The sequence below is a fragment of the Choloepus didactylus genome, chromosome 14 (genome assembly GCF_015220235.1).
Source record: "Choloepus didactylus isolate mChoDid1 chromosome 14, mChoDid1.pri, whole genome shotgun sequence".
Taxonomy (NCBI): domain Eukaryota; kingdom Metazoa; phylum Chordata; class Mammalia; order Pilosa; family Megalonychidae; genus Choloepus; species Choloepus didactylus.
The window spans coordinates 12,738,006-12,882,184 of record NC_051320.1 but is presented as its reverse complement, the minus strand read 5'-3'; the positions used below and the strand labels follow the sequence as shown (position 1 = coordinate 12,882,184).

The 144,179-nt window shown below is 37.9% G+C and overlaps 2 protein-coding genes and 1 pseudogene across 7 annotated transcripts; 1 reads left to right on the top strand and 2 right to left on the bottom strand.

Moving 5' to 3' along the window:
* Nucleotides 1-35,413: 35,413 nt before the first annotated feature.
* TGS1 (trimethylguanosine synthase 1) lies at nt 35,414-90,418 on the bottom strand. The gene is made up of 13 exons (XM_037802811.1): nt 90,160-90,418; nt 83,524-83,588; nt 81,605-81,771; nt 80,424-81,246; nt 78,519-78,636; nt 76,425-76,511; nt 75,253-75,427; nt 73,424-73,730; nt 71,367-71,522; nt 68,864-69,007; nt 53,307-53,523; nt 52,543-52,621; nt 35,414-36,808 (listed from the first exon to the last, which is right to left on the bottom strand). The coding sequence occupies exons 1-13, from the start codon at nt 90,261-90,263 to the stop codon at nt 36,686-36,688; spliced, it is 2,565 nt and encodes an 854-aa protein (XP_037658739.1). The 5' UTR covers nt 90,264-90,418; the 3' UTR covers nt 35,414-36,685.
* Nucleotides 90,419-90,473: 55 nt separating this feature from the next.
* Nucleotides 90,474-141,529, top strand: TMEM68 (transmembrane protein 68). 6 transcript variants are annotated; one of them, XM_037802814.1, is made up of 8 exons: nt 90,474-90,612; nt 100,417-100,461; nt 101,487-101,880; nt 122,967-123,134; nt 125,289-125,482; nt 130,137-130,197; nt 131,865-132,004; nt 139,784-141,529. In XM_037802814.1, exons 3-8 carry the CDS (start codon nt 101,556-101,558, stop codon nt 139,886-139,888), a joined length of 993 nt encoding a protein of 330 aa, XP_037658742.1. In that variant the 5' UTR covers nt 90,474-90,612; nt 100,417-100,461; nt 101,487-101,555; the 3' UTR covers nt 139,889-141,529. The 6 variants fall into 6 exon arrangements, 5 of the variants coding, with proteins under 5 accessions (XP_037658742.1, XP_037658741.1, XP_037658745.1 ...); XR_005211615.1 differs by lacking the exons at nt 90,474-90,612; nt 139,784-141,529 and adding exons at nt 90,659-90,907; nt 127,403-127,567 and having other exon boundaries at nt 131,865-131,911; XM_037802813.1 differs by lacking the exon at nt 90,474-90,612 and adding an exon at nt 90,659-90,907.
* On the bottom strand, nt 95,846-97,719 carry LOC119508780 (annotated as a pseudogene).
* Nucleotides 141,530-144,179: the final 2,650 nt, after the last annotated feature.

The following is a 144,179-nucleotide window of genomic DNA, read 5'->3' as shown; positions in this document are numbered from 1 at the left end:
TGGATATTCATATGCAAAAGAATGAAGTTGGGCCCCTACCTCATGCCGTATACAAAAATCAACTCAAAATGGAACACAGACCTAAATACAAGAAACGAAACTCTAAAACTCCTTGAAGAAAATGTAGGGAAGCATCTTTAGGACCTTGTGTTAGGCAATGGTTTCTTAGACTTTACACACAAAGCACAAGCAACAAAAGAAAAAAAATAGATAAATGGGACTTCATCAAAATTAAAAACTTCTGTGCATCAAAGGACTTCATCATTAAAGTAAAATAACTACCTACAGAACAGGAGAAAATATTTGAAAACCACGTATCTGACAAAGGTTTAATATCTAGATATATAACGAAGAGTTATAACTTGACAAGAAAAGACAAACAACCCAATTTAAAAATGGACAAAAGACTTGAAAAGACATTTCTCCAAAGTAGATACAAATGGTCAAAAGCACATGAAAAGATGCTCAACATCACTAGCCATTAGGAAAATTCAAATCAAAATCACGAGATATCATTTCACACCCTAGAAAGTCTATTCTTAAAAAAAAAACAAGTGTTAAAATGTGGAGAAATAGGAACACTCACTTATTGTTGGTTGGAATGTAAAATGGTACAGTCTCTGTGGAAGAGAGTTTGGCTGTTCCCCAGAAAATTAAGTGAAGAATCACTATATGACCCTGCAATCCCACTTCTAGGTATATACCAAAAAGAATAGAAAGCAGGGACTCAAACAGATATTTGCACCCCAATGTTCATAGTGGCATTATACACAATAGCCAAAAGATGGAAGCAAACTAAATGTCTATCAAGAGATGAACAGATTATAAAAGTATAGTATACACATACAGTGGAATATTATTCAGCTGTAAAAAAGATCAAATTTCTGGTACATGAGACAACGTGGATGAACCTTGAAGATATCATGTTGAGTGAAATAAGCCAGATACAAAAGGACAAATATTATATGATCTCACACTGAAATGAAGTAATTAGAATAAGCAAACTCATCGAGCCAGAAACTGGAATACAGGTTACCAGGGGCCAGCGGTGAGTGGGATAAGGAATGGGAGTTAATGTTTGATTGGTATAGAATTTCTGTTTAGAGTGTTGGAAAAGTTTTAGCAATGCAATGTGGTGATGGTTGCACAACATTGCCCATGTAATTAACACCACTTAATTATATATTTCAGTGTGGTTACCAGGAGAAATTTTTGGTTGTTTATATAGCACTAGAATAAATTTTTTCAAAAACAAACATACTACTGTTTAACACAGGGAACCCTAATGTAAACCATGGACTATAGTTAACAGTATAATTATAATAATAATCTTTCATCAATTGCAACAAAGTCACCACACTAATGCAATGTATTACTCATGGGGAAAACTGTATATATGAGTGTTTATGTTATGGAAATACTGTATTTTCTGCATGATTTGTCTGTAAATCTACAATAGCCAATACCAAACACTTTTCAAGAATGGGGTGAGGTGAGGAGAGAGTAAAGATGAATAAAATTTAATAGAAAGGGGATGGTTCAGCAAAATAGAACCATCACCTTTCTATTTTGCTGATATGTTATCAGAAACAGTTGTCCTCCAATAGTGTTTAAAATCCTCTCTTTTTTTAAAATTTATTTTTTAGAGCAGTTGTTGTTGTACAATTGTAGGTGTACAGAAAAATCATGCAGAAAATACAGAGTTCCAGATCAGCATGCTACATTTATTACAATTGATGAGCCAATATTGTTATAATTATATTATTCAGTAAAGTCCATAATTTACATTACAGTTCTATGTGGGTTTTTTTTGTTTTGTTTTTTTTTAATTATCTTTCTTTCTGCACATGACTGCATGTAATTATAACATATTTCAGGATTTCGTTAAAATTTGCTTGCCTTTCCACCTCACGATGATCCAAATTAGAAAAGAATTAGAAGCATTGAAAAAACTGCCCTGCGACTACAGGATGTCCTGTTAACATTTATCTGGTGAGACAGGCCCATGACTCACTATAAAACTTGACACATAGGAAATGGCTTTATTGTGCATGGTATGTTTCTCATCGTAAATATTAAATGCATCGATTTACGGGTAATAAGTTCTGCTTGTCTGAATATAAAGGTATCTGCTATAATTCTTTTTCAGGTGAAAGAAACAACTTTAGGCATAGTGGATGATGAAGACTCAGCGAGTACAAACAGCATCAATTCAAGCCTCCTCTCTGGACTCTCAAAAGCTCTAAAACTGTGTTGATAAAAACCAGAAAAAGGAAGATGCCTCTTGATTGAACCTCTAGGTTTTACTGTTGTTTTGTAAAGTTGGAATAGAATTGGCTTAACCAAGAAAACCTGGTTAGCCCCTGAGCCACACAAGAGTGATGTATTGTGAAAACGCACCAGTAATCAGGATGGTAATGGTAACAGTGATAATAGTTACAGCGCGCTCAACTAAAAAGGGATGGCAGCAAAGGTGATGACGAACCAAAACAAAGTTCGTGCTTTCAATTCCATAATCCTTTCAAAAGTAAAACAAAAGAAGGAATACATAAAGGTGTCTTCTTTCTCTTCTTTTTCTTAATAGCAGTTATTTACACCATCTTAATTAGGGCCCTACAACATCTCTTTTTCCCAAAACTTCTTGATTACGTTACCTTATATTATCTTCCTCCTTGACGTTTCTCTTTATTGTCAAACCACATTATTAAAACAAAAACAAAGACAACAAACAATTTAACGAAGAAAATGTGCCTCAGTCTCATCACTGTGATTATTAAATATTAAAATTTATTCCAGGTTTTTTCCACTTTCCACCTGTATGCAAGCAGATACCAGCCTTTAGTTTTGTGCGTGTGTGTGCATATATGTATATATATACAGGGTGCTGTATGTACATGCAGGCATGTGTGTGTGTAGAGTGTATATGGGGAGTGTATGTGTGCAGGTATTTGTATGTGCCTAGGATATGTATTTTTATATGTATGTAGCTGTGCGTGCAGAGATGTGTGCATGTAGGGGTGTGTTTATGTGCATGTTTGTGTAGGGATGTGTGTGCTGGACATAAGTGTGTGTGTTGGAATACATATGTGTGTCTATGCAGGGCGTATGTGCAATGTGTTGCATGTGTTGTTTAGGGGTAGGTACTCATGTGGGGATGTGGGAGTGCAGGGATGTGTGTGGAGTGTATTATATGCATGCCTGTAGGTTTATATGCATGAGGATGTGTGTGTAGGAGTGTATGTGTCCATGTGTGAAGGGGTGTATTTGTGTGTGTGTGTGTGTGTGTGTGTGTGTATACTGTCTGTTGAAGAAAGTTTTGAAAAGTGGGTCACTGGTGGGAAGGAGTTAAGGGGAGTCTTGAATGCATACCACGACAGAAAGTTGAGATTTCATTTTATGAGCAAAGGAGAGCCAGCTGCCATTTTTGGCTGGGGTTGGGGGGGGATGAATTAAACATGCCTTCGGGCGGTTTCTGGTGGCCTGAGGGGCTGGAATTTGATGACGGGCGTTGGGAAGGGCGAGTAAAGGACGGGTAGATATGATGGCTAGAGCGATTAGTGTGACCACATCTGGGGAGGACAGGGCACCGTATTCCTCAGCTAGGGATCTGTGAGTGGATTCACATTTCGACTCTACTGCTTTCAAGCTTGGGAAAGTTACTGAACTCATCAAACCTCGGTTATCTTATTTTGAAAATGGAAATAATTATACTTTGTAGGACTGACGTGAGGATTGAGACTTAGCATAGCACTTGGTCATGGGAAGAGCTCAAAGATATTAGCAAAGGACAAGGAGAAGACATGAAAGAGAAAGAAGAAAATATAGGTAATTGCAAGGGAACGTTTAGCTTGTTTTGAGAAAGAAAAAAAATTGTTTTAGCCCTTTCAAGCCGTTTCTACTGTGTCAAAGCATGGATACATCCAGTCTCCATAGAATAAAATTTCCAACTTAAGTCAGATTTGAGGACCTGTTGACGGAGGGAAGGAGGAGATTCTCCACTGACTTGTATGCAGACAGAAGATGCAGGTGTGGGAATCCTGTGTGTGTACTGTCCATCCACATGGGCGGATTCCAGGAAGGTGTGAAGGAGCACTAACAAATACAGGGATAGTTACTCATCATCTAAATGCTTTCTAACTTTCTGATCTATTGTAATGTAGCCAGAAGCAAGTATCTGTAACTGTTGTAACTCATTGAACTGTAAGCCAGATGCCTTCTTACTTTAATGCTAATGATATGCTTTGAAACTGGGTAATCTTTACCTGTAAATGGATAGCAATGAGACTGGCCCTGCTTGTATCCCTTTATCTTGCTTTGCAACACTGAAGACAGGTGCCTTTGCACATAGCCTCCCTGGGTCTGGTGTTCCTGCAAATAGCACCCTTCATGATTATTAATGAAGTAACATGAGTAAGTCCAGAATTGACCACCTCACTCATTACCTAAGCCTGCCTGCCTTTGAATGTTATCTGTAAGTTTTTCCAATTTGGGGAGACAGATTTATGGCCCCTAGGCCTTCTGATCTCCTTGTTTTGTGCTTAGCAATAAACTCTTTCTCTTCTCAAAATTGTGGTGTTTTGGCTGAGGACTCACTTTTAAAATTTTTTTTTATTTTTTTATTTTTTTTAAAATTCAGTTTTATTGAGATATATTTACATATCATAAATCATCCATGGTGTACAATCAACTGTTCACAGTACCACCATATAATTGTGCATTCATCACCCCAATCAATTTTTGAACATTTTCCTTACTCCAGAAAGAAAAAAAGTAAGAATAAAAAATAAAAGTAAAAAAGAACACCCAAATCATTCCTGCCCCACCCTATTTTTCATTTAGTTTTGTCCCCATTTTTCTACTCATCCATCCATACTCTGGATAAAGAGAATGTAATCCACAAGGTTTTCCCAGTCACACTGTCACACTGTGTAAGCTACATAGTTATAAAATTGTCCTCAAGAATCATGGCTACACATCTTGACAGGTGAACTCGCTGCCCTCCCCCCTACGTGGGACCCGACTCCCAGGGGTGTAAATCTCCCTGGCAATGCAGAATATGACTCCCGGGGATGAATGTGGACCCGGCATCGTGGGACTGAGAGTATCTTCTTGACCAAAAGGGGGATGCAAAATGAGATGAAATAGTTTCAGTGGCTGAGAGATTCCAAATGGAGTCGAGAGGTCACTCCCGTGGACATTCTTATGCACTATATAGATAACACTTCTTAGGTTTTAATGTATTGGAATAGCTAGAAGTAAATACCTGAAACTACCAAACTCCAACCCAGCAGTCTGGACTCCTGAAGACAATTATATAATAATGTAGATTACAAGGGGTGACAGTGTGATTGTGAAGACCTTGTGGATCACACCCCCTTTATCTAGTGTATGGATGAGTGGAGGAATGGGGATAAAAACTAAAGGACAAATGGGGTGGGATGGGGGGATGATTTGGGTGTTCTTTTTTCGCTTTTATTTTTTATTCTTGTTCTGGTTCTTTCTGATGTAAGGAAAATGTTCAGAGATAGATTGTGGTGATGAACGCATAACTATGTTATCATACTGTGGACAGTGGATTGTATATCATGGATGATTGTATGGTGTGTGAATGTATTTCAATAAAACTGAATTTAATTAAAAAAAAAAAAGAATCATGGCTACAATGACTCACTTTTGAGCCATAACAAAGGAAAGACAAACAGATTTAGGAGAAACTGGAAATGCATCTTCAGAATGAAGAGCCAGGTTTGAAGGCAGGACATCAGTCCAATGCATGAAATGAAATAAAAAGATAGTGTGACAGTTTGTGTCATCTGTCACATAAAAATATGGGATGGTTAGTCCACAAGAAATGGGTTGAAGTTGCTCTAATTTTTAACTTATGATCACATTAAAAATTATATAATCCTTCTTTTCCTATATTTATAAGTAAGAATAATAAAACTTGCCATGTATTTCTTTTTTTCTACTACCTTTTATTTTTGTTTCTTTTCCTGAGTTACTGAGTATTGTGGAAGTTCTTGCATCTGTAAGGCAATGTGTTAAAGTATTTGCATACATTATCTTTTTTTCATTCTCATATTTATTCAATGATAACCTATTGTTGAGCATTCCTTATGTGCTACGTATGCTGATAGGTAGATGTTACCTCCTTTTTATTGCCGTGGAAACGGAATCTCAGGGAGATTAAGCCCCTTAACCCAAATCATCCAGCTAGAGGGTGGTGGAGCCAGACTCAAAACCTAAGCTCTTAAGCAACAAGCTTTCAGTCTCCATTCTTGCTTAATGAAACTGTCCTACAAAAGAAATTTTTGAAAATCTCTTGTGATAAATATAAATTACCCTTGGCTAGAAGATCAAATAACATGTGTTTATGTGTTATCCAGCATAAAATACAAACAAACACGCTGACATCCCCAAACAATAAGCTCTGCACAGCTGCTTTTCTATAATAACATTTTCTACCAAAATGCTGCCTTGTTTGAATAATAAAACCAAAGTGGGAGGAAATATTCTCCAGTCTTTTTCAAACATTGTGCCACATTAAGGAGAAAAGAGAGACTAGGAAAGAAAAGAAATGAGAAGAAATATCTAGTGAACCATGAAATCAAATTTTAAATTTGCTTGAAGATAAAATTCCTTTTTTTTTCAAAAAAGGAACTGTATGGCTGACTTTGAGGTTGTTGGCAAGTTTCAGTCTAATGAGTACTAATTTATGAAAAAGTGAGATGGAAATAAAGAAGAAACTTTTCTTCTGCTCCAATCCAATTTAGACTTTAAGAAAAGAAGTGAAACTTTCGAGTAAATGTAGAACTGACAATACTATGATGCATAGAATAAAATATTTGAGAAATAGAAATCTCTCAGTATTTTATTTACCTACCTTGAGGATCAATCTTAAGCCATGATTTCTAATAAATTGACAAAAATCTAAAAGGACATTTCTTCACTTAATAGTAATTTTAGAGTTATAGAGTGAATACACCACATGACAAATAATGTGGAAAACAAAGAACCCACAGACTTAGAAATGGCCCAGAAGGAAAGGCTGGCTTGGCTCGTCGCATGGTGTAAACTGTGAGCCTCAGGAGCTGAAAGAACTCACTAGTATGGGGGGATCATGATTTTGTTCCTTTTTTTTCTAATGTTGTTAATATTGCATTTAATTGGCATTTGGCATGGGTGGTAGTCTGGTTTTGTTTTTTAAAGATCCTTTATTCCTAGAGCCCACTGCTTTGGTTATTCATTACAGGTGGCATATGCTGATAGTGTGATTGGGTCATTCCCCTTGGCATCATTATAAGATGTTCCTAATGACTTCAACATAGTGGCTATGTTTAGTCCCATTCCATCAATTTCAATAAAAGACACTTAGCCGGAAACAGGCATCCATCCTTCTGCAACTTTTCATGTTGCTCTCTTGTTTAAAAAAATTCTTCCGCAAATTCCACTTCAGCTGCAGCTAGCAGCCAGCAGATTGACTTCCCCCGCCCCTGCCACAAAAGTAGAGCTTGGGTTGGGCTGCCATGGCTCCTGGTTCAGGGTTTTCTTATTGCTTCTTGACTGTTCTTTGTCTCCTGAGTCTGTTTCTTTTTTAAATCTCTACTATTTGTTGTTTGTTTTGTTGAAGTCTAACTTCTCCTGATTTGGAATATATAGAGTTTTGCCAAATTGTCTGCTGATTTTTCTGGTAGACCAACCAACCTATCAACCAATAAATAAACAGAAAAAATAGGGAAAGAACCAAATCCTCAGGATTCCAAACCTGGATAGCATTTCCCCAATAATCTTCTTGCCCACATGTTAGTGATATATAGGCAAATAGAGAAATGAATGGATATGTTAATGTGTGAGTATGTGAGTGTGTATACTTATGTTCCCTTGTTCTGCTCACCAAGAAGAGCTGGGAACAGCAATATCCCAATAAAAATTAACACCCCTAGCGTCCAGATCTTGACTTCCAAAAACCATTCTCCGGAAAGTTTATGTTGTATGTATGTGTGGCAGATTGAATTATGCACCTCAGAAAAACTTGTTCTTAATCTTAATCTATTCCTGTGGGTGTGAACCCATTGTAAACAGGACCTTTTGAAATGATATTTCTAATTAAGGTGTGACGAACCAAAAGAGGTTGGGCTTTAATCTTGATTACTGGAGTCCTTTATAATCAGACATAGGAAGAGAAAGTCATGGGAAGGAGCAGGAGTTCAATGGAACCCAGGAGAGAAAGGAAAAGACATTGCCATGTTACAGAAAAGCCAAGGACCAAGGATCGCCAGCAGTCAGCCCCAGAACACCACAGTCTTCGGGAGAAAGTATCACCTTGCTGATAACTCAATTTTGCACTTCTCCTACCTCAAAACCATGAGCCAATATGTTTTCATTGATTAAGCCAACCCATTGCATGGTATTTGTCCTAGCAACTGGGAAACTAAGACAACATGTTACTGCAATTCAAAACAAAAACCAACACAAAACAAGACAAAAAACTTCATAAAATTTTACAACACAAAGAGTGAGCCCTAATGTAAACTATGAAATTCAGTTAATAATATAACTGCAACAAATATTGGTTCATTAGTAGTAACAGATATACAACATCAATGAGAAATGTTAATAATAGGGAAAGCTGTGTGTGTGTGTGTGTGGGGGGGTGTTAGGGTATTTCTGTGCTTTCTTCTCTAAAAAGTAAATTTAAAAAATAATTAAATACCATTCTCCACTGAAAGGATGCAGGACTCCCTGCATAAATAGCCGCTTCCAGTGCTGCGATAAGGGAGTACAAAATGAGCTTGGAACATCTTGTTGAGACAGAAATCATCAAAGTACTAAAAAAATGATGGGGACATGTCAAAAAGACACTGAAGCCATTTTGAAGGGGCTCCCACATGTCAAACCTAGTTCATCCCCACAATATATTTATCAACTATAAAAGGGAAAAGAGTAACTTTTCAGTGGAAAAGCCTGGAAGATATCATTTTCATCAAGAGACCCAAGTAATGAGACAAACTGATGTCTTCCTTACCTGTTAGGTTACACTGAGAAGGACAGAGCATCACTCGGTGACACTCTGCTAAAGCCGACAAAATGCAATGGGGTGGCTCTTACAATGAGGATTTCTTAGCTTACAAATTCACAATTCTGAGGCCATGAGAATGTCCAAATCAAGGCATCAGCAGGTGAAACCTGGCCTCTGAAGACAGGCAGCCAACATCCTCAGCTCCTGTCACCTGGGGAGGCACATGGTGACGTCTGCTGGTCTCGCCCTCCTCTCCCAGGTTTTGTTGCTTCCAGCTTCTGGCTGCGGTGGCTGCCTCTCTGAGGTTCTGTGGGTTTCTCTCTTTTAGCTTCTGTCTCTCTTAGCTTCCTTGTGCCCTTTTCTCCAAGCTTCTCTGGGGCTTTTTTTCTGTTTTAACTTCTGCCTTTCAGTCTCATATAAAGGATTCCAGTAAGAGAATTAAGACCCACCCTGTATGAGGTGGGCCACATCTCAACTTAAGTGTAGATCCTACTCACCAAACGATCCTACTTACAGTGGGTCCACACCCTTGGGAATAGATCAGCTTTTCTGGGGCACATGAAGCTTCAAACCACCACAGTGGAGAACCTGAATCCAATCATGAGCAGTAACCTCAGACTGGCCCAAACTGAGGGAATTTCTACAAAATAACTGGCCTGTAAACTTCAAAAGTGTCAAGGTCGTGAAAGTTAATGAAAGAGGGAGGAACAAATTCCAGTCTAAATGCAATTAAAGATGTCACTAAACACAACGTGTGCATCTGAATCAGACCTTTTTGCTCTAAAGGACAGTATTGGGACAACTGGCAACACATGAATGGGCTGTGAAGATTGGATGGTGATTGTGCATCTGTTGTTAATTTTTGAATTTTTGTTTGGTTGTTTTGTGGTAATGGAGGAATTACTCTAGAGCTGTTCAGGAATAATGGGACAACAGGTCAGTAACTCAGTTTCAACTGGTTCAGGATAGAAAACCTGTCTTTGTTTCATACTTGCAACAGTTCTGGAAGTTTGAGATTATCTTTTTAAAAACAAACAAACAAACAAAAATATTTACCTGTGCCCGTTTTCTCCACCGCACTGAGCTTCTGGATGGCAAGGGGGATGTCTTAATTACTCTGCTTCCCCCCAGGTGTCTAGAACACTCCTAGCAATTGTAGGAGCTAAATAAATGCTATGTAAAAGAGTGAACGTGTGGATGAATGAAAGAAAAGTTCTCGCTCTTTCCTTCCCATGCTTCTGAGCAAAATTCTGTCCTCTCGGATCCTGTGGAAGAGAGTTAGTTTGGTATCAAAGCTACTATTTTTTTCCTAAATCAAAATCTACAACTATTTTGAGATTCTATAACAAGTATGAGAAGTCTAATGTAAAATCCAAGCAACTTAACCCCGTTTCTTCCTCCTTCTTTTGATACTTGACATCCACTTCAACTCTAAGAAGTACAAATTAAGAATTCTAGATGCTAACAGCAACCTTCCATTATTTTCTGTCCTGGACAGTGGCCAAATTTTCTCAAATGGGAGCTCTGGCCTGACAAACACACAGAAAATTTTAAATTGGGACCTTCTGGAAAACCTGGCCATTGTATCTCCATGAGATAAGGCAGGACTTTTGGCATGTGTTACTAACAGAATCGCTGTGGGGAAGCATGCTGCCTGTTGCAGCTTTGAGGCTGGGAGAGGAAGAAGGGGGGAAGAGAATGTTGGGGGAGAGGCATTTTCCATTCTCACCCTCCTACCCTCTACTGGCACTGGGATGTCACAGGCTGAAGGGGAAGGGGGAGAAGGAGGGACAGTCCAAGATGCCACAAAAGGGGGAGGAAAGGAAGCTGTGGAGCTGTCCAGTTGGGACACTGCTCCTGGGTCTGTTTGGGAAGCACAAGGGAGAGACCACCAGAGCTAACAAGGGGCCATAGTCTCACCACCAGGGATACCAGCAACACAAAAACAAATTAAATGGGTGTGCAGTGAGGGGTTTGGAAAGATTATTTTCTCACTTTTGCGCATTCCTAGAGTGTGCTGGTTTGGAAGCATTATGTCCCCCAACATGCCATGTTCTTTGATGCAGTCTTGTGGGGGCAGACATATTAGTGTTGATTAGGTTGGAACCTACTGATTGTTTCCATGGAGATGTGACTCAATTAACCTACTGATTGTTTCCATGGAGATGTGACTCAATCAATGTGAGTGAAGTGTTTGATTGGCTAATTTCCATGGAGTTTTTACTCCACCCATTCAGGGTGGGTCTTAATTAATTAATTATTAATTATTAATTATTAATTATTAGTCCTATAAAAGTGTTCACAGACAGAAGGATGTGCTGCAGCCAAGAGAGACACTTTGAAGAATGCACAGGAGCTGAGAGTGGAGCTGGAACACAACCTGGGATCAGCAGACACCAGCCATGTGCCTTCCCAGCTAACAGAGGTTTTCCAGATGCTATTAGCCTTCCTGTGGTGAAGGCATACTGGTGTTGGTGCCTTCATTTGGACATTTTCATGGCCTTCAGACTGTAACTTTGTAACCAAATAAACCCTCTTTATAAAAGCCAATCCATTTCTGGTATTTTGCATAAGGGCAGCATTAGCAAACCAGAACATGGAGGTATTCAGGAGGTTAAAGAGTTTTGAGGTGTGCTCCTTTGAAGGTGACATTGAGGCTGGGTTACTCATTAGGGGACTAGGCAGGTACACAAGTCCCTGGCAGCACCCAGGCAGGATCAGAAAGAAGGAAAGGAGAAAAGGGAGCAAGGGAGGGCAGGAAAAATTACCCCAAATTTGACAATGAGGAAAATCTTGAGTGAAGTTCTTTGTTTCAACATACATGTATTTTTGTATTTTGTGGCTTATTGTTCCATTGTTTTTGTTTTGAATCCCATGTGAAGTGTGAGCTAAACTTTTCGGTGCTGAGGGACCTTTTAAAAAGCCAGTGACACCCATCGATGAGAGCAGAGAAGCCAGAATTCCCAGGGGTCTCACCCAGGATGGCATGTTTTATGTTTTCAAAAGTAACTGGAATTTCAAGTGTTTTTTTTTTAATTATTATTATTGTGATAACGTATATACAACATAATATTTCTCATCTCAACCACTCCCAACCATACAATTCAGTGGGATTAATCACATTCACAATGTTGTGCTACCACCATCATCCATTGTCAAATTTTTTCCATTATCCAGAGAGATACTCTGTACCCGTTAAGCAATAACTTCCCATTTCCCTGACCCCAGTCCTTAGGAAACAATACTCTACTTTGTGTCTCTATGAATTTGCTAATTCTAGTTATTTAATATAAGTAGAATCATACAAGAGTTGTCCTTTTGTGTCTGGCTTATTTCACTCAACATGCTGTCTTCCAGGTTCATTTGTGTTGTCACATGTATCAGAACTTCATTCCTTTTTATGCCTGAGTAATACTCCATTGCATGTGTATACCACATTTTGTTTATTATTTATCTGTTGATGCACACTTGGGTTGTTTACACCTTTTAGCCACTGTGAGTAGTGCTGCTATGAACATTGGTCTACAAATGTCTGTTTGAGTCCCTGCTTTTAATTCTTTTCGGTAAATATCTAGAGGTGAGATGGCCAGGTCGTGTGGTAATTCTATGTTTAACTTTCTGTGGAACCACCAAACTGTTTTCCACAGCGGCTGCACCATTTTACATTCCCACCATCCCATCACTGGTCAAGGATTTCTATTTCTCTGCATCCTCACCAACACTTGTTATTTTCCTTTTTAAAAAAATTTTTAATAATGACACTTCTAGTGGCTGTGAAGTGCATTTCAAGCATTTTCAACAAAACTTTGCACTTAGGGTAAAGGTTTGAAAAGATTTGAGAAGCTTCATTTTCTTCAAGTCTTTGGAAAATTAACCAGTTACTGCCATGTGTCATAATCCTTATCCAGTTTTGCCGTGGACAACCATCCCCAGGGGGTGTCTGTTTGTATAACTATAAATTTAAGAGACTATTTACATGAAAACTTTTTTGGGAAAAATAGACAGTAATGCAATGTGTCTGGGTTCCCAAGATGCAGGGACAACAGAGGCCTGGCAGAGTTACGTCATCGTTCACTTTCTCAGTCCCTCGGATTCCATGCTCTCCATAGGCATTGGCCTGGGGGAAGAGGTGGGGGTGGGTGGGCAGAAGACCTCTGGAATGTTCCAAGGCTGATCTCCAGCCATGCCTAACTTGTTCTGCTCTCCAGGCAGAACCAGGGTGAAACATTTCCAGTACCTTATCAGATGGTTTGCTTTGTGCTGCATTCCAGAAACAACACTTCTGGCCACTTGGAAAGAGCTCTGCAATGGTCAGGAGCCATCTGTTTTTGGGGTGCTGCTGCTTCTCTCTTCCTGCTTCCTCCATCAGAATTGCCTCCAGCCCTGGCTGCTCTCTCAGTGGTTCAGATAAATTTAATTTCCTACAGTCTTATCAGATGACTATACCACATCCATAAATCTGCTGCCATTTTCATGTGCCATTTTCAAACATTGAATTAAAAGTTAAAACAGTTCATTCATCAGATTTTCTGGGTAAGTGAAACTGAACTTTCAGAGGTTCCCAGACACCCCAGATGCTCACATCAGGCAGACATGCTAAGATCTTGCTACTCCTCTCCCTGACTGTTGCCATTACCAGTCATTCTAATCTCTGAAAGGTATGGAAACTCTTATCCCATAACCAAGCCATTGTTAATCTTCATAGGCTCCAAAAGAATGCGAAGCTCATTCTCCTCCTTTATGGGCACCAGGAGAATGTGAATTAGACGGAAAGCTAGATGAAGTTAGAGGCAAAGCACCCAGCTCTTGAGGTCCACCCTGCTGCTCCCTTGGCTCTGTGGTGTTGGACAAACCACAGCTTCCATCTGTCAAGGAGAAGGCTGGACCAGGTGAGCTGTGGATCTTTGTTGGTACATACGGTGAAATGCAATAGATCATTTCAGTAGGATGGCGTGTTTATTGTTGGGCAATAGATAAGAGACCAGAATCTCATCCTGATGTTATGTTTTCCTTGGAAAAGGCATGTGTTGGGTGTGGGTGCTTGTGGGGAGGAGATGTTATCATTCTTGTTGGAGGGGCTCAAGAGTTATTAAATGGTGCTGGTAGCCTGCAAGGAGCTGAGCTGGGGTGGGGGGGTTGGTCACTTGACTGGCAGAGGCTGAGGTGCCCATCTCAGACTGAAGAGCAGAATTGAGAGGGCTGTAGGAGGTGTGTGGGGGGAGGGGTCACATCGAGAACACTTTTGTCCTTGACCTTTTCAAGGAAGTAGGCAAGTCCCTAGGAGAAGGCTTTTGTGAGGCAGGAGATAAGACCATTGTGTGAGCAGCAATGTCCAAGGGAAATGCAATGCCAGCCCTAAATGTGATTTTAAATTCTCTAATAGCCATGTATTTTAAAAAAGTAAAAAGAAACAGGAGAAATCTTTTTTAATAATATATTTTATTTACCCCCCACATATCCAAAATATTATACTTAAACATGTAGGTAATAAAAAAAATTAACGTTTCGCATTTTCTTCTTGTCCTAAGTCTTCGAAACACAGTGTGCATTGACCACAAACATTATGTTTCAAATTGGAGCAGTCCAGAGCTCCCCCCATGTGGGATCTAACACCCAGGGCAGTGAATCTCCCTGGCAACGTGGAATATGACTCCCGGGGAGGAATCTAGACCCAGCATCGTGGGACGGAGAACATCTTCTTGACCAAAAGGGGGATGTGAAAGGAAATGAAATAAGCTTCAGTGGCAGAGAGATTGCAAAAGGAGCCGAGAGGTCACTCTGGTGGGCACTCTTACGCACAATTTAGACAACCCTTTTTAGGTTCTAAAGAATTGGGGTAGCTGATGGTGGATACCTGAAACTATCAAACTACAACCCAGAACCCATGAATCTCGAAGACAATTGTATAAAAATGTAGCTTATGAAGGGTGACAATGTGATTGGGAAAGCCATAAGGACCACACTCCCCTTTTATGGATGGATGAGTAGAAAAATGGGGGCAAAAAAAAAAAAAAAGCACCCAGTGTTCTTTTTTACCTTAATTGTTCTTTTTCACTTTAATTTTTATTCTTATTATTTTTGTGTGTGTGATAATGAGAATGTTCAAATATTAATTTTGGTGATGAACACACAACTACATAATGGTACTGTCAACAATTGAATGTACGCTTTGTATGACTGCATGGTATGTGAATATATCTCAATAAAAGTGAATTTAAAAAAATTGGAGCAGTCCCATTTCAACTGAGGAACAGCCACATGTGGCTGGTGGTTACTGAGTTGGTTGCTGCAGGTTTGGAGGCCACACCTGGGACCCCAAGCTCATCCTCTGGAAGCAGACGGCCTGCTGTGGACAGGGTCAGAAGCCAATTTGCAATTAGTCTGTTAATCTTCTCAAAGTCATTCCCACTTTGGTGTCCCTCCCCTTTGTTTCCATAAATGCCAGTCTCCTGCGCTCTGCTGAGCAGATTGTGGGATTTATTTGTTTTACCCCCTCATCGAATTACTTAGAATCCGGTAAAGAGAAGCTCCTAAGGCTGGGGCACCTTCCTGGTGGAGTGGGTGGAGAAGGGATAACCGTGAGATCCAGGAGGGGAAGGAACCTGCCACATAGCCGTGCGGCCACTGCCCACTGACGCCTGCCTTCCGGCATCTTCCATTTGAACCTGGCAGAGTTCTGCCCTATTTTGGTGGCAGAGGCAGTGCCCTAATAGGGAAATGGATGGAGATGGAGGGGAAAATGGAATGAAATAAAGGGGTACAGATGGAAGGTACAGATCCCTACAGAAACATCATGTTGTCTGCGGCAGGAATCACCAAAGTGACAGACTGGCACTCCACGTGGCACAAATAATCCAGGGCGTGTTTGAACCAGTGGGAAGGAAAGAGGCCAGATATCAATTAATTACTGCAGAAGCTCTCCCCTCGCAGCCCAGGGGGCTCCAGGGGCTTTCAGGTCTCCCCCCGCCCCAGCCTTGCAATGAAAGCATGCAGGATTAGCATCACCAGCAGTCAAGGAAACAATTACACGAATCAATTGGTTTTGGTAAAACTCCTGCCACCCCTCCTTGGGTACTGGAAAAATAGCACTATAGGGCATTTAATGTGTAAAAATGAAACAATGACAGAATGTAAGCCTGTTGAGAAAGTCCCCTTTGCCCAAACTTACTTCCAGCCCAGGAGACTGACAAAATGTCATGAGCTGTGTAAACAGCCATTTAAAGTGCTCCCCTGAGCAGGCCTTGGAATTAGAGGACTTCTTAGGAAAACAGCAATTTGGAACTGTGGCACCTCACCCAGAAGTTCAGACTCTGCTGACAGATCAAGACTTGCCCTTTGTGTTTCAGGTTTGGAAAGGGCCCCCTGGAGTTGGGAGGGGGGTGGAAGTGGTGCCCCGTCCTACAGAGCCGTGGACAGGCTAGCAGAGGCCCGAAGCTTCCCTTGGTTGGGTAATAACCTGTTCGTGGGGAACCTCAGAGCCTTAGGGAGCTGGTCACAGTAGGGAGCTTGTGGGAGCACCGGGATTCTGCTATCCCCTACTGGGATCCCCTTTGGAATTGTTCTAGGGTCTGCAACTGAAAAAGGAGTCAGGGAATGATGGGCGGAGGGGGTGCCCTGCAAATGGCATGCAGATAAACATATGCTTATCCTTGGTGACATCCTCTCCCTCGTCCCTAATTCTCCAACCTTGCCCTGAATTCCTCAGGATCAGTCCCAGGGCTGAGCCCAAGAAATAGACTCAGAGTAATTCCCCTTCATTTGAGATGGGGAATTTCATGTCTATTTATGTCATGACAATTTAACAAGAGCAAGACTGAGGAGAAAGGACAATTAAATGCAACACATGATCCTGGACTGGAGCTTATAATGGAGGGAAAATGCCAAAAGTACGTTGTTGGGACAATTGCAAAAACTGAAATATGGGACTGTAGGCTTTATATCAATGTTGAATTTCTCAAACTCAATAGCTGAACCTAATGTGGATACATAAGCAAATGTCCTTGTTTTTAGGAAATGTACATGGAAGTGTTACGTGTTAGAGGGGCATGATACATGCAAACTACTCTCAAATGTTTAGAGAAGTAGGGAGGTAGAGAGAGAGGGTGATAGATGATAAAAAGATGCCACATGTTTGTGTGGGAGGTATGGTGGCATTCTTTGTATTGTTTTTGTATTACTTTTGCAACTTTTCTGTAAACTTGACATTAGTTCAAAATAATGATTTAGGGACTATTTGGGATGGTGGAAAGTTTTGGTAATGGATGGTGGTGATGGTAGCCCAACATTGTGAACATAATTAACAGCAGTGAATTATATATTTGACTGTGGTTAAAGGGGAAATGTTAGGTTGTGTATATTGTTACTAGAATAAAATTAAAAAATAAATCCATGGAACTGCACAACACAAACAGTGAATCTTAAGTTAAACCATGGACTCCAATTAAGGGTACAATTATAAAAATATGTTTTCATCAATTGTAATCAATGTACCACACCAATGCAAAAAAAAAGGGGGGGGTGGATTCCTGCCTGTTTTACATTTATGTGCATATATGTATGGTGAGTTATAACTCTACAGCATATCTTCCACAGAGTCATGTGTTGGTGGGAAGGGATATTTGGTGACCTTTTGCAGCTTCCCAGCCACACTTCACCCAGACATCCTGATTTCAGGATCCTGCATTCATTCAACAACCCTTCCTGAAACCGACTTTGTTGGAGGTCCTGTGCTAGGCACTGGGGATACAAAGAGAAACTGCTAGGTCTACCACACAAGAAGCCAGCTCTTCATCCACCAAAATAAAGTTCAAAGGAGTTAAAGGATTAAATGGAAATGTTAGAAAAGGTAAGAGAAGGCACAATTGCTGCCAGGGAACAGATATACCTAGACGGTTGTGTGGCTACGTTAGAAAAATAAGAGAACAGTAATTAGGGAATTGAGTGGGTGCTTTTAGCTAGCATTTGGCGGTTTGTCTTTAAGAAACTTGCAAGGCACTTAATATCAGACCCTAGGGTTCAAAGCTTGAAATATAAAGGGAATTTAATGATAACCTACAGGCACCATCAAAATTAGGAAAAACAAAAACCACAACCAGACCACGGAAGAGGGCAAGGAATTAGATGTTTCTTGAAAGCATGTTATCCTTGTGGGAAATGTTAGAACACTCGTGTCCTCTTTCCACTTCTTGTACTGCTCGGCACTGTTTCTATTTTGCTCACCTAGGGGAGGGAAGAGGGGTTGTTCCGAGTCTTTTCCAGGCCTTATAGATTCTTCTGATCTTATTCTAGGACCTGAGGAAGAGATCCAATTCTATTTTCCCAAATAGTTAACTAATTTATTGAAGAAAAAAGAAAAAGACCCTACTATTAGCATATGTGTCATGGCCCAAGAGGGCTTTTATAGCCAAAGGACTAAAGAAAGCACCAGGCACGTTCTGAGACATGAGCTTTTATTATAGGGCTTACCTACAGGGTAGGGAAGTTGAGCCATGTTACCCTGAAATCAGGAGCTTCTCTGGATGGATTCACGAGCTGCTCTGAATGGTGGCCAGTTCAGAGCACAACGTGGAAATAGTCTGCACTTTAGGGGGCTGAATAAGCTGGTTATAAGGGCTCGACATTCCAATGGGTATGAGAGCATAAGGCAGGTAGCGGGGTCGTGCAATGTAGAGAGGGGTTGATTGTCAACAGGGAAGAGGAGAGGATTATAGAGATAACAGGATCTCAGGGAGTCCCAGGGAGGAGGTAGTTTTGGGTATAGATTACAATTAGCGTCTGATATTACAAGGAGAATATGTCCTAGATTAAGCAAACTGCTGTGTGCAGTTTTCGAGACACTTGGGGGCCAAGGGCTCCCACAATATGAATCCATCATTGCTCCACGCTTTGAGCAGTTTGCCCATATGCCTTCACCAGGTTGGTATAAGGAGAAGCAGAAAGAGGCCTGGGGGCACATCTCAGCTCCCTCCTGCCTCCCAGCCGGTACAGAGAGCTCCTACACCCCACAGTGCCCTTAGCAGGGTTTCAGAAAACGGGCCAGCTGCCAGCCAGCTGGTCATTCAGGGAGAACCCAGGGGATGGAGAAGTGAGAACAGGGTAGCTACGTAACCAAGGACACAGCCTCTCTGACTGTGGCCGGAAAACCACAAATGGAAAAAGACATAACTGCCCTGAGAAACCCTATGAGAACTTGTGAAAAGTGCTCAATATCAGAACCAGAACTTACCTTTCTTACACAAATAAAAAAAAAAAAGTTTATTTTTAATTACAGAAGTGTCTCTCCTGGACTGACTCGAGGTTTTGAATCTGACGAAGAGTTGAGTGGAGAAAGGCAAGACTTGCATTATAAATGCTCTTGGGTTTGGTCTTCAGGGAAGGCGTGGTTTCGCTGAATGAGCACAGTTTAGCAAAGGAGAGAATTTGGGTTCCTCATTTCTGTCAACTTCTGCCCTTCAGCCCTTCAGCCTGGAGGCTGGTTTAGGGCTGGTTCCTTTGGTGTCTGTGTTATCTACAAGGTATATGGCTTCTTGGAGCTCAGGTTCCTGAACTGCGAAGTGGAGCTAAAGCTAACACTTCTCCCCCCAGGCTACTGGGAAGAGTCAGTAAGATTAGATTTGTGAAAATCGCTTGGTAGAACTTTAAAGCACTATATAAACTAGTTGATTAACAATTAACAAAATAACCACTCCCATAGTTTGGGTCTACCCCAAACTAACTTTCCCCCTCTCTTCTCTCACTTCTCCTTTTTCATAGAATCAAGTGACACATTTTGTGATTAAATTAAGTCTGTAAACATATAACGAGCTCTGTGTAGGACACTGAGCTAAATAAGTTTGGGCTGAAATGTTCTCAAGGACCTTAAATATAATTGGGGAAAAACAACAATGCATAAACACATTAAAGTGTTATTTTGGTGTTTTTTTTTTTTTTTTTTGAAAAGTTTTTGGTGTTCAATAGATGTATATTCTTTTTTAGAGCAGTTGTATGGTTACAGAAACAATCATGCAGAAAGTACAGAGTTCCCATATATTGCCCTCCCCAGTTTTCCCCATTATTAATATTTTGCATTAGCATGATGCATTTGTCACACTGATGAACCAATATTATTATAGCTCTATTATTAACTAAAGTCCACAGTTTATATTAGGGTTCACTCTTTGTGTTGTACACGCCCATGGATGGTTTTTTTTTTATTTTTATTTTTATTGTGATAACATATACAACAGAAAATTTCCCACTTTCACCACTTTCAAGCATACAAATCAGTGGCGTTGAGGGCAGCAAGACATTGTGAATGTAATTAACATGCAGAAGTTTTTCAGTGGTACTCAAAGGATAAAAGAACGATGGAAGAGAGAGCTCTTCCTAGACTATGATTAATTATGAAATAGATGGGTAGATGAGGAGCCCCGGCTGCAAAGATAGCTCAGGCAGAGCTGAACAAGCACAACTTTCTTTGGTTCTTTTGGTGGTACGCTGCTGCAAATTAGTGCTATTTAAATAATTTGCTATATTCTGGTTAAATAAGTTTAATAAAAATTCCTGGTTTATTTTATTTTTATGCCTATGGGATGTTGTATCATGTAAAATAATCACTCAAATAAAATATTTCTCTTGTGAAAAGCAGTAAGTAAATTTATTGCATCTTGATTATTTTCATCTTTTCCACTCGCTCTTTCCTTACTCTTTGGAGGGGTAGGTGATGGAGACTTTTTTTTTTTTTTTTTTTTTTTGAAGAGCAGCTGTAGGTTTAGAGAAATCATGATGCAGAAAGTGCTGAGTTCCCATATTAACCACACATACCCCTCCCCCATAGGCCCAGTTTTCCCTCTTATTAACGTTTTGCATTAGTGTGCTACATTTGCTACAATTATTGAATCAATATTATTATACTTTTAAGTTTTTCAGTGGTACTCAAATGATAAATAACCATAGTCCATAGTTTACATTAGGGTCCATTCTTTGTGTTGTATAGTTCTATGGTTTTTTTTTAAGGAACTTTTTATTGTGGTAATATATACACAACATAAATACCCCATTTTAACCACTTTCAAGTCATATACTTCAGTGGTGTTAATTATATTCACAGTGTTGTGCTGCTATCTCCACCATTCATTACCAAAACTTCCCATCACCCCAAACAAACTCTTTTCCCAATTAAGCATAAGCTTCCCTGACTTTGAACCTGGAGAGTCAAGTCAGCAACTGAGAAACCATTTACTCTACAGGGAAGGATGCTGTTAAATTGGCCAAATCTTGTAAAGGAAACCCTTTGAAGTCCTAGGTGGGATTTAGCTTGATCAATGGTAAGGCCTACCTTGCCACCAAAGAGAAGAGGAGAATTAAGGAATTATTTCAAGAAAACTGTTGACAAAATCTGGAATAATTTAGCTGGGCTCCCATTTCATTTTCTATGGTATCAATTTCAGGTTAATGGCTATCCTATTCTAGAACCATTATTTCTTTCCGTTTTAATTGGTATTTCATAGACAATCATGGGATAGAATGCATACTTGGCACGTGGTTTACAGAATAAAGATTAAATACAATACTTTCCCCCATGATTTTCCCCTCTGGGGCAATCCCTAAATATTTATAGATTGAATTCTGAAATGAAATTTTGACTTATAGCACTACTGGAAAGTTCAGAATTTGTCATATGAAAATGAAATGATACTCTGCTTTACTAAGTCATTTATTTTTGTTAGACTAGTAGAAATGGAATGGAAACTTCCCAACTAATAGCTAAGCATTACCCTTGTAGTACAAATGCAACTATAGACGATATGGAAATGAATGGACTGTGTTCCAAAAAAACTTCATTTTTAGACATTGAAATTTGAATTTCATGTGTTGTGAAATATATTTCTTGTCTTTTTTCTTCAACCATGTATAAAAGCAAAAACCGTTCTTAATTCACAGGCCATACAAAAAAGGTGATAGACCAGATATGGCCCCTGGGCCACAGTTTGCTAACTCCTGCCTAGGACAGCTGAAAAATTTTAGATATTCACCACTGTCCTCGGGTTACAGGAAACTGAAGGATGGTTAGTATGAGGTAAGGAAGGTGAAGTCTTCCCAGCTTCAGAAGGGTGATGCTTTTTCTCTTTTTAAGCATTTCTAGAGATGGGGCTATGGCCACGGTAGATCAGGATCTGTTGGGTTCCCTGGTAGCTTTCAACAGGGTCATAACATGTTTTGAATGAAAAAACACCTGCACACCGTGATAACCAGGGTTAAAGGCAGAACGCATAGCAAATGAAATTTTTCCACCCAAGCAAGCTTTTCCGGTAGTGAAACTAACAAAGCAGCAGTACTTACTCCTGCGTCTGTTTGCACATTTCTACTTCAGGACCCAACTTAGTGACCACGCCTGGGAGCTCTGCTAGCCGGAGGTGCTGTGCGGTAGACTCGGTAGCTTCCGGGCGGCATTCCCATGAAGGATAACTGTTCCTAACTGCCTTTTAGGATTGGCTCTACGTGGAATCCCATATTTTTTAGAGAAGTGTTTGGGGAAGCAACAGAAGTAATTTGTATTTTCTTAGCACTGTCACAACACAACAGCATGGTTATGATCAACATGCTCACGGTAGTTCTTGTGTTTGGCGGCGGTGCAGTGTGTCCGGAACTGTGCTAGCTGCTCTAAGCCCTACGACAACCTTACGAGGTCTACACCCTCACCTCCATCTCACAGATTACGCAGAGAAGGTTCAGGGAGATGCTGGGCTATGAGTGTTGACGTGAAGGACTCTAAAACTGTTAACCACTATGCTACACTGTCTCTTCATTCAACCTCCCAAATTATTTTGTGAAATTGGAATAGTATTCACTGAAGAATTTTTTTAAAATTTTTATTGTGGTAACATAAATGCGATATAACATTTCCCATTTTAACTGCTTTCAAGTATACAGCTCAGTGGTGTTAATTACATTCACAATTTTTGTAACTATCACCACCACCCATTATCAAAACTTTTTCATCACCCCAAACAGAGACTCTGCATCCATTAAGCATTAACTCCCCATTCCCTGTCCCCAGCCGGGGCCCTGGTGCCCTGTAATCTACTTTTGGTCTCTATGAATTTGCCTATTCTAATTATATCATGTAAATGAGATCATATAATATTTGAACTCTGTGTCTGTCTTATTTCATTCAACATGATGTCTTCAAGGTTTATCCATGTTGTAACACGTATTAGAATTTCATTCCTTTTTTTAAAAAATGCAATTTTACTGAGGTATATTCACGCAGCACAGAAACAATTCAAAGTACACCACCACAGTATCCTCACATGGTTGTGCAAACAGCCTCATGATCAAATTTAGAACATTTTCATTACTCCAGAAAAGAAATAAAAATTAAAAAGAAAGCCCAAATCCTCCCATATTCCTTTTCCCCCCATATTATTGACCCATAGTGTTGGTGTAGTACATTTGTTACTGTTGATGAAAGAGTATTAAATTACTCTTAACTATAGTCCCCACATACCCTTCTATTATTAATTCCTTCTAATAGTGTCATACATCTGTTGTAGTTCATGAAAGAACTTTTTTATATTTGTACAGTTAATTGCAGACATTGTCCACCATAAGATTCATTGTGTTATATCTTCCCATGTTTTAGCCTCCAACTTTCCTTCTGGAGACATACATGATTCTAAACTTCCCCTTCCCACCACATTCACACCATTCAGCACCGTTAGTTATTCTCACGGTAATGTACTATCATCACTTCTGTTTCCAAACATTTACGTTCACCCAAGTTAAACCTTCTGTACATACTAAGCAACTGCTCCCCATTCTTTAGCCTCATTTTATATACTGGTAACCTATATTCTATATTTTATGCCTACGAGTTTACATATTATAGTTAAGAAATCCATTTCTTTTTATAGCTGACTACTATTCCATTGTATGTATACACCACCTTTGGTTTTTTCATTCATCTGCTGATTGTGAATGAAATTTCCACCTTTTGCTTAATGTGAATAACATATCTATGAACATTGGTGTACGAGTTTCTGTTTGGGTTCCTGCTTACAATGCTGTTGGGTAAATACCTAGATGTGGGATTGCTGGGTCATATGGTAGCTCTATGTCTAACTTTCTGAGAAACTGCCAAACTGTTTCTCACAGTGGCTGCACCATTTTGCTATTTCCATTTTAATAATGAGGAAAGTGTGACAGGCATTGAATGACTTGCCTAAAATCATGAAGCAAGTGCCCAAACTGGATCAAATTACCGTCTTATAACCACAAGCCCAGTATGAATGCTTTCTTATGATTAAAACAATGTGATCATGAAGGTGAGGGTTTTAGGATTAAAAATGAGAAGACACAGTAGACTGTAACTTCCTGCCTCTAACACTCCTCATTTGCAAAGAAGAAAAATCACAAAATTCTTAAGAAGATAAGTTTCATGTAACAAAGAAGAAAAGTTTCTCATTAACACCCTGACAACTATTTCTGACCCTCATCTTCCTTAAGAAGGATGTCTAATAGTTAGGTAGTGCTTACCAAGTGCCAGACCCTGGGAGCACTTTATACATATGAGCCCATTTAATTTCATGATATAGGTGTCATTAATGTTTCCATTTCTCAGACAGGGAAACTGAGGCACAGAGAAGGAAGCGCCATTTCCAAATTCACCTCCATGTCCCCGGTAGGTCTAGTACGTACATAGAGGGCCACTTTCATTTGGGCAGAAGAGTGCAGTGGTTCTGGAGGTTGGATTTGAAACCCAGCTCCTACACTTCAGTAGCTGTTGGGGACTGAATCGTGTCTCCCACAAACGGCACGCTCAGGTCGCAGCCCCTGGTCAGTGGGTGTGGACCGTTTGTAAATAGGACCTCTGAAAATGTTCTTCATTAAGGTGTGCCCCGACTGAAGGAGGGTGGGTCTTAATCCAATATGGCTGAAGTCCTTATGAACAAAGGAAACTGGACATGGAAAGAGAAGTCATGGAGCAGCCAGGAGCTGGAGGTCAACAGAACCTAGAAGAGAAGAAGATGCCACCATGTGCATTTGCATGTGACTGAAAAGCCAAGAAACCCCTGAGGTTGCCAGCCAGCCAAGAGAAACAGACCCTGGGAGAAGCACACCTTCTAGCCTCTAATTCTATGAGCCAATATATCCCTATTGTTAAGCCAACACATTGTATGGTATTTGTTTTAGCAGATAGGAAGCTAACACACTAGTTCTTTGAACTTGGACAAATTACTTGGTTTTCAATGCTTCCATTTCTTATCTGGAAAAAGGAGCATATTATTCTGTAGGTCTCAGGGGTTTTATGTGAGTTAAATGAGTTAACATACATACAGCATTCAGAACAGTTTCTTCCTATACTGAGCCCTGCGCTCTGCTGTTCTGCCATAGTTGTAGTCTGCCCTTTGGGGCTGTGTGTTCCAGCACTTTGTACTGATCTCATCCATCTCTAGTCTGTTCCTTTTAATGATCAAGGGGAGGGTTGGCAGATGGCCGAATGAGGAAGTGATACAAGTAACACCGCATTAAGAATTACAGCCATGCAATTATATAGGTACTTCCTATCGATGTGTGTGACATAGATCCATGTTTATATATACAGAATGGGCAGCAAGAACAATGTGCATGAGTTAGAAATTATCCGTATGCTCCACTCCATTTTTTCCTGTCTACTTTTCCTTTCTCTTCATCATATTTAAAACAGATATCTTTCTTTGTTTTTCTTGTGGGAAACAAGGCCCCCAAAATCTGGAGTTGGGGGAGAGGTACATACACTTTGGGGCTGGGAAATGAGGAGGAAGAAGTATGTGCTTTGCAAAAGAGAGGGAGAATGGGAGGTCATTAAGTCATAAAGAAAACCATCCCTGTAAAAAAAAGAGGGAGAGGCGGAGGGCCTGGGACTCGAGTAGTGAGGTGGAGGAGAAGGTAGACACTTCCTTCCTGCTTCGTGGGTGCCTCCTTTTTCTCACGCATTTTATTATTTATCCATGTTTTTCTGGACTGTATTTCTTAGTGATGGTGGAAGTAAGTAAAGCCACCCCTGAGAGCTCCTGTTGGAGCTTCAATTGCTGCTAGGAACTGTCTAGGACAGTGGCCACTCTATTTAACTTGCATTAGTTAGGATGCCTTCAGTTGCAAGATACCTAACACCTGACCCCATTGGCATCCCTGATAAAGGAATTTGTTATTAATAATAAAGTTCAACAGCAGGGTGGTTTCAGGCCTGACTGCACCCAGAGCTCCAAGGCTGTTGCTTACTTGCAACAGCAAGATGGCTGCCGCGCCCCAGGGGCCAGCACTTCTTGTTTATGTCTTTTCAACCACACAGGACAAGCCCTGGCTTCCAGCTGATGGATGTAATTGAGAGCTGTGTCCTCCACTACCCAGTCACTGATGAGGCAGGTGGGATTCTAGTGCTTGGCTTTGTTTAGGCAGGGCCCACCCTTAGAACAGAGGCTAGGGTTGAAGCCCTCAGATTACAAGGCAGCAACACTCAGGATCCTTTAGGATGACTGCCAGGTCAGCAGCCATCTAATAACATCCTCCGTGAGAGCAAATAGGCTATTAACACACAAACACACACACTGTGTGTGATGGTTTGAAGCTGTATATACCCCAGAAAAGACCATGTTCTTAAAGCTAATCCATTCCTGTGGGAATAGCTCAATTGTGGATGGAACATCTTGATTGGTTATTTCAGTTGTTGCATGCCCCAGGTGGGTATTAACCCTCTTACTGGAGTCCTTTACAAGAACTGAAATTCAGGGAAGCACACGGAGAAGCTGAGAGAGAAAAGCCAGAGAGGCTGAGACAGGACACACAGGAAACAGAGAGGAAGACACTGACACCAGAGGTGGAAGCAAGGAAACCTGGGAGAGAAGGGAGAGACCAGCAGACGTCGCCATGTGCCTGGCCGTGTGACAGAGGAGCTGAGGGTCGCTGGCAGCCATTCTTCAGGGAGAAAGCATAACCTATTGATGCCTTAATTTGGACACTTCCTGGCAAGAGAACTGTAAGTTTGTAAATTACTAAGTCTCCATTGTAGACGCCAACCCATTTCTGGTATATTGCATTTCGTCAGCTTTAGCAAACCAAAACATGTACTTGAGAGGACAATTCAGGAAATAGCAAATTGGAGCCTAAATTACAATACCTACAGTCAAACCTGTCCTTACAATAGATGGATTTGGAATGCTTGAATGTAAGCTCTGACTTGAGAGCCTGGCATTGGCCACTTCATGGAAAGTCCTAGACCTGGGTTGAAAGGACCTGAGTTGAACTTGTGGTTCTAGCTCTTAATAACAGAACCGCTCTTGAACCTGGGCCCTGACACCGGGCTTTAGAGGGCACCACATTCCACCAACACTGAGACAGTGAATGCCACACAGGATGTGGGCCTCCATTTGTGTTCTTGGCCTGGGCCCGTGGATTCATGAGTACTCTCTTAGTCTCTGCTCATGGGTGATCCCAGCTGCCCTGCATTATCCAGGACTTCTGGGAGCACCAATCAAGGTACAATTAGAAGGGGCGTGCTGAGCTGTGGAAGCATTACCACCCAGATACTGTTACAACAGAGTAGCTGCTCTTCAATATTCTCTGCAAGACAACACACTGCTTCACAGGTTTTGGTTTTCCCAAGTGTCCAAGTACTTAGTTTTGATGACAAACATTTTAACAATTTACATCTTATTTCTTCTACTGGGACAGGTCACTTTTGGGGTGACAGAGAAGCTACTTTTAAAACATGACCCATTGCAGGTTTCCACAAATTAAACAAACAAAAAAACTAAAAAAAAACTTAAGATAGAAATTAAACCCAAAATTTTAATGCAAATTTTATAATAATTTTACAAGTATTAAATGGTAAAATTTGATCTTTAAAATTCTCCTTTCATGTGTGAACATGAAAAATAAAGAAAGAGCAAGGCAAGAAAGTGAGCTTGAAGTTGGCACTTTCGTATTGACCACCCAGCGATGTGAAAATCTTACTTTATGCTTGTTTCCATCGAAAGAATAGGAAGAGTAAATTTACCTTCCGGTCCTGTTGGATATAAATTTTTTTAGCTATGGTGGAAATGTTCTTGTAAAGATTGCCCTGTCAAAGGGTATTTGGGGCTTATGTAGTAGTTTGTAATGGTGGGTGGGTATTGCCTTCCTCATAGACAGAAAAGAGAAATGAATGGAAAAGTGAGAATGAGTAGAAAGAGGAAGTGTTTCTAAGAGCTCAGGGCAGAAGACAAAGGATCGAAAACTGGAGGTGCTGTTCTTGATTTTGAAACTAACGTATCATGTGACTGTGGGTTAACTTCAATTTTTCTAAACTGAAAAATTAAATGACAGTGTAAAACTTGCCATATATTTGAGTATATTTGGTAGGAGGAATTTTTGCCACCTTTCCAGGAAACTACAAAGGGCAACATGACTATTCTAACTGAAAATATGAAAGGCTGTGTAATGGATGGGTTTCACGTGACAGCAGAGTTTTCTAAGATAATGCCTCAGTTCTAAGAAGTGGTGCATCAACTGCTACAGGACCAAGTGTGAAGGGTCTATTGGTGAGTGGTGAAGGGAGTCTTGGGGACCAGAGGGGTGCTACCCAGAGAGGGTTGGAAGGGGGCATTGGAAGACCTCCTGATGAAGTGATGGGAGGCTGTGTGGGATTCAGCTTAGAGAAGTGTAGTGTGTGTGTGAGATATTCCAGCTGAGGAGACAGCTGTGCAAAAGCTGGGATGGCTGAGAGCAGCAGGGTCAGGCTGGGTAGGAGGATGGGTGGAGGGCAGGGCAAACGAAGGCTGGATCATGCCATGGGAAGGAATTTGAGCTGCATCATGAGAACAATGTGAGGGAGGATTCAGGAGGGAGGATTTTTGACTTGGGCAAAGAGATGGATGGAATGGCCATTTATGAGTTCTAAGTTGGGAGCTATGTGATCAGATTTACAATTTAGAAAGAGCACTCTGCTGCAGACTTGGAGGACAGATTGATGGGGAACAGCCCTGGAATCAGGAATACTGGTTAGAGGCCACTGCAATGATCTACGTCAGAGAGGAAGGGGATCTAAATGAGGATGTTATCAGTGTGATGGGAGTGGAGAAAAGGAGATGGTTCAGACTTATTTAGAAATTAGAAATTCTTGCTGGTAAGTCGGATGGTGACCATGAGGGAAAAGTCAAGGACAAGACCTGGGATTTTGGTTTGGGCAACCAGGTGCATACAGTAACCTCCACGCCTTGCTTACTGTATTACTTATCTATTGCTATGTTACAAATAATCCCCAAATAAAGGTGGCTATTTATTTATTAATCTCACAGTTTCTGTGGGGCAGGAATCCGGGTGCAGGTTAGCTGGGTATCTCTGACTCAGTCTCTCATGAGATTGCTGTCAACCTGTTGGCTGGGGTGGTGGTCTCACCAGAGGACTCAACCGGGGACAGGTCCACTTCCAAGCTCGCTCTGTAGTTGTTGGCAGGCCTCAGTTCCTTGCCACAAGGATCTCTCCACATGGTAGCTGGCTTCCTTCAGGGCGAGCAATCCAGGAGAAAGTGAAGAGGGTGCCCAAGACAAAAGCCACAGTTGTTTTGTAATCTTATCTCAGAAGTGACATCCTATCACTTCCGCCATATTCTATTTGTTAGGAGAGCAGCAGCACGTCCAGCCCATGTTCAAGGGGAGGGGATTGATACATGGGCACAAATACCAGGAGGCAGAGATCATGGGGGGCCATCTAGAGGTTGCCTACTAGTTAGGAACCATGCTGTACAGAAAAGATGTTGCCTGACTTTTGTTGATCCTTAGTAAGATTTTTATTATTGCAAAATGAGGCAAAATTCCAAGAAGAAATAATTAGGAAAATGAAAATTAGTTTTTAAGTGTCACCTTATTACTGTTACTAAGAAGCACTAATTAATATTTGATGACAATGCGAAGATCTACCTCTCATACCATTTGTAGATTTTTATCCATTTTTTCCTCTTTTCATGCTATAATGGCTTTTTCTCCTGGCTTTATTTTCATATGCTTCTGCATAAAATTTCAAAAGAGCTGATGTCCCAACTGTTATAGTTCTTTAGGTAAAATGCAACTAGAAACCATCTCTGTAGAGAGAACCCTGATACCAAGGAACGCAACTGTCATTAGCAAGCAATCTGATAGAAATTTAAAAAAATTTTAAACCCTCTTTGTGAAATTCAATTCTGGGGAGATGAATCCTAATTGCTTCAAACTATGGTTTACATTTTCTCCGAGAGAAGAGCATGGGACCACTCCAAGGAACTCTGTCTTTTCTAGAACAGGCAATTGCTTTTGTGGATATAAATACACGTGGTGAGTCCAGGTAGCGGAAGACGGAACAAACTGACCAAGTGGGCTGGGGGCCCTGAGGGTAGAACTTGAAATTACACTTCTCAGCCCACTCTGGGCTCTCCTTGGCCCTCCTGTGTTTATCTCAAGGTTGAACACGGACAGATAGGATGATCCAGACATGCTGGCCCCTGCAAGGCTGAGCAGACAATAAACACAGGACTCAGTCTCATCAGCCAAGTGTGGTAGCAATCCAGAGGCACTCACCATGTTGTGCAACCACCACCTGTAACTGATTCCAAAACATTTTCTTCACCCATAAAGGAAACCCATACCCATTAAGCAGTTGCTCTCCATTCCTTACTCCCCCAGTCTCTGGCACATTAATCTGCTTTCTGTCTCTATGGTTTTACTTATTCTGTATATTTTGTATAAGGAAAATCATACAATAGCTTTCTATGGTATCTGACTTATTTCATACTATGTGATGTTTTCAAGGTTCATTCAGGTTGTAACATGCATCAAAACTTTTTTATGGCTGAATAATATTCCATTGCCGTACCTTCCACAATTTATCTACTCACCTGCTGATGGCCATTTGAGCTGTTTCCACCTTTTGGCTACTGTGAATATTGCTGCTATGAACATGTGTGTACAAGGGTCTGTTTGAATCCATTGTCAACTCTTTTTGGGTGTATACCCAGGAGTGGAATTGCTAGGTCATATGGCAATTTTATGTTCAACTTTTTTGGGAACCACCGAACTGTTTTCCACAGTGGCTGTACCAGTTTACATTTGTATTAGCAATGTGTGAGGGTTTGTCTTCACATTCTCATCAACACTTCTAATTTTCCATGTTTTGGATAGATTTTGTTAAATTATGGTAACATATACAATACAAAATGTCCCAATTTAACCATTTTCAAGTATACAATTCAGCGGTATTAATTGCATTCACAATGTTGTGCTCCCATACCACCAACCATTACCAAAACTTCTTCAGCACCCCGAGCAGAAACTCTATGCTCATTAAGCAATAATTCTACATTCCCTAGACCCCTGACTTCAGCCCCTAGTAACCTTAAATTTACTTTCTGTCCCTATGAATTTTCATATTCTAGGTCTTTCATATAAGTGAGATTATGCAGTATTTGTCCATTTGTGTCTGGCTTATTTCACTCAAAATGGTGTTCAAGGTTCATCCATGTTGTGGCAAGTATCAGAATTTCATTCCTTCTTACTGTTGAATAATATTCCATTATATACACACATACACACGCTACATTTTCTTTATCTATTCATCTGTTGATGGACACTTGGGTTCTTTTGGCTATTGTGAATAATGCTGTAATAAACATTGGCGTGTAAATATGTTCGGGTCCCTATTTTCAGTTCTTTTGAGTGTATACCTAGAAGTGGAATTGTCAGGTCATACAATAATTCTGTATTTAACTTTCTGAAGAACTGTCAAACTGTTTTCCGCAGCAGTGGCACCATTTTACATTCCCACCAACAATGTACAAGGGTTCCTATTTCTCCGTGTCCTCACCAACTCTAACTATTTTTATTTTTAAAAATAATAGTCATTTTAATTGGTATGAAAGGGTATCTCATTGTGGTTTTGATTTGCATCTTCCTAATGACTAATAATGTTGAGCATCTTTTCATGTGCTTGTTTGCTATTTGCTTATCTTTGGAGAAATGCCTATTCAAGTCCTTTGCCCATTTTAAAAATTGGGTTGTCTTTTGTTGTTAAGTTGTAGCAGTTGCTTTTGATTTTGATGAATCCTTTGTAGCCTGTTTTGGTATAAAATCTAAGAATCCATTGGCTAATACAAGGTCCTGAAGAAGATACTCACCTGTTTTCTTCCAAGAATTTTAACTCTTATATTTAGGTTGTTGATCCATTTTGAGATAATTTTTGTATATGGTGTGAGATAGGAGTCCAATTTCATTCTTTTGCATGTGGATATCCAGTTTTCCCAGCACCAGTTGTTGAAGACTCTTCCTTCCCCATTGAGTGGATTTGGCACCCTTGTCAAAAATCAATTAGCCATAAATATGCGCATACAGATTCTTTTGAATTTTCAACCCTCTAAATTTACAGCATCCTCTATGCTGTAAAATGCAAATCTGGAAATCGCATTTTCCTGCTTAATTTTTAAAATGGCTCCTTATCAATTAGGGATGAAATCTAAATTCTTAAGCATTTTAGACTTAATTATAAGGTATCAAGAGATGTTCCGGTTTGCTAAAGCTTCCATTATGCAAAATACCAGAAATGGATTGGCTTTTATAAAGGGAATTTATTAAGTCACAAATTTACAATCCTAAGGCTATAAAAGTGTCCAAACTAAGGCATCAACAAGAGGATACCTTCACTGAAGAAAGGCAGATGGCGTCCAGAACGCCTCTGCTAGCTGGGAAGGCACGTGGTTGGCATCTGCTGGTCCTTTGCTCTCAGGTTCTGGTTTCAAAATGTTTTTCTCCAAAATGTCTCTGGGCTTCTGTGTCTCTCAGCTTCTTCAGCTCCTGTGCATGTAAGTGTCTGGGGGCCCTCTCTTAGCTTCTCTGGAGCAAACTCCGGGCTTCACCTCTTAGGGTAGCACCTCCAAGCATTTGGGTCTGTGTTAGCTCTTAGCTTCTCCTGGGAGCAACTCTGAATTATATTTCTTAGCTTCTCTGAGCTCCTTCTCTCCATGAGCTCTCTTAAAGGACTCCAGTGATCTAATTAAGACCCACCCTGAATGGGCAGGTACACACTGCCATGGAAATAATATAATATAGTTCCCACCCACAACTGGGTGGGTCACATCCCCATGAAAACAACCTAATCAAATGGTTCCACCCAATAAGATTGGATTAAAGTATCATGGCTCTTCTAGGGTCCCTAACAGCTTCAAAATGGCACAAGAATCTCCAAATATTCTCCAGAAATCTAGAAATGCACTATCCAAATGGAAACCACTAGGAACAGGTCACATGTGCCTACTGAATATGTGAAATGTAGCTAGAACAAACAGAGATGCACTGTTAAGTGTAAAACACATACTGGGTATCAAAGAGTTAATAAGAAATAGAAAGTAAAATAATTTTAAATTATTGAATGATAATTATATTGATCACAGATGAAATGATAATATTTTGGGTACATAGTATAAAGTCATTAATAAAATTTATTTCACCTGTTTCTTTTTACCTAGAACATTTACAATTACTCATGTGGGTTTACGCCCACAGGAATGGCTTAAGATTAAGGACATATTTTTCTGGGGTACCTAATTCAACCTATAACTGGTACTATGTGTCTGTCTGGGGTGATGGAACTGTTTTGGTAATTACATTGTGAATGTAATTAACACCACTGAATTATATATTTGAATGTGGCTACAAGGGGAAATTTTAGGGTGTATACATGTTACTAGAATAAGAATTAAAAAAAAAAAACCAACCACAGGACAGTACAACACAAACAGTGAACCCTAATGTAAGCCATGGAGTATAGTTAATAGTGTAATTATAGTAACATTGTTTCATCAATTGTATGAAAGGTACCACACTAATGCAAAGTGTTAATCAAAAGGAAAACTGTGTGTATGGGGGGTAAGGGTGGGGGGTGGTATGTGGGAGCTTGCACATGATTTTTCTGTAAACCTACAACTTCTCTAATAAAAAAAATAAGGCAGAAGTACATGTACTGACATGGAAAAATATGTGATTTATTAAATAAAAAGATCAAGTTTCAGAATAATATAATCCCCTTCCATCCCACACCGTGTATCCACTATGCATAAGTTTTTACTGCATAGGAAAGTGTCTTAAAAGATACATACCAAAGGGCCCATGATGCTTACCTTGGGGAAGGGGAGTGGAAAAGTGAGAGACAGGTGTGGAAACCAAGGGCTTAAGGGGGAGGTTCACTCGGTGTTTATATCATTTAATTTAAATTTTAAAAAGATGTACCATTTTAACAAGGGGAAAAAAACAGACAGGCTTGGACTAGAATAGAGGCTGTTAGCTTCCTCACTTGTTTAATCCTAAGCAGCGCCAGGTGCTTCGTTTTTTAATCCATTTTAATATTTGAACAGAGGGGTCCCATAATAGCCTAGAAGCTTTCTAAGGTCTCTTTGAGCTTTAACAATTTATAAAAGAGTCTCTAAGTCCATTCTATCCATATGTGACTAACTAACGAGCAGGGATGATTTAATCTTGGTTAGGCTTACTGTTCTATCCATACAACTTCGTGTATGATCAGTAAGACAAATTTATTTTAAAATAAACAATACACAAGTTAAAAAAGGTGTGAAAAAGTGCATGTATGGAAAATTAAGTGACAAAAAGCTGAAAAATAATTGGAGATTTGGGTAATCTTTTACCCCCTGCCTCTCGCCCCAGACGAATCAAGTCCTACTCTAGCTCTAGGGACTGTCCACAGAATTGCCTAGGACCAATGCTGCCATTATTTTAAAAATGGTGACAAGTACACAACATATATGCTGATACTACTTAAGGAAAAAGTATAAAAATCAACATTTGAGATTTTTTTTAAAAAATTAACTCTCAACAACCAGTTCAACTAGGCATAAATTGTAAATGTTTCAAGAGACTAAAATAAGCATTGCTTCTCCACAACCAACCAAAGTTGGTTTTTACTTTTCTTGAATAATTTTCCAGTACTTAATGAAAAAAAAAAAAAAAAAAAAAGGAATGATATCCCTCTAATCCCAGATTAACCCCCAATAGCCAGAGTCCTGTGTCACTGGATATGTGTGATTTTAGCATCATTTCTACCTACTTGTAAAAAAATGCTAATATACACATTTCAGATGAATAATTAAGCAACACATATTATTCCTCCTTTAGTTGCCATTTTAATAGAAAAAATAATACAAATTCTTATTTTACAAAATATACTTTATATTGTTTTTGCAGTGAACAGTTTAAAAACACTGGCTCTACAAAATAAAAAGAAACGTTCTCAGAAAAAAAGCCTGAATAAATGTATTTATATTATGGAGGTGGAAAAGAGCTTTCTAAAGGACACAAAACACAGGAGCAAGAAAGATTTATGTAAATCTGACTACATAAAAATTAAAACCTTATTTATGCCAAAAAAAAAAAAACCCCACAATATAAGTTGAAAGACAACATTAAACTGGAAAAACATATTTGCAGTATCTATTAAAGAGAAAGGGCTAATTTCTTTAATTTACAAAGAACTCATACCATTATTAAGAAAAAGATAAAAATCCAAAAGCAAACTTCGTAAAAGACAGAAACAAGCAGTTTAATAGGGCAAAACTATTAGAAAGGCCAAAATAGATGAAAATATACTCAAATCTCATTCATAATTAAGAAACCATGTTTGGTCGTATAAACATCAAGGTACCCTTTTTCTCACCCATGAGAAAGCAACAATGAAAACGCTTCCTGCCCAGAGCTGGTGAAGGTGCAAGAAACACACACCCTTATCACTGCTGGTGGGCCCATATCGAAGGGCAGTTTGGCAGTATCTGTCGAAATTAAAATGGACAAAGCCCAGAAATCCGACTATACCCTATAGGTATACTTGTTCAACAACATACATTATACTTACGGACAGTGTAGAATAGCTGGATGGAACTCTTTAATTTAATTAAAGCATAGCCTCAAGATGGAATACAAAATGGCCATTAAAAGAATGACGTAGTTTTCTACGTATTGAAAAGGAAAGGTCTTCAAATGTACTACTGAGTTTAAAAAAAAAAAAACAAAAACAAAGAAGGGGTTCAGAACAGTACATCACTGAGAAAAGAAAAGGTGTATCAGGGTATAACGTAATTCCTTTCAGTCCTCCAAAGGGTATATAAAAAACTGTTGGCTGTGGTTATCTTTAGATAGATAAATAAAGGGTAGGGGAAGGGGTTTGAGGGCTTTTATTTTTCATTTTATACTATTCTATACTGTTTATGATTCCAGCCTTATATGTGTAACATTATTTCCAACAGGGATTAAATGGGTTGGGAGAATATTATTCATTCATTGTTTTCTTTGTATCTCTAGCAGACAAACACATCATTTGTGATATCTATATAAACATTTAAAAAAATATTAAACCCAAACAGACAAGATTAAAAAAATATATACGTACACTGACATTAAGCACAGGGTTAGCCTCCCTTTCCATATAAGACACTTACTATTGTAAGGTATGAAGCACATAGTATTATCCAAAGATCTTAAAAAAGCACTTCATTAACATTCATCAACCTACCAACCTCCCCTGAGTGACAAGATCCATTCCATATGCTAATATAAGTATCAGGGAATACAGGAAGAAATTCCAAGTGCTCTTATCCAACCATGTCTGATCACTGCATGATCTTTTTTTCCTGTGCTACCTCAGTTATGTTTCATAGGATGATCTTCGGATTAGGTCCCCAAAGTAAGCAGTGATTGTCTTCAATCTGTTGTTAAGAAAATTTTGCTCGATTTCCACTTGTCCTCCAGGCCCTGCTAAGGAAGCAACCTAAAGAAAGGAACAGAAAAATCACACATACATAAGCATGATTTCAGAACAAATAATTCTTTCATTTTTGTTTATCAAGTAATAGGAAGACTCTGGCTTTTTAATTTAAGCCCTTTAAATAATGAGGTGTCTAAGTCTAAATGCTCACTGTTACTTTTCATGTAGGTATCAATGCAATAATCTGTGGCAGAAGTACCTGCTGTTTCAGATGCTTTTGCTATTAGGATAAAACCATGGTACTATGCTGCTGTATGGGCCCTGATCTCCCCAGTACCCAGAAGATGAAAAAACTCAGAGGGGAAGAGAGAAATGAACAAATCCTTCCCAAATATGAGGTTTATTCATTAACAAAGGAATTTAAAGAATAACCACTTTCATGAAAACCTTTGTCCTGTTTACCGTATCTTCTGCATTTTACCCTCCCATTCATGCAACAATATTCACTATCTGCCACATGACAGTAAGAATACATCAGAAACAAGAAAGACACAATCCCTACTTTCCTGAGGATTCTAGCATCTACTGCCTACTTTCTCCTTCCTAACTGGTCCCTTGCTGTTCTCCCAACTTGGACCACACTGTTGTGCTCTTTGAAGTCTTCTAGAACATAATGACCAAACCCTTTATTAGTGAGCTAAAAGCACTGCTCCCTCTTCCCCTCCATATAATTGACATCAAAAGACGTCAATCAAATGACTAATAACATGAGCAGTTAGCTAAAGATTCTTATGCTCCATAATAATGCTTGCATTTGATTTTGTAATACTTCAAATCAGCAATGCTTTACCCTAAATTCTCCTAAAGAGATAGCTCTGTCTGGTTCAAACGTTTTTTTCACAGCACCTCTCAGAAGCCTATTAACTTGCCAACTTATTGCCTACTAACCCAAGATTACAACACCAGACCAGTTTATCCAAGTACAAGAAAGATCAAGGAAAGGGGGATCCAGTGGAGAACACTGGAGAGTTAGAGGAGAACATAAGACAGGAAGGGACAGAAAAAGGGACACCCAAAGGATTAAGATCAGGTACAAAGAACAGGAGATGTGCATTTTCTGTATTTAATTCTGTAATTGTAATTGACAAAATTGTAGTTGTATGTTTGCAAAGAGAGGTGCATAGCCAGTGTAGTTTGTTTCAGAGGACTGAGAGAATCTAGTCTCAGTGGTATTATATAGCATCTGGTAGAAGGTAAAAGTTATTGTTTATTACTGAGAATGTATTTTATTTTATTTTTTATCTTCATTTTATTGAGATATATTCACATACCACGCAGTCATACAAAACAAATCGTACATTCGATTGTTCACAGTACCATTACATAGTTGTACATTCATCACCTAAATCAATCCCTGACACCTTCATTAGCACACACACAAAAATAACAAGAATAATACTTAAAGTGAAAAAGAGCAATTGAAGTAAAAAAGAACACTGGGTACCTTTGTCTGTTTGTTTGTTTGTTTCCTTCCTGCATTTTTCTACTCATCCATCCATAAACTAGACAAAGGGGAGTGTGGTCCTTATGGCTTCCCCAATCCCATTGTCACCCCTCATAAGCTACATTTTTATACAACTGTCTTCGAGATTCATGGGTTCTGGGTTGTAGTTTGATAGTTTCAGGTATCCACCACCAGCTACCCCAATTCTTAGAACCTAAAAAGGGTTGTCTAAATTGTGCGTAAGAGTGCCCACCAGAGTGACCTCTCGGCTCGTTTTGGAATCTCTCTGCCACTGAAGCTTATTTCATTTCCTTTCACATCCCCCTTTTGGTCAAGAAGATGTTCTCCGTCCCACGATGCCAGGTCTACATTCCTCCCCGGGAGTCATATTCCACGTTGCCAGGGAGATTCACTCCCCTTGGTGTCTGATCCCACGTAGGGGGGAGGGCAGTGATTTCTCCTGAGCATGTATTTTAAAGTATTTCAATGGCCTCTAACTTAGGAAAAAAATAACAGGTACAGAAATAGGAAGGAAATAACAGGTTGTTCTATGCTACATTCTTAAAGGAAGAAAAGATGAAAGTTCTTCCACCAAGGGAGTAACAACGTCCCAAAGGAACATAAGAGATGGGCTGTGTTTTTACCAACAGGAATAGAAGAAAACAGAAGTAAAATACAGTATTCATTATAATGATATAAAACACAAATGCACACACCCCATTGTTTGTAAATAAGGAATATAATATTAAAAAGAAATTAAGAATTAAAAATAGCCAAGTAGTCTCATAGGGGTGATTATTAGGCATAATTGTTTTATTTTCTATTTTGGAATTTTCATGTCAGTCTGATTTTTCACAAGGAAGGGCAAAATGAGGAATTCTACCCTTAACCAAGAATAAGCAATGGCCAACATACCTAAAACATAACTACATAACTGTTTCACACTTTTTCTGAGTTAAGTTATAAATTAAGTTCACCTAAACAACAAAACTAAATACAGTTTGTGTCATGTGCAAATAAATACAAGTGAAAAAAGCAAATGTACATTCAATTTAGAAAGTGATTTCAATAGGTTGAAAGATAGGACCTGAAAAAACAGGAATCCTACCTATCTCCCTAAAAAGGGCATTTGGAGGAAAAGAAAAAAAACAATTTGATCTTTACTTGGAAAAAAATTAAACAGTACTATGCAAATGCATAGGTACTGTTTCTTACATAGCTGTAAGAAATACTGCATCAAAAAATGTACTCTGAGAAGATCGGGTAGTTTCCTTCCCTTCTCTCTACACCGATTAGAGGGCTCCCTATACTTGGGAGCTCTGGAGAAGGGACAGGTATGGTAATGTGCTCACATGGCAGTTTTCTGAGGTCTATGACAAACTAGTTAAAAACAGACCAAAATCTCTGCAGCACGGATTTCACATTCTAACCAGGAGAGATAGACGAAAGACAAATAAAACAAGTATCATTCCTGATCCTGAAAGAAAAGGAAAAATATCTATGTGTCAGAATACGATGAGAAAACAAGTATGTCTTTGGTGTTTAGAAAGGGATTTAAAAAAAAATAACATGCTACTTTTAAGTGTCGTGATTAATGTAATTGCTGTAATTCCTCTTTGGACTTTGTTCGAATCTTCACAACTACACATACTTTAAAGGTTTGGAGTTGTAAAGACTGTAAAGATTCTGCAGTTCAAGCCAATAAACAATGCTTTGCTTCAAGCAGACTCAATGCCAGCAACTTCCGGCTGTCCTTATTTTTTAACAGCAGGCTTAACTGACAACATGTTATTTGGTTCCTTCCCCTTTCTAGCTAAAGTTTAATAAATTGAGGGAGAAAGGAGGGAAAGAGGGAGGAGTAAGTAGGTAGGCAAATGAAAATAACAGCTCTGGGTTATATGTTCCATGTTTTCAGAGTTTTACCTAAATATACTGGACCTACCTAAAGAAATCCCAGTTAGTTTGGACTGGAACTAGAACCAAGGACTGCACTTAGATAAAGTAGATTTTATTTCAGGCAATAAATTGATTTTGGGGGATTGGGAAAGTAGAAACAGGAAAAAAATTCACAATTAAGGTGATGACTTTAGTAAAAGTTAAGGCATGAAGAGTTAAGAGTTACACACACATTCAAAACTGCATTTTTTTAAAAGCAAAAACTGATTTAAAGTAAAAATGTATGATAACTGAATGAATGAGAAAAATCACTTCCATACTAGACTCTAATGGAAGAATATATAATAAATACTAAGGACAGCAATACTTTGTTAAAAAAGATTCAGAAAAATTAAAGCACTGAAAAAACATCCTATTACTACATTGGAGAAGTGATTAAATCTGAAGCATACAAAACTTCGGTTAGAAGCAAAAAGATGCTATGTGAAAATGAGTATTTTTCACAGGGTCTCCAGCTCTCCTGTCAGTCATGGGGACAGGAGCAAGGGGCCTCTGAAACACTGACAAGAAACCTCATGTCACACAGGGAAGTGCCTTACCCACTGTGTCTTTGCCCAGTGTTTCCTTTGTTACATCCAATTAACAACACCACCAAAATTAAAGCAGGTCAGGTAAAAAAATTTCTGGGACGTAAAAAGATGAAAATGTGTTTATCAGTGGAAAACCAGGTAATCAAACATACTGATATTAAAATTAGTTCCATTTCTCTGCACATGGTGTACACAAATGAGATTTCTATACTTAAGTGAATACATCTTTTTTTGTTGTTTGCTTGCTAACAGTTTTTCAAGATAACTGGTTTAATGCTACTTCTGGTTTTCACAGACATTCTAATTTCTTCTCTTCTTTCTTTATTCAAATATTTACTTGTTGATGAAACAAATGTGATTTTGAAAAGCCACCATCATCAACAGGAGCCACTGGCACCCTGGGGAAAGGTCAAAAAAAGCCCTCCTGCACATCACGATCTATCCTAGTTTAGTCTCCTAACAAAGGGCCACCAACAACCAGTTCTCTCAGCGTCGTCCTTCACCCATTCTCAGAACCACCTACAGAAGCATGCAGACTGTCTTAAATTGAACAAGTTCCTCAAACTACTATGGACCATGGACCAGAGGAAGCAGGAGCCCCTGGCTGCTGGCACAGGACGGTAAGGTAGCACTGTGAGAACCTGAGCACTCTTTTATTTTCTATCCAGATGGTTTACTGGGAAAACTTATTCATGAAGGAAATATAGAAGCTTATAGTCAGAGGCATTTTAGCAAAACTGCAACTTATGAGGCCAGTCTCCCAATCCCTATAGAGAATGACAATACACAGTGTAAGAACAAACAACACTGACCTAGAAGCCCGGTACAAACTTTCCAAGGGAAAGCCTGGCTGATATTAGAAGATGCCCAAATTTTTAACCTTAACTGCAATGTATGATTAAAAATGGGTATCACCAGTTACCAGACAAGCAAATACCTGTGGCAGGTAAAACTCAGCAGCAACTGTCTCCCACTTTTTGGTTAATTTTTCGCCCTCTTGACTTTTATCATCAAATGGGAATGGAAGAGAACCAGATGCAGCAGGAATTCTACCCTTTGATACTCTTGTCACCTCAAATTCTATTCATGTCTCCCAATTGCATGGTAAGCTAACCACTGTGATAACTGATAAACATCTGTCTCTTGGTAATTAACTGTCACTGTGTGTCAGAATGACTCCGCAAATCAATGAACTTCCCAAGTTTACTCATAAATAAAATCAGATATAAAATCCAGAAAGGTTTTATGATGATCCAATGAAATGTACATGAGAATCCTACATACTCTAAGTCATTCATTCAAGAAACATTTAAGTAATGTGTGAATATAAATGCAGAATACTATTACCTTAATAGGACAAATGCACTTTTGAGTGCTGAGTTATAAAGGCTTGCCATTTTCAGGTTAAGCAGTTTGAGAGTTTATTATTCTAAATGTAAGAAAAGCCCAATCCATGGTTCTTAACTTCCTCCACCCCCTTCTTGTTCCTAAACTTGGAGTAAGGGCTCTCCACCTGCTGGAAAGACTTTTTAATACTTACCAATAGGATATAATTTTGGCTATATGACAGTGCTGTCGTTAGACCAGATTTCTACTAAATCAACTTAATGTTCAGAACAATTTCAGAAAAATTTCTTACCAATCTTAATATTTACAAACTGGTAAGGTCCCTATTTTCCATTAATTAAATAGCAGAAACTACAATTACTTAGAACTAGTATTTTCAAAGAAATTAGAGGTAAATTTTTATTGTAATCAACCAAAACCAAATATTAAATGCTAATGAACAGAATTTAGTTATATTTACATTAGTTTCTAAATAACAATATTACACAATAGTCTCCCTATTTCTAAGCCGTTTTAGTTACTAAAATGCATACAATTCTCTTCTTCTAATTCTCTATGGTAAGTTTTAGAAAGGTCACGTATTCAATTCAATTGCTCCTTCCTATCCATCCATCCATCTCATAAACTACTAGAAGAGGGATAACTGCTATAATTTCCTTTCCTAGATAATATGGAATGGAATATAAAAAGATAACAAAAACCTTGTGACCTCTGTCAAACAGAAGAGACAAATCCTCTGATTAAATCTAACATCAATTTCTAGAGATAGAACTTAAACAGTTGCAGGATAAGTTTCATGTACAGATTTAGGCCAATCTGTAAATATATTCCTCCTTTATCAGGAAATAAAATAGGTGGGCCTCGACCCAACTGTTATCTTGATGTCTGTCTGAGGGAAGTCAAGGAAGGGTGGAGGAAGTCCCCTTGATAAACATCAGGAATTATACCACACAGGGTCCCCAGCTGATTTTTCAACACAATTCCTGAAGATGCTGCTTGATATTGCCCTGCCTTCTGTAGTGGCATGAACATACAGATAAAAGGAATTTAAATAAATTCAACCTCAAAAGTACAAATATTGTTTGTCTGAGTTTAAACACTGTAAGGGTTATGAAGTCAAACAAGGGTTAGGTGTTCCCATATCAAACTAACCAGGACCTGCTCCTCTCATCCCTCATTTCCTGCCTGGCTCAAAGCAAGGCACATCATGGAGGCCGGGACCCCTCCAGTCACAGGTGATTATGCCAAAGACGGTGTCTGACAAGCCTGGCTGCACAGCTTCCTTTGGTAAACTCACTTCAATCTAGATTGCTTAGAGAGCTCTATCCATATTGTATAAGTTTACTAGTTAAAAGAGAAGTTTTTTGGGTTTGGAAAGCATGGTAGATTCAAAGCTAGTACTGGCTGGAATTTTATCACTGTTAAAGGTAAGGAACGAAGGGAAACAGAGCAACACACAGACATCCAATCTACAAAACACATTTATCCCGGGCTCTCTGGATCTAATCTAATCAGTCCCCAAGTTTCAACAGTCATTTCAGAGTCCGATCCTTCCTCTCTAAACAGCCTATTACAAGTTTTTTTTCTAAATTTATTCAGTTCTTGAGTTTGATAGTGAGAGTTTGGATATCAAGGGATACCTGTCCTGGAATAACCCTCAAATAGAAAAAGGAAATAAGAGAACAAGGTCAATAGGGAGCTATAAAAATATTTCACTAGGTACTGAAAACAATTAGCCTTATCTCCTACATGGTTAAGATTCCAAGACAAGTTGTATTTGGAAAGCCAAGTCAGGTTGTATTTATGTCCACATTCAGTTTAGCTACCCTGAATACAAACATCTTCAAGGGTACAAATCTCTCAAATGGCAACCTTCTTGAAGTTAGCCTGTCTACCAAAATTAGCTCAAAAAGTATTTCCTTTTATCTCCTCCTTCTCAAGCAAAATTCCATTCCATTAACTGTCATAGCCCTAAACAGGTGCTATAAGGAAAGCAAATGGATGAATATATACCATTAGGTGACAGTCTGGCCAGAGGAATGATTCTGGCTGCTACAGCCTCAAGGTCATCAACAGTGGCTGGGAATAATGGAAATGGAAAAAGCAACTAGCACAAAGCCATTTTTTAATATAAACACCCTCCTGTATATTTTTTTCCAGGGGAATAATTACTATTACTCAACATGAATGAAGAAGCTCCTTACTATGCCTGCTAAATAAGCTAGTAAAAACAACACTGGCTCTATGAACAATACTGATAACAGTAACAGCATATGTTTGTAAACTCTTATTGTTTATACAGTGTTTAAGGAAACTACCTCATTTTGATTTAGTCACCCAGCACGAACAACACTTAAAGCTAAATCTGTGTTGATTTTAAATAATTAGTAATTATTTGGGAGTTTCCTTAACTTACTGGGTATACCCAACTTAATAGTAGGTTAATGTAAAAAGAAAACAAAACAAAAAAAAACCCAAGATACAGTAATATTTCAAAGGCAAAGACAATGCCACATTAAGATTACAAAGCACGGTGACCCACTGTACCAGCTGAAGGTGTGGGGAGATGGGTACTTTCTCATATTGCTGGAAGGAGTGTGAAGAGATACAATCTTTAAGTAATTTCTGACAATATTTTTCAAAATTCTAAATGCAAATGGGGAAATGGGTCAAGTATAACTATATATATGGTTAAACAATGAAGAATTGTCTTCAATAGCAAAATAACGAAAGGCACCTAAATCAAGTGTCCATCGATAGAAGACTGGCTAAATAAATTGTGGCGTATTCATATAAGTGAATATCAGGTCACTGTAAAAAAGAATCGGGAAGTTCTTTACAAATACCGATAAACGATGATCTTCAAACTATACTAAGTAAAAAAAGGAAGGTGTAATACATTACAAGTTGTATGAGGAAAAAAGGGGAGAGAAGCACATCTGTATTTGCTTATTATGCATAAAAGGCCACTAGAAGAATAGCTTAGAAACTGGTAACACTGGCTGTCGGGGGGGATGGGAAATTGAGTGGCTAGGGGATAGAGTAGAGGCAAGAGATTTCCCCCAGAAATACCTTTTGAATTCTGAATGATGCAAACATACCACTTATTCAATTAAAAAACCAAACAAAGTAAAACTGAGTGGAAAAAAAAAGCTCTATGATTAACTGAGAAGGTACCTAAGCCTTTCAATAATCACTACTTAACCAAAAGCAAGTTACATTCTATGATCTGGTGACAGCATTTAGGGGCATGCTCTGCCATTCTAGGTTTATTTCATTATTTGTTTTCATGTACCATCCACTACACATACAAATGCCTACTTAAAAGTATGGCATGTATCAATGCCTTGCATTAGAATGGCCAGTTAAGTTCTCAAATAACTTTCCCCTTCCAATTATTCTCTATGTTTATAAATGATACAACTTCCATGGTTCCAGGCTGTTGTAGCTTGAAATGAACTGCCCTGAATGGACATTTTTAAGGGAAAAATGCAACCCGAGTTTCAAACAGCAGACTCATAAACTTTGGAACCTAACTCATTCATAGGTTCAGGTTGTTGTAACATTTAGTGTTCTTTAACAAAAATGTCTATTTCTCTATGACCCAGGGATCCCTCTCAGTCTTGGAATATCGTCTTATTTTTAAAATCCTATGTATAGAATGATTTTTCTCCATTTTAAAAAGAAAAAGTAGATTTCTCATTGTAATTCAATCTAAATTCAGCACCAAACAAAATTTACTTGAAATCTCACCAGTTTCTTTTGAATTTTTTTATTCTCTGGTGTCCTTACTCCCTCTAGAGGCAGAAAATATGAATGAGCTACCAACTCTAAATTTGGCAGTTCTTAAAAAGTGAACCAAAACCACATGTTAAAGGAAAAAGTTAGCTCTTTCTCTTGGGCAAGTGTTTAATAAGAGAAGATTAATCATTGTAACCTTTAAGCCAAGCAGAGAATTTCCTACTATCATTTAAGAACCCAAATTAGCCCATCTATATTTAATATAGACAGATGACATATGGTAATGCAAAGATCATACAGCCCCTTAAAAGATTATAGTGATGGAGAATAATATTTACATATGAAAGAAAGAACTATGGAATCAACAGGTCCTACCTTATCTGGGAGTCTAAAAAGGAGCTCTGAGTCACATCACATGACTAGCAGACATTAGGTTAATATCAAATGCATGAGGCAAAGGGACAGTGCCTTTTTCTTGGAGCTGATGCTGCACATGTAATTTTGGGAGGCCTAATATTTAGACACAATCGTTCATAAATAGATAACACACAGCAAGACCCAATTTCATCTTCTCTAATTCATAAGGAAGGAGCTCAGGTTTGCTAATTTCATTTACTTTTCTTTTAACCCAGAGAACCTTAGCTTTGGCATCACATTAAATCACTTAGGGCGCTGTAAAAAATACTAATGCTTGGGCCCCGTCCCAGAAAATAAACCAGAGAGAATCTTTCCCTGTGGGCCAGGGGATCTGTAGTTTTAAAAAGTCACTCAGGTGATTCTAACCTGCAGCCAGAGACGTGCACCAGGGTTCTAAAGACTAAGCAGATAAACCAAGAATAGGAGCTAATTAACATATGAATGAATCCAACAAAAGCCAGTGTGTGTGGTTTCTGGAAGAAGAGAGATGTATTATCTGAGATATTTATTCAGAAATTAAATCTTATGATTTCACAAATATTAATGCTGTCTATTCTTTCCTCTAGAGAAAACATGCCATCTTTTCATAATGGCCCTCTTTAAATCTTATCAACATTTAAATTCTTTCCACAATAACTTTATAGTAGGATCTTCTGAGTAATAGATGGAACCCTGTTGAGGGCTTATGGGTCAGAGGTACTATGATAAATGCTTTACCTACATATCTCACTTACTCCTCAGAACCTCCATCAGTATAATAACCACCCACAGAAAACTAATAAAGAACAGGGCTGGGACGCACACTCAGGTCTGCCTGACTCAATATCTATTTTATTCAGCCCATTACCTGGACATAACTCACATATTCCCACATCCACATCATCGATGTTCCAGCCATCTTCTCCTCAACTCCTAACAATCAAATCCTCCTTCACTTCAAAGTCCAGTTTTATATGCCGCATCACCCAGAAGCCTTTTCTGATGACAGAGATTTATGTACCATCTTTTAATTCCTAGGAAGATGGTGAACTAGCTTCATTGCTGACTCCCTCAAAATCAACCCTAGAGACACTACAGGGGGAAAATATCAAAATAAAACAAAAAAAATAAAGTATTAAAAAAAACAAAACTCGGAGAAATCCTGGATGTTTTGTATTGGTGTGTGTGTGGAAGGCAGTGATTTGGCCTGGGGCAGGAGGCAATGTGACTGTGAGAAGATAAAACAGGAAGGAGGGAGAACCTAAGATGTTGGCTAGGTGAGACAGGGCAAAAAAACACCTCCGTGAAAAATACTAGATAAAAACCAGAAGGTGACCCAAAATACCAGTTTCAGCGATGCACCAGTTGGATAAGGTCTGCTACAACCACAGGGGCCATACACTTGGTGAAACTGGAAGTCTGCATTCTGAAACGAGTGAGTAAGCTGACTGAAAGACCCGCAGCCACACTGTGGTGTGGGGAAGCTGGAGGTTGGTGTTTGGAGACGGACTGGTTCTTTAAAAAAAAAAAAAAAAGGGAAAAACCCAGGAGTGGCTGCAGTTGTGACAGTGGGAACCGTGCAGTGAAGCATGGCAGGAGCGGGCTGAGCTGGCCTCTCGGTGTCTGGCGTGGAGGATAGCCTGCTGCAGATTCCCTCAGGGCTAGGGGAGCGGAGGGGAAAGCCAGAAGGAGAAAGAAACCCTGCAGCTTGCAGCTGGCTCCCTGGCGGGCTGGAGACACTCCTGCCCGGGGCCATGCTCACAGCCCAGAGCTGCACCAGTTGTCCAGGAGCTGGGAAGGAAGAACTGTGTGAGGAGGGGGAGGGGGCATTGAGAAGCCCCGTTTAGCCATCTTTGCATCAGGCTGAGAGCGCCCCTGCACGGCCTGGTGGCCCAGTGCTTCCCTTGAGGGATGGCACGCACTTGTGACGTAGAACAGTCTTCCCTCAGCAGAGGTCCTGGAAGATCATAGCTGACAACGGGGGCCCACTCGGAAAACCCAGGGACGCTATGTCAATGCCGGTAGTTTGTGGGTCAGCGACAGAGAGGGTCTGGGGCAGAACTGAAATGAAGGCTTAGACTCTTGCAGCAGCCTTGAATCTCCGGGAACACCTAGGAGGGTTGAAAATTAAAGCTGCCCTGCCTCCCTAGCCACCTGGACACACACCCCACATTCAGGGTGGATGGCTCCAGCAACACACCCAAACTGAGTTCACCAACCGAATCCCAGAAAAATAATTTCCCCACACATCACAAGGACAAAGTTAAGGAGAACTGACTTGAGGGGTATAGGTGACTCGCAGATGCCATCTGCTGGGTAGTTAGAGAAAGTGTATGCCACCAACTTGTATTTCTGAAAAATAAGATTGGTATTTTCTTTTACAACTTGAAAGAACCCTATCAAGCAAAGCAAATGCCAAGAGGTCAAAAACAACAGAAAATCTTAATGCATATGATAAAACCAGATGATATGGAGAATCCAATCCAAAACACCCAAATCAAAATATCAGAAGAGACACAGTGCTTGGCACAATTAATCAAAGAACTACAATCGAGGAATGAAAACATGACAAAGGATATAAAGGACATGAAGAAGACCATGGCACAGGATATAAGGGACACAAAGAAGACCCTAGAAGAGCATAAAGAAGACATTGCAAGAGTAAATAAAAAAATAGAAGATCTTATGGAAATAAAAGAAACTGTTGGCCAAATTAAAAAGACTCTGGATACTCATAATACAAGATTAGAGGAAGTTGAACAACGACTCAGTGTCCTAGAAGTCCAAAGAACAGAAAATGAAAGAACAAAAGAAAGAATGGAGAAAAAAATAAAAAAATAAAAATGGATCTCAGGGATATGATAGATAAAATAAAACATCCAAATTTAAGACTCACTGTTGTCCCAGAAGGGGAAGAGAAGGGTAAAGGTCTAGAAAGCATATTCAAAGAAATTGTTGGGGAAAACTTCCCCAACCTTCTACACAATACAAATACACAAAGCATAAATGCCCAGCAGACTCCAAATACAATAAATCCAAATAAACCCACTCCAAGACATATTCTGATCAGACTCTCAAATACTGCAGAGAAGGAGCAAGTTCTGAAAGCAGCAAGAGAAAAGCAATTCACCACTTACAAAGGAAGCAACGTAAGACTAATTTGTGACTACTCAGCGGCCACCTTGGAGGCGAGAAGGCAGTGGCATGACATATTTAAAATTCTGAGAGAGAAAAATTTCCAACCAAGAATACTTTATCCAGCAAAACTCTCCTTCAATTTGAGAGAGAGCTTAAATTTTTCACAGACAAACAAATGCTGAGAGAGTTTGCCAATTAAAGACCTGCCTTGCTTCAGATACCAACAGAGAAACAAAGAAAGCAGAAAGAGATATAGAGAATTTTAACAGACATATATAGAACCTTACATCCCAAATCACCAGGACACTCATTTTTCTCTAGTGATCATGGATCTTTCTCCAGAATGGACCATATGCTGGGACATAAAACAAGCCTCAATAAATTAAAAAAAAAAAAAAAAAAAATTGAATATATTCAAAGCACATTCTCTGACCACACTGGAATACAAATAGAAGTCAATAATTTTTGAATTAGAACTCCACTATTTACTTCCTACACGATATAAAATACACAAACTCTAATGACAAATCAGTGGTTTTGAACTCAATGTAAAATATGTAATTTTTGACAAGAACTATAAAAAGGTGGGGGAATGGAGGAGTATAGGAACATAGTTTATGTGTCCTATTGAAGTTAAGTTGGTATGAAAGAAAAACAAGATTGTTATGGATTTAAGAGGTTAATTTTAAGCCCTACAGTAAACACAAAGAAATTATCAGAGAATATGACCATAGAGATAAAAAGTAGAGTATGGGTTAAGAGAAATGGGGGAAGGGGCAATGGGGAGTTAAGAAATGAGTGTAGGGTTGCTGTTTGAGGTGAAGGGAAATTTCTAGTAATGGATGGTGGGAAAGAGATAGCATTACAACATTCTAATTGTGATTAATCCCACTAATGGAATGCTAGGGAGGGGGTGGAATGGGAAGATTTAAGTTGTATATATGTTTCCACAATTAAGAAAAAAAAAAAAAAAAGACAGTCTAAATAGATGACAACTGAATGCCAAGGAAGACCCTGGATGGGATCTGCGGATGGAGGACAGGAGGCTCACAGGGACACAGTTGAGAAATAAGGAAAAAACAAAAAAAGGAAATACAGAATGTACGCTTTGTATCAATGCTGAATCTCTTGTACTTCTTAGCTGCATTTAATGGGATTGCATAAAAGAATGTTCTTGTTCATGGGAATTGTATATGTGAATTATAGTGTTTGTTCAAGGATGTGTGCAGCTAGCTCTCATATGTTCAGAAGACAGAGCAATAGATGATGGATGATAAGGAGGGAGGGAGGGAAAGAAATAGCGGTGTGACAGCATGTTAAAGTTGGTGGAGTGGGGTATCAGGGGAGGGTGGTCAGGGTATGCTGGAGTTCTGTGTATGGGGTTTGTATTGTTTTTGCAACTGTTCCTATAACTTTGAATTTATTTCAAAATAAAATTAAAAAAAAAAAAAAAAAAACAGGAAGAAGGAAAACAAGAAATTTTTTCTGCTCTTGCTCCTCCCTTTCCACTGCCTCCGTACAAACAGATCTGCAGCCTCACCAGAGGAAATGAAGAGCTCTGCTTTATATTCAGGAGTAAAACTAGGGCAGTCTAGAGAGAAGGCCTGTGCTTGTCAGCAGCAGTGAGAATTCTCATCCTCCCTCTCCAAACCCCGAGGGTTATTTAATTGCCTCAAAGAGGGAATAAAGCCTTTAAGTACTGCTTTTGTCCAGCCCCTCTCTCAGGAGGGCTTGGTCCTGAGTTGGTGTTGTAACATAATTACTGTGACCTTGCAGCAGGGTCAGCAACCACAGAGCCCACCCAGCCCCATCCTCTGCAGTCATCCTGGACTGACACAGGCTAGGATGGTGGTTCTCATCTCAGGCTATACATTAGAAATGACCCAGGAACCTTTTTAAAAATCAGCTAGATCAATCTCTTGGATGGGGCTTGGGTCTTCACAGTTCTTTCACATCTCCCAGATGATTCTACAGTGCAGCCAGGATTGACACTCACTGGATTTGGCCTGGCCTTTCTCCTTTTGCATCACCCATAGGTGAAAATGAGTCCCAGGGGGAGGGGGGCAGCTGGAGCAAGGCATTTCATGGAAGAAAACCAGATTGGATTATAAATTACATCAAATGCAGAAAGGATAAAACAGATTAGGAATTTAAAATTCACCTAACAAACATACAAAAGAGATAAGTTACTGGTGCACAAAAGGAAAAAAAAAAAAAAAAAGGACAACACAGATGTGCTAACTATAAAGAATGTAAGAGTTGAAATAAAAAAAAGTTAGATGAGATCAATAACAGAATGGAAGGGTAGACTGAGGTAATCTCCTAGAAGGGAAAAGAAGAGATAAAACACCAGGAAGTACAGATAAGAGGACTGACATCCACACAAAAGACATCCCAGAAAAAGGAAAAGATGGCAAGGAGAACACCAGTGAAGAAATAATGAAGATGAATTCTCCAGAGTAGAAAAAGATGAAAAACTTTGGAATTATAGGGCCAGTTTTCAGAGTACCAAGGAGGAGGCAAGGAAAAACCCATACCTAACAACATTATAGCAAAATTTACAATAAGACAAAATATTTTTACTAGAGTGTCCAGCACAAAGCAGATACCTAGTAAGTATTTGTAGAAGCAACCAAAACTTCAAATAAACATCAAATCTGTATGAGCCAGTCATTATACAAGATTCAATTCTAGTAGGGAAAAAACATGATTGAAATAATGTTTATGATATAAAGTAAATAAGGATATCTGGATGTTAATCAAATATCTTATTCTCTAAGACTGTCGTTTAAATATTGCTGGCTAAGTGAAATTAAGTTTATCAGTTTCTATATTTCTGTTTAGCGTACTACTGTCAGAAATAACTAAAATCTCTATTCTCAAGTAGGTTTCACCAAAGACCATCTTGGCCTCTTTGATTATGCAGCATTCAACCTTCCTTTCAATAGATTAAGAACCTAGAGTGCTCTATATATACATGTGTGTGTCAGAAGTTGTGGAGATGAAGATGATGCAACCGCTGTGGCTCTAACTGTCAGACACTTCCAGTTTTCTAATAAGAGTCAACAAGCCACTGACTTCTCATAAACATGTTCTCAGAGAAGGAAATGCTTTGTGTCTTTTTCTGGTCATTCTTTGTAACAGCTGAGCTAGAGGCCCACAGAAGTTCTTCAGTAATGGCTTACCTGGTCAATATCAGCATTTCTTGGAAGAAAATAAACAATATTATTAGTGATCTTCTGGGAAAGTCTGAAAATTTCAAAGGTGGAGAGCAGTTAAGGAGAACAATAACAGCAGTTAATCTGAGATCAGAGAGATACATTCTTTACTTATATCATACCCCAAATGTATTTTGATATGTTACAGTAAGGCATAAGTTTAAATCCTCAATGGAAATTAAAGGAGAATTAAGTAGCAGATTTCATAATTCAATAGCATATTGTCCCTGGTAGGTCAGAGATTAGAAGTTAAACCTATTTAATCTATTATCCTAGTGGTAGGTACCACGAGTCAGAAATATAAGCTCTTTCTCTTTCTGCCATTTCCTAATTAATATGAAAACAGAAGGAACATCAACTCTTCCCACTAAAAAATCAAGACAAGTAATTCTGACCATTGTTGTCTACATTCTAAGACTTAAGTAGCAATTTAGACATGCATTTCCTCTTAGAAATTTCCTGTTAAGAGTCAAATAGATGATATCTCTGGGGAGGAGGGAGTGTAAAAAGGGACATATAATACATGTCCCTAATCTTCATGAAATAATAGTTTGCTTGGGAACCTTGAAGAATGACAGGAAAAATCTGAAGAGGCACAAAACAAACTGGAGTCTATCACATACTCTTAGCAAAATCTCCCCTCTTCACTATCTTCTCTTATCACACACACATACCCCATCTTCTCCACAACCACTTGTTGAGTGTAATCTCTTAGGATTTCTGAAGGATATCCACCAGGAGACATCATCGTCCTAATGTCAAAGGTCTCTGCAGTGGCATAGTCTGGTCCTCCCCAGGGAGGGCTGAGGAAGACAACATCTGCCTTTAAACGAGAAGCCAGCAGCAAGAAATCTCCACAGATGAACTCGATCTTATCTGCTACACCATAAACCTCTGCATTATTGCGAGCAAGATCAATCTTCACAGGATCAATATCAATGGCAATCACTAAAAATGGTAAAAGGAGAAATAAGTCAAATGACACCGATTATTAGCTACATATGATAATTCATCTTGCCAACAGTTGGCTTATCTTCTGTACAATAACGTTTTCTAAAAACTAAGGGGGAGTTTTGCAGATATTGATATATTTGGCAACACATACCAGAACTATAGACTTTGGCTAAAAGTTTTTTTTTTTTAAATCTAAATTAGAAAGATTCATTTGTAGGATACAAAGATGTGTATTACCAAGAAAATGTGACAGAAGGACCTAGCTTTCAAAGTTGTCTCACTCAGCTGGCTTTACCAAAGCAAGTGGCAATAGGTCTTTCAATAATAATTTATCCGAGAAGCGGAGGCAGGGCAAAATGGCAGACTGGTGAGCTGTATGTTTTAGTTACTCCTCCAGGAAAGTAGGTAGAAAGCCAGGAACTGCATGGACTGGACACCACAAAGCAATCTGTCTTTGGGCATACTTCATACAACACTCATGAAAATGTCGAACTGCTGAGATCAGCGAAATCTGTAAGTTTTTGCGGCCAGGGGACCCGCGCCCCTCCCTACCAGGCTCAGTCCTGTGGGAGGAGGGGCTGTCAGCTCCGGGAACGAGAAGGGAGAACTGCAGTGGCAGCCCTTATCGGAAACTCATTCTACTGATCCAAACTCCAACCATAGATAGACTGAGACCAGACACCAGAGAATCTGAGAGCAGCCAGCCCAGCAGAGAGGAGACAGGCATAGAAAAAAAAAAACAACACGAAAAACTCCAAAATAAAAGCAGAGGATTTTTGGAGTTCTGGTGAACATAGAAAGGGGAAGGGCCCTGAGGCGCATATGCAAATCCTGAAGAAAAGCTGATCTCTCTGCCCTGTGGACCTTTCCTTAATGGCCCTGGTTGCTTTGTCTATTAGCATTTCAATAACCCATTAGATCTCTGAGGAGGGCCCTTTTTTTTTTTTTTTTAATCCTTTTTTCTTTTTCTAAAACAATTACTCTAAGAAGCCCAATACAGAAAGCTTCAAAGGCTTTCAATTTGGGCACGTCAAGTCAAGAGCAGAACTAAGAGAGCTCTGAGACAAAAGGCAATAATCCAGTGGCTGAGAAAATTCACTAAACAACACAACTTCCCAAGAAAAGGGGGGTGTCCGCTCACAGCCACCATCCTGGTGGACAGGAAACACTCCTGCCCATCGCCAGCCCCATAGCCCAGAGCTGCCCCAGACAACCCAGTGTGACGGAAGTGCTTCAAATAACAGGCACACACCACAAAACTGGGCGTGGAAATAAGCCTTCCCTGCAACCTCACCTGATTGTCCCAGAGTTGGGAAGGTGGAGCAGTGTGAATTAACAAAACCCCACTCAGCCATCATTTGAGCAGACTGGGAGCCTCCCTACACAGCCCAGCAGCCCAGAACTGCCCTGGGGGGACGGCACTCACCTGTGACATAGCACAGTCATCCCTCAACAGAGGACCCGGGGTGCACAGCCTGGAAGAGGGGCCCACTTGCAAATCTCAGGAGCCATACGCCAATACCAAGGACTTGTGGGTCAGTGGCAGAAACAAACTGTGGCAGGACTGAACTGAAGGATTAGACTATTGCAGCAGCTTTAAAACTCTAGAATCACCAGGGAGATTTGATTGTTAGAGCCACCCCCCACTCCCTGACTGCCCAGAAACACACCCCATATACAGGGCAGGCAACACCAACTACACACGCAAGCTTGGTACACCAATCGGAACCCACAAGACTCACTCCCCCACTCACCAAAAAGGCTAAGCAGGGGAGAACTGGCTTGTGGAGTACAGGTGGCTCGTGGACGACACCTGCTGGTTAGTTAGAGAAAGTGTACGCCACAAAGCTGTAGATCTGATAAATTAGAGATAAGGACTTCAATTGGTCTACAAATCCTAAAAGAACCCTATCAAGTTCAGCAAATGCCACGAGGCCAAAAACAACAGAAAATTATAAAGCATATGAAAAAAACCAGACGATATGGATAACCCAAGCCCAAGCACCCAAATCAAAAGACCAGAAGAGACACAGCACCTAGAGCAGCTACTCAAAGAACTAAAGATGAACAATGAGACCATAGTACAGGATATAAAGGAAATCAAGAAGACTCTAGAAGAGCATAAAGAAGACATTGCAAGACTAAATAAAAAAATGGATGATCTTATGGAAATTAAAGAAACTGTTGACCAAATTAAAAAGACTCTGGACACTCATAGTACAAGACTAGAGGAAGTTGAACAACGAATCAGTGACCTGGAAGATGACAGAATGGAAAATGAAAGCATAAAACAAAGAATGGGGAAAAAAATTGAAAAAATCGAAATGGACCTCAGGGATATGACAGATAATATGAAACGTCCAAATATAAGACTCATTGGTGTCCCAGAAGGGGAAGAAAAGGGTAAAGGTCTAGGAAGAGTATTCAAAGAAATTGTTGGGGAAAACTTCCCAAATCTTCTAAACAACATAAATACACAAATCATAAATGCTCAGCGAACTCCAAATAGAATAAATCCAAATAAACCCACTCCGAGACATATACTGATCACACTGTCAAACACAGAAGAGAAGGAGCAAGTTCTGAAAGCAGCAAGAGAAAAGCAATTCACCACATACAAAGGAAACAGCATAAGACAAAGTAGTGACTACTCAGCAGCCACCATGGAGGCGAGAAGGCAGTGGCACGATATATTTAAAATTCTGAGTGAGAAACATTTCCAGCCAAGAATACTTTATCCAGCAAAGCTCTCCTTCAAATTTGAGGGAGAGCTTAAATTTTTCACAGACAAACAAATGCTGAGAGAATTTGCTAACAAGAGACCTGCCCTACTGGAGATACTAAAGGGAGCCCTACAGACAGAGAAACAAAGACAGGACAGAGAGACTTGGAGAAAGGTTCAGTACTAAAGAGATTCGGTATGGGTACAATAAAGGATATTAATAGAGAGAGGGAAAAATATGGCAAACATAAACCAAAGGATAAGATGGCCGATTCAAGAAATGCCTTCACGGTTATAACGTTGAATGTAAATGGATTAAACTCCCCAATTAAAAGATATAGATTCGCAGAATGGATCAAAAAAAATGAACCATCAATATGTTGCATACAAGAGACTCATCTTAGACACAGGGACACAAAGAAACTGAAAGTGAAAGGATGGAAAAAAATATTTCATGCAAGCTACAGCCAAAAGAAAGCAGGTGTAGCAATATTAATCTCAGAAAAAATAGACTTCAAATGCAGGGATGTTTTGAGAGACAAAGAAGGCCACTACATACTAATAAAAGGGGCAATTCAGCAAGAAGAAATAACAATCGTAAATGTCTATGCACCCAATCAAGGTGCCACAAAATACATGAGAGAAACACTGGCAAAACTAAAGGAAGCAACTGATGTTTCCACAATAATTGTGGGAGACTTCAACACATCACTCTCTCCTATAGATAGATCAACCAGACAGAAGACCAATAAGGAAATTGAAAACCTAAACAATCTGATAAATGAATTAGATTTAACAGACATATACAGGACATTACATCCCAAATCACCAGGATACACATACTTTTCTAGTGCTCACGGAACTTTCTCCAGAATAAATCATATGCTGGGACATAAAACAAACCTCAATAAATTTAAAAAGATTGAAATTATTCAAAGCACATTCTCTGACCACAATGGAATACAATTAGAAGTCAATAACCATCAGAGACTTAGAAAATTCACAAATACCTGGAGGTTAAACAACACACTCCTAAACAATCAGTGGGTTAAAGAAGAAATAGCAAGAGAAATTGCTAAATATATAGAGACGAATGAAAATGAGAACACAACATACCAAAATCTATGGGATGCAGCAAAAGCAGTGCTAAGGGGGAAATTTACAGCACTAAACGCATATATTAAAAAGGAAGAAAGAGCCAAAATCAAAGAACTAATGGATCAACTGAAGAAGCTAGAAAATGAACAGCAAACCAATCCTAAACCAAGTAGAAGAAAAGAAATAACAAGGATTAAAGCAGAAATAAATGACATAGAGAACAAAAAAACAATGGAGAGGATAAATATCACCAAAAGTTGGTTCTTTGAGAAGATCAACAAGATTGACAAGCCCCTAGCTAGACTGACAAAATCAAAAAGAGAGAAGACCCATATAAACAAAATAATGAATGAAAAAGGTGACATAACTGCAGATCCTGAAGAAATTAAAAAAATTATAAGAGGATAATTATGAACAACTGTATGGCAACAAACTGGACAATGTAGAAGAAATGGACAATTTCCTGGAAACATATGAACAACCTAGACTGACCAGAGAAGAAATAGAAGACCTCAACCAACCCATCACAAGCAAAGAGATCCAATCAGTCATCAAAAATCTTCCCACAAATAAATGCCCAGGGCCAGATGGCTTCACAGGGGAATTCTACCAAACTTTCCAGAAAGAACTGACACCAATCTTACTCAAACTCTTTCAAAACATTGAAGAAAAGGGAACACTACCTAACTCATTTTATGAAGCTAACATCAATCTAATACCAAAACCAGGCAAAGATGCTACAAAAAAGGAAAACTACCGGCCAATCTCCCTAATGAATATAGATGCAAAAATCCTCAACAAAATACTTGCAAATCGAATCCAAAGACACATTAAAAAAATCATACACCATGACCAAGTGGGGTTCATTCCAGGCATGCAAGGATGGTTCAACATAAGAAAAACAATCAATGTATTACAACACATTAAAAACTCGAACGGGAAAAATCAATTGATCATCTCAATAGATGCTGAAAAAGCATTTGACAAAATCCAACATCCGTTTTTGATAAAAACACTTCAAAAGGTAGGAATTGAAGGAAACTTCCTCAACATGATAAAGAGCATATATGAAAAACCCACAGCCAGCATAGTACTCAATGGTGAGAGACTGAAAGCCTTCCCTCTAAGATCAGGAACAAGACAAGGATGCCCGCTGTCACCACTGTTATTCAACATTGTGCTGGAAGTGCTAGCCAGGGCAATCCGGCAAGACAAAGAAATAAAAGGCATCCAAATTGGAAAAGAAGAAGTAAAACTGTCATTGTTTGCAGATGATATGATCTTATATCTAGAAAACCCTGAGAAATCGACGATACAGCTACTAGAGCTCATAAACAAATTTAGCAAAGTAGCGGGATACAAGATTAATGCACATAAGTCAGTAATGTTTCTATATGCTAGAAATGAACAAACTGAAGAGACACTCAAGAAAAAGATACCATTTTCAATAGCAACTAAAAAAATCAAGTACCTAGGAATAAACTTAACCAAAGATGTAAAAGACCTATACAAAGAAAACTACATAACTCTACTAAAAGAAATAGAAGGGGACCTTAAAAGATGGAAAAATATTCCATGTTCATGGATAGGAAGGCTAAATGTCATTAAGATGTCAATTCTACCCAAACTCATCTACAGATTCAATGCAATCCCAATCAAAATTCCAACAACCTACTTTGCAGACTTGGAAAAGCTAGTTATCAAATTTATTTGGAAAGGGAAGATGCCTCGAATTGCTAAAGACACTCTAAAAAAGAAAAACGAAGTGGGAGGACTTACACTCCCTGACTTTGAAGCTTATTATAAAGCCACAGTTGCCAAAACAGCATGGTACTGGCACAAAGATAGACAGATAGATCAATGGAATCGAATTGAGAATTCAGAGATAGACCCTCAGATCTATGGCCGACTGATCTTTGATAAGGCCCCCAAAGTCACTGAACTGAGCCATAATGGTCTTTTCAACAAATGGGGCTGGGAGACTTGGATATCCATATCCAAAAGAATGAAAGAGGACCCCTACCTCACCCCCTACACAAAAATTAACTCAAAATGGACCAAAGATCTCAATATAAAAGAAAGTACCATAAAACTCCTAGAAGATAATGTAGGAAAACATCTTCAAGACCTTGTATTAGGCGGCCACTTCCTAGACTTTACACCCAAAGCACAAGCAACAAAAGAGAAAATAGATAAATGGGAACTCCTCAAGCTTAGAAGTTTCTGCACCTCAAAGGAATTTCTCAAAAAGGTAAAGAGGCAGCCAACTCAATGGGAAAAACTTTTTGGAAACCATGTATCTGACAAAAGACTGATATCTTGCATATACAAAGAAATCCTACAACTCAATGACAATAGTACAGACAGCCCAATTATAAAATGGGCAAAAGATATGAAAAGACAGTTCTCTGAAGAGGAAATACAAATGGCCAAGAAACACATGAAAAAATGTTCAGCTTCACTAGCTATTAGAGAGAAGCAAATTAAAACCACAATGAGATACCATCTAACACCGGTTAGAATGGCTGCCATTAAACAAACAGGAAACTACAAATGCTGGAGGGGATGTGGAGAAATTGGAACTCTTATTCATTGTTGGTGGGACTGTATAATGGTTCAGCCACTCTGGAAGTCAGTCTGGCAGTTCCTTAGAAAATTAGATATAGAGCTACCATTCGATCCAGCGATTGCACTTCTCGGTATATACCCGGAAGATCGGAAAGCAGTGACGAACAGATATCTGCACGCCAATGTTCATAGCAGCATTATTCACAGTTGCCAAGAGATGGAAACAACCCAAATGTCCTTCAACAGATGAGTGGATAAATAAAATGTGGTATATACACACGATGGAATACTACGTGTCAGTAAGAAGGAACGATCTCGTGAAACATATGACAACATGGATGAACCTTGAAGACATAATGCTGAGCGAAATAAGCCAGGCACAAAAAGAGAAATATTATATGCTACCACTATGTGAACTTTGAAAAATGTAAAACAAATGGTTTATAATGTAGAATGTAGGGGAACTAGCAGTAGAGAGCAATTAAGGAAGGGGGAACAATAATCCAAGAAGAACAGATAAGCTATTTAATGTTCTGGGGATGCCCAGGAATGACTATGGTCTGTTAAATTCTGATGGATATAGTAGGAACAAGTTCACAGAAATGTTGCTATATTATGTAACTTTCTTGGGGTAAAGTAGGAACATGTTGGAAGTTAAGCAGTTATCTTAGGTTAGTTGTCTTTTTCTTACTCCCTTGTTACGGTCTCTTTGAAATGTTCTTTTATTGTATGTTTGTTTTCTTTTTAGCTTTTTTTTTCATAGTTGATTTAAAAAAGAAGGGAAAGTTAAAAGAAAAAAAAAAGAAAGAAAAACTAGGAAAAAAAAAAAAGATGTAGTGCCCCCTTGAGGAGCCTGTGGAGAGTGCAGGGGTATTCGCCTAACCCACCTCCATGGTTGCTAACATGACCACAGACATAGGGGACTGGTGGTTTGATGGGTTGAGCTCTCTACCATAAGTTTTACCCTTGGGAAGACGGTTGCCGCAAAGGAGAGGCTAGGCCTCCCTATATTTGTGCCTAAGAGTCTCCTCCTGAATGCCTCTTTGTTGCTCAGATGTGGCCCTCTCTCTCTGGCTAAGCCAACTTGAAAGGTGAAATCACTGCCCTCCCCCCTACGTGGGATCAGACACCCAGGGGAGTGAATCTCCCTGGCAACGTAGAATATGACTCCCGGGGAGGAATGTAGACCCGGCATCGTGGGACGGAGAACATCTTCTTGACCAAAAGGGGGATGTGAAAGGAAATGAAATAAGCTTCAGTGGCAGAGAGATTCCAAAACGAGCTGAGAGGTCACTCTGGAGGGCACTCTTACGCACACTTTAGACAACCCTTTTTAGGTTCTAAAGAATTGGGGTAGCTGGTGGTGGATACCTGAAACTATCAAACTACAACCCAGAACCCATGAATCTCAAAGACAGTTGTATAAAAATGTAGCTTATGAGGGTTGACAGTGGGATTGGGAAAGCCATAAGGACCACACTCCACTTTGTCTAGTTTATGGATGGATGAGTAGAAAAATAGGGGAAGGAAACAAACAGACAAAGGTACCCAGTGTTCTTTTTTACTTCAATTGCTCTTTTTCACTCTAATTATTATTCTTGTTATTTTTGTGTGTGTGCTAATGAAGGTGTCAGGGATTGATTTAGGTGATGAATGTACAAGTATGTAATGGTACTGTAAACAATCGAAAGTACGATTTGTTTTGTATGACTGCGTGGTATGTGAATATATCTCAATAAAATGATGATTAAAAAAAATAATAATAATTTATCCATTTGAACACAATTTTGCTTAGCACACTTCGGCCTGATTGGCTAACCTAATGCTGGTGGTAGAAACCCACAGGTAGGCCATGCAGTGTCTACTGACTGCCAAGTGTGTGGTCAGCAATGTGCTCTAGGCTACATAAATCCTGAGGTGCAAACCTTGGAGAAGGTTCCCAACTACATGTCAAGCCTCTATTGCTAAAATTTCAGAAAAGCCAAATTTCTTCATGAGCCAACCACCAACAGAAAACAAACCTGACAACTTCTACAGAAAACCAAAATAAAACACATTTTTACAAACCTATATAGCCAAGTTATGACATGGAAAGTAAAAACATCTGCTGCTGCTGTTTAATGAGATACTTTAGGTAGAGGGAACAGACAATATTATGTTTTCACCAGATTGGTTTCATTTACTCTATTGCAATTTCATAATCAGCACTGCAAACATAAGTTAATTTTAGCTCGCTCATGTCTTTCAGTAAATTATTCAAGTGCACCTGTATATACACCAGTGTGTTGATGGCAATGTTTTATATTTGGGAGGGCTAAGTGGAACTCTGATGCATATAGCATGGCTGTCATAGAAATATAGCTGCTTCCAGAAGTTGCTAAGTTTCAAAATTTGTTAACATTTGGGAAATAATGTACTAAATAAATCACTTTGACAATGAACACAAGCATCAATTACATGTTGCAAGATCATGGATTTATAATACTGGTTTTTTTTTTTTCTGTTCTAAATAAACTCACATTCACATTTATAAGAGAAAAGATCTTGTCAGTTACTCAGTCTGCTACATTTGAAGTTGAGAGACAGATGTACAAATGTGCTGACACCACCAGAAATTCAAAGGAAATTACTTTCAACATCAAATCCATCCATTTAATCTTCATGTTCTCATCTGCACTTCTTACAGACTTTTCTAGAATGTAAGCACTCAGTGTATTACATAAATTATATACTGACAAATGTGTGTAGAACTACACTGCCCAACAATGGTGGCCACTAGCCACTGTTGGTTATTAAATTTAAATTGATTAAAATTAAATGATATTAAAAGCATGGATTCCCAGCCACTAGCCATATTTCAAGTGTTCAATAGACACATGTGGCTAATAGTTATGATACTGGATGGCGCAGATCTAGATAGTTTCCAGCATTACAAGTTCTATCAGGCAGGACTGATAGTTATTACTGAAATGCATAGAAAAGGGGAAAAAAAGATCTTTTTATCAACAACAAAAATGTAAAACTTTGCAGAATCCCTAACTGTTCAGTTCTGCATAGCACAGACAGCAAACCATCGAGGTAGAAATAAGTCTGGCACAAAGGGATGATGTCGGTTATAGATGGTCATTTTCTCATTTACGTATATTTATAATGAGAGATAATTGATTATATGTGTGTGTGTATCTACAATTATACTTAAACTGTTGTGACTTTCCTACTATAGTGTAAGTCAACTCAACCACAGGAGGAAGAGCATGTATAAACTGCATTCATCGAGTTCCAGGGAGCTCTACTTCTGGTTTGGGGAGCAGGTCATGGGATGCTACCACACTGAGCATGCTGGAAGGCTCCTGAGCTTCCTGCTCCCACAGCTGCAAGGGCAGAAGCCAGATCATGATGGCACTGGAAAGGTGCACAGTACTGTTTGCTGTTGGCCTCCTTTTTTTCCTGAGGTGGGCAATCAATAAGCGTTTGTGATTAACAGACCCTATGGGGGCAGCGATGGGAGTCGTCTCTCTGAGAACATGGTAGTATGGGTTGTCTCCCTTCAGCTGGTGAGCCACACTGGACATTTTCCTTTATCAAATGCACATTGGGCTACAGCAAGCCTTGGCAACACTTATATTTGTGGAACTGTAAGTTCATAATATGGACTGCTTCCATAAATATTTTGAGAATTTTTCCTAATCTATTTGATGCTTTATCAGAGGGTAAGTATTTTAACTGTCATTTTATGATACATTGCCAAAATGAACACAAATTTTACAACTTTTGAGGGAAAATCATTTTCAGACTGATTTATCTGTGATTGATATGGGCTCACAGAATGGCTTATCTGGCAAAGGCTGAAAAGAACTTTAAGAGTAAAGAGTGAAGTCAGGGGAAACAAGGAATTAACTACCATTCTGGTAAAGATGAAAATAACTTTTATCCAGGCAGTTAGGAAACTGAATAAAGTTAGCAAATGTCAGGCCCTGAAGCATAGAAGTAATTGAATAGGGGCCACAGTTCATCAGCACTGGTCTTAAAATCAATGTTACATCTCATGTCATCATTTTCTAGCCTCTATATTTTGCTTTTCAGAATCATACCTTCCCAGTTAACATTAAGAAATTTATATAAATTAATGAGAATCAGTTGAAACCTATTGGATGGAAACTGTCATTGCTATGCTGAATATGAAGATATTGGAAAAAACATTAGCATGTTCAGAGTATTACTTGCTATCAATGGATGTCTCTAAAATACCACATTACACTACATTTTAAAATGAATTTAGAAAGAATAGGGGAGAATCTAAGATGGCAGCTAGGAGAGACAGGGCAAAAAAACACCTCCATCAAAAATACTAGATAAAAGCCAGAAAGTGACCAAGAACACCAGTTCCAGTGATGCACCAACTGGACAAGGTCTGCTAAATCCACAAGGACCGTGAACTTAGTGAAACCGGGAGCCTGCGTTCTGAAACGAGTGAGTAAGCCACTGAATATCCAGCAGCCACACTGCGGTGTGGGGAAACTGAGGGTTGGCGTTTGGAGGCGGACTAGTTCTTTTTTAAAAAAACCTCAAAGCAGCTGCAGATACGGCAGTGAGAACTGCACAGTGAAGCGCGGCAGCAACAAGCTGTGAGAATGCCTCAGTACTTGGCGTGGAAGATAGCCTTTCGTGCACTCGCTGCTAACTGTCTTGGAGCTAGGCAGGCAGAGGTTAGCCAAAAGAGGAAAAAAACCATGCCCCTTGCAGCCATGTTCCCGGCGCTCCTGCCCAGTGCCAGGGCACAGCCCAGAGCCACATCAAGAAATACAGTGTGATGGGGGGTGTTTCCAGCGGCGCACACACACTCCAGTGTCAGGCATGGACAACAGCCTTTCGCATACCCACAGCTAATTGTCCCAGAGCTGGGAAGGCAGAGCTGTGTGAAAAGCGGGGAATTAACACGCCCCATTCAGCCATCTTTACAGCAGGCTGGAATGCCCCTGCACGGCCCAGCGGCCCAGAGCTTCCCTTGAGGGATGGTGTGCACTTGTGATGTAGCACAGCCTTCCCTCAGCAGAGGCTCTAGAAGGGCACAGCTGGGAAGAGGAACCCACCCAGAAATCCCAGGGACACTATGCCAATACCAAGGACTTGTGGGTCAGTGGCAGAGACAATCTGTGGTGAGACTGAAATGAAGGTTTAGACTCTTGCAATAGCCTTAAATCTCCAGGAATACCTGGGAGGTTTGATTATTAAAGCTGCCCTAACTGCTCAGACACACGCCCCACATTAAGGGCGGACAGCACCAACAACACACCCAAACTTGGTGCACCAACTGGACCCCACAAGAACCAGACGCCCACACACCACAAAGTTGGGGGGAACTGACTTGAGGGGAATAGGTGACTCGCGGACGCTATCTGCTGGTTAGTTAGAGAAAGTGTATGCCACCAAGCTGTAGATGTGACAAATGAGAGATTGGTGTCTGAATAATCCTTCATTTCCTAAAAGAACCCTATCACGTAAAGCAAATACCAAAAGCCCAAAAACAACAGAAAATTTTAAAGCATATGAAAAAACCGGACGATATGGATAACCGCAACCCAAACGCCCAAATCAAAAGATCAGAGGAGACACAGTACTCAGAGCAATTAATCAAAGAACTAAAGACAAACAACAAGAACATGGCACAGGATATGAAGGGCATGAAGAAGACCCTAGAAGAGCATAAAGAAGAAATTGCAAGAGTAAATAAAAAATAGATGATCTTATGGAAATAAAAGAAACTGCTGACCAAATTAAAAAGAGTCTGGATGCTCATAGTACAAGTCTAGAGGAAGCTGAACAATGACTCAGCGACCTCAAGAACCACAGAATGGAAAATGAAAGAACAAAAGAAAGAATGGAGAAAAAAATAAAAAAAATCGAAACGGATCTCAGGGATATGATAGATAAAATAAAACGTCCAAATATAAGACTCATTGGTGTCCCAGAAGGGGAAGAGAAAGGTAAAGGTCTAGAAAGCATATTCAAAGAAATTGTTGGGGAAAACTTCCCAAACCTTCTACACAATACAAATACACAAAGCATAAATGCCCAGCAGACTCCAAATACAATAAATCCAAATAAACCCACTCCAAGACATATTCTGATCAGACTCTCAAACACTGCAGAGAAGGAGCAAGTTCTGAAAGCAGCAAGAGAAAAGCAATTCACCACTTACAAAGGAAACAACATAAGACTAAGTTGTGACTACTCCTCAGTGGCTACCATGGAGGCAAAAAGGCAGTGGCATATTTAAAATTCTGAGAGAGAAAAATCTCCAACCAAAAATACTTTATCCAACAAAACTCTCCTTCAAATTTGAGGGAGAGCTTAAATTTTTCACAGACAAACAAATGCTGAGAGATTCTGCTAATAAAAGACCTGCCCTACTTCAGATACTAAAGGGAGCCCCACGGACAGAGAAACAAAGAAAGGAGAGAGAGAAATAGAGAAATTTAACAGACATATATAGAACATTACATCCCAAATCACCAGGACACACATTCTTCTCCAGTGATCACAGAACTTTCTCCAGAATAGACCATAGGCTGGGACATAAAACAAGCCTCAATAAATTAAAAAAAATTGAAATTATTCAAAGCACATTCTCCGAGCACAATGGAATACAAATAGAAGTCAATAACCATCAGAGACTTAGAAAATTCACAAACACCTGGAGGTTAAAAATAAGGGGGAGATGAAAACATTCCTGGATAATCAAAAGCTGAGGGACTTCATCACCAGTAGATCAGTCCTATAAGAAATGCTAAAGGGAACTGTGCAGGCTGAAAGTAAGGGACACTAAACAACTGACTGAAACCACATGAAGAAATAAAGATTTCCAGTAAAGGTCACACGGTAAATATAAATACCAATACTACTTTATTTTTTATTTGTAACTCCACTATTTACTTCCTACAGGATCTAAAAGACATAAAGTGTAATGACAAATCAGTGGTTTTGGACTCAATGTAAAATATGTAATTTTTGACAAGAACTCCATAAAGTTGGGGGAATGGAGGAGTATAGGAACATAGCTTATGTGTCCTACTGAAGTTAAGTTGGTATCAAAGAAAACAAGATTGTTATAGACTTAAGATGTTACATTTAAGCCCCATGGTAAACACAAAGAAAGTATCAGAGAATATGATCATAGAGATGAAATGTAGAGTATGGGTTACGAGAAGTGGGGGAAGGGGCAATTGGGAGTTAATAAGAAATGAGTGTAGGATTTCTGTTTGGGGTGAAGGGAAATTTCTAGTAATGGATGGTGGGAAGGTGATGGCATTGCAACATTGTGAATGTGATCAATCCCTCTAAACGGAAGGCTTGGGAGGGGTTGGAATGGGAAGATTTATGCTGTATATATGTTTCCACAATTGAAAAAAAAAAGACAGTCTAAATAGATAATGACAATTAAATGCCACAGATGATCCTGGATGAGGTCTAAGAATAGAGGAGAAAAGACTCAAAAGGATACAATTGGGACATAAGAAAAAATTAAATATAGAATGTAAGCTTTATATCAATGTTAAATTTCTTGAACTTCTTAACTACACTTAATGTAATTATATAAATGAATATTCTTGTTCATAGGAAATGTATATGTGAATTATATTATTTGTTCAAGGATGTGTGTAACTTGCTCTCATATGTTCAGAAGACAGAGCAATAGATGATGGATGAAAGGGAGGGAGGTAGGGAGGGAGGGAAAGAAAGAAATGGTAAAGTGACAAAACATTAAAGTTGGCAGATCGGAATATCAGTGGAAGGGGGTTGGGGTATGGTGGAGTTCTGTGTATGGGGTTTGTATTATTTTTGCAACTGTTACTGTAAGTTTGATTTCATTTCAAAATAAAAAATTAAAAAAAAAAAAAAAGAGCAAGGTAAACCAGGTGCTACACTTCCCACAAGGTTAGGTGGAACCAGGAATAGCCACATGATACTTACCAACTAAAGGCTTCACTTTCCCTATGAACAAAGCAGGCAACATAAATTTTCTCTGTACATAGCAGCAGGCTCACTCACTACAAGGTTGGGGTTACTGGTGGTACAAGTGTCTACTTGGAATTGGTTTTATTTATGCTATTGAAGGGAGGGTGGTGGTGAATGGGGCTGATGCCTTTATTACTACAAGTGTTGCTATTTTCTATTATCTCAGGTTTCATTTTATATGATAAATTACTTTAAAAAAAAAAAAGAATAGGAATATTAGAATAAGAAAAAACAGTGAACACCCTGGCTTCACTATTCAGCCACGACAATCTGGGCAAACTGTTCAATTTTTTCATTTTCACAAGTACTACCTACTTGATAGTACCAGCAGATATTTATTAATAGGGATGTTCTTTCTTGTCCCTAAGATAGTCATCACCCGCTCCTAGATAAAAGGTGGGCAAATGTGACTCGAAAGTCATACAACCCTGAGGACTATTAGAGTCTTAGAACATTAAAGCTAAAACGTATCACAAAGGTTATTGCAATTTAATGCCTCCTTTTTCAGCAGGCAAATTAAGGTTTCATGATGTCCAAAGTCATAAAGGTAATGAGTGGCAAAGGTAGGGCCACCTTTCTATAGAAAAGCTCCCCATTTCAGTATTATTGGTTTTACAAAATGGCTCCACCAGCTGGCAGCTGTGTCTGTATAATCTTGGACAATTTACTTAATTTCTTTACATCTCAGTTTATCTGTAAAATGGGGATAGTAAAAGGCATATTTCACAAGATTGTTGAGGATTAAAATCTTGATACACACAAAGCACTTACAACAGTATCTGTTACATATGTTAGCTATTATTATTTTAAATATTTAGGATTAAATTATTAACGACATATTAAATTTCAGCAAATGTAGGCTGAAGCAAAATGAAACATTTATTGAATGAATAGAAAATAAAATAGCTCTCTTTATTAACAATTAATTACCTCTCTTTCCTGTTAAGGCAAACTGAATGGTATTTCCTCCAACTCCACAGAATGCATCTACCACAATGTCGCATTTGAAGGACTGGCTGACACGGCCAGCAATGTGTTCAGCTATCTTCTCAGGTGTAACTGAAAACCAGCCCTCTGAGAAGAAAGAACATTTCTGTTCAATTTCAAGACCCCAAGCCAAGCATAAACATAGCAAACATTACTACTTATTACATGCTTTTGAAAAACTTAGTTTCCCTTTCCAAAAAATGATACATTCCCTAGTTTTAAATAAAAGTTCTACAAAACTTGTTACAAAAAGTAGCAGTGCCTTTCCTATTCTTAGTTTCCACAGAAGTCAGCACCTTCAATTCTCACCTGGTTCTTTTGAAATACACCACTGTCTTGCCAGTAAGTGAAAATAACTCTGTTTCTGCTAACTACTACCATGGAAAATGAAAGATTAGTTCTTCTAATTGGCTAACTCCATGAACTCAAATGAGTTTCCCAATTATTTTATTTCTATTGGAGATAAAATGAATAAGGTCTGTATTGGACTCCTGGAAAAAGTCTCACACTTCTTAAGGGTCAGAAAAAATGAGGGGCTGACAGCAAAAGGCCTCAGAGCAGAAGTAAGGTGGAATAGTAGAGCCCTCACCACTGTCAGAAATGGAGTTCTGTGGCTACTCCAGAGAGAGAATTTTGCCCTCTCCCTCTGCCAGCAAAAGAAATTTACAATTTTCAGAAATGAAAAAATTTTTCTGAGCCAAACGATGAGCCAATTTTTCAGTTTCCTTCCCTTTCCAAAACATTAAATGGCTCTTCATTATCATAAGAATAAAAATATAAACTCCTCTTGTGGAATTCAAAGCTCTTTTCTAGTCTTATTTCTCTTAACAAACTCCTGTGTACTTTCCTCAACATTTTGTAAATTATTATAAGAGAGTCACAGAACCCCTGAAATTCCACCATGTCTCAAGACTTCCTGACTCTGACAGCTAATCAAGGCCAATTTTTATGTAGCCCAAATATGAATGTGAGCATCAGTCTGCAAGGAAGTTAAATAAATTAGTTGTTCAAGCAACAGCAGGAAAGCTCAAGTAACAATTCAAAATTTCCAGTATTAATTCATTAAATTACATTTTTTCTACACTAGATATTTCTTCATCAGATGTTCCATTTAATGGAGCCATTACTTTTGTTATCTATCCTAAGATGCTACAAATATAGATTAAACCTAAATCTGAAGTTTTTTTTTTAAATTAAATTCAGTTTTAATGAAATATATTCACACACCACACAATCATCCATGGTGTACAATCAACTGTTCACAGTACCATCATATAGTTATGCATTCATCACCCCAATCTATTTTTGAACATTTTCTTTACATCAGAAAGAATCAGAATGAGAATAAAAAATAAAAGTAAAAAAGGACACCCAAATCATCCCCCATCCCTCCCTGTTTTTCATTTAGTTTTTGTCCCCATTTTTCTACTCATCCATCCATACACTAGATAAAGAGAGTGTGATCCACAAGGTTTTCACAATCACACCGTCACCCCTTGTAATCTACATTGTTATACAATCGTCTTCAGGAGTCCAGACTACTGGGTTGGAGTTTGATAGTTTCAGGTATTTACTTCTAGCTATTCCAATACATTAAAACCTAAGAGGTGTTATCTATAGCGCATAAGACTGTCCACCAGAGTGACCTCTCAACTCCATTTCAAATCTCAGCCACTGAAACTTTATTTTGTTTCATTTTGCATCCCCCTTTTGGTCAAGAAGATGTTCTCAATCCTATGATGCCAGGTCCAGATTCATCCTCGGGAGTCACAGCCTGTGATACCAAGGAGATTTACACCCCTGAGAGTCAGGTCCCAAATATGGGGGAGGGCAGTGAGTTCAGCTGCCGAGGTGGCTTAGAGAGAGAGCCCCATCTGAGCAACAAAGAGGTACTCACATCTGAGCAACAAAGAGACTCTTAGGCACATAAATCTGAAGTTTTAAAAATACACATATATATCCAAATTGTGGGTCATTCTATTAAATGACTAGCCAGTGTTCTTCAAAAATGTCGATGACATGAAAGACAAAAAAGCTGAGGAACTATTCCAGATTCAAGGAACCCAAAGAAACGTGAAAACCATAGGCAATACATGATCCTATATGGGAAGGAAAAAAAATTCTATAAAGGACATGAACAGAAGAATTGAGGAAACTGGAATATGGACTACAGTATTGTAACGTTAAATTTCTTGAATTTGATAATTTTATTATTGTTACATAAGACAATATCATTGTTCTTAGGAAATATATGCTAAAGACTTAAGTGGGAAATGCATGATGTGTATACCCTAAATACAACAGGATCAGAAAAAAATACACATACATAATGTTAAAAAAGGTGAAATGAGTAATGGGGGTATGACAATTCTGTACTATTTCTGCAACTTTCCTGTAAATTTGAAATAGTTTTCAAAATAAAGTTAAAAATACACATATACTTCACCTCTGTCCAATTTAATCCCATCATCAAAACGGGAGAAGAGCCTGTATCTCTGTGCCCAGTATTTTGCCAGCTCAGGAACAGCAGCTATCTCAGGAGGCAGACCACTTGCCTTTTTGTCCTTGTTTTTCTTCCTTTTCTTCTTCTTTTTTGTTTCAGCTGAAATGAAAGAATGCAAAGAACACAGATACTCATTGTGGAAAAACTCACAGGTGGAGTTATTTGGGCTGGACTCCAGACCATGCAGGTGGAGGACATACCCAGAGAAGCAGGAGGGTGTCATAGGAGCAGCACTGACTTCAGATTACAGTCTTCACTTTGCTACTTGACAGTTCTGTGAGCCTGGAAAAGCAAGCCAGGCTATCTAAGCTAAAGGAGGGAAAGAATGAATGAGGAGTATCCTACCTACTTACCTCACAGGACTGTTAAGAGATATATAAAACTACTACTACAGGTATAAAACTTATTAGTTCTGTTAGCTAAGACACTTGCTTTGGTTGGTGAAATGACAGAACTCCTAACATTTCCCTTTCCTTCTTTAAAATAGACTCTCCCAAGGACTCACTAGGCCATAGCTCTCAGCCTCATCAACACTTTGACCCTAGCCATGATCTAGAAGTCATTATGGCCTGTGAGAAAACGAAACAGGAGTCACATAGAAAAGGATCCCATTCATTCAGAGACTTACTTTTTCTTATGCAAATAATTTTTATTAGTTTGGTTACTTGTTTCCAGTCCCAAGCAGGTTAGAAGCAACAATTTAAGACTGTTTCTCAGTGGAGGGAATACTGACATTTTGAGTGGAACAATTCTTTGGTGTGCAAGACTATCCTGTGTACTACTTAATATTAATTAACTCAGAGTACTAAATGCCAGAATTCCTCAGGTCACTCAAACAACCAAGGTCCTCCAAATGCCCTTGTAAAGGTGGTACTACCCTAGAAGAAAACTATTAGCACTGTAATGCCTGGTGTGTGTGGAAGCAGGCTAGTGTGCAAAGCGGGATTTAGGAATCAGAGGACTTGGCACTGAGTCCCAGCTGTGCCACTTACTGGTTGCATGATCTTGGGCAAGATTCTTAAATTTCTCTGAGCTTCATTTTCTTTATTCATAAAATGGGGTTTATAAGTCTACCTATCCACTGGGCTACTTTCCAGAATAAATGAGAATAAGGCATGTCAAAGCATTTCAAAAATCTGCCAAGTGCTACATGAGTGTTAGTTGTGTCCATTTTTTTAACTATGGTAAAAAATTTGAACTACCTTAAGTATGTTATTCAGAAAGGAAAGGAAGTATGTGATACAAAAATCCTGGGTACACACACAAACAGAAAAAAAAGATCAAGAACAAGGTATTTTCTTCAATACTAAATTAATAAAGAAATGATGAAGGATCACAAGAAATATAATTGCTTTCATTATGGCCAAGTCTGAAATAATTCATCAATAAAATTGAAATGAAAGTTTTTACTTAGGAAAGCCTTAATGTCCCATTGAATACAACTTACTTAATTAGAAAGAACACTTGCTGTAAAAATGTACAAAAAACATAAAGTAAAAAGTTTTTCTGTTCCCCATTCATTATAGCCAACTATGTGAATACTTTTAATATCAATGTACCAGCAAAAAAACAAACCACCAACCACCATAAAACAAACAAACAAAAAAAAACAAAAAAAAAGGAAAAAAATAAAAAAGAATTATCAAAAAGAGAAACAGGGCAACACCAAATTTCAAGTTGACTAAAAAGGCTTGGCCACATTTAGTCCAAGGAATAGAAGGCAGAAGTAGAGACCAACTGTAATGTTAAAATGCAGTTTCCCACAGGCTTTACCTTCTGCCTTATGGCACTTTCTCAGCAAGAGTGGAGAGTGCTCTGGGTACCAAATCACAACCATTAACACCTTTACACTTAATATAATGCCTTTTCTCAACTTAAAAATAAACAGAAGTAAATCCTTAGGTACAGATGACTCAACAGAGAAAACTAGGGGAAAACATATTAAAGAAAAAATATATTTATCTAAATCCATTGGCAAGTTGAGGCATATTTAGCCTTACCTTCTGTTTCTATCTGAACAGACTCTGGTATTTCCTGAGTAACACAATCCTGCTTTTCTGTAACAGATGCTGCTATGTTGTCATCTTTATTTTTTTCTGTTTCACATTCACCAGCTGCAGATGCAGAATGACACTTCTCAGGTTCTGGGTTACTCTTCTCAAGTGAGTCATCACTGTTTTTAACAGATACTTCTTGCTCTTCTGAATCACTGCTTGTACAAGTGTCTTGCGCATTGTTTTGAGAAAAGGACTCCTGTGATCCTTCTTTATCCATTGGTTCATTAACCCATTTTAGGAATTTTTCTACCTGAAATTTTAAGATGCCACAAGCATGAGTTACTCACAGCTTGCTTTACCATTCATGACTTGACTGCCAAGCTGTGTCATAATTATTAATTATTAGTTCTGATAATTATACTGCATCATACAAGCTAATATGAGTAAGTAATTCTGAGTTAATTGCAATTTGTTTTCTGGACATACCGAGACCTTATTAAATATTTTTTCAAAAAGGAAAAATACATTAGATTGAACACATGACTATAATCTTCCTGTTATCAATGAACACTAAGAGGATAAGGCTGAAATGACTCCAGCAGTTTTCCACAAAGGCCCCTAACAATATAACTGTGCTGTGTGATATTACTATTACAAATGTTCTGACTTGACTGTTTTCATTAGTTTTAATTTTTCACATTACACATAGCTTTCTACAATGGACCAGGCAACAATCCATGTTAAATGTTATTAGCATCAAAGATGAATTCTAAGAAGAATATTCTTCATAATAGACACTATGACTGACTTTCCCAAGGGTTTGTAAATTAGAATGAGAGTGGAAGACACAAGATGGTCATGGACAATAACAACCAAGAATCTTCCTCTGAGGGGAATGTAGATAAATCAGATACCTAAGAACCCAACATTCACCTTTATTTTTAACTCAGTAATACTCAGCAGCCATGTTCTGCTTTTCTTCTACAGATAAATGTATGGACAGTCTGTTTCAGACATAACTAGGGCTTTACTAAAATATTTATTAAAGCCAGCAACCAACCAACCTGAAATACAATAAAAATAAACCAACTATGTATGCATTTACAGCCTGTTTTGGAAATATGCTGAAGTTAGGAAGGATGAATGCATCCTAAGGGTAAAACAAAGTCATCATGGAGTCTGAGATTATGTTCCAGCGCCCTATAGAGCTCCTGGAGATGTGACTGAAGGTGCTCCTTTCCCTCTGAGAAAGAGAACTCATCAAGCCCAGCAGTTTTCTAACTACTTTTGGTTCTCAAGTTCTTGGATAGCAGGTACAGCAAAGTTCACAGGAAGGGATGTGACTATTCCAGTCAACAAAAATGTGAATCAATAAATTAGCTTTGAGTTTCAAGCTATTAGGGTGAACTGGTTATCTCAAAGTTTGATCACTCACCCTGGATGGGTTCAGAGTTAAGGATGGGTTCAAAGTTAAGGCTTACAGTAAAAGCTGTTTCAGGAATGTGGACTACCAGGATATTACTTAGCCTGTAACAGACGAGAATTTCCCCCTTCTTTATTATTACAGAGGCAAGGCAATTTTATCTATTTATCTTCTTAGACACTACTAGTTTGTAGCTTTCAAAACACTCTCTTTTCACATTATTCCCCAATTACCTTTTTCAAATTTAGTTTACACAATATATGCTTTCAGGAAGAAGCAAGTGGAAAAGAATTTTAGGGAACTTTCTATTCTGTAGGAATAGGATTCCTATCTGAATACAATTTTAAGGAGGAGTCAAGCTCACAGATTGAGATTTTATCTGTAAATATAAAACAAAATTTACACATACCTTACTCAAAGCTTTGCTTTTCTTGAAAAATGGTTTTTCTGACTCTTCGGTAAAGAAGATGTGTTTATTTTTCATGTTTATTTGTCTTCGCATGTCTAGGAACTTTGACTTATGCTTCACATTCTTCTCTAGATACCTTACTTGCCGATGACTGAAATTCGAAATTCCCCCATATCTATGACCAAACCAAAAGAAGTTGACTCAAACTTTGGGACATTCTTCCTTTTCTTGCTGATTTCATAATCGTAGGCAACCATTTAAATTTCAAACTTCTAAAATAGCTAAGTAAGACCTGAAGTCTCAATCCTTACTAACATCAAGGACCCTAGTCTCAATTTAAGATCACTGGTGTAAGCTGGCATAAATGGGAAGTCTTTCGTGTGCCTCAGTTTAGTCTTCATGCTATGTACAATGAATTCTTCAGCTGCTCTTACATCATCACCTATATATTCATATTTTCTTTTATTTAGTGCTTGGATGTTTAATCCCAGAGAAAACTTACGTTCACAAAAACCCATACACATATATTCATAGCAGCTTTATTTGAACTAGCAAAGTATTAGAAACAAACCAAATGCCCTTCAATAGTTGAATGGCTGAACAAATTCTGGTATAACCATTCAATGGAATACTATTCAATAATCACAAGTAATGAACTGCTGGTAAATCCTATAACCTGGATGGACCTCAAGGGCATTATGCTTAGCTTTTCATTGTGGCATTATGAGTAACAGTCTCAAATAGGAAACAACCTAGATGTCCCTTAAATGCTAATTAAATGTTATGCCTCCATTGAAAGGATTCAGTAAACACTGTGCGTACTGAAAAGGAAGTTTACGGTTGAGTGAAAAAAGCTGCAGAATATGTATAGTATGATCCCATCTTTGTGTTTTATAAAACAGGAAGTAACATGTGGGTACACCACCATAAAAACACACACACAGATTTGGAAGGATATATGCCAATCTCTTTTAAACAATGTTAATGCGGATTTACACAGGGGTGGATGTGTGAGGAACTAGGTGAACAGAAGCCAAAAGGGACGGGTCTGAATCTCGTCTCCAGTAAATGATATGCTCTTGACCAAGTGAAAATCTCTGTGAATTGCTTTATCTGTGAAACGGGAATGACATTGGATTGCGATGAAGACATTAGTATTTATAAATAATTACTTTTGTCCTGAGCCATGCTTGAATCCTAGAAGAGAACTATTTTCATCCAAGTCTGAATCTGGGTTTTCATCGATGTCCAGTTCATGGCTAAATAAATAAAAAAAAAAAAGGTAAACGGAGAAGCCATTACCTCCAGATTCCACGCAAATATCAAAAGGTACCTATAATCAACCTCTGCAAACTTCCCCATCACAATAATCAACCAGAGTTCACAAATCCAGGGATTCAGAAAAAAAAGCACTTTTATCAGGATTTTCCAAATGAGATAAAGGACCTAGCAGTGTTCAGAAAACAGTGATAAGCACTCAAATCTTAAACCATGTCAAGTCATTATCTCTATTTCTGAACCTGGTAAGGTACGGACTTCATCATTCTTTGGGAAACTACCAGTAAAAGCTGCAGCCTTAAACCTATCTCCTTGAGCAATTTCTCTAGAGGTTTTCCTTAAAAACAAATAGCGAAACTGTTGAGAAGTAGCAACCTAAGTCCCCTTTACTGACCCCAAAAAATTGCTGAAGAAAAAATATTAAGAAGGATAAGACTGTAATATGTGATATTTAAGAAACCCAGGAGCACCCAACATTGGGATACTTTTAATGGCTCTGACTACCTGGGCTATAGTACCAAATAAAAGAGAATGGTGAGAAATAATTGTTACGGTTTTTGCTTCCAATTAACTTAAATTCACTGATCATTCATCAAGTACCTACCAGACTCTAGGAATGAAAGTATACACATGGTCTCTGCCCTCCAGGAACTAGCAGGGGGGCTAACAAGCAACATCGGACACAAGGAACACAGCAGAGTCATGCTTTTATGTCCTAGTTACTGAGTCTCCAAAGCTTGCTCACTGTTTTTCTAGATTCTGTACTGAGCAAAGTCTTATGTGGAGCACCCATATTCTGTCAGATAAATGGAATGCTTCCAGCTAACCTCCAAATTCTATAATTCATCCTTTTATCAGTTTCTCAGCTGCTGAAACAAATACCATACAATGGGTTGGCTTAAACAATAGGAATTTACTGTTTCATGGTTTTGAGGCCAGGAGAAGTCCAAAATTGAGGCATCAGCAAGATGATGCTTTCTTTCTGAAGACTGTTGTGTTCTGGGACTTGCTGCCAGAGATCTTTGGGGTTCTTTGGCTTTTCCGTCACATGGCAGGGCACAGGGGTGTGTCTTCTCTTTTCTCTTCCATGTTTTGTTATCTTACAGCTTCTTGCTCCTTTCATGGCTTCCCCATCCATGGCCAATCTCCTTTGCTTATAAGGACCTCAGCCATATTGGATTAAAGCCTACCCTCATTCAGTTTGGGCCTCACCTTAACTAATAACATCTTCCAAGTCCTATTTACAAATGGGTTCACACCCAGAGGACCAGGGGTTAGGACCTGAACATGCCTTTTGTAGGGGACATGATTCAATCTCCAACATTTTCCTTGAATATCTACAGCATGAGCATCTGACCATATCCTACCCTACAATATCCTCTATTTGTTTAATTATGAGCGTCAACAGTATAATAGAAAAAGTACTGCACTGGGAAGCAGTTGGTCTAGGCTCTAGCCTTAGAGCTGCTATTGTGCTCTGTAACTAAGGGCAAGGGACTTATCCTTGTTTTGCCCAGCCTTCCTATCAATATAATGAGAGCATTTGGTTTGATATACCTGAGGTCTTTTTCAGTAATAAAATTCTGTGATTATATATATCCCCAGACTTTTAGAAAAAATTAAAACTTCCTGGAGAGATGGTATCTAATTATTATTACTAGTTAAAAGCTATCATTCATTACCCATCTACTATGTATTGGAATTTTATGTTAGTTTCAGTCCTACCAATAATCTCGCAAAAAAAAAAAGGGACCAGTACCGTGTACCATTTTATACATGAGAAATTAAGAAATGTATTTAGAGTTTGTAAGAGGCAGAGTTGGGATCTGAGCATGGTCCCGAACCCAGGGTCTTGCCAGTTTACACCCTGCCTCTTCTTTTCTCAGGATTAGCAGTGTGGTACATGTAGTAAGCATTTAATAAGCACTCACTCATGGACACAAAAGCTTGTTAACATATTTTGGAGAAAGCGTTAAGGTGTAACTTGCCTCCTCTTGAGTTTGGTTGGCTTATATTCAGGTGGATCTTCTTCACTTTCATCTCCATCAATACCATTGATGTGTGGTTTCTCTTTGCTTCCATTTGCTCCTGAAGACACCTGTGACTCTAAGGAGGCAGAAATAATACAGTGGATTTTCCCCCTTGGTTTGATGGCTCTTCTGCCATTTGTAAAGGCAATCAAAATATTTCAATATCTTTCCTGCAAAGAACTATAGGTGTACATTAGGCAAAGTGCCAGACCACATCTACCTATTCTGTGTATCTGAGTATAGAAAAACTCATAGCTATGTCTATTAAACTTTAAAATGGAAGTAACAGAAAGACATGCACCACCATTTAAAAAGACTATTTTTTAACTTGTGGTGGCTCAAAAGATGCCCATTTCTTTGTTCTGTACTTCCTCAGACTGGGATAAACTGGGTAGCTGGAAAGTGCAGGCTAGAAAGTGGAAAGAGTCTACTGTGGGGTGACAGATTATTTCAAATAATCCCAATCCACAAACAGTAGAAAATATATTTATATATAATTTCAACATATACTTTATATTTTGACTTCAAGAGAGGATAAAAATCTAAAATCCTCAAATTGATCCTGATGGCAGATACACTGGAGCTAATTACAGAATGGCCAATCTACAAACCTAAGGGAATGGGCAACAGAAGGTGGAGATGGTAAAAAGGTTTAGTTGTCTGGCAAAGGAAAAAAGCAGAAAGATAAGGGAAGATATCAACATGAAGCAGTAAGACAAAGGCCAACATGTTGACCAATATACATAGTAGAAATTTTACAGTCAAATTAAGTACAGAAAAGTATCTGAAGAGTACAGAAGACTAATTTAAAATAATCAGATAAAAAAGATGAAAATAACATCACAATTGGAAGGAATGAGAATACTGGACTGAAATAAACTCCACTGTAAGAGTAGAGAAAAGATAAATAAGAAAGTATCTAGAACTCCCTTGGATTCCTTTAGTAACCCTACAGGAAATGCTGAACTAGACGAAGATTAGTAATCCGAGGTAACAAAGCAAAACCAATTGTTAAGTGAACGATCAAAAAAAAAAAAAAACTTCACATAGAAATTAGGCTGAAAAGATTTCTCCAGTATTCAACATTAAAGATGCTAACATGACTTCTTAGGAAATTCTGAGAGTATCAAAATTTCCTCCTCTCCCATTTTCCTAATGCCATCAATTGGTGGTAGCCTTCTCCCTAGCAAGAACATTCTCATCCCACCCCACCCTACTCTAACTTAACACTTCTCACTGGTTTCTTCAGTCCTGGCAGTGATGTCTGTCTGTGCAATGAGTTTTTTGTTTGTTTGTTTTGTTTTTTTAATTACTTATGCAGGAGTCAACAAAGTTCTTTATCTAGGATACTTTATTGATGACAATCCAGAAATCAACTTTTCCAGTTATAAATTAATATCATGCCCTATTGAGATTCTTTATTGTGCAAGACATCACTAGCCCTGAGTGAATTCCACATGACTCATCACCGGGTTTGTCAAAAGTCAAACTTATGCTCTCTCAAACCACTCTCTAATACCGCCCCCATGAATTCATTTGCTCTGGAGAATCTTGCAAGTTCTAAGATCACTCTAAATTAAATTTCTCAAGGGATTTCCATGTCTTACTTCATTGGCTACCAAGGTACAAGAGGAAGTAATGATACTTTTGAGCATCCAAAGCAAATATTCTTTTTTTTAAGATAAAAGGGTAGTAAACAACTTGTGGTATAAAGACAAGATGGATTAAATCATCGCATTATTATACTATAAAATGTAGTTGGCATTATTTAACCTACTATCAAAGGACCAATGTTAATTATTTTGGAAAATAAATTCATTTTGCTAATCATTAATTAACAGAATAAGTCATGGCTGATCTTACCCTGAGCTGGTTGGTTTGTGCTTCCATTCCCAGACAAATTCCTTTTCTTGGTTCTTCCATCACATGGTTCACTCTGGCCAGAAGCAGGGCATTCTCTTCTGTTGCTAACTTCACTTAGCCCCTGATGACTATCACAATTCAGAGATGGATCTAATTGGCTCTGTTCTACTTCCTCTGAATTCAGAGTCATATTATTAATCCCATCAAGTAGTTCATTATGATCTTTATCACTTGATCTAGAATTTTCATTACCAAGTATAACAGCTGAGGATGGAAAAGAAATTAAGTCCACTTTCATGCATGTTTCATCTTTCTTGTTGTCAACTTCTGTTTTAGACTCATTAGTATCTGTATCACAGCTTTGTATAGCATCAAAAGTCCAACCCTGCGCTTCCCAATATTGAAATTGTTCCAAATAATACCAATAAAGTTGACTATAATGTTGCTCCCATTCTTCCTTTGTATCAGAACTGTTCCAAGGTTCAGAAGAGAGTGTTTGATCTGAATGTTTTTCTTGCCAGCTTTGCCATAATAGTCCCACTCCATACTCATTCCAATACTTTTCCCATTTCTCTGTAATCTCCAGCGTTGGAGATAATGCATTTTCAACAGGAAGATTTTCAGTTTCAAGATCTTTTTTGCTTTGAAGTTTACATGTTCTGGAGTTCTCACACTGATCAATTGAAGATGGATCATCTGAAGCCAAAAGGTCATCTTCTTCATATTCTTTTCTCCAAGATTCTATCATAATTTCATCCAAGTATTTCTTTCGATGTTTTTTCTTTTTCTTTTTTTTGACTTTATTTCTAGCATTCATAGATACCTACATCAGACAAATAATAACTTGAATATAAAATATACTTCTTAAACTGCAAGAGAAAGTAGAGTCCAAGTTCATTTTAATATTAAATTAAACAAAATACCTTTTAACTGCTCCCAACCCCCACCTCAGGCTGTTAATTACACAAACAAGTTAACATTATTATGTTTCCAACAGGAGGAAAAGCTGCACATTGGACAGATCGTTATTTGCAGTTTTGATTAATTTATAAATACGTAAATTTAAAAAGAAGTGGTATGCTTTAATATATAACACACATTAGATTTGGTATTAAAAATAATTCTTTATGATACTTTATGAAGAAAACTTAGAAATAAGAATATTAAATGTAAAGTAATACCTCAAAATTCTTGAATGCAGATAACCCACCAAACTGAAGTGGCAACCCCATACTTCTCATGAGCTCAGCCTCTGAATCAAGTTCACTTTCATCCAGGTCTGCCCCTTTGCTATCATGTGACTCTGCAGTGCCATGACCCTCTTCCTCTTCTTCTGTGGGTTGGTCTCCTACAGATGGTATTTGTTAGCTTAGTTACAGAGAAAATTTAGAAGAAAGTTTTATCATTCTCACTATAAAGAAGAATCTGAGATCCAGAGTGATTGCATGACTCTCCCAAAATAAAGGTGTGCAAGTGTTACAATTTTTCAAGGAAAAGGAATTGATGGAAGTATGGGCTATTAACAACAATTATCAACCAAGAATCAAGAAATAACTTCTAGTTTTGGTTCTGCCTGCCTGCTACCCCTCCAGCTTCCCATTAAACTTACATTTATTGAGTGCCCACTGTGTTGGGAACTGTGGAAAGTACTGCAGATGTAAGAGGAAACAGGGCCAGGCCTTGGTCGCCACGGTAATATAACCCTGGGGTAAACACTTACATTTTCAGACTCTTCACCTGCAAAACTATTGAACCAGATTAGTGGATTTAAAATTATGATTTATGAAGCTATTTTTAGGGGCTGTTAATAAGAGACATGAGAGGTACATCTTCAAATTCTGTACAGATACTTTAACGTAAACCGGGAATTAGATACTGGAATTCCAGGTAAGATTAATAAAAGCGTTCTGCTTTTATTAAAAGTCTGAATCCACTGAACTGGAAGATCATTTCAAGCTCCCAGAATCTAGGCCTTACAGGAAAACCATTTTATTATAGTAATACAAGTTTTATTTTATCTAATATCTAAGAGTAAATCATATCTTTAATTGGACAAATGCCATTCAATTGCTCTATTCACCATTTAAATTGTGTGGTAATCAAAACTATTTTATATATTAGCATATTCAAATTAGGATTAAGCTGCACTCCAGCTTAATGATTTTATGCAACAGAACAGTTAGTCTTACATGAGAAAAATGGAGAATCTCATGTGTACAAATCCTACTAAACAGACTCCTGAGAGAGAGTGAAAAAGATACCTAGTTATATAACGAAGGGAGTTCCACTCACCATTCCATTCAATGAACTTACAAAAGCTAAGAAAGAGCATAGTGGGGGAAATGAATGAGCTAAGTTTCATATTCCTCTCATGGATGCATATTTTCTTATGTTCAGCAGGAGTCTAGTGTTTAAAGAAACCTTATTTGTATAACATAGCTTGAAAAAAAAACAACAAACATTTCATCTAGTGTGCAAATGAAGAAATGGTGACTTGTGAGAGTTAAAGGATTTAAGGGTGATTACAACAAACTTGACTTGTGCCTATTTTAGCCCCTGACGCCATGCTGCAGTTTTCCCAGTGTCTAGTAACATAAAAGATCTATGTGGAAAGGACAAATGGAATCCAGGTAGGGAGGTCTGAGGGAGACCAAGAGGGTTTTCAGTTAACTAGGTGAGGCCCAATGAATAGACCAAATTTTACTGTTTAGTGGGAAAGTTAACCCAGATGATTAGCTTCTTTTAAATTTCTCTTCAGGCAAAAAAACTATGGATGCTTACTTGAAATTTATCCTGAATCATTTATCTGTACAATAAATGTTGATGAAGAAATCATACATTTCCTCCTTTTCAAAGATTCACAGCAAAAGAGGCTTTATCAGGCCTGACAGCAGCTACAGGAAAAGAAAAGATCTATCCTGACGGGGATTTCAGAACCATGTTAAAATAAAAAATAAGGACTGTCTATGATCACAGGGTTATTTGTAACTTACTGTATTTTATACTAACAAATGAATACAGCATTATAACAAGTTATAAACAAATTAACACAATATTATAGTTAATTTTAGCAAAAAAAGGACTATATACACTACATTACCTGCATCACTGCCATTGTCTTTGACATAGTAGCCTTTTAACCCCAAGTTGCACAGTTTTCGATCCCTATGAAGCAAATTAAATGGTCCGTATTAAAATAAATTAAACTATAAATTTAGAGGAAAAACAAGTTTGACAAGGGAGGATAGATTAATTAAAAAGGTTAAGGAACAGAAAAGCAATTGGCTAATGGATTTTCCTCACCTATAATATAGAGATAATATATATTTCCGTGGGGTTGTTATGAAGACAGACAGCATACAAAAAATCTTCAGCATTGTCCCTGACACGTGGTAAGTATTTATAATCATAACCACTAATTATTAAAATTACATGGCAGATTCTAAACAGTGGGGGGAGGAGTCCTTTCCTCTTGATGATACACATAGAATGAGGTACTCTAAATTTTGCTGGAGGACTAGAGCATAAAATAAAAGCAGAAAGATTTTGCTTAAGCATATATAAATCCACATGCAAAACCTAGTTCATTTGCAAATATACCAAACTATCCATCGTCTAGCAGACAAGAGATTTCATGGTCTGAGCAAAGTTTGATTTGGGGACTAACATATAATAAGGTTCTCATTTAAATATTTTATCAAACTGAAAAATAAATTAAGACAAAACAATTTAGTCTCACTGATTTTTAAAAATAGAATGGTTAAACTTTCCCTTACATACTTTAAAACCTACTAAGTTTAACATACTTAGTAGAGTATAACTAGTAGATATACTTGGTACATACTTAGCAGATTACCTAGTAGAGTAACATACTTAGGAGAGTACTTACACACTTTAAACTCAACTAAGTTTTGTTTATCTACTAAGATTGGAAATTATATAATCAAAATAAACCTAACAGAATACTTAAAAAAAAGGCAGAAGATTTTGCCTTTAGCATTTTTCTATCATTAAATTCATTTGTAATAAATTCCATCAAAACTGCCATAATAAGGCTAGTTTCAAGTTGTAGCTAACAACACTTTCCTAATGGAGCTACAATAAATTCAACAAAATAAAATTCTAGTGTACTTGATCTTTTTTTTTTTTTTGACATTTTATGAAACATAAAGTTGGCAGTAACTCAGCAGGGCAGCAAGCAGGGAAAGGTGAGATACAAATGTGCTTTGGTAGCATGCCCACTGGCCCCCATGAACACAGGGCACTGGGTGGGTGGGGGAAGTGGGACTCGCACAGGGGCATCAGGGGTGTGTCTGCCAACATCCAAGGATACAGTGCACTGAGGTGTCAGGTGGAGTAGATATGTGGGCAGTTATCGTTGGAATACTTCTTACTTGATCAAGCAAATCAGTAAATATACTGGGGATAATGATAGTCAAGATTTTCCTTGTTGGAGGTGGTTATTTAAAAATGTGGAAACAGGGAGGGCTAAAAAGAACCCTAAAGTGCTGTTATACGAATGTCATGGTTTTTCAATTTATATACAAGTAGATACAGAAATAATTTTAACTGTGTGCTTATGTATTTATATATGTATGTATATATAAACTGCTGAGAGGCGAAGAAGCACTGACAACCCAGGAGCAAAGAGCACAGTGAGTGCCCAGATCTTGGTTTCTAAAAACTATTCTCCACTAAAAGGAACCAGGGTGCCTTGGAGAAATGGCAATTCCAGGTTGGAGAATGGGCTGTGAAAGACAAACTAGGATCATCTTTTAGTGCCAAAAGGTTAGAAAGTGCTCACAGACTACTGGGGACATATCAAAGGACAAAGGAGCCACGTTGAAGGGGCTTCCACCATCCAACTCAGACAATCTGAGCCCCAAAACAAACGATAGCAATGGAATATAACCCATTGGTGAACAAAGAATCAAGAGTCCATGTTAATATAAACAAATGAGTAAACAAATGGGGAGAAGCAAAAGTGCTTCCTTACATTAATAAACGGCGAAAGAATGACTGAGTCAGAGAATCACTATTTGGTGACCAAAACAGAAGTAGCCGATTCAGGTGGAAATTGTCAAGGAAGGCTATGGCCTGCGTGTCTGTTGAAAAGCAGGCCCATTGGTGTAATGTTGGAATGTCTCCCCACAGAATACTGCTTAATAAAAGGGAAACATCATGATTTTACAGTGGAGAAGCTTGGGCTGACAGAAAGTACCCCTGAGGTGATGTGCTAGGAAGAGCAAGGCATCCTTTCTGTAGCAGGCATGCCAAGGAGGCACAACCCCATCAAGTCATCATTTTCCTATGTCCTGTTCTAGGCTTTGTGTATAAGCACATAATTGTTATTCTATTATTCTGGTATGTTAATTTAACACCAGGTATTTTTTTCATGTTACTCAGAGAGCCAAGGTAATGATTATTTTTAAGAGCTCCAATGACATGTCTTCACATAGATTCTGTGCAGAAACTTGAATGTGTCAATAAAATGGAATATTAGTTTAATTACAGCAGAGGACATAAGACAGTAATGTTAATATAATGTCCTCAGAAAACAATAAATATTAGTTACAATACTATGTCCTATTTCCTGCTGATGTAGTATGAAAATCCACTCTTGATTGCTGAGAAGATATCTGGCACCTATGCTGATGCTCATTTTCTCTTTTCTGCTATATATAAGTAAACATATTGAGGATAATAATCTATTCTAGAATGTTGCCAGTAATCAAATCTGTTACTTACAGATTCTGCAATGTACCTTTGCCTTATGTATGTAATATTTTCTGGCAAGTTCCTTGATCACAAACACAGTGCCTGCCTGCATGCTTTCTGTGAAATGGGCCCAGACTAATAGGACAGGTAAGGTCCAGAAGAAGCATCAGAAAGATACTTCTTTGCGGGTGAGAGGTGAAACAGGTGTTCAAGGTTACTACTAGTATGTCCCAATGCTACAGATAACCTGAGGCAGAAAAATAAACAATGGAGAAAGAGAAAGAGAGAAAGCTGGCTCTTAAATATTTATGAAAACTGTTTCCTACCTATCGTAACTTTCAAGCCTCTCCAAGAGCATTCATCACTGGGAAAGATACTACTTCTGAAGCATGGTGTTGGCAGAATTTCCATTATATGGCTATCTCTCTATAAGGCAATCTTTGAGTTTGATCAGTGTAAATCAATTCACAGTGCATAATGACTCTGGACGAGTAAGGACTATATAAACCTTAACTGCTAAATTGATTTGTAAAGTTGGACACAAGGTCTAGACTGTAGTAATGCCACTAAGCTACTGTTCTAAGAGCCCTGAATGAGCAGCCATCTGAACTTATCATGATACCTTTGAATACAACAACCATGACTACACCATGCATAAGGCATCTTTTTATCCCAGTAAGTAGCACTTGGGTAGCAGAAATACATGCTGAAAAAAATGAGTCTTGGAAATCTCTAAGGTACACATCGTAATTCTACTGCAAAGGGATTGCAGATCACTTTCATTTTCTGGAGAAAAGGGGCAAGGAAGTCCTTTCTGAAAGAGCTGAAATGGGATCATAGAAATGTTAACGACTTGCTAAAGGCCACATCGCTAATTTTTGGTAGAGCTGGGATGTGAAACCAGATAGATATTCTGGTCTGTAAGACCAGTACTCTTTAAAATTCTGGGCAGGAACTTGTTGGGGAAAAAACTTTTTTTTAATGATTCTGTTTTACTGAACATGACATACCAGGTATCCCAACCAGACACTGTAAAATTTGTTTGATCAGAAGTAAATATTGGCTCTTCATTTTCCAGAATAGTCTTCCATCTCAACAAATCTGTATTAATATATTAAAAGTATTTCAACAGGATTCTAGTTGTTCCAGTCACTTTAAATCTTAATCAAGCAGTTTCAATGAAATCATGTTTTCTATAGTAAAAAGGACAGTAGAAGGGGTTAAACAGACCTGGGGTAGAATTCTGGAGCTGCCACTCACTGTGTGAGTTTTTAGGCCACTACTATGATTCAGTTTTCAACTAGAATAAAATAAGGACAAGACAAAACCTCAGAGGGCTGCTGAAAGGCTTAAATGAAAAATAAAGAACATGAAAAGTAAAACAATTAGTGCCTGGCACTTAGTAAGTCATCAATCCAGTGAATTTTTTTCTTACATTTTGTCAATTCTAGTGGATATTTTTTAGTCCTCATTTCACTTGAGAGTTTAGCAGTTTTCCAGTATTGATTACTCCTTCCTGGAAAGGCTTGGTGACAGTATACTTGGGCTTGCCTTCTACCTCTGTTTCCCAGCTGAGCCACCTCTTCTCCTCTTTTTTATTTTTAAAAAATGCTGCAATTCCTCAAGGATGGATAACACCCCCCCCCCCCTTTTTTTTTCTTCAAGGTCTTTCTGTTTTAATTTAGACATATGCAGAACATGAGGCGGAAAAAAAATTCAGAACAGGCAAAAGTCTGTTCAACTGTTTTCACCAGGTCTTAATGCCATACATCTTAAACAAACTGAATTCCATCTTAAGCAAACTGTAGAACCCATTGCTCTTTTGTTAAACTGGCTATTTACCAATCAAAACAAAGTAACAGATGATGGTTAGGCTTCCACACCAGCCTACAAGCAACAGTTAACTGCCAACAAAGCTAAACAAAAAAATCTAGATCATCTAACCAACATTGTTTCTATGTGTAAACCTCAAGGTCAGTGCACTTCTCTCTGTGGGTTGCAGGTCTGTCCTTGCTATCCCAATTCCTATCCCCTCCCCTAGGTCTACTGCCTACTCCTTCCATTTTGTTACAATAGTAGGAAGGAGCCTTCTAAGATCATACCACCAACAAAATGAATGGGGACTAGAAATGTGGATAACACCCTTTTTTCCATTCCCTAGGTACTAATTAATGGCTTTGATTACTGTCTAGGCATGAATAGCTCAAGTTTTTAAGATTAGTCCAGACTTCTCCAAAGCTCCAAACCAATATATCCAATTACCTATATCACTTACCTTTGGAAATCTCATAGATACCTCAAAATCAAAATGTGTACAAAGTTGAACTCATGATCTCCTCACCTCTGCCCCCAAATAAAAACCCATGATTTTCCAGTGGTTCCTTCTCTGTGAAAGGCATCAACACAGGCCAGAAACCAGGACATTATCCTTGACCCATCCTTCCTTCCCATCCTTTGCCCCACATCCAATCCAATCTCCCAATCCCAAGAATAGTTCTATCTTATTCCCCTTCTCCATTTTCACTGCCATCTATCCTAATCCAAGCCACCAAAATCTCGCCTGGACAATAGTTTTAAGCGGTTCTTTTCCAAACCATTCTTCACACTGCAACAAGAGCAGTCTTTCAAAAATGCAAATCTGATTACATCATTCCCCACCTTAGTGTTTTCCTCTAGTCTACCAAGTCCTACAAGTTTGACTTTGCCTACCTCACCAATCCTATCTCCTATCTCTGTCCCAGTCATTGTTTCAGTTTCACAGATTTTCTTTTGCTCCTGCAAGGCCTTTACAGGCTGGGGATGTTTTCCTCCCACTCCAACTTACCCCATTTTGTTTCCACTCACCCTTTAGACTTTTTTTTTCAAATGCTACTTCCCCAAAGAAATCTGTGACCCTTAGAGAAAAGTTATTACAGCATGGTGTACTGCTCTCTCTTAACACTTATGATTAGAATTAATCAAACATTTGTGTAACCAGTTCTCTCAATATTGAGCACCTGTGCTAGTAAGTGAACTCAATAGGTGTAGGGACAGGCTCTGTCTTGTACTCTAGTGCATAACAGCGGACCTAGTAGGAGCACAATAACCATTCGTGGAATGAATGCATGAACACAGGCCTGCATGGAAAAGATGACAGGTTTTGTTTTGAAAAGGTCCACTTTTTACATTAAAGTTGGCATAATGTTTAATTTCTTTCCAGGTTAATGTCTAGATTACTTCACAAAAACACATGAGTTATAAATAAACCAAACACTCAAGTGACTGGGAAGTAAGGCACTGTCAGTTCTGGGAGTTTATCTTAAGTATTAAGGGATATTTTCAAATTCTGACTGATGTGAATAATAAGAATTCCTTCAAACTTAAAAATCTATCTTAAACTATATTAAAAGACTATCACATAAAATTCTACAAGGATTCACTTTCACAAAAAGAATGTGAGATAATTAGGGTGAGAATATTTCTTTTAAAGATACAGACTTAAGTGGCTTAAATCACACATGTACTATTGGGAAAACCATCTCTGGAATCCAATTCTCTAGTCAGTTTTTTCCTCCACACTAGCTACCTTCCATGCAGGATATATTTTCCAAAAATAAAGCGATCTCAAAACCTAATGTAAATATAGTTAAACCTTTTATTTGTGCTAATCAGAAGTTCTAACAGAACTCACCGTTTTAAAAAGGATGTCAACCCAAACAAGTTACCCAGCTTCCAACTTGCACCTTGTGATGTCACATCTACTAAAGCGATTTCATCTTTCGTTTCACTTTCCCCCGATTTCTCAAAGTCTCCTCAATTTGTAAAGCGCAAACGACACACATCAGCTACCACATTTTTTTTCATACCAGCCAACAGAGATTTGGTCCTTCACTTAATAATAACGGCAATACCTTGGCCAAGGGGCTAATATTTTCACCGGCCGTGGTTTCAGGGATGGTCTACAAGCACGTTTGCAACACCTACTACATCTCTGGGAAGCGATGGTGCCAGAAACGAGGAGAAACGCGTTTTTACTCACTCTACGAACGCCCTGGAGCAGAGGCAGAAGATCTTATCATCCTCCTCCAGGTCCTCGACGAAGAGAAACATTTCGGCCACGCGGCTCCACTTCTCGCAGCACATTTTTCCGCCCGAGGCACAGGCCGTACATTCAGGTCGGACCTCCACTCGGGTCCCGGGGGCCGAAGCGAGGCCTAGGCGGTGGGCACCGGGTTACCCGGGACTGACGGGTTAGGAACGGGCCCGGGGCTGCTCGCGCGGAGACTACGGAGCGCCGCCACCGGAAATGGGTCCGCCAAACCGGAAGGGGCGGGGAGTGGGGTGTAACACCAAACGTGGCCCGTGTGCGGCCGTCGCTTGGCTTTCTCCTTACTCCTTCCCTGGAAGGGACCCGCCACACAAATCTACTCGCTTCGTTCCGCTGCTGGGCCGCGGATGAGCTGCCGGCTCCGCACACTCTCTCCCGCCCGAGGTGCGTCGCATCCCTGGTCTCTTGCGCGTCTCTGCCCGTTGTCCGGCGGGGGGCGGCCCCTTTGACGGGGCTGGGAGAGGCGGAGGGCACGCATGCTGTGTCCGGGGCCAGCCTGGAGTCCCCGGAGTCTCCGGTCGGGGCTCGCTTTCCGACGCGGGCGCCAGCGTGGCCCGACCCGGAGGTTCCGCCTGGGCCACCACGAGTCCTCTCTCCTCCGTCCGCATCTTCCCTCGCCCCGCATCTCCCCTCGCCCTCCTAAACCTCCAATTTGGCGCGTTTCCTCTGGACTTGGAAGGTGGGTGAGGCGTGTCCATTGTCGCCGGAGGCCACTGGTCTCGTCCAGTGACTTCCCTTCCGGGACACTGTTCTTGTAGAAAAGCTAAAAGAAATTACGTGGGGATCCCGAGAGTTTAGTGAGAGGCCGCGTGGGTGGTGGTTAAGAGTGTTTGCCTCCAGGCAAACCAGTCTTGGAGTCCTGGTTATGCCCCTTTACTAGCTGTATGACTGGGCAAGTGACCTAACTTTTGTCAGCCTCATTTTGAGCATTTGCAAAACGCGGATGATTCATAATACCTATTTCATAGGGCTGCTGAAAGGACTAAGTGAAACAGTGTACATCAAGGCTCCCACGTGTGCTACTAGTTTTGAGTCGGCACCTGCCTCGCGGGCACCGGGCGCGGTCTCCGGCCCGAGTTTTGCAGTTGGTAAAACCGGTCTTAGACTGCTAATGAGAAAAATGTATGTACGCATGGGCAGGATAGGGAAAAGTGGAAAGCACTGCAGAGTTTGAAAAGGGCAGCCAGTATTTGGTGAGTGGTATCCTTGAGACTGCCCAGGCAGTTTCCTTCAAGAGGCATGGCCAGGCTGGAGGGGTGTTGGAGCACTTAGGACTTGGTTTGTGCTATTAACGCCAATACGGTAATAGTGTTTCTTTAGAATTACATGAAACTGGTGTAAAATCCAGACATTTAGAACAGTCACCCATATTTTGGCTGCTTTTACCAGTGAGTGGAAATAGAAGATTAATTTTCAAATGGAATGTTATTTCTCACGTCTTTGCTGTTCTACTTTGATGTCAGAGGTGCTGATTTCAGTGACTCAAGAAGGTAAGAATGTTGCAGTTTCTTACAGATGTATCTAAATAGATCTGCAACATTTCTTTTTGGATGGGTGACTAGGGTAAGAAAATAAGGAGAACAGTAATTATTAGGGTGGAAGATTTTAGCTAGAAGTTGAAGGGATTATCTTTTAATAACCTTGAAAAGTGATTCATGAGAGAACCTAGAGTTTAAGCTTGAAATCTAAAAGCTATATTTTAAAGATAGCCACTAGAAAGCAATGGATTTTATATGGGTTGGGTTTGCCTGTTTTCTTGACTGAAATATTCGATAAACTTCAGCTTTATTTGATACAGATCAAAAGAAGGGGGTTCTCTGCCAGATGTACTCATATGACCAATTTCTGAGGCACCAGGGTTTCAAAGAGAGAAAGTTTATTTCTAAGTGTAAAGCAAGAGGTTAGATGGCTTATCAGCCTAAAAATCTGTTCCATGAACTGCAGTTACTTGGATAGTTTTATGATACTAAAAGGTGGACAGGTTTTAGGGTAATAAGTACAATGGTTCCAGATGAAGAGGTTAGAGACGGTCTGTCGAGCATGTGCAAACTGATTACATGCTTGTCACAGAACATATGTAAGAAAATGGTGGCCTTAATATGATGATGGGCATGATTTTTAATATTATAATGAGGTATAGGTCACTTGTAGATTAAAGTTTAAGCTACTATGCATGTCAGGTTGGCCAATTTTGGTTAGATCTAGCTTTATCCAGTAAGATAGTTTAGGATTTGGGATGGGTTACTTCTGGGCTGATTCAAGTTCCTTCAGTAATGAAGTGTCTTTTGTGATCATTAGACTCTAAAGTTTAAAAGTTTAAGATGATACAAGTGGGGCCAGTCACAAGGTTTTTACAATCACAAGATAAAGGTTATATAGTTATAAATAATTATCAAAGATTGAGGCAGCTGGGTTACAGTTCAGTAATTTCAGATATTTCCCTCTGGCTATTCTTATATACCAGAAAGTAAGAAGAACATCTGTATAATGATTCAGTAATCATTATTATTTAATTCTTAATTTTTTGGTTACATATTCATAGTTTGAAGTAGAATGCTTATTCACTGAAACTGAGTTTTAGATCCTTGTTAAACCATTTTTTAAATATGCAGAAAGGGAAAGGTAAAATTCATTTTTATTTCAGCGAGTATTTCTTCTAGTTGGTATTTTCAATTTGGCTCTTGTGCAAAAAGTCGGAAATGGATCTGCTACCATCTGCTAATGGTATGGTGGTAACAGTACTGGTAACGAGTGTTTAAAAAATAGATTTATTTCCTTAAAAGTTTCATAGAAAACAAACAAAAAAAGCCCTCTATTTGGATTTACTGGTTTTTGAAATATTCTGATTTAAAACAGCTATATGGTTAATTATAGTAAACATAGTTCACCATCAATATCAATATGGTGGTTTTTCAGCTTGTCATCCTTTTCTAAAAAATCAAAATTGCATGTATTACAATTGAGAGAAATAAGATACTTTATATGTGGTCCATAGGGTTGTGTTTTGCTGTGTGATTCTTTATCTTTTTCTTTTTTTTGGATAGGCAATAACCTGGAATTTTGGTAACCAAAATATTATATCTCCCAGAAAACATAACAATTACAGTTTTTATTGAGTTAAAATTAAGAAAATGGTAAGGAATCAAGTGTAGCTTACAGTAAATTGGAAGAGGGAAGGGCCAGGCAGAAGTAGGGAAAAGATAGAAATTACTGTTTTAATATTTTCAACCTTTCTTGTTCAAAGAGAGACATTAAAGAAAGTGTGAAGGAAACCACACTAAGAATTAGGAGAACTATTTTTTGTTTGTTTGTTAATTTTAATAATATATTTTTATTTAACCCAATATACCCAAAATATTACCATTTCAACATGTAATAGATACAAAAATATTAATAAGATATTTCACATTCTTTTTTTCATGCTAAGGTGTTCAAAATCTAGAGCATGTTTTACACTTACAGCACTTTTTAATTCGGACTGGTTACGTTACAAGTGCTTTTCATCTATAGTTTGTGGCTTCCATATTGGGCAGTAGAGTTATGAGCCTTTACTGCCAAACCAAGAGGAGTTATTTGGGGATGGGTAGCCGGGTGTTTTGGGGCACCTCTGTAATTGGGTGTCTTTGGGTGGGGTGCCTGCTCAGCAGACCTGTCATATATCATATCATATCATATCATATCATATTATATCATATCATAGCTACTTGTGCTGTCCTCCCTTTGAGCTTATGGGTATGGATGACATGGCGTCAAAAATAGGCCCGTTACCGGTTATGCCAACACCCATACTATTTAGGAGAACTGTTTTGTTTTTTTTTTTTAATAATCCAATTTTATTGAGATATATTCACATACCATGCAGTCATACAAAGCATACAATCAGTTGTTCACAGTACCACCATATAGTTGTGCGTCCATCACCAAAATTAATATTTGAACATTTTCTTTACCACATACACAAAAGTAATAAGAATAAAAATGAAAATGAAAAAGAACAAATAAAGTAAAAAAGAACACTGGGTGTTTTTTTTTTTTTTTTTGCCCCCATTTTTCTACTCATTCATCCATACACTGGACAAAGGGGAGTGTGATCCACATGCCTTTCCCAATCACATAAGCTACATTTTTATACAGTCGTCTTCAAGATTGGGTTGTAGTTGGATAGTTTCAGGTATTTACTGCTAGCTATTCCAATTCGTTAGAACCTAAAAAGGGTTATCTATATTGTGCGTAAGAGTGCCCACCAGAGTGACCTCTCGGCTCCTTTTGGAATCTCTCAGCCACTGAAACGATTTCATTTCATTTCACATCTCCTTTTTGGTCAAGAAGATGGAGAACTGGGTTTTAAGTTTGGCTCTTCACTAAACTTGTTTTGTGACTGGGCTGGCTAACTTGTCTTTTTGTGTTTAAAGTTTATCTGCAAAACTTAAGAGGTTGCACTCATTGAGTTATAAAGCTACTTTCTCAAATTATCGGAAGTAACTTATTTTACAACTCAGTAACTTATTTTACCAACTCAGAACCATTTCATTCAAACTCCTCTGATAGTTCTCTAGTAGCAAGTTTTAGCACACTGTCCTGGTCCATATTTTTGTCAGAGATGTGAGTGAACACAGTTCAGATCTGAAATTAGCCACCATTTGTTAGGTGCTTCCTATATGCCTGACATTATTGGAAGTGCTTTACATATGTGTTCTGTTTACTGTTATATCCACAGTGCCCAGAATAGCATCTGACACAAAGTACTTGCTCAATAAATATTTGTAGATTGAATGAATGAGTGAACAACTCAGTGATGTTGGTGTTCTCTGGGCCAACCCCATTCCTGTTCACCCTTCTTGCTTAGTCAAGGACATGGCCCTAGTAATTACCCTTTCCTGTGTCATCTTTACTCTCCCATTTCACCATTGGTATTAAAAAAATGCTATACTCTCTTCCATCTTAAAAACAAAAACTATTTACTCCACATTCCCCTTTAGAGACCCGCCTGTTTCTCTGCTCCTTTTTGCAGCATTCCTCTGAAGAGTTGTTTGTATTTGCTGTTTCCAATTCATTTCCCCCCCCCCCCCATTCTCTAATACCAAGAGAATATTTATTTTACCTATGTGCCCAGGTGGCTCTCCCTTAAACTTAAATATCCAGCAAGGGGCCTTGCTCCTCCCAGCCATGGGCGGGTACAGGGATGGGTCCTGGAGCCCTTGTCCAGCGCAGTGGAACCCAGGGACTGGAAGTGGAATGGCCCTGAGCCAGCGACTGCCAAGAGCAGCAAAAAGCAAAAAGGAGGCAGGAGCCAGGGATTCTTCCAACCACAGAGTTGCCAAGGGGAGTACAGGATGCTTCCAGCTCTGGCGCCAGACTGACTGTTAGCGGTGCCTACACATGGGAGAACAGTGGAGGTCCTCCAGGTGCCATGGGCAGAGGCTGCAGCCCAGGTGCCTGCCCCAGATCCAGCCAACCCCAGACAGGAGAGGGGAGCAGTGGCAGTTTTGCCTCTGGGTGGGAGGGCACAGGTTTTGCCCAGCAAGGTGAGGCCGTATGGGGGAAGAGCAGGCACTGTTGCTGAGGGGTGAGTTTCTGAGCCCTTTGCATGAGTGCCTGCCCGCTGCCCCCCAGCTCTTCAGCGTCTGATGTGGAAGGCATCCTGCAGCCACTGTTCACAGGTATTGCGTGTGGGGCACAGTGAGGGGTGATGGGTCAGGGGGAAGGGGAGCAGGCTGGCATCAGGAGGTTCCTCGTCATTTGACAGACCGCAGCCTGGTGGGTAGGAGCTGCCCGATTGCAGGGAGGACAACAGGTCCTGGCACAGGGTCAGGTCTTGGCACAGGTGCTTGTAGTCCTGGATTGACTCATACATGCCCCACAGCTGGCACAGCAGGGACATGTCCACTGCCGCAGCCCCATCTCCTTGCACAGCATGGCAAGGTGTTGAGATGGACCCAGCAGGGGCCCATGTGGGTGATGGTGGGGCTGGGCAGGTCCGGGACGCAGGCGGTACAACTCAGCTTATTGTGGATGTGGCGACGCTGGCTGTAGGCGAGCTCCAGCTCCTACCACTCGACCTAGGGCAGCTCCCATTCTTTCACTTGACTTTGATCCTTATTTCACCTGACTTTGATCCTCTCCTTTTGCCAGAACAGCTGTGCCAGTGACCTCTGTGTTGTAAAACTCATGATCAGTTATTCCTTTTCCTACTTGACCTCAGCAGCATTTGAAACAATGGAAACGCTTTCAGTTCTTGAAACATTTTTGTACTTTGACTTCCAGGGAGCCACTCCTGGAAGGAGGATACTGATTTCTCTTTGTTTTCACAACTTCTAAAAAGTTGAACACCCCAAAGTTCAGTCTTTGAAACTCTTTTTTATTCTGTATTCACTCCCAAGAGAAATCTTCTTTAGTTTTATGGTTTTATATATTGTCTGTGTGCTGACGAGTCCCAGATTTATTTCTCCAGTCCTGACCTTCCTGCTAAACTCCTGATGCTCATATCCAGATGCCTATTTAACATCCTCACTTGATTGTCTGACAGACCTCTTAGACTTAACATTCAAAACTCAATTCCTGATCTCCTCCTCATCCCAATCTTACTCTTCCTGCAGCTCCATCTTTTCACAAGTAAACTAATGATGATGATGGTGGTGGCAGTTCTTCTATAGTGCTTACCCAGTGAAAGGCCCTCTTCTAAGCTGTTTTACATGTTATCTTACAGGGCAGGTGCTGATATTATCCCTGTTTTAAAGATGAAGGAACTGAGGCAGAGATGTTAAGTAACTTGCCCAAGTTCACACAGTTGGTAAGTGGCAGACCCTCCCAGGATGCAAACCCAGGCTACCAAAAAACTGTGAAGTCATCCCAGATTTCTCTCTCTCTCTCATTTACATTCCACATCCCATTCATCAGCAAATCCTGTTGGCTCTATCTTCAAAATATATCCAGAACACCTGACCATCTCTTACCACCCTTTCTCTGCCACCCTGTCCAAGCCACTTTCACTGCTCATCTCCATTATTGCAGTAATTTCCTACTGGTTCCCTCCAGTCTATTCTCAACACAGCAGTCAAGGTGACTCTTAAAAGCCTTCAGGCAATCTCACCTTTCTGCTCAGAGATCTCCAATAGCTTGACCATCTCACTCAGTGGAAAGCTGTGGCCCTTATGCTGGACTACAAAGCTCTGCAGTCCTGCCTGTCTCCCACTGCTCTCTCTGTCACCCTCCCTCAGCCAGCCTGGCTCCCTTGCTGCTCCACAGACCACAACCAGGCTACGTCCTTTGCTCTTGCTGTTTTTTTAGCCAGAAGTTCTCTTCTTCCAGATATCCACATGGTTTGCTCCCTCACTTCCTCAGGTCTCTGCTCAGATGTACCTTGTAGAGGGGCCCTCCTAGACTACTCTCTGAGACTTAGCAACCCTGTCCCCTTGCCTATCCCTTTGCCTGCCCATAGAACTCCATATTGTTCATATCGTGCTCTTCATGTTTCTCCATAGCACCTGCCATTGGCTGATGTAGTATATTTACTAGCGTCTTTGTTTATTATCTGTCTTCCTCGTCTAAAATGTAAGTTGCATGTGGTCAGTGGACTTTGCTCTGGAAAAATGCTTGTGACATAGGAGGGGCTCAGTTAATCTTTATCAAATGGATTATTATCTCTGTTTTTCTGAAGACAAAACTGAGACAGAGAGATTAATTAACTTTGGTGAGGTGTACAAAAAAGTTTTTTTTTTTTTCAAAATTTTTGAAAAACTTTGTAAAGATGTAGAAAATAGTAGCACATTTGTAGCTGAACATGAATTAGCATTGTAAGAAAGCTACCCAAAAAAGAAGTGTGCTCTTAGATTCTGTTAATGCAGTAGTTGCAAGCACATCACATTTATGTGTCCAATACTGTTCTAGGCCTTTACACATATTAACTCATTGAATCTTCAGAGTAATCCTATGGGGTAGACACTATAATTATCCCAAACTTACAGATTTCAGCCAACTGAGGCACAGAGAGGTTACTTCTACATGCTCTTCTCCATGTCAAATAACAGTACATTGCAGGGGTTGCCTGAATGGGGAAAGCTTAGGAAACCACGCTATGAGGAGTATTTGAAAGAATCTGGTGGCTCCTGAGAGCTGTGGCTTGAAACCTCAGGTGTTGCCTAGTGAGAGAAGTTCTCTGGGGCAGAACTAGGCTCAGGAGGTAAAAATTACAGTAAGATAAGAATGAGGAGGACTTTTTTAGTACTGTGGTGTGTAGTTTTTGGAGATGGAGTGGGACATTTTGAGTTTTCTGTTCTGGAAGGGTTTCCTTCAAGACTGGATGACTGTCTGTGGGAGTGAGTTCTTGCAAGAGGCTGTGGAGGGACTGCTAGGTGTCACGTCGTTTCCATGTAAGCTCACGGGGGGCCCTGCATATGCCCTGCCCCTCTTCCCTTTACTGTTTTCAGTAAGTAGAGGGAATAAATCAGATAAGAAGCAATTTTATTACCTGTGGGTGGAGGGAAGTACTAAAGAAGGTTTTAAAATCATAAATTTTTACAATCTTATTAAAAATCGGAAATGAGACTAGATTACTGTGGGCAATTGTATTAAGCAGGAAGGGTCAGATCATCAAAATGTTGATTGGATTTTAGGCCTAGGAAAAACTCCTCTGAATGTATTTGAGAAGGTGTCATAAATTTTAATTCACCGATAATCTTTAAAAGCTCTCTTATTTATCGAGATATAATGTACATACCGTAACATTCACCATTTTAGATTGTGCAAGCTATTGGTTCTTCGTGTATCGACAAGGTTTTACGACTGTCACCCCTCTAATTCCACAACATTTTCATCCTCCCAAAAGGACACCTTTCTCTACCCGTTCACCCAGCCCTTGGCGATCTCTATAAATAGAATCCTACAGTAAGTGGTCTTTTGTGCCTGGCTTATTTCACTCAGCATAATGTTTCCATGCTTCATCCATGTTGTAGCATGAACCAGTACTTCATTGCTTTTTATAACCGAATAATATTCCATCCTATGGATATATCGCAATTTGTTGATTCATTCATCAGTTAACAGACATTTGAATGTTTCTGTTTTTTAACTGTTATGAATAATTCTTCTGTGAACATATGTGTATGAATTTTTGCATGAATATGTGTTTTCAGTTCTCTTGGGTATATATACCTAGGAGTGGAATTGCTGGGTCATATGGTAATCCTGTTCACAAACTTTTTGAGGAACCACCAAACTGTTTCCACAGCAGCTGCCCCATTTTACATTCCCACCAATAATATATGAGGGTTCTAATTTCTCCACTTCCTCGCCATCCCTTGTTATTTTGTTTGTTTTTTTAAAAATTATACTTATCCTTGTGGAAAAAATTCTCATTTTTCAAAGTATTAAGTTTTGCTACATTGCTTTCTAAATGATCTGAAACTGGTAAATTATAATTATAGTTTTGTCTCTTTAGATGAGTTGATTAGAATATGATGTGAACAAAGCCCAGGTTGAGGTTTTATATCTGAAAGTGTACTGGTTCGCTTTCCGTTACTCTAACCTGCCCAGATTCCTCACAGGTAAATACTGTTGATTACAAGGAATTCAAAACACATGCCCTGCTAGTAAAGTCAGTTAACAAGATAATCTGGGCACAAAGACAGCATGCGATTGCATTTGGGTGTCTGTCTACCCCTCTACCTCCATTCCTTTCTTTGATTTGTCCATTTCCTACCTCATTGGCAAAGGATTTGAGATGGTTTTCTTTAAGATTTATGTATTGTGGAAGATGATACAATAGCTCTAAGAATAGCATCAGAACCCAGAGAAATTATGAATGGAAGAAGGCAATCAAAGAAATCTTATGTAAAAACATGATCATAAGAGCTAATGTAATTGTATCATTGAACATCATGTTTGGCCCTGTCTGGCAAGGTTAGAATAAAGAGACATAGTCACTTACACATCTTCATACTTTTTCTCTGAAGAAGAGAGGCTTTATATAGTGGCACTAAACAACGTAAAGAAATGTCCTCGCTAAAGCAGTGGGAGCATTAGTACAATTCTTAACTGTGTACACTAGGGTGAGGCTGTAATCATATTTGCCAAACACTTTTGAATATCTTTTGATGTTTATTTTGTAGAAATTCTAACTCTAGGTATGAGCATCTTTTTTTTTTTTTTTTTAATCACATCTTTCTTCCATTTGTTTACTATATTTTCCAGAATACATACATTGAAGCTTGGGACAAAATGAATATCTAATTTCTGGTAAGTCAAGTTACTGTGTTAGAAGATGAGTTAGTAAAATAATTGTACAGCTGTATTTTTAGTCATTTAGGAATTTGTCTTTAAATTTTTGTGGCAACATAGACAACATAAAATTTCCCGTTGCAACCATTTTCAAGTATTCAATTCGTTGGCAATAACCACTTTTACAATGTTGTGCTACCATCACCACCATCCATTATCAAAACTTTTCCATCTCCCCAAGCAGAAACTTTGTACCCATTAAGCAGTGACTCCCCATTGCCCTTACCCTCAACCCCTGGGACCCTGCCTCTAAGAATTTGCTTATTCTAGATATTTCATGTAAGTGAAGTCATATGATATCTGTCCTTTTGTGTCTATCTGGCTTATTTGACTCAACATGTTGTCTTCAAAGTTCATCCATGTTGTAACATGAGTCATTTAAGATGTAAGAGAAATTTTAATATATGATAAAAATAATATGGGTAAATTTTTATTATTGGATAATGTCACTTTTAAAAGAACAAAGACCTACAAAATACAACTTGATGTGTTCAATAAACATTAATTATTTAATAAAAAAAAAAAGAACAGACAACTTTTCTGCAAATCCATTTCTCTAGATGAGACAGTATCCAAAAATGTGTATCATCTTTTCCTAAAGCTTTGGGTTACTCTTATTGAATCAAATATTAATGTTTTCTTTTATGAAGAACAGTTATTTTAACATAACCCAGTTTTAAGATACAGATGTTCAACATCATTTATGATATGAATCAAATTATTAAGGTCAATCTGAAATTTCACTTCCTCAGCTTTATTTTCCTCTGTCACTTACAGCTGGTGAGTTATTTCATAAACTAAACCCAACATACTCTCTGAAAGGGTAGATGAAACTTTATACTTTTCACATTTAAATCCAGCAAAGTTAACCATGAACTGAGTGCTCATTTTTTAAGAAGTGACTCTATTAGTATTTATGTTGACTAAAACATTTAATTTTTCAGCTGTGAAGAGAATAATATTGGATTATTTTTTCTTTCCAGTGGCAAAATTAAAGAGCTGCTATGGCAGTGAAGAAAGAGACTGAATTTATCATTTTCACCTAAAGAAAGATGATAGACAAAAATCAAACCTGTGCTGCAGGACAGGATTCTGTGCACTATATGTTTTGTCTGGTCCACATACTCGAAGAATGGTTTGGCGTGGAGCAGTTGGAGGACTATTTGAATTTTGCAAACTATCTCTTGTGGGTTTTTACGCCACTGATACTTTTAATACTTCCTTACTTTACTATCTTTCTTCTCTACCTGACTATTGTTTTCTTACACATTTATAAGAGGAAGAATGTGTTAAAAGAAGCCTATTCTCATAATTTATGGGATGGTGCCAGGAAAACTGTGGCCACCCTGTGGGATGGACATGCAGCGGTTTGGCATGGTAAGCGAGAATGCTTTGGTCTCCATACTGCTATTTGTGTGTGGAGTGTGTTGTCATTCTGTTGTGTTGATTGAGAAGAGACTGAAAAATATAATGCAGGGGGTATTTACTATTTCCGTTTGTCTTATTTGCATGCATTTTGCATAACTATATATATATCATTCTTAAAATGATTTTTTCCAAACATTAGTTTTCGTTAAATAAATAACCACACAGTAGTGTAGACTATTAGTATAAGATAAAATATAAAGCTTTATATTTAAAACATTTAAAAGAGTAAAGGAGAAACTGATTAAAATATGACAGAAACAAAGTTCTATATTGGAAGTGGCATCTTTTACAATACTTGTTGGGAATGTATATCCCTCTCCCATACACATACCCCCATATTTCAGGGTAATATATATTATAAGGAATTTCAATTTATATTTCAAGAGACATGATTTATCCATATTCAAATGTTGAACTTATCTGTGGCAGGATATATTTTTAAAATTAATTTTATTAATTACATTTTCTATGTAGAACCTTTATAAAAGGGATTCATAATTTTGAGGTTTTTTAAATATGTACTGTGGCATAGGAAGTAAAATATACGGTTCTTAGCTTTTAATGTTTTATTATAACTTAATGATATTGTATTAACGATACTGATATTGTGTTGATGATATTTAATGATACTGTATTACTTAGGATAAGTAGTACTTTTTAAAAATTTATTTTCTTTACTCTGTTCTTTAAAGACATATAAAAGGCATTCCTGTGCATATTTGTTTTAATTCATGCTTTTTAAAAAATCTTCAAGGGATTTTAAAAAGTAATAAAAATGTTCATTGTAGAAAATGTGGCAAATACAAAAAAATATGAAGAAAAATGGTGATCACATAAAATTTTCCATGTAAATGAGTTCTGTTAAAGTATTGATGTGTTTATCACTGTTATATGTCTGTGCTTGAGTATGTGTGTATATCATCAGATTGTTCAAAATATGACTTCAAAAATATGACTTTTAATGATTACAAGACACCCTATAATTCTTATAGCTAATTTAATCAGTTCCCTATTATTGAGCTTTCAATTTATTTATACTTTTTTGCTATTTTAAATGGTAAGTATTTTTATACAGAAGTCGCTCCAATATTTCCTGTTTTGAAGTTATATACGAGTTACATTTTACCCTTATACTGTGTAATCTAAGTGTTCTATGTGATTTTTCAAAAAATTCTGCAATTCTCATGTGCTGTGCAGTAAAATACCTATTCTACATCTTCAAGAAACATTAATTTGATGTTCTTTACATACTTACATTTCTAGGTAGTTTGCTTGGTAAAGCCCTATGAAGTCCCTAACTTCAAGTTGATTATAGCCTTTAAATTATAAAAATTTTGACTTATTTTTCAAAAACCATTATTCCTAGAAAATACTAATGGCATTAAAAAATCTAGAATCTTAATGACTCCCCTCAAAAACTGTAAATTTTAGCATAAAATTTAGTTAGTTAGGATCATAATTTTCATTGCAGGGATATAAAGAATGTTTTATCTATGGGTCTTTTAGTTTGTTTTATCGTGTTTTATTTTGTGTGTTATTGTGGGTTTTTTGTTTGTTTGTTTTACAAAATTTCATTGTGTGAAAATAATGTTTAAGCATACAAAACACCAACATAACTGGTTCAAAATTTTGGAAAAGGTAGTGGTTGGATAATTAGGTAGTCTGATCATATGGTTTATTATTTATATTACATGAGTTACTGACTTAAGAACTTAGACAGCAGTAGTCAAACTGTAAATTTTCTTTTAGTTCATCTTTTATTATTGTTATTTTTAGAAATGGACACATTTTATTCACTAAAATAGGCCTTGAGATGAAACCGTATGTAGCAAAGTTTTTTATGGGAACATTAAGTTGAAGTATTAAAAAACCCAATCCTTCTCTACTTAAGTGGGGTGAGTTTCTTTTCGCATCTTCTATCTTTCATGCCTGAGATCAAAATCAGGTTCTACAGAGTTATTTGGTTCAGTTACTTAACTTTTCTTTCTTTTTTTTGAACAATGATTATGATTTTTTAATCTTATTATTTTGAAAAACATTTAGAATTAGAGAAAAGTTGCAAAAATAGTACAGGAGTTTTAAATCCTTCACCCAGCTTCCCCAAACTTTACTATCATGCATAACTAATTACCAAATTAACAGTGGGATAGTACTATTAACTAAACTACGTATCTCATTCAAATGTCACCTGGTTTTCCACTAATGTCCTTTTTCCAGGATCACATATTTCATTTAGCTGTCATCTCCCTTTAGTTTCCTTTAATCTGTGATAGTTCTTTAGTTTTATTCTTGTTTTTCATGCCCTTGAAGCTTTTGAAGAGTACTGATTAGTTATTTTGTAGATTGTCTCTCAATTTATACCTGATATTTTCCATAATTAGATTGAGGTTATGCATTTTTGGCAAGAATACCACAAAAATGAAGTGTCCTCAGTGCATTCTATCAGAGGGCTCGTGATGTGGCTATGTCTTATTATTGGTGATGTTCATTTTGATCACTTAGTGAAGTAGGTGTCTGCCAGGTTTCTTCGCTGTAAAGTGACTTATTTTTCCCCTTGATAAATATCTTGGGGAGCTGCTTTGACACTATCTAAATAATCAGTTTCTCCTCAAATAAGTTACTTAACTTTTCTGAACCTCATTTTCCTCTTCTGTAAATTAGCTTGTTGTAAAGATTCAGTGAAATTCCATTTAAAGTACTTAGCTAACTCAGTAAATGTTAGCCATCACAATTATGCATCCTCTTTCTCTGATAATTTGGAAGGCATTAAAATGCATCTTTTGCCTCTTGAACTTTAAGTTCAACTCAACACATTTGCTTTGCTCATAGTCCCTAGTATATTCAAGATACAGTTTTAAGCTCTCACATTTTTTACTTATCTCCAGTAAGAAATGGCATTTTGCCACCTAGTACATGCATATGTGTAAGTATATATACTGTTCCATTGAAAGTATATATTCTTTCTACATGGGACCTACTCTTATTTTCTTATCTGTTCTCTTTTATTTAAAAAGAAAAATATGGGTCATGTCATAACCCACTAAAGTGACTTCACAAATGACTGAATTGATTTCAAAACCCAATAATAGATCGCAACCAGCATTTGAGAACATGGATGTGGGTTAGCATGTACCTCCCTGTCATAGGAAGTGTGGTATGAGGGGGAAGGAGTTAGATAAATGTGGGTTTGTATCCTGGCCCCACTGTGTGTCTTGAGTAAGTTGTATGGGCTCTTCTCACTTTGGGTTTTCATCTGTGGCAGGTGTTAGTGTGGAATAATTGAGATGATAATTATTACAAGTCCACTTCAGTCCTGGCATGTAGATGTTCAATAATTCTTAATTCCTTTTTCTACAAGGCAAAAATTAAAGCATTTAAAGAGGAGGTGGCTTTTGAATGAGACTTTGAAGAATGAGCAGGAAAAAAATAGAATTATTTAAAACACTATAACTGAAAACTAAATGAAGTGGACAGTTTTATAGGAAACTATAAATGATAAAAATCAATTCAAGAAGAGAGAAACAGAATAAACCAATAATCATAAACTAAATTGGAACAGTGGTCAAAGTCTATTTCATTCTCCCTCCACAAAGGGCCCAGAGCCCACAATTCTACCAGACTTTTAAGGAACAAGTAATGCCCACTACCTTGTACAGCTGTTCAGAGCATAGAAAAAAATATGAAGTGGCACAGTTCATTTTGCAGGGCTGTCATAACTTGCTATCAAATTAAATAAGATGAAATTTTAATACCATAGATGTATTGTAATGTGACCACATGTGTATCTATGGCATAATGTGTACTGCATGTGTAGTATGATTTTTTTTCACCCCTCATTGAGAATGCATGCCTTACTTTATCTTATTTATTTATTTTTTTAAAGAAGAGAGGGGTTGATTCATTTTTTTTTTTTTTTTTTTTTTTTGATTTTTAAAATGGCAAGAATTCCTTTAATTTGGTCGCTTTTACAGAGAGGTCAAAGAATTGAAAAAACGTCCCCGACAAGGATTTTTTTTTTTTTTTTTTTAATCATCATTTTATTGAGATATATTCACATACCACGCAGTCATACAAAACAAATTGTACTTTCGATTGTTTACAGTACCATTACATAGTTGTACATTCATCACCTAAATCAATCCCTGACACCTTCATTAGCACACACACAAAAATAACAAGAATAATAATTAGAGTGAAAAAGAGCAATTGAAGTAAAAAAGAACACTGGGTACCTTTGTCTGTTTGTTTCCTTCCCCTACTTTTCTACACATCCATCCATAAACTAGACAAAGTGGAGTTTGGTCCTTATGGCTTTCCCAATCCCATTGTTACCCCTCATAAGCTACATTTTTATACAACTGTCTTCGAGATTCATGGGTTCTGGGTTGTAGTTTGATAGTTTCAGGTATCCACCACCAGCTACCCCAATTCTTTAGAACCTAAAAAGGGTTGTCTAAAGTGTGCGTAAGAGTGCCCACCAGAGTGACCTCTCGGCTCCTTTTGGAATCTCTCTGTCACTGAAGCTTATTTCATTTCCTTTCACATCCCCCTTTTGGTCAAGAAGATGTTCTCCGTCCCACGATGCCGGGTCTACATTCCTCCCCGGGAGTCATATTCCACATTGCCAGGGAGATTCACTCCCCTGGGTGTCTGATCCCACGTAGGGGGGAGGGCAGTGATTTCACCTTTCAAGTTGGCTTAGCCAGAGAGAGAGGGCCACATCTGAGCAACAAAGAGGCATTCAGGAGGAGACTCTTAGGCACAAATATAGGGAGGCCCAGCCTCTCCTTTGCAGCAACCGTCTTCCCAAGGGTAAAACTTATGGTAGAGGGCTCAACCCATCAAACCACCAGTCCCCTATGTCTGTGGTCATGTTAGCAACCATGGAGGTGGGGTAGGCGAATACCCCTGCATTCTCCACAGGCTCCTCAAGGGGGAACTACATCTTTTTATTTTTTCCTTGTTTTTCTTTTCTTTTTTTTTTTTTAACTTTCCCTTCTTTTTTAAATCAACTGTATGAAAAAAAAAGTTAAAAAGAAAACAAACATACAATAAAAGAACATTTCAAAGAGACCATAACAAGGGGGTAAGAAAACGACAACTAACCTAAGATAACTGCTTAACTTCCCACATGTTCCTACTTTACCCCAAGAAAGTTACATAATATAGCAACATTTCTGTGAACTTGTTCCTACTATATCCATCAGAAATTAACAGAACATAGTCATTTCTGGGCATCCCCAGAACGTTAAATAGCTTATCTGTTCTTCTTGGATTATTGTTCCCCCTTCCTTAATTGCTCTCTACTGCTAGTTCCCCTACATTCTACATTATAAACCATTTGTTTTACATTTTTCAAAGTTCACATTAGTGGTAGCATATAATATTTCTCTTTTTGTGCCTGGCTTATTTCGCTCACCATTATGTCTTCAAGGTTCATCCATGTTGTCATATGTTTCACCAGATCGTTCCTTCTTACTGCCGCGTAGTATTCCATCGTGTGTATATACCACATTTTATTTATCCACTCATCTGTTGAAGGACATTTGGGTTGTTTCCATCTCTTGGCAATTGTGAATAATGCTGCTATGAACATTGGCGTGCAGATATCTGTTCGTGTCACTGCTTTCCGATCTTCCGGGTATATACCGAGAAGTGCAATCGCTGGATCGAATAGTAACTCTATATCTAGTTTTCTAAGGAACTGCCAGACTGACTTCCAGAGTGGCTGAACCATTATACAGTCCCACCAACAATGAATAAGAGTTCCAATTTCTCCACATCCCCTCCAGCATTTGTAGTTTCCTGTTTGTTTAATGGCAGCCATTCTAACCGGTGTTAGATGGTATCTCATTGTGGTCTTAATTTGCATCTCTCTAATAGCTAGTGAAGCTGAACATTTTCTCATGTGTTTCTTGGCCATTTGTATTTCCTCTTCAGAGAACTGTCTTTTCATATCTTTTGCCCATTTTATAATTGGGCTGTCTGTACTATTGTCATTGAGTTGTAGGATTTCTTTGTATATGCAAGATATCAGTCTTTTGTCAGATACATGGTTTCCAAAAATTTTTTCCCATTGAGTTGGCTGCCTCTTTACCTTTTTGAGAAATTCCTTTGAGGTGCAGAAACTTCTAAGCTTGAGGAGTTCCCATTTATCTATTTTCTCTTTTGTTGCTTGTGCTTTGGGTGTAAAGTCTAGGAAGTGGCCGCCTAATACAAGGTCTTGAAGATGTTTACCTACATTATCTTCTAGGAGTTTTATGGTACTTTCTTTTATATTGAGATCTTTGGTCCATTTTGAGTTAATTTTTGTGTAGGGGGTGAAGTAGGGGTCCTCTTTCATTCTTTTGGATATGGATATCCAACTCTCCCAGCCCCATTTGTTGAAAAGACCATTATGGCTCAGTTCAGTGACTTTGGGGGCCTTATCAAAGATCAGTCGGCCATAGATCTGAGGGTCTATCTCTGAATTCTCAATTTGATTCCATTGATCTATCTGTCTATCTTTGTGCCAGTACCATGCTGTTTTGGCAACTGTGGCTTTATAATAAGCTTCAAAGTCAGGGAGTGTAAGTCCTCCCACTTCGTTTTTCTTTTTTAGAGTGTCTTTAGCAATTCGAGGCATCTTCCCTTTCCAAATAAATTTGATAACTAGCTTTTCCAAGTCTGCAAAGTAGGTTGTTGGAATTTTGATTGGGATTGCATTGAATCTGTAGATGAGTTTGGGTAGAATTGACATCTTAATGACATTTAGCCTTCCTATCCATGAACATGGAATATTTTTCCATCTTTTAAGGTCCCCTTCTATTTCTTTTAGTAGAGTTACGTAGTTTTCTTTGTATAGGTCTTTTACATCTTTGGTTAAGTTTATTCCTAGGTACTTGATTTTTTTAGTTGCTATTGAAAATGGTATCTTTTTCTTGAGTGTCTCTTCAGTTTGTTCATTTCTAGCATATAGAAACATTACTGACTTATGTGCATTAACCTTGTATCCCGCTACTTTGCTAAATTTGTTTATTAGCTCTAGTAGCTGTATCGTCGATTTCTCAGGGTTTTCTAGATATAAGATCATATCATCTGCAAACAATGACAGTTTTACTTCTTCTTTTCCAATTTGGATGCCTTTTATTTCTTTGTCTTGCCGGATTGCCCTGGCTAGCACTTCCAGCACAATGTTGAATAACAGTGGTGACAGCGGGCATCCTTGTCTTGTTCCTGATCTTAGAGGGAAGGCTTTCAGTCTCTCACCATTGAGTACTATGCTGGCTGTGGGTTTTTCATATATGCTCTTTATCATGTTGAGGAAGTTTCCTTCAATTCCTACCTTTTGAAGTGTTTTTATCAAAAAGGGATGTTGGATTTTGTCAAATGCTTTTTCAGCATCTATTGAGATGATCAATTGATTTTTCCCTTTTGAGTTTTTAATGTGTTGTAATACATTGATTGTTTTTCTTATGTTGAACCATCCTTGCATGCCTGGAATGAACCCCACTTGGTCATGGTGTATGATTTTTTTAATGTGTCTTTGGATTCGATTTGCAAGTATTTTGTTGAGGATTTTTGCATCTATATTCATTAGGGAGATTGGCCGGTAGTTTTCCTTTTTTGTAGCATCTTTGCCTGGTTTTGGTATTAGATTGATGTTAGCTTCATAAAATGAGTTAGGTAGTGTTCCATTTTCTTCAATGTTTTGAAAGAGTTTGAGTAAGATTGGTGTCAGTTCTTTCTGGAAAGTTTGGTAGAATTCCCCTGTGAAGCCATCTGGCCCTGGGCATTTATTTGTGGGAAGATTTTTGATGACTGATTGGATCTCTTTGCTTGTGATGGGTTGGTTGAGGTCTTCTATTTCTTCTCTGGTCAGTCTAGGTTGTTCATATGTTTCCAGGAAATTGTCCATTTCTTCTACATTGTCCAGTTTGTTGCCATACAGTTGTTCATAATATCCTCTTATAATTTTTTTAATTTCTTCAGGATCTGCAGTTATGTCACCTTTTTCATTCATTATTTTGTTTATATGGGTCTTCTCTCTTTTTGATTTTGTCAGTCTAGCTAGGGGCTTGTCAATCTTGTTGATCTTCTCAAAGAACCAACTTTTGGTGATATTTATCCTCTCTATTGTTTTTTTGTTCTCTATGTCATTTATTTCTGCTTTAATCCTTGTTATTTCTTTTCTTCTACTTGGTTTAGGATTGGTTTGCTGTTCAATTTCTAGCTTCTTCAGTTGATCCATTAGTTCTTTGATTTTGGCTCTTTCTTCCTTTTTAATATATGTGTTTAGTGCTATAAATTTCCCCCTTAGCACTGCTTTTGCTGCATCCCATAGGTTTTGGTATGTTGTGTTCTCATTTTCGTTCGTCTCTATATATTTAGCAATTTCTCTTGCTATTTCTTCTTTAACCCACTGATTATTTAGGAGTGTGTTGTTTAACCTCCAGGTATTTGTGAATTTTCTAAGTCTCTGATGGTTATTGACTTCTAATTGTATTCCATTGTGGTCAGAGAATGTGCTTTGAATAATTTCAATCTTTTTAAATTTATTGAGGCTTGTTTTATGTCCCAGCATATGATCTATTCTGGAGAAAGTTCCGTGAGCACTAGAAAAGTATGTGTATCCTGGTGATTTGGGATGTAATGTCCTGTATATGTCTGTTAAATCTAATTCATTTATCAGATTGTTTAGGTTTTCAATTTCCTTATTGGTCTTCTGTCTGGTTGATCTATCTATAGGAGAGAGTGATGTGTTGAAGTCTCCCACAATTATTGTGGAAACATCAATTGCTTCCTTTAGTTTTGCCAGTGTTTCTCTCATGTATTTTGTGGCACCTTGGTTGGGTGCATAGACATTTACGATTGTTATTTCTTCCTGCTGAATTGCCCCTTTTATTAGTACGTAGTGGCCTTCTTTGTCTCTCAAAACATCCCTGCATTTGAAGTCTATTTTATCTGAGATTAATATTGCTACACCTGCTTTCTTTTGGCTGTAGCTTGCATGAAATATTTTTTTCCATCCTTTCACTTTCAGTTTCTTTGTGTCCCTGTGTCTAAGATGAGTCTCTTGTATGCAACATATTGATGGTTCATTTTTTTTGATCCATTCTGCGAATCTATATCTTTTAATTGGGGAGTTTAATCCATTTACATTCAACGTTAAAACCGTGAAGGCATTTCTTGAATCGGCCATCTTATCCTTTGGTTTATGTTTGCCATGTTTTTCCCTCTCTCTATTAATATCCTTTATTGTACCCATACCGAATCTCTTTAGTACTGAACCTTTGTCCAAGTCTCTCTGTCCTGTCTTTGTTTCTCTGTCTGTAGGGCTCCCTTTAGTATCTCCAGTAGGGCAGGTCTCTTGTTAGCAAATTCTCTCAGCATTTGTTTGTCTGTGAAAAATTTAAGCTCTCCCTCAAATTTGAAGGAGAGCTTTGCTGGATAAAGTATTCTTGGCTGGAAATTTTTCTCACTCAGAATTTTAAATATTTTGTGCCACTGCCTTCTCGACTCCATGGTGGCTGCTGAGTAGTCACTACTTAGTCTTATGCTGTATCCTTTGTATGTGGTGAATTGCTTTTCTCTTGCTGCTTTCAGAACTTGCTCCTTCTCTTCTGTGTTTGACAGTGTGATCAGTATATGTCTCGGAGTGGGTTTATTTGGATTTATTCTATTTGGAGTTCGCTGAGCATTTATGATTTGTGTATTTATGTTGTTTTGAATATTTGGGAAGTTTTCCCCAACAATTTCTTTGAATACTCTTCCTAGGCCTTTACCCTTTTCTTCCCCTTCTGGGACACCAATGAGTCATATTTGGACGTTTCATATTATCTATCATATCCCTGAGGTCCATTTCGATTTTTTCAATTTTTTTCCCCATTCTTTCTTTTATGCTTTCAGTTTCCATTCTTTCATCTTCCAGGTCACTGATTCATTGTTCAACTTCCTCTAGTCTTGTACTATGAGTGTCCAGAATCTTTTTAATTTGGTCAACAGTTTCTTTAATTTCCATAAGATCATCCATTTTTTTATTTAGTCTTGCAATGTCTTCTTTATGCTCTTCTAGTGTCTTCTTGATTTCCTTCATATCCCGTACTATGGTCTCATTGTTCATCTTTAGTTCTTTGAGTAGCTGCTCTAGGTGCTGTGTCTCTTCTGGTCTTTTGATTTGGGTGCTTGGGCTTGGGTTATCCATATCGTCTGGTTTTTTCATATGCTTTATAATTTTCTGTTGTTTTTGGCCTCGTGGCATTTGCTGAACTTGATAGGGTTCTTTTAGGGTTTGTAGACCTATTGAAGTCCTTATCTCTAATTTATCAGATCTACAGCTTCGTGGAGTACACTTTCTCTAACTAACCAGCAGGTGGCGTCCACGAGCCACCTGTTCTCCACAAGCCAGTTCTCCCCTGCTTAGCCTTTTTGGTGAGTGGGGGAGTGAGTCTTGTGGGGCCCAATTGGTGTACCAAGCTTGCGTGTGTAGTTGGTGTTGCCTGCCCTGTATGTGGGGCGTGTTTCTGGGCAGTCGGGGAGGGGGGGTGGCCCTAACAATCAAATCTCCCTGATGATCCTAGAGTTTTAAAGCTGCTGCAATAGTCTAATCCTTCAGTTCAGTCCTGCCACAGTTTGTCTCTGCCACTGACCCACAAGTCTTTGGTATTGGCGTATGGCTCCTGAGACTTGCAAGTGGGCCCCTCTTCCAGGCTGTGCACCCCGGGTCCTCTGTTGAGGGATGACTGTGCTATGTCACAGGTGAGTGCCGTCCCCCCAGGGCAGTTCTGGGCTGCTGGGCTGTGTAGGGAGGCTCCCAGTCTGCTCAAATGATGGCTGAATGGGGCTTTGTTAATTCACACTGCTCCACCTTCCCAGCTCTGGGACAATCAGCTGAGGTTGCAGGGAAGGCTAATGTCCACGCTCAGTTTTGTGGTGTGTGCCTGTTATTTGAAGCACTTCTGTCACACTGGGTTGTCTGGGGCAGCTCTGGGCTATGGGGCTGGCGATGGGCAGGAGTGTTTCCTGTCCACCAGGATGGTGGCTGTGAGCAGACACCCCCCTTTTCTTGGGAAGTTGTGGTGTTTAGTGAATTTTCTCAGCCACTGGATTATTGCCTTTTGTCTCAGAGCTCTCTTAGTTCTGCTCTTGACTTGACGTGCCCAAATTGCAATTCTTTGAAGCTTTCTGTATTGGGCTTCTTAGAGTAATTGTTTTAGAAAAAGAAAAAAGGATTAAAAAAAAAAAAAAAGGGTCCTCCTCAGAGATCTAATGGGTTATTGAAATGCTAATAGAGAAAGCAACCATGGCTATTAAGGAAAGGTCCACAGGGCAGAGAGATCAGCTTTTCTTCGGGATTTGCATATGCATCTCAAGGCCTGAGCTCCACCCTTCCCCTTTCTGTGTTCACCAGAACTCCAAAAATCCTCTGCTTTTATTTTGGAGTTTTTCGTGTTATTTTTTTTTTTCTATGCCTGTCTCCTCTCTGCTGGGCTGGCAGCTCTCAGATTCTCTGGTGTCTGGTCTCAGTCTATCTATGGTTGGAGTATGGATCAGTAGAATGAGTTTCCGAGAAGGGCTACCACTGCAGTTCTCCCTTCTCCTTCCCGGAGCTGGCAGCCCCTCCTCCCACAGGACTGAGCCTGGCAGGGAGGGGCGCGGGTCCCTTGGCCGCAAAAACTTACAGATTTCGCTGATCTCAGCAGTTCGACATTTTCATGAGTGTTGTATGAAGTATGCCCAAAGACAGATTGCTCTGTGGTGTCCAGTCCACGCAGTTCCTGGCTTTTTACCTACTTTCCTGGAGGAGTAACTAAAACTTACAGCTCACCAGTCTGCCATCTTGCCCCGCCTCCTCTCATTTTTATGCTTATCCATATCCTGAAGCAGTATTTTTTCCACTGGGTTACTAGAAAATAGAGGAAATTTGTTTTCTGCCAATCTCTGTCTCCCAACGCTTGTTCTTGGTATCCTATCCCATCTTAGGCAATCATGCAAGTCATTTTCCATTGGCTCTTGAGGTGCTAATAGATTCTTGATTGTAATATTGTAAGTAGGATGATTTGGGTTCCTTCTGTTCTACGAAAATCAGTAAAAATCCTGTAGGTGGATATTTATTTTAATTAAAATTGTTAGGCACAGTAGACTTTGGTAACTGGTACTTAGATTTCACTGATAACATATTGAAGTAGGTTGCTTTTTGGAACTGATAATTAGAATTGTTAGTTGACTCTAAATGTAATATAGATGCCTAAGGTTTAGTGTATATTATTACTCAGACTACTAAATTCCACGATTTCTAGCAAAACTAACTTTTGCCTCAATTTTGTAAAGATTTTCTTTTTCCTCACATTATGTGAGAATTCTGATTTAAGTATTTCTATTCACCAACCTTCTAAGGCCTAAAGATTTAAAGCATAATTCTCAAGGGAGCAAAAAGTTTTTCAGTAGTCTTGATTTAATTGAATCCAGAGGATGTAACAAGTATTTTTGACCTCTAAGAAGTGAATTTATAATTGGCCTCTAAGAACTTGAATTGCAGTGGATATGTACCAAAGCATATCTTGTATATAATTGTATGAAACTTAGTGTGGATCAAAAAGGCTTTCCTACTACTTTCCTGCCCCACTTTTTTTTTTTTTTTTAATTTTTAATTTAACTTTGGTCAATAAGCAGCCATGCCAAATCCAATTATTCTTATTTTCCAGTGTACTTCTAGTCCTTATATCCTCATTTTAGGATATAGTCTCATCTCTTAGTAAATTGAAAGGATAAGGATACTTTACAAATGCACTCAATCACTGTCAATTTAGTAACTCTTAATCAGAACTTAAATGGTCAGCTGCTTGTGGTGCCTATATAGTGCCCTAGAGTAGACAGTAGTAAAAATCTGAATCTCTTACTTGGTAAGATTTTATCTAGAGGGATCAGTATCTTGTTAAAAACTATGACATGATTAGAATGTTTATGGTTGTGCTAGTGCATTAAATGTGTATGATGAATTTGGATGCTATGAAATTATCAAATATAATTGGGTTGTTCTGTTTCAAGGGATTTCCAGTCAGTGATATTACATATTTTGAAATATCTAAGCAAACCAAGCCAGGAGCCACTTCATGCTAATATACCAAGGGCAAAAATAGTTTGTCATTTTTTTAAAGGTGAAATCCTAAAGGCTGGGCTTAAAAATTAACGTAAGGTAATCCTATTGAGGAAAATAAAGGGCCCATTTATAGAATGAAGCCTCTGTTCAGGAAGATGGTATACATTCTCTGGGGTCTTAAGAAAAAAGTATTTTTTCTGTAAATACACCTCATTTCCATTTTAGTTTGGAGGGATAGATCCCGGCATGGCAAACTGTTGAATGGAGAAAACAGAATGGCTGGTAATTCAGATAGGTCTTGGCACTGAACAACCTCAAGTACAGCCATCCAAGCCAGTATTTATACTGCTCCATTATTTGTGTGTTTAACTGTGAGACTCCTTGTTAATGTAAAAAAAACAAAAGAAAACCAACCAACCAAACCAAACCAAACCAAAGAAAATTTTATACAGTTCAATATTCATGATAAAAAGTCTTAGCAAATGAAGACTAAAAAGTACTACTTCAACTATTACAGGGAATGTACCAGAAACTTTCAACAAACATGATATGTAATGGAGAGGTAAATTAAATGCAATTCCAATAAGTAGGGAACAGGACAAAGATGCTGTCACCACTATGACTTACAATTTTCCTGGAGGTCCCAGAAATAAGAAGTAAATAGATTAGAATTTGAGATACCTGAAAGAACCGAGTGACTCGACTAACAAACTTACCAGTACTAATAAGATTGTTTAGGAAGAGAAATGGATGTAAGAGTAACATACAAGATTAGTAAATGCCCATATACCATTAATTATCATTCTGAAGATGGAAAGGGCACATTTTAAAGATGGAAAGGGACCAAATCCAACAAAAACCATGTAAGAACTCTGGAGAAACTGTACTTCACTGATGGGTATCGAGAAAGAGCTGAATAAGTGAATGCAAAGTCTCAACCCAGAAAGGATTCAACTTGACAGCGCGTACCACCAGTTCATTTATTAATTCAGTGCAGTTACAGCTGAGTTTTCATGCAGCTTCTAAAATCTGTACTGAAGAGTAAACAAATGAGTAAGAGTAACAAGGGCAAGTTGAAAAAGAACAAAAGATGAGGGAGTATTTTCCCTATTATATCAAAACATTTTATGAATCTATAATGATAAAATTGCAGTGTTGGTGCAGGGAAAGGGTTTTCACAAATAGATAAAAAGATTAAAGGATCCCAAAGCATGTGAAGTTAGTAAATGATAAATGTGGCATTTCAGATCAATAGGAAAAGGTACAGGAGATAGACTGGGGGTAGGGAATGGGGAGTTAAAGTGGTACAGAATCTCCATTTGGGGTGATGGAAAAATTTGGGTACTGGATGGTGGTGATGGCACAATATTTTGAATGTAAGTAACACCATTGAATTATATATTTGTGGTTGAAAGGAAGTTTTAGCTTGTATATATGTTACTAGAATAAAAATTTAAAAACAAACAGAAAAACTGCCACAAACCTATAGGATTGAAAAAGGAATAGAGTATTTGATGATCTTGAAGTAGGGAAGACCTTTTTAAAGAAGACATAGAAAGGCAAAAGCCATTAAAGATATAGCTGAAGGACACCTTAAATGACAAGGGGCAGATCAGCAGAAGTAATTTACAACGTTTCATACAAAACAGTAAATTAGTAAGAAAAAAAAATGGAACTAAACAATGACCTAAGGATAAGATGAGGAAGCCTATATGGCCAGTCATTATAACATGCACAAGCATACTAGTAAACAGAAAAATGAAATTAAAGCCTCACTGAGATATTTTTCCCCAACAGATTGGCAAAAATTTTTTAAATTGATAACATTAAAGGATGAGAATGTGGAGAACTGAGAACTCTCGTCTGATGCATGTGGAAAAGTAATGTAGTACAGCCAGTGTGGAAGACAAGTTGGTTCTAATTTAAAGTGGGCAGTGTTTCCCTTGCTTTGTATCTTTTCTAGTGATGGACTCACACATTCAGTTACAAAGGATTCTCATTGCAGCAGTGTTTGTGAAAAATTGGAAACAATCCAGTTGTCCCCTGAATAGGGAAATGGCTAAATGTATTATAGGGAAATGGCTAAATCAACTGTGGTAGGAATTTACCATGGAATCCTTTATGGCCTCTAAGAATAATGGCCACTAGATGTGCCTGTCATGGGTAGAGCTCCAAGATACATTGTTGAACAGAAAAAGTTAAATTCATAACTGTAGGATACCATTTATGTTTAACACATGCACACATACAAAACTGCAAATAAAATGCTGGATGTGTTCAGGACTGGAACAAGAACCATTAACTGATGAAAAGTATGCTGAGTGGCAAACCTGGAAAGGTAGATGAAGCCAGGTTGGGAAGGATATTGAATGCTATGCTTGGGAGTTTGGAGTTTATTTTTATTTTTGTACTGTTTGTTTATGTTTGTTATTGGACAACTTGTGTGAATTTTGGAGAGTGGTTGAGTGGAGGTAAATATTTTATAAAAATCACATTATGCTTTTTTCTTATAAAAATTGTGTACTAGCAAAATATTTGAGGTGGTTTTGGGGAGGCATTTTAGAAATCAGTGTTTTCCTATCTGTTTTTGTTACCTACATATTAAAAGGCTTTTGAAAATCTGCAAATTCTCAGGAAACTTTGGTGGTTAAAACAGAGAAACCAATGAGGAGCCTTATCAAGTATGTTTCTTCCTTGGAGTGGCTGTACTCTCAGGCTGCTAAAGTGATTAAGGCAAACCCAGCAAATGGTCCACTCCAAACATGTGTATCCTCTTTCATAAATGAAGCAGATGTTCACTAGGACACTGGGGATTAGACCCAACTAATTTTCTAAAATGCCATTGAAGTGATGTTTATCTGTGAAGTCAGCAAAGATGAATAGTTATAACTTAGGCTCTGTGCCTCACATATTTCCATAGGATAAAGCCTGGTGTTTTATTTCACACCCATACAACAGTAGTTCTCAATGGGGGGAAGTCCTTAAAAATCATATTTGTTGACACTATCATTTTCAATACTACTTCAGTTGTTAGGGTTCTTGGATTATATATATATTTTTCCCCACAAGATACTTATTTTTCTTACTGGCCAACTATTATTTAGATATAATTTAGTCGCATGATACATAACACAAACATGTCCTGTTACACGTATGACCAAAATAGAAAAAAATAAGTTAACAAGGAGAACTTCTTTTGAGAGGAACTAAGATGAAGCTACAAAATAGCACCAAATCTCTAATGTCTCCGAATGACATCGTCACCTTCGAAAAGTCATTCCCTTAACCACATGAGCAATTTGCATCTACATGAGTTGGACTTCTATTTTGTAGGTACTTTAGTTGTACTTGCTGTCCTGGGGAAGAAGACCCCAAGGATAGCATTGTAGTTAATTTCCCACAGTTTGCAGGTGTATAGTCTCAAAAATGGATTTCTGATGGCAAATTTAGAAGTGATCCATCTCTTAGAAGTAGACTGTCATTAACTGAATTCATGATACTGATGTCTAAAACCAGAAGGCTTTAACAAATTTGCTTAATCAACAGTTGCTATGGAGATGAGACGACTTGAGCTGCATGTGACCTTCACATCCTCTCTTTGTACACTAAGCTACATGGAAAGCCAAAAAAACCAGGAAGACAGCATGGGATCAGAACAGGGCAGTTAAATAACTTTGTGTTTAATGGCATCAATTAAGAGAGCCATACTCATCCATCAAAGAATAGGAATGATCTTATTAATGGAGCCTAGACTACTTAAAATCTACAGGTTGGAGCTCCTTCTCCCTGGACAGTGGTTGGATGGACAGTGTCAATAATGGCCTTCGTGACTTCTCTCTCTGAGCTTCCATTGTGCATCAGATCCCTTTTGGATTGATGTACTCTAGGCAGGAAGTGATGGGGCCTGCTCTTTGAAGTTGACATCGGGAATAGGAAGGGGGTGAGGGATTTAACAGAGTTTTTGAAGGTAAAATGCACAGAACTTGGTGACCAAGGGGATGTAGTCTGAGGGAAAAGGAGAAATTGAGTGCCTTAAGTCTTTACTTCTGCCAAACAGGGAAAAATGGGACAGGAGATGCTCTAATTTGAGGCAGCCACAGGAGCGGAAGCACAAAGGTAGGGAAGTCTGTTTAGGGAATCACAATTAGTCCATAGGATACATGAAAGAATCTGACTGATAACACTTAATAGGCAAATTGGGGCCAAAAAAAAAAAGGCCTTGAAAATGTTGGACTAGAATGGTTATCCACTGATGCTTTCTCAGCAGGGAGTGGTCTGATCACACCTGCATTTTAAGAATGACACATTTTAAAAATATTTGTGTTTAAATTTTGTGGCATTCTAGTGATTTTTTTTTTTAGTAATTGAATTGATCGGTTGAATTTTTCTGTTTCCAATCGACTGGGTGTGTTGTGGATAGTTCAATTTTTTTCTTAATTCCTTTTATATTCTGAAAAGGCAGAGAGAACCTCAGGAATATTCTACATAGAATCTCTTCAAGTATTCTTTATTTCTCAGAAAATTTATCTGATGGGACAATTGATCTTTTCGGTAACTTCAGTCAACCTCAGCGATTATTCTCTGGAGTGTAAACTGAATTACTTGAATTAGAGTCAGATGCTTGGAAAGAGCTGTTATAGTGAAGAAATATAACAAATCTTGAAATATCATTAGATTTAGTTTTAAAAAACATTCTTTTGAGTGTATTTGAGATACTCCCAAGCAGTTTATTCCTTCAATAATAGAATCAGAGATAGTACACTTCCTTTAATTTGTTTGGTGAAGATATAATGAATTTACTGCTCTAAAATTTAGACTGATGCCTTTATTATTATTTGAATGTTTATTTCTTAGACAAACAATGATGAACTAAAAGGAAAGAAGCAGGCTAAGAGTTTCAGATTTCCGTATTCTGGACTTCCCTTTTCTCTTTTACCTATGAGTGACAGATCTTGGGGGAATGTAGCCTTGAACTAACTTTTCCATTGTAGCCACTCAATGTTTCACTCTCTTCCATCCTTCCTTTTTATTTGAGCCTAACTTTGCCCTTGGGCTCTGAACTCTTGCCTTTTTCTTTTTTGCCAGGCCAGCTGAGGCCTGGAGGTAGTGAGACAGAAGGAAAAATAGATCTTATGACTAGTCCCTTGATAAGCATTCCATACACTCCTCAGAATATCCATTCCCAACTCCTGTGATAAAATACCCAGGATATTTTCCTCTGAAACATAGATGGATTTTACTTTAATCTTTTGTAGCCCCGAAGATCCACTAAAGGCACAGGATTGCTGTGAAAAATGGGTTGGTGGTTGGTAGCAGTGTAAAGGATGGTACCTGGTGGAGGAGAAAAAAGGGACAACCAAGAAGCTAACATTTTACTAGGGTCACTTTGGCAGAAAGCCTCCAGAGAACCTCCCACTCCGCCTCCCCACCACCCTTTTCATTCTGTCATTTGTTTCCCTTGCTGAAACCTTTGTTCCTGTTTACAGCAACTTGGAATAGGGTTTACAATGGGCAGGAAGGAAAAGGTGAGGGGTGGTTTGAGTCTCTAATCTCACTTGTACTACAGGAGAGATGTTTCCTTTCTTTTTTTAATTCAATTTTATTGAGATATATTCACATACCATACAGTCATCCACAGTGTACAATTGTTCACAGTACCATTATATACTTGTGCGTTCATCACCACTATCAATTTTTGAGCATTTTCATTACCACACATAAAAAGGAAGAATAAAAGTTAAAGTAAAAAAGAACACCCAAAACATTCTATTCCCCCCATCTCACCCTATTATTCATTTACTTGTGTCCTCATTTTTCTATTCATCTGTTTTCACAATCACATGATCATATAGTGTAAGTATATAGTTATACACAGTCATCTTCAAGAATCAAGGCTACTAGATTGCAGTTCAACAGTTTCAGGTATTGCCTTCCAGCTATAACAATACACTAAAAACTAAAAAGGAATATCTATATAATTCATAAGAATAACCTCCAGAGTGACCTCTCAACTCCATTTGAAATTTCTCAGCCACTGAAACTTTATTTTGTTTCTTTTCTCTTTCCCCTTTGGTCCAAGAAGACTTTCTCAGTCCCATGATGCCAGGTCCAGGCTCATCCGCACAAGTCATGTCCCACGTTGCCAGGGAGATTTACACCCCTGGAAGAGATGTTTTCTTGACGTCCAATTCAAATCTCTGATCATATTCCTGCCCATTCCCCATCCCCTATAGGTAGTAGATTCTATAAAATCATTTTTGTTTTTAAATTAATAAAATGGAGACATTTCTAAAGAATGATTTAAATATGTAAAATGAAGTCATGTTTGTGAATGAAATAAAAGTTTGCAGCTTTATTACAATATCCATTGGTTTATAGCAATTTAAAATGATATTTAATTTTGCATTGGTAACTAGTTAAGAAATTTCCTTATTTTTATCGATGACTTATTTTATGACTTATTGTTAAATTTTACTCTAGGTTGTGTTATCTCAGAGAGAAGCTATAACTTGGTGGCTTCTGCCTGGTCCTTTTTTACCCTTTCCTCTTATATTTGCTCATTTCCTTAACCCTTTAAATCCTGCTTGTAGCAGGAGTATGTTTATGTCATATACTCCTGTGGAGTTACCCTGTCTCAAGGCTACACAGAGGTGTCCACGTTGTTTCTAAGAAGCAGCCAGCAGATTCAAGGAAGTGTGTTTGATTGTTCAGAGATGTGTGACTCCTTGAATAATCTTGATTAACAACTGAAAATAGTTTTAAGTTCTAATATTATCTGTTAGGTTGGAAATTGAAAGTTCTTTTTATCTTATAGATTCTGTGATGCTCGCATCTTTATGATTTTTCCATAGAAGCCGATATAAGTGTTGTTTTTAATTCATGGACTTTTTTTTTTTTTTTTTTTTTTTTGGCTTAAAGAAGAGGAATTTATTAGTAATTCATGGACTTTTAAAAGTTAATTTTTCAAGTATTGTACAAAGACCTTTTTCCCCTTTCTAAATCATTCGATTGTCAATGCCTACATTACCCTTATATTTCCTACAAATAAGGATGTTTTCTTGCTTAACTTCAATGAAACTATTAAAATCAGGAAAGTAACACTGTGCATTGCTAGTATCTAAACTTTAGATCTCATTCAAGTTCATATCTTTTCCATTTGATTCTTTTTATAATTTCCATCTCTCTCCTGAAATTCCTAATCTGATTAGGAATGTTGTCCACCTTTTCAACTAGATTCTTTAACATATTAATCACAGTTATTTTAAAGTTATCATCTAATAGTTTCAGTATATTAGATGCATATTAGATTTATAAAAATTAAAAAAGGGGAGTCTGGTTCTGTTGATTGTTTTGTCTCTTAACAATGGAATTTTTTTTTTCTTTGCTTTTTTGTGTGTCTCAAATTTTGAATGAATCCTGGCCTCCTTGTAAAAGAACAATAGAGATTGAGGTAAACAGTATCTGTGCCTGGAAATTGGCATCCTTTACCAGGCCACCCTCCTTGAGGACACATCTTCACCCCTCTTGGGCTCTGACTCCCTAATGTGTGTGGATGCACATCTCATGTTACTCAGGCTCCAGCCTCCTGCGCCTGCCACTCTTCCCCTGAATCTCCACCTTTTTCCTCTTGGGTCCCACCACCTTGTGCTAGGCTCTTCTCCCGCGTGGACACTCTCTGGACTCTGTTTGAGCTCTGACTGCCCACTCCTGGGCACCCTTGTGTGGAAACCTTTCACCCTACTGGGGCTCCTGCACCTCACCCCAGCCACCCCTTTACACAGATGCCCACTTCCACCTGATCCACCTGTTGACTCTAGAATTGATTTGTTCAAGAAGGGAAGGGAAGTAGAAGACTCATGCACTTTTGTAAGAAAAGACTAAGTTTGTGTATTTACTGACCATCCTTAGTACAAATAAGCCAATAAATGTAAGCATTTGTATTTTGTCTTTCTAACAGGTTACGAAGTTCACGGGATGGAAAAAATACCAGACGATGGACCAGCACTTATAATTTTTTATCATGGAGCTATTCCCATAGATTTTTACTATTTCATGGCTAAAATTTTTATCCATAAAGGCAGAACTTGCCGAGTTGTTGCTGATCACTTTGTCTTTAAAATTCCAGGTAAACAGTGACATAAATATTGTAATAGTGATATAAAAATATTTAATTAACATAATCAAATTATGTAGTAGTCTACATCTTTGAACTCCGTAGTATCATTTGAAAGAACTTTCGCCTTTTTAGGGTAACATACTTGGGACCCCTGTTTGGGAGTACATTAATTATCCTGTTTATGTAATAAATCTAAATATAAAAACATTATAGTCCAAATATTATCTAATTTCTTCCTTATTAACAGATATTTAGTCATTATTTTTCTCAATTTAACTTTAACTTATAAAACATAAATTATAACTTTTGTAAAACAAATTAATCTATATTTTGGAATAGAGAGTAGTTGATTTTTCATATGATGAATCTTGCCATGAGATACTGATTTTAGGGGTTTAATTTTGCTGTAATTAGATTTTGATTACTCTTGGTTTTAAAAAAAAAAAAGCCATGATACATTCCTTTGTATAATGATCTGTTTTTTTCCAGAAGACTATGCTAAAGAGTATTTTATGTCTCTTATTACACTTGACTTGCTTGGTAGACTTGTAACAAAAACAAGAAGTGAATTAAATAATGAGCTACTTCAGTGCTTTTCATAAACATGGTTAATGCTTTGGGTATCATTGTGTCACTAAAAAATCATTTATACTTTGTGTACAGGCTAAGTAGGCTCTAGTGCTTTTCTTTAAAAAGTAATATAATCGCTTTATAGTAAATTTGGAAATTAGAGAAAAGAAAATCATTATAATTTCACTAACTTAATCAGTTTGATTTATTTTACTTTATTTTTCATTTGAATATTTTTCACATTATGTAAACAATTTTGCTTACTTTTTAAAAAAATTTAATGTTAACATTGACATTTTACCATGTTCTATAAGAAGAGTTTTAATGAATAACAAAGATAATTACTTAACTAGTTTTCTCTTATGGAACATTATTGCTTCCACTTTTTAAAAAAATTCTTTTTATATAATAGGATAATGATATGTTTAGCATTTGCTTCTCCCAAAAAAATTAACCCCTTTATGATCCTTTCAATATTTTAACATCGATTTACCTTAAGTCCTCCATCACTTTCTGAATACATTAATGTGGGGTATTAAATAATTATAATTCTTAGTGCAAGACAGAAGATTTTACATTTTATTGTATTTTATGAAATCTCCCTTGTTCATTCATTCACTATCAGAATGCATCTGGTTAAATCAGTGACCTTTTAAGGTAATACAAGGTGAAGATTATTTCAGTCCTAATACTAGTTATAATGTTGCTCAGGTAGGTACAGCTCAGCTTTTTAAACCTGTAAGAATTTGGTTAGTCTGTACAGTTTTCACCACCCATCCCCACAGTTTCCAGGAATTATATAAATTAACACCAGTCCTCTAAAATTCCAGTTGAGAATTTGATTAAAATATTTAATTACTACAAGACTATTTCATTCATCCATAAATTGTTATAATTTGAAAAGCTGTATAATAATAAGACCTCAAATTAGCTGTTTCTAAGTCAAATATCCTCACTTTATCAAAACTCTTATGATATTTGCTATTATTAAAGATTTTTAAACATTTAATTGGAGAATTACCATCAACTAGCTTTTAATTTCAATGAATTTAATTATGGTTTTGCTGATTTGGGTAGGGCTAGGCATAGTCAGGTTCCCAGTCTCTTAAGTGATTCTCAAGAAGTCAATGGAAAATTAAATATTTGGTTGCTGATGGGATGTCATTTATGTTGCTCTGATAAAGACTTTAGACAGTGTTTGGCCATGAGATGCAGTGGAAGGACCTTTGGACTAGACATTCCTGGACTGGAATCCCTGCTCTGTCCCTTACTAGGATTTTGAGCAAATGAGACTAAGAATCCCTATTTCCCAGGATTATTGTGAGGAGTAATTTTAGGACATGCAAAGTAGCCACAATAATAGGTGATCAGTAAGGAGGTGATCAATAATGGGTGATCAGGAAGAAGTAGCTATTACTTCACCAGCAATATTAATCTTATGTTAACCTTAAGAGATTTTGTTGATTTCAAAAAAAAAGTAAGCATTTACTGATTCAACTGTAGATAGTCAACTATGTAGGTTATAGTGCTTTTTATTCTTGAGGAATTTGAACACATACTTCAGATATACCTTAACACTAATGTCTCTTACAGGGTTTAGTTTATTACTTGATGTATTTTGTGCTCTCCATGGACCAAGAGAAAAATGTGTAGAAATTCTGAGGAGTGGTCACTTGCTAGCTATTTCACCAGGTGGAGTTCGAGAAGCCCTAATTAGTGATGAAACCTACAACATAGTATGGGGTAATCGTAAAGGCTTCGCTCAGGTGGCAATCGATGCAAAAGTGGTGAGTTGCATAAAATTAATTATTAAAGTCTAACTTAGTTGAATTTTCAGTGCTTAAATAGTGAGCAAAAGCATATAAGCATTTAGATACTTTCATTGCAATACTTGAAAAATAGTATAACTCTATAAGGTACCAGTAGAGAAATAATTCTTGCGTGTGGGGAACCGTCTTTAAAATTTGGCAAAGATCCAGCTAAATTTTACAAAATCTGAGTTCTCTTCATCTGATTTGTTAAAAGTTTTGTGTTCCTTCAGGTATACTTTTTTCTGTGTTATTTGAATCCTTTGCTCTGATTGATTTGGGCACATTTTAGTGACAGTTGTTGATTGGTTTCATTGTAGTTCTTTTATCTGTGACCAATTCATGTAATAATAGGACTCAAATAGTATATGACTATCATTTTTTAAATCAGCAAATCATGATCAGCTATCTAATAGTATGAATAAAGAGAAGAAAGAGATATTGATGTGATTTAGACATTTTTAAAAGGCTTTACAAATGAATTTGTCAGTAAAACTAAATGTTTCTCTGGGATTCAATGTAATTATTCTCCTTTGTAGACCAGAGAATGTGAAGGCCAATTTTCTTCTTTTATTTTGCTTTTGGAAAGTATTTCTCAGCTTTTTGGTCTCTATATTTTACTTTATCCTATGAAATGCTTATGTATTGTTTCTTCTTCGTTTTCTGTAGTTTGTCAGGAAAAGAAATCATAGTACATTTGACAGTCATTTTTTTTCCATGTCAATTAGTTACAGCCTGTGGGCAGTGAGGAACACGTTTCAGTTTCTTGTGTACTCATTGCTGCCATATGAAGATACCAGTTGGCTCCCTTAGCTAGTCTGTCTGTCTTGCAAATACAGGCTATTGATTAAAAAGGAAAAGATTATGAATGGCTCATTCTAACCCAGGATCAGTATTTGAGAAAGAATGGAAATTTTCTCTTAAATTTTTTATTGCAAAGTTGCAATAAAGTAAAATGCTTCAAGCTCTGTCCTCTTTTGTACATATGTGTTTGAACCTCCTAGAATTAGGTTACTGCTGTAGTGTTTTAACACTGTGATCCTAGTAGAAGAGTTAATGTTGTTGTCCAAGTGCTGAATAGTAAATAACATAAAAATGTAAACAGTACTGCCCTATGGAAGATTATAAACTCCCTGAGGACAAAGCCATCTTTTCATATTCTTAAATCTCTATGTACTTAAAGGCTCTAAGAATTTGTTGAATTGAATGAATTAAAAAAAGAAAACAGATATTTAAACACTAGAGGAAAGAAGCCTTTTGAATATAACTTTATGTTTATAGAATTAGTGATATATAAAATTAATTTATAGCATGTTTTACTTATTGTCCAAAAAGTCTTAAGCATTAAAATGGGATACAAAAACTTAGACTATATGAATAATATAAAATACAAAAGGGTATGCACAATTGTTTAAAAATTAATGATAATCTATGTAATATATATTAAAGCAAGGATAAAAGCTAAATACTTAATCAAAGATAGTTCTATTTTCAAATTTATGTTTTGAAAGAATTATTCCTTTAAGCCTCAAATAAAGATGAGAAAAATTGATTTGAAATCATGTATATTTATCCTAGGATTCTAATTCTTGAAGTTTTAAGGAACATATTTCCTGAAAGAAGTGATCTAGAGACAAGAACTCCTCCAATCTTTTAAAATCTTTCTAGATAAGACTTAATTAATTTTTTTTCACAAAACTTCAGAAAATTTAAGAAACTGCCTTTTGCAAGTTTTAAAAAAAGGTTAAAAAAATCTTTAACATTGCTGATATACAAAATAGCATTGTCAGTTTGATAAACATTTGTACCACCTCAGAATTTTCTGGCGCTTTTACAGGCTTTATTTTAGTACTGCTGTACAGTAAGGAGATGACGCATGTGATTATTCCAATGTTACAGATGAGGAAACTCAGGCACAGAGAGATGAAGGGATGGAAGGCGAGGCAGAAGCAGACAGAGCGTTCAGGTCAGGACTTCAGGCAGCTGGTGCTAGTGCCATCCCTGACAGCATTTCACAGTGAGTCCGCCGACATCCGAGACTGAAGGGCTTGCCAGACACTTGAGGCACGTCTTTTAATAACACATGGATATAGTTGTAAGTGGCAGGTATGCCATCTGGAAAATCCCTTAACAGGCCTCAGAAAATCACCAGAAGACATTAGTGAAGATGCAAGACTATCGTTGCAGGAGTACCTGCGTTTAACTTGTGACGTAGTTATCAGAAAGTAAGGGGGCAAAAATCCAGTTTGTCAATGCAAATTCACAAAATATTAGTAGAAAATAATTAAGGTCCATCTGAAAGATGACAGATTTGATATAATGTAAATCTCTCTTATTTTGTGAATTCCTAAGAAATATGACTTTGATAAGAATTTTTAGGTAACCTTATGTCTAAATAAATTGGAAAAAAATTAGCTTATTTTCTCTAATTAGAAAGCAAATGACAAATGTAAAAAAATAGCCTTTGTTTAATTAATCAAATTCTTTAGATGTATTATCTCGGTTACAACCTTGGATATAAGGATAATTATTATTATTATCCCCATTTTGTACCTGAAGAAACTGAGACTTAGATGTGGTATGTGCTTTTTTTAGTGGCAGAGTTAAGACTACAAGACTGCTAAACTGATTCCCCAAGAATAATTTGAAAAATATGCATCCTTTCTCTGTCTCTCTTGCACATGCACATACATATGGGGACACACACATGTACATACACATAACAGTTCTATTCTAAGTTACTTGCACAACTATCTGTGTACAAAGGGAGCTCAAGAAAGGAATGCATAATTGTAAGACAAAGTCAGGTTGTGATAAGGTGATGTTTGTGGCATTAAGGCTGCAAGCTGGAATGCAAATTCAGAAACCATGTACCCAGACTATCTATAATACTCTGAGTCTGCTAGGGTAAGCTTCTCCTGTTTAATGGGTTCCTGAAATGCCCAGCCTCCGGAGAGGTAGCTATTTACTGGATGATATGCCACCCAAATAGTCTTTCCAGAGGTACTGGGTCATCCATTTGGCAGACATAAACCCGGCAGGACTGGCTGTAGGAGGCAAAATAGTGCATATGTAAGTTGAAAACTTCCTGTTCAAACACATTTTATAACTATTTACAACATTAGAATTTCAGCCATTATTTTATTTTACAAAACTGGTGATGGTTTCCTGGATCATAATCTGAATTTTTATAAAACAGTTCAGTGTACTTTATCTTTGTATGTGTTAGCTTTGTGAATTACCTCCATCAAATTTTAATTCCTTTCCCTGACTGCTTTTCTTTACCTGACTTGTCTCCTCTTCCTAACTGGTTTTGAGATTGCTTCTGCCTACTTCTGACCCTTTGCATGCACAGAATACAAACTAATTTATTGGAACATTGTCTCCTTGCTCTGTTCATTGATTCATCCATCACACTTTTTTTCCTTTTTTTTTTTTTTTTAGCTTCTTGTCTATTCCAGGCATAGTTCTAAGTGCTGGGGATACAACAGTGAACAAAATAGTCTTCTTGTCATAATGGGGCTTCCATTCTGGTGAGGGGAGAAATACAGTAACTAAATTATGAGTTAGATATATATGAGGTAATAATAAGTTTTATGAAGAAAGCTATACCTGTCATCTTTTTCCATTAGTCCACCAGATTTTACTGTTTTCCAAAGCTGAATAGAAATGACTTTTAATATCAGCTTATTAGAATATTTCAAATCCTTTTTATTAAGGCAGGTAATTCTGTATTAGCCATACAATGATGCTAGACTATAAATAATATGATAGTTGCCATACACACATACACACACACAGTTTAATCTAAAACATCGTTTAATTCAGTATAATTTGTGTACATTGTGAAGTGCTTTATTACATTTTTATCTGCCTCAGTATTTGCAGTAGGATAACCTCCTTACAGTGTACTTCATTATTTTATGACATTTCGTTCAGGTCTCCAGTTTTAGAAATCATATTTAATCATTGATAGCCATGGAAAAAATGAAAATCATTAACTTGTAAGCAGAAATTCTCCAAACTGATATAAAGAATTCATAATGATATAAAGAATTCTTTAATGTGTATGCTTTTCCTTAGTTTTTTTTATATTGAGTCTTATATTTACTTTTCATTAATGTTAAGTATTTTAGATTTAATATGCTCATAAGGTCAGCGTTTCACTAATTCTTTGTCAGCACCTTAACAAAACCTATGCCGTTTATATCTCTGTAACTTTCCCTATAGAGACAATATCTTGTTCTACTTGTACAACTGTCTTGTAATTTTTCTTCAGTGAGCATACTCTTCCATAGCTCACTGAAACCAACTCAATTTACCGCATCCATTTTATTTAATGAAATTTACAATTGCTGTAATTTCTAGTTGAGTTTCAAGGGTTTATGTGGAATGTTAGGGAAGTTGCTAAATGAAATACTACATATGACCACTAGGGGGTAGTGTTTCCAATTCATATTTTTACAAATAAGTTGAAATTAGTAAATCACACTTAGCCAAGTGTAACTTTGTTATAAAATATGTTGTTTTCATAATCTCAAACAGGCTCTCAAAAGTTTGCTTTAGTGACTCGATGGAGACATTGAAAGGATCAATTTATTTACTTTTTAATTTTAATTCTTTTTTTCTTTAGCCCATCATTCCTATGTTTACACAAAATATTCGAGAAGGATTTAGATCACTTGGAGGAACAAGTAAGTCCTGATTCACATGTTTTTTTTTTTTTTTTTTTTCTAATTTAAGTATAATATTTAAATATTTAAAGTGTTTGGGCTTTTGAACCCTATAAGGAACCCTTTCGAATTATTACTCTATTTAAATTTTGTTGTTTCATTTAAAGCCTACATAATAGCTGATTGTAAGTAATGGCGGTTCTTGTTAAGAGTATCATAAACATATTGAAGCTTATTGGTAATGGATTTTTAAAATTTCAGAGTGAATTATTTAATGTATTGTTAAATAAATAAACCCATGTTGTTGAGCTTTAGAGCAAATTTACATATTACCAGACTATCTTTTTAACTCAATCCAGAAGGATTTAGAGCTTTAGAAAAGGATGACAGTATGTTCTTGAACTAAGATTAACAATGTAAGGAGATACCATTTGCTTTGATTTACTTCTGCCCCTTCTTTTTATTTTATTATTTTGAATCATAATGCATTTACATTAAAAACTTCTTTTTGCCTGCCATTTAATTTAATATTAACATAATAAGCTTTGAATCCAGTATAGGAGCAGTAAGGATTGGATGAACTTTGTTTTTGCAATGTCTCTATGGTTTATCTTTTTATTATGAAATTTTCTGTTTGTTTTTGTAACCTATAGTTTTTGTATTTTATGTGATTGTTTACACTTTATATTCCTAGTTGTATTATTGTTAATGATCCTGAAGAGCTTTAAACTGCTGTTCTTTCTTTTATGATAACTTCAGTATTTTGTTGATATTCCATTACAGTTTTCAGGTCTTAATTTTTCTCTTTTTTTATTTTTTCAACTTTTTTAAAAGTAGAAAGGCAGATTAATAGAGTGTTGAACCTTTGTTCTGAATCATTTCTTCTAATTTTCTCTTATCCTGTTTCTTCTTCATAATTTAAGTGGCAGACCAGAAATTGCCCCTCATGTTTCTTTAATCGTAAAGCATTTTTTTTCTTTTGACTACTTTTTGATTTTGCTTGACTTTAGAGTTGAATACCTTAAAAATTAGTGTCTAGTGATTTTTTTTTTTAGTATTACTTTGGGTTTTATGGTATAATCCTGTTTCCAGCTATAAAGAGAATTTTAAAGTTTCAGCACAAATATGGATAACATGTTGCTTGCTGTTTTTTGATTCTTTGGTGATGCTTTTGGATGCTTTTTAAAACTTAGTCTTAATCCATCAGTCGTTCTACATAATTAACATTTATTGATTTGTCCTGTCAAATTTCAGATGTGGTCATTAGCATTAGTGATTCTTTGCTTTGCTGCATTAGTTTTGTTCTTCCTAATTCACAGTAATCATTATTAGTTCATTTACCTAGTTTATTGGTGCATTAGAGTCATATTTACATAAATCTATTTTATGCTTCAAAGTTTTTTCTTCCTTTTTTCATTCAACTTACTTATTCATGAGTCTCTAGATTTTTCAGCTTCTGCCTCTTGGTTTCCAGTCTTATCCTTTGTTTTTGCAGTAATAGTAAATGATTTGCCTTTTTAAAATTCTAATATTTTTAAAAGCTCATCTTTTAAAAAAATACTGTATTAATTGCCGGGAGGTGATACCCTGTTGCTTTCCTATTAGTCTTATACCATTCATTTGAAAGTTTCCAATTACTTGCTCAGAATATGTAGGCAATTAAAATGATGTTGTTTACCTTAATGCAGGATTATTTAGATGGCTTTATGAAAAATTCCGTTATCCATTTGCACCGATGTATGGAGGTTTTCCAGTGAAGTTACATACTTATTTAGGTGACCCCATTCCCTATGATCCAAAGATCACAGCAGAAGAATTAGCTGAAAAGGTAAATTATTCTTTCTTAGTCTTAGTACAAATTTTTCTTTTCAATTATTTTGTTTTAAAAATGCTGTTTTCTGTTCATTTATATATGCTGTAACCATGTTCTAGGTCAGTGGTTCTCAACCAGGGCAATGTTGCCTCCCAGGGGACATTTGGCTATGCCAGAGACATTTTTAATTGTCACGGTGGGAGTGCGACCGGTGTCATGCTGGTAAAATATCCTCTGATGCACAGCACAGCCCCATAACACGGAATTATCCCTCCAAAATGTCATTAGTGCTGAGCTGGAGAAACCCTGTTCCAGGCCCTGATAATTTAAAAAGTCAATAAGCAATGTTCGGAAGAAGAAAGCAAGCTTTGGCCTCCATGGAAATATCTCGAGAGGAAAATAGAACAATGGTTAAGAGTGTGGGTTCTGAAGTCAGATGGCTCCTGGCTTCACTGTGTGTTAGCTGTTAACCTCGGGCTCTCCTCGTCTGCAAAGCAGGGAAGAGAATAGCACCTCCTCTTAGAGATATCTGTGCAATTGGTTGCTCACTTTCACTGTTTAGAAAGTTTCTGGCATGTAGTAAGTGCTTCATGCATGCTGGCTGCTGTGTGGTTTTATCCCCAGTCCATTTGGGGAGATAAGTAACTAAACCACTGTTTGTAAGGTGGTAAGTGTTATAATAATGCTGTGCTTCTGCAGAGTTTCTTTCTCAGCCTGGCACTACTGACATTTTGTGGGGGCGGGAGAGTAGGACTGTCCCATTTACTGTGGGGTGTTTACCAGCATCCCTCCACCCACTAGATGCCAGTAGCCCCTGTGTAGTCATGATAATAAAAAATGTCTCTAGACATTTTTGAAATGTCTCTTGGTTGAGAACCACTGGCTAATGGTTTCTGGAAGCACAACGGAAAAAAGGTCTCTAAGTCAGAACAGGGAAGCCTGGAGGTGATACTCGAATTGAGTTTTGGAAGACAAGACGTGTTAGCTGGATGAAGAGTAATGAGGTGGCAGAACCAGACAGAATGTGCCAAGCTGTGGCACTGTAAAATGGCATAGAATTTGGGGAATTGAGAGCAGTTTGGAATAGCTAAAAAGGGTATGGTGGGAGATGAGACTAGAAATGTGGGAGGGTCTGAACTGTGAGAGCCTGTAATTGATTTTATTTCCTGAACTCCACGGGGAGCCACTGAGACATTGAAAGCAGGGAGAGTGATGTAATGGGCTTGCCTTTTAGAAAGATAACTGGAAGCAATATAGAGGCCGAATTTAGAAAGAGACCAGTGGAAGCTCCAAGGGGAAGAGACTACTCTGTGAAGGGGAAAAAAATTGGAAAAACTTCATAGAGTGTGGGCATTTGTGGGTGGGCCCTGAAAGGGCAGCATGATTGGGACATGTGGACTTAAGGCAGGAGGAAAGAGTGTGAACAAAGGAGCAGAGCGAGCAAAGACTATGCCTAAGGTGATGGAGCAGCAAGGCTGGGGAACCCCACCCCAGAGGTCCCCGCCTGAGTTTCCCAGGGTACGATAACATCCTAAAGGCTCTAAGGAGCCCTTCAGAGAAGAGGTCTATATAACTTTGTTTAAAAGAGCATGTGCCAGTCTTATTTGGCCTTTTTTCCCTTGATAACACTTAATTACAGCCTATGCAATAAGCCTGGGTAATCACTAGTCTGGTGTGTAGGGTTTGGTAGAGAAGATACTAGAAAAGAAATAGGAGCTACATTTTTCAGGGTCTTAAATATCAGTCTAGGGAATTTGTCTGCCAGAAACATTTCAGTTAGGAAATGGTTCTGTTTGGAAGTGGTGCATGTCTCTTCCATTCAATTTGTTTTGGCCAAAGCAAGCAGAAGTATTTCCTCTTCCCCTACAGTGGTTTGTGAAGATGACTCTGGCAGTCATGTGTACCCAGAATATTGGTGGAGGAGAGATTACAAGTGGAGAATTTAATTAATTTCTGAGACCTAAATGAAGGATAATAAGGACCTTTTGGGCATGTGCCACCATTATACCTAGAATTCCCCTCTACTATTGTAACTATGAATAAATAAAACTGTACTCTTTGAGAGGACATATTATGCTATTAATTTTTGTATCTCCAGTTCCCAGCACAATGTCAGGAATTTAATTAGATCTCAATGAATGTGTGATGAATGAATGAATGAGTTAGATAATGATCCCCTTATCTACATGAAAGGGAGACCAAGGAACAGATTTGAGAGATTTTTTACAGAGGTAGAATCCACCAGACTTGAAAACAGATTATATATAGTTGCCTGCAGGATATGTAGGAATATGTTTCTATATGTAGGTTTTTGAAACTATTGAATGGCAGTTTGGAAGGGAAGTCAGAGTTGGTGAAGAAGATTTGGAAGTCAGGTGCATTGAGACAGTTATTGAAGCTATGAGCTTCTGAGGCAGGTTCAGAGAGAGAAGAGAAGAGAAGAGGACCCAGGACAGAGCTGTAGGAGTTTTAGCAGAGGAGGAGTACGCCAAGGAAAGGGAACAACCAAAGCAGACTGAAAAGGAACTTTGAGAGAGGGAGGAGAGCAAGTAGCGTTCTGTGGCATAAAAGCCAGCAGGTGAGGCTTTTTGAAAAGCAGGAATGATAAGATGTAGTAACAATCTCAAATTCTTACAAAGAGATTGAGGAGGATGAGGGTGAGAGAAGACCATTCAGCTTACAGTTACACTCAGAGGGTATAAAACTATGTAAAGAGCAATGACTGTCATATTACTGAATCTCTTGGAAAATGGGATGAATGTCTTTTGCTTATGAATTCCATCCCAGGCCTGGGGCTAGGCCTTTTGCATATAGAGTCTGATTTAATCCTCACATCCACCCTATAGGCTAGACACTGTTATCTTTATTTTACACATATGAGAAAACTGAGTGATTCTGTCAGCTTTGCTAGACAGTGTTGTAGTAACAATCTCAAAATCTCAGAAGCTTGCAAAATAAAGTTTTCTTCTTTTTCCTATTACGTTTCCATTGAGGCTTAGCTGCAGCTTTGCTCCATCTCCTTCCCTCTGGATCTCAGGCTGAGAGAAGAGCCCAGGGTGGGAGGCTGCTGTTCTCCTGGCGAGGAAATGGTCAGGAGAGGAACCAGGGCAGGGCTCTTAAAGCTTCCACTTGGAAGAGGCTCCCTTCACTCCCATTTCCATCTTATTGACCAAAGCAGGTCACACGGCCAGCCTGGGCCTAAGTGGGGCAGGACCAGCATCCTGCCCTGGGGGGCCTGGAGGAGAGAGTGATGAATACCTACAGTCCAGTCCTCCATTCTGGGGCCCTTGGACAAGGTCGTTCGATAAGTCAGAAGCCTCAGAAAGGTAACATTGATGATAAATCACGTGCTTTGTTGTCCTTGAACGTCACACTTAGAGAACCAGCTCTTCTAGTTATTCCACTGGTTTATGAATAATACTCATAGTTTATTTCTTCCCTTTATCCCGAAAGTAAAATCCTTTCCTACTGGTTTTTAGGGTCATGACATAGTCTCCAAACAGCGTGACTCTCCTCTTATCCTGAAGTGGTGCCTCTCCAAAGACACAGCTCTAGCAGCCCTATGCCATGCTTGAAACCTCGCCCTTTGGCATTGCTTCTGCCCATGCATACCTTTTTTTTTTAAAAAAAACTTTTTTAAATTGTGAAATATAACATATATGCAGAAAAGGGATAAATTTCAAAGTACAGTTTGACCAGTAGTTTTAGAGCAAATTTCAGAGTACAGAATACCACAATTTCAGGTATTTCCTTCTGACTGTTCTAAGACACTAGAAATGAAAAAAGAAATCTATATAATGATTTGGTAGTCATAATTTTAAATCCTAACTTCTCTGCTTCAACTTCTCCCTCTTATTTGATCATTTTCTTAATCTCCAGGGATATTTGGGCAATGACTGTTCTAACTTCTTTATGTTGAAAATGGGTGTCAACATTATGGGGTAGGGGAATGCAACTGGTTGATGTTCTGGAAGAGACTGGTACCTATAAGTTTCAGGGCTTAGCTGGCATTGGGACATTCTAGAGGTTGTAAGTTTCTGAAAAATAAACATAATAACTAAAACGTTTATAGAGTGCTGAGTTTTCTTTAGGGTTTTCAGGAATACTATTGGTAGGGGCTTGGCATACAATGGCAATTTGCAGTACCTGGCTGAAGCTTGCAGAAGAGTAACCTTCAGAGTGACCTCTTGACTCTATTTGAAATCTCTTAGCCACTGAAACCATATTTTGTTACATTTCTTTTCCCCCTTTTGGTTAAGAAGTATTGCCAATCCCACGATGCCAGGGCCAGGCTTATCCCTGGGAGTCATGTCCCACGTTGGGGGAGGGTAGTGAGGTTATTTGCAGTTTGGCTTAGAGAGAGTTTTGGCATCCGAGCAACAAAAAAGGATCTCTGGGGGTGACTCCTTTGCATGTTTTTAGTAGGCTTAATTTCACAATTACAGAAATAGGTTTCATAGGGGCCAGCCTCAAGGTCGAGGGCTTGGCTTATTAAATTGGGAGTCCCCAATGCTTGAGAGAATATCAGGAATTTCCCAGGTGAGGAAATTTAATAGTTTCATATTTTTTTCTCTAGTCCCTCAAGGGGCTTTGCAAATACTCTTTTATTATCTGCCCCAAATACTCTGGCACCACTCATACTTTTTTGTTAACATAACATAGTTTGCTGTCCCCTAAATATGCATTCTCCTTTAAAATATAATCAACTTCTATTTTGTTCTTTTAATGGTCAGGGCTAGTTAGAAACACTTTTAAAAAAATACCGTGAATTTGTATAATCTATAGAAGGTTAATGGGGAGAAAAGGTGGGGGGGGAAAGCCTGACCTGGAAGTCTATGGCTCTGCCACTAGGCAGCAGTGTCACTTTGGATACGTGATATTTTCTCTTCTAGGTCTCAGTTTCCTTATTTGTAGAATGGAGAAATTGAATTAAATGACCTTTGAGGTCTCTTCTTGGTCAAAAATTAAATGAATCCTGTTCCCTTATTTTTCTCAGTTGAGGAAAATATATTTCTATTTAAAGTCCAGTGACCTGATTTTTCCTATGAGAGTAGAAAAATTCACTTACATTCATGTCACTGGTGGAGTTAGATATTTTATATATTCAACTTTATAAATATAGTTAAACCATACCAATTCAAACTAAGAAAGAAAAGGCCTTTCTGAATCATTGAAATAACTCAGTTATTGTTTCAATTACTTTATATACTTGATTATCAGTACTTAAAGTAACAGTAGTAGTCTACCAAAGCATATTTTAGTAGAATTTTTTAGGCAAACTCAATTTAATATATAGTTTCCATATCCATTTTTTTTAATAAGTTGGCATTATTGAAATAAAGTACACTAGAAATAAAGGATACTTGAAATTCTCCTTTTGAGAATTATTTATATTAATAATTTAAGCATAAGCTATAGTAAAATGATCCTTGGGTTATCACAAATTTGAAATTACTAGCATCTAAATTAATATTTAAATAAAAACTTATTTTAAATATGGGTGATAAACTATACAGACATTTTATTGTAGAGAAGAGCTATTTTGTAAACACCATCTAAATATGAATTAGAATATGCTGTAATAATTAATTCTGAAGAGGACATTTGGAATATTTCCTTAAAGTTCTCTCAATCTTCTCCTCTCCATTGTTCTGCCTCCATGTTTTCCTTGTCTATCTTTGTCTATCTCTGTCTCTCTGTCTTCATTTTCTTACACATACCCACACCACACAGATGCTATAGATTTATTTACATATACATGTGGAAGGAAGATGGAGAGCAGTGGATGGATTTGAGTGGTACTCGGCAGGTAAGGCTGATGGGCCCTGCCGATGGATTGGACACTGTGAATCAGAAGCAGGAGTTGTTGAGGATGACTCCCTGATTTTGGCTTGTTTAACTAGATGCACATTAGTGTCATTTGCTGAGAAAGGGGAGGAAGTCAGGAAAGCACAAAGTATGAGAGGAAAGAATGCTAGCTTAAATTAAGCATGTTGAGTTAGAGGTGCCTTTGAAATATTCATGGGAAGTCATAGTGAACATACATATCTAAAACTAAGAGGGCTGGAGATGTACCTTTGGGAGTCATCAGCAAATGGGTGGTAATCAAAGCTGTGGAAATGGATGAGATTACTGAGCCGCTGGGGAAAAAGTCAATGCCTGGTTTGAGGAGGGTGAGTCTGCAAAGGAGATCAAAAGGGAGCAGCCTAAGACCTAGAGAAAAAAACAGAAAAGAGGGGACTTCTGGAAGCTACAGGGAGTAGTCCGAGGTGATTGAGAGTTCACCTAAAATGAATATTAAAAGATGGGCCAGTGGACTTAGTGACAGAAGGAAGTCATTGGTGATCTTTGTAAGCATTGTATTTTCTTAATGCACAGGCTTGATATTTTTTCACCCCCAAATCTTGACACCTCAATACTTACTAAAGTCTATACTTTTTCATTTGGTATTTAATGGCCTTCATGATTTAATTGAAGCCTAATTGTTTGGCCTTAGCCCACCCAGCTTTTGAATACACCCTGGAACTCCAGCCTAACTGACTAACTCACCATTCCTTAAGCAGTTGTTGACCTGTGGTCTTTTTGCGTCATGCTCCTTCCTTCACCGTGGTTGGAATCTTAACTTTCCTTTGCACCCAGACCAGATAGGACCGCATTCATGGGTCCTCCCCTGGTCACTGGCTCCAAATGGCTCTCAAGTCTGAACTTCTCAAGACTTTCTTGTCACAGCTTAGGTCGTACGCATCACAAATGATCTTAATTATTTTGTACTTGTTTCTTCTTGCTTGATTATAAGCTCCTTGAGATTAGAAACTTGTTTCATTATTGTTACAGCTTCCAGAGTATCTCCTCTTACCTGAATGAATGAATGAAATTTAAAAAATACCCTCAATGGCCCATAACCAAGTGCCTCAGTACATCACAGTGTCATGTGATCTCAATAGTGACTATGAAACTGGCATTATTCTCATTTTACACATGTGAACACTCAGGTTTAGAGAGATGAATTTGTAAAACACATCTTTGGGCATTTTATGCAGCTCCAAGAAATTTGTAAAAAAGAAGGCTCATTGAAAGCTTAGGGTCTAAAAAGGCAGTGTGTATGTGTGTGTGTGTATAAATGAGAGTTATAAATAGCCATAAACTGATTTATAAGTAAGGGATGTTGAAATTTGCCATGAATTTAATGGGAAACAAATGGCTTTAGAAGATTTCTTGATGTATCTTAGTTGATTTTTCCATTCCTATGACTTAAGTGAAATTTCTGTTTAAACCATCTAAAAATTGAAGTAAAGAACTACATACAATATAATACCTCATTCTTAGTTTTCTCACCTTTTGTTATTGCATTGCCTGGTATAACTTTGGTGGATATGGTGATGAAAAAAAACTACACAAGAGTCTACTAATGACTGGAAAGGACTGAAACTTCCATTTGCCTACTAGTAATTACCTACTTTTTCACTTCTCTGATTTTTTTTTTCCCTTCGATTTGTTTTAGTGTTTATTTTGTGCAAGGCATTGTTGTGCTCAGTGCTGAAGAAATACTAAGGCTGTTTCTCCCTTAAATAGCTTATCATCTGGTGTGTAAATGCTGTTAATTCACAACATGATAAAATAAGTATAAGTGATATGCTCTGGTTATACTGAGAAGGAAGTCATTGATTCTGACAGGAAATGGGGACCAAATAGGAGGAACTTCTTGAAAGTAGTACTATGTAAAAATCTTTACAAAATAAATGACCTATACCAAGAACTGAAAGGATAACAGTATTTCTTTTGTTTTCTTAATAGACAAAGAATGCTCTTCAAGCTTTGATCGATAAGCACCAAAGAATACCGGGAAACATTATGAGTGCTTTATTAGAACGTTTTCATAAAAAGCAAAAGGTCAACTAGAATATGATTTAATATATTTATACATTTATATTAATATGTTTGGTTCTATAGTACTGTCTTCTAAATTTTGTAGGTTCTATAATTAGTATTTTTTTAAAAATCATGTTAGTAGGCCTCTGTCATAGAACTTGTTTAAAAATTGTATTGTCTTTTGTTTTTTGCAATCAATTGTGTCAAATTTAAACAATAACTCGTTACATGCCTAATAATTCAGAAAAGATCATATTTCATTTGTAAATTCCTAATGTATGATATAACATATGGATTCTTAAAGTTAGGTTTGTTAATAATCGCAATCTAGTTTAAACAAACATTCGTGAATAATGCTTCTATTTCTGTATCTGTTGAACTGAGCTAATTTTGGAGATGGTATAACTTAAGTACAGACACTTAAGTCAGGAAGAAAAATCCTTTTTTTTTTAATCTGCCCTTCATTCCTTGCGTGTCTCTGGGCAAGCCACTTAATGTTTTCGTGCCTCAGCAATACACTTTTTTAAACTTAATACCATGGTGAGGAATATCATTTAAAGTTCTTTATATTTGCTGTGATTAATAACTGTAGAACTGAAATTTTAGTTAAACAATACCAAAATCTTTTAGAAGTTTATATATTCTGTAGAATATTTAAATTATTCCTTCAGATATGATGTCCAGTTGCCAAGCACAATGAAAAAGATGTATTGTTTTCCAAATTGGATAAAAAAGAAATTAGGAGGAGAACATTTCTAATTACTGTTATTTTTAGTATTTATTATATTTTTAATAAGATTCTATGTACAAAAAATTATAGGGTATGCTGTTCATTGTCAGTCCTATAATATGGCATTTAATAGTCTAAGGTTAAAAATCACTGTCGTGCTCTGCAGTTTGTATGTTAGAAACTGATTCTAGGTTGATGGAAGTAGAGCTAAAGAAAGCTCTGTTCAATATCATGGCTTATTCAATTTGACTTTGCAACTAGTCAAATGGTTTATAGTTTCGGTAAAAATAACTTGAATAATGAATTTAAGTGACTACAGAGTGCTCTGAAAATTTGATGGCTTTTGATTTGTTGTCTCCTTGAAAATTGAATTTATTAAGTATTTAAACAGAAAGTATCAGAAATCAAGAGCAGTATATCCCTACCCCCTTATAGATGTTATTTGGATTTTTATATAGATTTTTGTATTAAAAGTGTGTATTTATGATATGTGTAATGTGTATAAAATGAAACAATTTGAATATAAAGGAAAATTGAAATGAAATCCATTTTCGTGTGAAATTGCAGGTGTGCCATTTTCTTATTTTAAACTGATTTTTTTTACTTTTACTGTCTATATATTTCCTACCCATAATCATATCCTTTTATCTCAGCCACAATAAATAAACCTGACTTTCTAATATAATAAATACATTTTAATTTCAATTTTAATGAGAAGAGTCAATTAACGATCATTTATAGCTTTTTTTCCCTCTCTGTAGTGTGCGGTGTTTGGTTAAAAAATGATAAATATTCCAGATTGAATAAATATATGATCATGAAAGCAATGAGAAAATGTATTTTAGGCAGCCCTTGGGTTTTAAAGACTTAAAAAATAAAAGCATTCCTTGCTGAAGTAGTAAAAGGTATTATTTCTATATTACGGTATTTAAATTTTACCACTTTACTTCACACCTTTTTTTGTTCCCTGATACTAATAGGAATTCTTCTTATCTTGCTTGATGAGATCTTTGTTTCTGCTGTTTGAGTTAAAATTCCATTTACAAGAGTCAGAGAATATGACTAAATATAGAAATGTATGTAATAATGGAAAGGGGTTGCATTAGTTCCTGACCCTTCTGGGGGGTAGTTTTCAGTCAGAGTCTGATGAAAACTAGGGACTTTTTCTCCAAAAGCATGCACATGGCACACTTTTATGGGAAAATTTTCATATCTATTTAGAAAATCATTTCAAGACAATTTCAAACTTACGGAAAAGTTACATGAATAGCACAAAGTACTCTTCACCCAGAGCCACCAATTGTTAACATGTTGTCACATTTGTTTTGTGCTCTTCTTTCTCCCACCCTCCCATGTAATCTATGAAACTTTATCTTCTGAATCATCTGAGAGCAATTTATCATATCAAAATATCATGCCCTTTATCCTTTATTCTTGATGGTAAGGCCATCCATTTATAGAACCACAGAGCAACGATCAAAATCAGGACATTTATCATTGATATAATACTATTATCTAATCTAAAGACTTTATCCAAATTTTAACAGTCGTGTCAATAATATCCCTTATATCGAATTTTCTCCTTCATCTAGTATCCAAACTGGGTTCACACATTGCATTTGGTTTTCCTGTCTCTTTAGTCTGGAATGGTTCGTCAGCCCTTCTTTGTCTTTAATGATATTGACATTTTTGAAGAGGATCAGCCATTTATTTTGTAGATAATCCCTCAGTTTGTTTTTGCCTGATGTTTCATCATGCTTTGATGCAGGTCATGCATTTTCAGCAGAAATAATGAATGAGGTTATGCCCTTTCCAGTGCTTAGTGATCATTTGGATCATTTGGTGTCATGATTTGAAGCTGCTATGTAGCCCAGAAAAGGCCATGTTCTTTTAATCCAGTCCCATGGGTGCAGACCTGTTATGGGTGGGACCTTTTGATTAGGTTACTTCAATTGAGACATGACCCTCCCCATTCAAAGTGGGTCTTAATCCTTAATCCTTACTGGAGTCTTTTATAAGAGGATAAAGGACACACAGGAAAAGCCTAGAGAGTTCAGAGAAGCTGAGATGAAATTGAGAGATACCAAGCAAAGCCCCCTGGAGAAGCTAAGAGAGGACCCACAGAAGCTCAGAGAGGAAGCCACTGAAGCCGGAAGCTGAAAGCAAGGAAACCCAGAGTGAAGGACCAGCAGACGTCGGCCATGAGCCTTCCCATGTGACAGAGGAGTCCTGGATGTCAGCAGCCTGTCTTCAGAGTACAGGTGCCATCCTATTGATGCCTTAACTGGGACATTTTCATGGCCTGAGACCTGTAAATTGTAAGTTAAGAAATCCTCATTGAAAAAGCCAACCCTTTTCTGGTATATTGCATTCCAGCAGCTTTACCAAACTGAAACATGGTTAGGACGCTGTCTGCCAGATTTCTTCTCTGTAAAAATTTCTCTTTTTCCCTTTATGATCAATAGTTTATGGAGAGATACTTGGAGACTATAAATATCCTATCCTCAAGTTTTAGCATCTTTTGGTTCTTGCCTGAATAAATTATTACTGTAAGGGTTACAAAAGTGTGATTTTCTAGCTCCTACTCTACATTGTTAGCTGACCTTCTCCTATAAGGAAGAGTTGTCCATGTCCCTGCCCCTATTTCTTTATTATCGGTATGGACTCATGGCAGTTTTCTTTTATTCAAAGGATTATGCATATACTTTTGAGTGGTCTAAATATGAGGCTCTTTCAAGTTTATAGCATTTACGAACTCTTGAAATAATAGGTGTTTACAGAGGTAAGTGGGGTAGCTTTTTGCATGTGTGATGATTATTCATGTTCAAAGATGATGCCTGTCTTTAAATAAAACTAAAAGAATAGATGTGAACCTTTAATCTCTTCCACATGGCACACATTGAGTCCCTATCAGGTTGGTAGGGTTATTTTGACATTCTGGGTGGCTTCATGGTATTATTCAGTATCTGTGAAACGTTTCTTCTGTCTTGAACATCCCATTTAGTTCACGCTTCAGCAGCTATTTACATATTTTACCGAGTCTCTAATCCATGCCATCTATCTGTGTTGAAAGTCAAGTACCCATTATTTATTCTGAACCTTTATTCAAACATTCCATTTAGCATTATCCCCCCATTTAGGATTATTGCTCTATAGGTAATACCAAACACATTAGTCAATCTAATAGACAAAATCACATTCCAAGAAGAAACTCTCAACTTTTTAAATTAGCTGTCTTTATATTTTACCATATGGAAATCAAGATTATATCCTCAAATCTTTACAGCTCTAGATCAGAAGATACCGTTTTCTCCAAGGGCTATCTGTTACATTTTGCTTCTCTTCAAAATTCTCTTATTTCTAATTCAGAACTGCCTTTGGCTTTTTCTGGGTCAATAAAGAAAGAAAAAGGATTTTCAAAAAGGTATATATAACAAAAGTATTTTTGTCAAAACAGAAATAATTTGCTGTCATTGAGATTGAGCTTAATACTGTAACCTATTAACTTGTGGAAGTCAAAGTACACGCTCATTCTTCTTTCTTTTTCTTCTTCTTTCAATGTTAATAGCCTGTTAGCCTATAATCACTGTT

Bases quoted from the DNA above. Each gene is read 5' to 3' on its own strand.
- TGS1 (XM_037802811.1), bottom strand. From the start codon at position 90,263: ATGTGCTGCGAGAAGTGGAGCCGCGTGGCCGAAATGTTTCTCTTCGTC. The intron at 75,428-76,424 runs GTAATTATTTAT...GTTTGGTCATAG, and splicing joins AAGCATGGCTCAGGACAAAA to ATATGGGGGAATTTCGAATT. The intron at 36,809-52,542 runs GTAAGCCATTAC...TCCTTTCTTTAG, and splicing joins GAAATGCTGATATTGACCAG to GTTGCTTCCTTAGCAGGGCC.
- TMEM68 (XM_037802814.1), top strand. From the start codon at position 101,556: ATGATAGACAAAAATCAAACCTGTGCTGCAGGACAGGATTCTGTGCAC. The intron at 101,881-122,966 runs GTAAGCGAGAAT...TCTTTCTAACAG, and splicing joins ACATGCAGCGGTTTGGCATG to GTTACGAAGTTCACGGGATG. The intron at 132,005-139,783 runs GTAAATTATTCT...TTTTCTTAATAG, and splicing joins CAGAAGAATTAGCTGAAAAG to ACAAAGAATGCTCTTCAAGC.